Source organism: Natator depressus, chromosome 1, assembly GCF_965152275.1.
Source record: "Natator depressus isolate rNatDep1 chromosome 1, rNatDep2.hap1, whole genome shotgun sequence".
In the NCBI taxonomy this organism is placed as follows: Eukaryota; Metazoa; Chordata; order Testudines; family Cheloniidae; genus Natator; species Natator depressus.
Genome location: NC_134234.1, coordinates 264,376,431 through 264,520,609, shown reverse-complemented (window position 1 = coordinate 264,520,609; position 144,179 = coordinate 264,376,431). Strand labels below are relative to the sequence as shown.

Genomic DNA, 144,179 nt, shown 5'->3' with positions numbered 1-144,179 from the left:
CTCACCCCAGCAGTGGCAGGCCCTGGCCTCACCCCCCGCAGGAGCAGCGGTGTCTGCTGGAGCATGCCCCCCTCCCCAGTAGGAACATCCATGGGAGCACCCCCCACCCCCACCCCAGCACCTAAGATTTAGTTAGGGACATTTCTAGTAAAAGTCACAGGCAGGTCATGCACTGTGACTTTTTGCTTATTGCCCATGTCCTGTCCATAACTTTTACTAAAAATACCCATGACTAAATTGTAGTCTTAGTCATCACTACAGTCTGTTACACTTCGGGAGGGAGGAAAGACAGGGAAAACTTACCAATGCTTTAATATGAATTAGAGTATTTATTTGGAAGAGCTATTTTGTGAATAGTAAATTATCAGTTTGGAGTACGATTCCAGGTTTTTACAACAAAATATCTCCAGTGGGCCTTAATTCAGAGATGCAAATTAATTTGGCAGTTTTAATTGTAAAACACTAAAATACATTGTCAGCTTCACTTATGAAATTCATCTACTTCTTTTTACTAATTTAAAATTTAGGTGAGTTTGATATTTAAAATGATCTTTTATCTATTTTCTTTTGACTGTCCTTCCTTTTCATTTGCAATTAAACAAGCATGAGTGTAAGCTCCCATGCTGCAAACATGAATAACTCCTCCAGCAATGGACAGGAATTGAAGTAGCGTATTAGCTGTGATGGTAAAAAAAGCTGGAATGATTTACATAAGATATATTCCTTAGTAAATTTGTATATCATTTAGGAAAGAGTCTAACTGAGATCCTTATGTTACGTGAATCAAACCATGTTATCACATACTTGTATTATAAGAAAATCTACATAATTAATAAAGTATGTTATTTCATAATTTCAATAAAACGAGGTGACTTACAAGTAATTCCTATATTTTAAGCATGTAGGGCTTGTCTACACTGCCCCACAGTTCGGACTATGGAAGTATGAATAGCAGTGTGCACTAAAGTGCTGAACTATAACTCCCCTGTGTGGATGCTGTGGCTCTGAACTAAAGGTTCCTAGTTCGCATTAATGTAGTCCTGTTTGAAGAAGCAAAGATTTCATGTTAGGGTAGTGAAGTTATTTAAAGTTTATATAGATAAAAGGTGTCCTCTCAGTCCCAAAAAGGGCCCATGACTATAACCCTGTGGATCTAATTCTGTGCATCCTGTGCACTGATAGAAGGAACACTACCTTAGCATGCTGTCCTATGGCTTCCTTCCATTCTCAGAAGGTTTGGGTGTCTGTTTCAGTTTCCCTGCTTAAATGGACCCGTGCTGTCTTTTGAGGATTTCCCTTTTGTGACCTGCTTTCTCCTCTCCCTTCTGTTGTGTTCTCTTGGCTTTTTTTTTTTTCTCCCTGTGGCAGCAACTCTTCTGGGTAAAGGTTTGGCAGCTCCCCTGCCATCTGTGAGACTCTCCTCAGTCACCCACAGCATATATAATTTTGTGTTGGGTCAGGAGAGGGAGTAACTCTCAGCCTCTTTCTCAGTAACAGCAGTCGGCAATCTTGAAATGGTTGTGTCCGCTTGTCAATTTTGTACCTCTCTGGTTTTCTGAGTAGACATCCAGACGTGATGAAAGAGAAGCCACAAATCACACCTGATTTGGGGCCTCCCAAGCATGCTGTTTCTTCTGGAGTCTACTGGAGAAGCAGCACAGAACAGTGTTAATGGGTCCAGGTCTCCCCACCTAGAGCAAAGGTTCTCAAACTGTGGTCTGCGAGCTCCATTTAGGTGGTCCACGGATAGTTCCCTCTAAGGTGCACGCCTGGGCGGCTGCGCATGAGAGAATGAAGGACCACCCACCTAATTAGTGGAGCCACACAGGCGTGGCTCCATTAATTAGGTGCCTGGACCCTGGAGAAGATGCACATGTAACATGAGAGTGGTGGCCTTGCGGGGAATATGGGGTAGGTGGTAGAGGGAAGTGGGGTGAAAAGAGGGGGTGGGGGGAATTTGGGACATGCAGGGCTGCGATAGCCAGCGAAAGAGGCGACTTTCCCCAGCTTCAGGGGTGCGGCTGCCAGGCAGAGATGGCCCTCCTTCCCAGCCCAGCTTGAGGGCTACTGCGGCAGGGGAGAGAGGGCACATCCATTGCATTAGAAAGGTAACACTACTGATATTAAAATATGAGTTGTGTGCTTTTATTTGTAGAACAAAAAAAGTTAATTATTATTAAGGTTGTTTTATATAGCGCTTTTATCCAAAGCACTTTACAATAGTTAGCTAACAGTACAAACAACATATGGAAAGATCATTAAGTGGTCAGCCAAGACCCTCAGCAATTTTAAAGTGGTCTGTGAAAAAAAAAGTTTGAGAACCACTGACCTAGAGGTTATGGAGGAAGCTATCATCTTTCCAAGAGTTTCAAATAAAAGGTTTGGGTTAGGTTGGCTGTGGTTCACAAGAGCGGCAAAGGCTTAGTGCAAGTGCTTATTTTAACCAAATTGGTTCACCCGTGCCTTCCTTTTTTAAAAAAATAAAGGGCCAGATTCTCAGTGGTGGCTGACGGGTGCGTGGTGCAGCTGAAGTGGGGATGGTAGGCAGGGGATTCACAAGTGCATTTTGCACTCCACAGTTTTGGGGCTGTTCTGCATTAGGCTGTTCTCCCTGCACTAGCAGCCAGAGGATCCTGTTAAAGGAGATGTGGGGATTGTTGGGGCACAAGGAATTCAGTCCCAGTTTTCTGTATGTTAGAATGAAGAATTGAGCTGTAACATGGTGTACTTGCACAATGAACCAAGACAATGCAATCTAACCACTCTGCTTCATATAATGTTGTTATTAGGGTGCTGTAAGATTATGTTAACCTTGAAGGGACAGGACAAATGCTGACCTAAATTTTGAAAGTACACATTTCCAAGTGGAGCCTGGGCAAGGACAGATTGGCACACACCCAAGACAGAGTTACACATGCAAACTCAGCTGAGCAGTTATGATACTATTCACCAGAGTGCAGTGGCACGAATATATGCCAACCAGGTCGTTGCACTAATCTGTAAAGAAAACACTTTGAATATGAAAGATACTACATACAATCAAACAATATTAGCAATAAACAATTTTAATATTATCATTATATATTTATTAGTTCATGGTTTATAGCTTTGTATTCCTGCCAGGCAACTATGAAAAACATACTCTATACATGATGATACATACTGATAAATCATAATGTACAGAGATGAAAAAGATTTTTTTTAATGATCTTGCTATATTGAAATATGCCCTGTGACCTCTTACACATTCACCAATATATTAGGAATTTCAGAGTGTACTTTGACCTCTATGTTTGCACATAACTTGTTGCAGTGAAAAAAATTTAAAACATTAGGAACTTGTAAAAGGACTTTCCTATTTAACATCTCCTTTTTAGGGTATGTGCTGGTTTGTTCCCAATACAATAGCAGTACATTTGTGGTTGTATCTTTTGGGCAAAAGCTGCCAAATGTGGCAACAGTCAAATGTTTAATTTAAGGCCTGCAAATCTTGCTAGCATTACTCTAAGTTTAAAATGTGTTCTGGTCATAAGATCTGTGGAGTAAATTCTTTTTATTTCTATAGCCATGTGACAAAATGCATTAATTTTGCACCTTTGACATCATGATATACTCTGTTCACTAGTTTGTCTGTCTAACAAGCTAAACCTCTGATCAGCTTTAAAGAAGTGAGCTATTATAGAAAAGGAAAGGTGCAGGGAGATGGGAACCAACACAAAAATGTGGATCAGGTAAAAACGGATTTTAAAAATTGCATCTTTTGTATAAGGTCTGGGAGTAGAAATATTTTTAACGTCCAATTTGTTGCAAACCCCCAGGTTTAGAACATATATTTGTAGTGTGTCGGGTTTTGTGTTTAAAACTCAATCTCTGGTGTATAGAAAAGCCATTTAATTTTAGATCACATGTATATATTTTAAAATTTATTCTATTTTTTTTTGTGAATTTGAGGCCTCTGCATGTTAACTAAGGCAATCCAAAATTGTAATAAAGGGATACAGAAATTAGTAACAATAAATCTGTTGTAGAATGCTAAAAAAAATCCAAAATAAACTTTATTTGAAGTGTGGAATTAAATACATGATGGAGTTCAGTAACATACAGGTTTTATCAGCACTCATTTGAGATAATCTATATAACTCATTCTTATCTTCATAACTCATCCTTATCTTCATCACTCATACTAGAGGGATCCTAAACTGTCAATAAGGTGTTTATACAACTACACACGCATGGATTTAATATTTATCTCTATCTATATGGCATATAATGGGTATGTGTATGCATGTGTGCGTCCACATGTATTCTCCTAAATTAATTTGACTGGCAGTTAAAAATATGGAAACAATAAATGATTGATATTGGAATAGGGATTTGTGAAAATGTACTAATACACAAAGACAGGACTGATTATCGGGCCTGGTCAAAAAGCTGGTATTTGTTTTCCTCCACAAAGATGTTTCAACATGAAATATTTGATTAAAATTTATAGCCAGCTTTAGAATTGTTTAGAAATTAGAGGGGAAAAAGCAAATAAAAAATTGTCAGTCTCCACTTTTTGTCAGAAAATTTTGTTTAGGAATTTTTTCCAATCTGTTCTGTTGTTCACTGGGGACTTATTTTGCGAAACTGGTAATCAGCACCACTTTTATATGGAAATAGTGAGACACAGATAACATGATATGGTAAAATGTGGCATCTGTAACTTTATTTAACTACCGGTAATAGATAACTGGGATAAACCACTCAGAATTGCCTGGCAATATTGTTTCAGTTCAGATCTCAGTTGGCACCAGTAGCTCCTGACATACTAAAAACCTAATGAAGAGTGCGAAATCCATGCTTCCTTTACACTCTCCTGCCTACTAAGGGATCCTGACTGTATGTTAATTCCCAAGCCTCACCCCTTCTTGCTGGAGGTAGAAGAGATGTAGCGAGCCACAATCTGCACCGGACATAGAGGCACACCTTGTGACCATGCCACGTGAGTGCCCAGGACCAATACCCAAACAATCCAGTGGGTTTAGAAACCTCATTTGGACCCTAACAAAACCACCAGCCACATTCAGACTCACCAAAGTTGCAATAATTTTAATTTTAAACCTTCCAAAACCAGACCACCTGGATGTTGAATGGAAGGTGAGAAAACCCACACTGCAGTTTGACTATTTTGCCACATGGGACAAATCCTTTCCAGACCCCAATACTTGCAATCAGCTGAGCCTTTGGTATTCTAGGAGATCCAGGATACTAGTAGTATAAATTTGGAAGGGTGGGGCTGAATTGGGGATGCTGCAATGTCTTTGATACCCAGGAAATGCTCTCTTTACCATCCTCACCATGGTATGGGATCCAATCCCTCAGCCCAGCAGCACCCCTGCTGACCAATGATGGCAGCACTGGGCAGAAGAAACCCCAGAGACTGGACCCAATTGTGACGTGGAACCCCTTTTTACCTTACTTATCCATGCCATACAGCACAAAGCAAGGGAAAGGGAGAAAGCAGCAATTACCATGTGCCAGAAGTGAATGAGGGGACATGTGGAACAGTGCTTCATCCATTGCGAGCAGAATTACCCCTTGCTATCCAAAAGGGGTGATTTCATTGATCCTGGCCTCATCCAAGTTGCCTCCAACTGCATTAGTTTTAATTGTTAATAAATTAATACTTTCGGATTCTTAACACTTCAAGGCCAACAAACTTAGACTGTTCCTGGCCAGCATGCCATCGACATTGGGTGTTTTCCAGGGGTAAGTTTGTGTAGTATTTTAAATCTTCATATTTTTTTTGCACTGTACTTGTACTCTGCTCCATACAGTATTGCCATTCAGATATTCAGATTTTACTGCTGCTAAATGACTCCAATTATTGTAATACACTGTCTAGAAATAAAAAACAATACAGGTTGTTGCACATGGCTTTGTGCCATATGCACTGTAGTTTACAGTTTTTACTGACAGTCCAGTGTTTCTAGGAAACAGGTGACAGTTTTGTGAATGACTTTAAAAAGTAAGATGCATCTGATAATCATCAACTTTTAGAGTTTCTGCTGAATTTTAACATTACTAATTTATTTGCTGACAATCACTGTGACGTAGTTTGTTAAACTTTCGTTGGAGTTGTCAGGGATGAACATAATTTAGATAAATTCTACCCCCAAAGTTCATGTACAAATAAATCTGAGCATTTGACAGCATTTTTGATGTTTTAAAATTATTTGTGTTTCCACAGTAATTCATAACTTTTGTAAACTTCTTTCCTGCTAAGTATGATTACCCTGTACATTTACTTGAATTTTTGCCATTGTTGCTTTTGGACCTTCTGGCTATATTGGGGGAATTTCATATCATAGTATGTATTTTTGGCTCCTTGGCCCTTTTTGGTAGGAATAGGAGAGTGCTTGGTGCTAGCACAGATTAGGATTTTTTCAACTAAATGTTTTTTTCCATCTAAAATGCTGATTCAGCAAAATGGAATCTTTTTTTACAGACGCATACTGGTTTTGACAAAATATTTGTCAGGAAAGGATTCTTGGGTCTAGGATGGAATTTCTGGAGAGGAGAGAGAGAGCTAACCCATAATAGTCAGTTGCCTAGTGGTTAGGGCACTCACCTGTGATGTGTGTGTGTGTGTGATGGGAGGGGTCACTCTCTGTGGGAGTTTTTTTTGGGGGGAGTCCAGAAATTTCAAAAGTTCTCAGTTTCATCCTGATGCATTATGGGAAAATTTTGAAAATCTCTAAAATTTTCATGGGACTGGAAAGCCATTTCCCACACTTTGTATTTTGTACTTTGTATTTTGCCAGTGAGATTGTAAACACCTTCTTTGAGAAGCCAGGATGTGATGGCTCTAAAAGAAGTATATTTTCAGCCTCTGCTGAAAATTCCATCCCTTGACACTGACAAGCTATCAAACTATTAACCAGTGTCTAATCTTCCTTTTTGGTTAAGATTATGGAGAAGACTGTGGCAAAATAACTCTGACTATCCTGGTGCTTCTGAGTCCTAGACTACTGATAGTCAGGGTGTCAGCTGTCTGATGGCACAAAGACAGGTCTTGTTTTGTAGGTTGATTTTCTCATGGTGATGGATAGAGATCAGGAGTCCTTGCTGCAGGCTGTGAAAAATCCTAGTGTCCTAAAGCCTAAGACAAATAGATCTGCTGTCTGGTAAAAGTATCAGGTTCCTTGCCCTCTAAACAAGGGCGATGGGAAGGCTAGGTGTGGACTGACTGACAATTGGGCAAAGTAGCATTTAACGGCTAGTGAAGGGAAGGGGTCGAAGGTGGAGGGACTGAGTAAAATCATAGGGTTCAGCTGCCCATGAGAGGGAAAGTAGATCAACCTACTCAATATCAGCTGAGGATCTGGCCCACTACTTTTTTAATACCAATTTTTAAAAAGTATATTTTATCCCAAAACAGCCACTATAGTTATGTCCCAACATAATTCTAGTCTTCTATCAGTAATCTCAAACACAAATTCTTTTTCTCACAGAGACACACTCAGCTATATGTACATTAGTAACATTGCTCAACCTCAAATACAAATGCATATACCTAGATAACTTTCACATACATATATAATTTGCCATCAATCCATCATGTTGTCAGTTTTTCTATTAAGACACAGCAATTGTAAATACTTTCAAGGATTGTCACTTGATAAATATAATCATTGATAATGACCGTGATTCAGGAGAGTCTTTCTTAAGCATGTGTCTAAGCACATGAATAATTCCATTGATTTTAGTGGAACTGCTAATGAGTTTAAAGTTAAGCACATGATGCTTGAGGTACCTTCCTGAATCAGGCCCAACAGCATCTCTCAAAATAATACATTTAGATTCCAGAATCAAGTTTTTTTTAAAAAATAAACAAGCTAAATTAATAAAAGAATATAAAAACCCATTGGTTGGGATTAAGATTAAGATTGTTGTTTTCAAGCATATTTTCCAAATGTAGATAAGATTTCGGGTTCAGTTCTAAAGTAACATCATTTTCAGTAAGGCTGTGTCAAAATAGTTTACACTGCTAGCAAAAGCAGCTAATAAACAAATTTATTTTTCATGGGATATATTGAAAGTAAATATTTCAGTTGAAATACTAGTCCTACTGAAGTCAAAGGGAGTTTCTTGATTTCAGTAGGGTCGCTTGTATTCTTGGATCATTTTTTTAACTTGTATCCCACAAAAAACAATGGTTAACTTGCTGTAGAAATGGTTGACAATTTGTCTGGGAACAAAAGTATTAAAAATTCAGTTTGCTCCTGCCTTCCTAGTACCACAGTAATGAGAGACAGATCTCCAGATTATAGAATGTTGTGGGGAGCTGACTACAGTTGGTTGGAAGATGTGCTTTCCGCCTCTTCCCCCACCCCTCCCCTAACAAATAAAATGTGTTGATGAAAATGAAAAAAAAATAGTTTTCACTGAAATTTTCCATGGAAAAGTTCTACTTTTCAGTGAAAAACCAAGCCCCAAAATATTTCAGCGGAACCCTGAAATATTTTGATTCTGAAATGCTGCTGTGGTGCTTCATGAACCCATTCTTTTCTATACAGCCCAGGCTCCCTGGTTGGACTATAACTCCCCCATGGTCTTCCCTCATGGCTGGGGAAATGGTTGCATCATGGGAATCCCTTGCCATGGTGCATCGTGGGAGATGTAGTTCAGCTGGGAAGTCCTTCTCATACAGAATTGGGACATGAGGAAACTGACTTACCACTCCCATGAGGCACTGCAGCAGGAAATCTAACTTGAAATATTTTGGTTTTCAGGTGACATATTGTGGTATTCGGGCATTTGGGTTTTTTTTTGACAAAAAATTGAAAATTTTCACAGAAATTAGATATTTTTCACCAAAAGTTTTTGTTTAGTTGAAAATCCAACTATGCATCAAAAAACATTTTAACAAAAAATGTTTCACCAATCTTAATACTGACTCATGAATATGGGATATCAGTTTTCTCTCTTGCTGCTTTCTTCTTTTCTCATGTGCTTTTCTATTCCCTGCCTTCTCTCTCCCCATCCACTTGATTCACATACTTTCTCCCTTCTTCCAGGGCCAATTACCCTTTCTGCTTAGTTTTCTGGCACTTTTTTCCCACTTCCTTTGCATTTCTTAGTATAGATATGCTGCTCGTGCAGCTCTCACACCTGACAGACTGCTGCTCTTTCCCCTTTGTCTGGAATATATGCAATGTGATTACAAAGAGCAGTGTGATATGAAGCATCCAGAAAAATGGCCATAAAGTAGAATGTCTCATAAAAGTAGCGCACTTGAGAAATTAAGTTCTTGTGGATGCTTTAAAGGCACATTTGACTGTAGGATTTTAATAAACTTGAAGGGAACATTATGTCTGCACTGCACAGGTTATCTTCCCCATTGCCCTCCTGCTTCTAGTACAAAAAACAATTTTGCATAACTTTTCCTATGGCAGCATGTTAAATACCTTTGTGTCTTACCTGAATTTTGTTTTGCCAGTGGCTAAAAACTGTTTTCTAAAAGAGTTCATAGTAAATTGTTAAAATGTTTGTGTTTGTAGCCAAGAGAAAACAAGAGTAGGGTGGCAATTTTGTTCCTACATAAAATCTGTCAGGTTTGGTTTTTTGGGCAGCAACATTGTGTTTTATTTAAAGCCTGATTGATTCTTAAAGGATTGCTTGACATGTAATGTAAATGGTGTTATAACCTAAGATCAGGAAATCCTGCTCTCTGAGTGGATAAATGTAGTAGTCATACCTCATGAGGATATTCCTAACCATGGGTGCAGTGAAGTGTATACTGAGTATACCCAATATTTTGGTCACTTTTAATGCTCTGCTGGGTCAAAATATTGAAATGACAGACTTCAATCCTCAGCCTAGGTCATTTATATAAATAAAGCATTCCACCACTCCATCTCTCTGTAATAACAATGAAATACATGAAATGTTCATGCTCCCTTATGGGGCTAAGGCAACAATATTTCTGAAATAAAATTGTGAAAAGAAAATAAGATTTTTTCACTTCTCAGGTTACATGGCACAGAGAACTGTTATGCCAAAATAATTTGATTCTTATCTCTTTTTTTTTAGCTGTAGAATTTACAGCATTTGTATAATTCTGGTGTAGTCTCATAAATTCTTTAGTGTTATATATACAACAGCCTAAACCAAGGACTTTTTTTTTTAGTCTCACGTACCCTAGGAGCTATATCTTTGCTCTCTGTTTCCTCTTTCTGCTTGTTTTTGACAAAGATGGGATCAAAGAGAGAGAAAACATAAGCTAATAAAAATTTTCCTCTCTGTTTAAATGAGTCAAACACACTTTCTGTGCTTAATGGGAAGCCATTAAAAAGTCAACAGTTATTCAAGCCATGATATCTGACACATGGTAGTTATTTCCTATTTCAGGTATAAGGAAATTCTGTGGTGTGTTAAATACCACAATTTGGTACACATTGACTTTTAAATGGCAAGCTCAATATTCATTACCTATTTTTATGTAATAAAACCCATATCTATACCTGAGATTTCCCACAATAACAATTGTTATTAATAAAGAACCCTACAAAATGTAACATAAACCTGAATGCTTCACTGTCATTTGGTATGAAAAGTGAGAATCAGCCAATGTTTAACTGTAATTGTGAGGTGCTCAGATACTATTATGATGAATGTGGTATAAATCTGCTTTTGGCAGATTTATCTATTACCTGCTAATAAGTTGTTGTTGTGCCCCAAAATGGCTGTATTCTACTCCTGGATCCTGGAAGATTTCCCAAGATGGCTCAGCAAAGCTCCAGTGTAGCATATATAATTGTAATATGTGCAATTCTTAAGTCACCACTACAACATTTTAGTAACATATCATAAGCTGGACCTTAGATCAATAAGTGCACCAGACCATTATGCCAATAGCAATGTGTTCCATTTGCAACAATGTGACTTTTGACTTTCTCCTTTTATTAAAATATTCAGGAGGGTGATGACTTCTCACGGGTTGCCATTCATCTCTTGATTTTTATTTTTGAAAAAATATAAGAAAACTCAGGGAAAGAGCTGGATTTAAATGTTGCTTAGGTCAGAAGTTAGGTATTGTCAAGCCAGTCTGTGGTTAATGCTTGTTTACATCACAGAAAAGAAAATGAAAAATCGGTGCGGTTCATGTCTTTTGGATTAGTTTTTAATAAAAAGTACATTTTCCTGTCACTCAGAAGTCGGGAAATGAAAACGTTAAGTTTCTTATAGTAATGTTAAGGTAGCCACTTGCACATATGTACTATTTTTTGTTTCTTTTGTTATTTTTAAAAAATGCTTATGATGTTACCATTTGTTGGGCTTTTCAGGGCATGAACTATGTCTTTCTGTGTGCTTGCTAAGTACCTAGTGCATTTTGGACACTATCACAATCTAAATAGTAGTAATAATAATAATAATAATAATATAATATAAGAATAATTAAAGTATATGATGTGCAACCTAATTTAAATTAATATGAGAATCATATTTTCACTTCCTAACTTCTGAATTTTGAGTATTGAGCAGTAACCTAAAAGTTAAAGTAGTGTAAGTTTTGCATTTAAATTCAGTAACACACACTAAAAAAACCGACTTTGAGCTAAATGTGCTAGATTGCAGATCCCTCCAATGCAAAGCATAAAAAGCAAAGAAATAAGTAGTTATTTAATCCAGCACCCTATCTGCACTCCACTCTTCAGTTCTGCTTCTTAACCTTTGCTGCCTCCCCTCCACCACCCATTGCGCACATATCTCCACCCTCCTGAGCAACCAATGTGAAGTTTGACCATAATTATAATACATCAACACACACATACAAACTGCAGTTCTGTAATTTCTACATTGAAATTATTGCTGTGTTTAGAACACTCACTAAAAATATAAATCGCCCATTGTGCCTGGCAGTGAGACTTTATTAGACTCTTAATTAGACTTTATTAAACTCTTAACTTCGAATACGATTACTGCTCAAAGCAACCTGTCTTGGCAGCAGTTGAAGGGGGAAAGCAACTGCTGGCCTGAGTTGTCATCTTTCCTCACTTTTGATCCTCAAATCAGAGCATTACCATGCATCCCAGGCTAACCTCAACCTATTTTTAAATCCGAGGCCCTACCTGTCCAGCATCCATTCCAGGGTGTAACCAAGACTACAGGCCCATGCAGACAAATGCACAGGAGAGCTTGGATCTCCATGCTAATCCAGAACTCTTTTTCCTATTAATTTTTTAAAAAATTCCTGAGAAAAATAACGGCATTTTTACCAGCTGCACTGATAACACAAATGCACCCTCGGTTATGCCAATGCATAACCTCATCTGATTTTACCAATTAGGAAATTGATACCCTTTAAATAATTAACCCAAGGTAAGGGACAGAGGGGAGAGAGGTTTTTGTATTGTTTTACAGTGGAGGGAGAGCTTGATACTGCTTTATATGGGCAAGTGCCTTCTGGACTATCTTAATACTTGCTATAAGAACAGAGATTAATCAATAGCAGCTCCCCCTTTGTTAGGTAGGATTGCCTTTGGCTGGCAGGCTCAGTGACTCCACCTGGGAGAGTGGCCTGCTCTCCCAGTTCTCACCCCACAAACAGACTCTGGCTGTAATGATCTTTTCAGAAATATCTCAGAAAAACCTGTCTTATAGCCACTGATTAGGAATCTGATACCTAACTCTCTCATCCCAATACAAACCATCTAGCGAATTATATGAGATATGGCATAATGAATGATTGTGTTCAGAATTATGGATGAATGTTGTCTACTGCAGCAGATGCTGGTGAGATTTATTGCTCTTGGAGTATGCTGCTCAGTCATTTTAAATTTCCCTAAAAAATAAAATACAATAACTAAAACCTTTGAACGGTATTTGGTGGTTGGTGGTTACACAGTGCACACTCTGTCTTTTTAAAACAAAATGAATTTAGTTGGGTAAGAGCAATAAGCAAAAACACCATTCCCTGGTGTTTTGAATACATGTGTGGATTTTTCTTTGTAAGTTTTTTAAAGCTTTGCTGTATTTATTGGTTTTTTTGGCCTTCCTCTTTCCCCCTGTAACTCAGCTGCCTTTTCAGCAGCAGTTTGACTCCAGTTACTTTCAATTGGCTGCTGTTCTGCATGTTAAGGGCCAGATTATCACTGGCTCATATGACAATGAGCAGCAGCATAGGGGGAAATCTGGCATCTCTTTTCTTCCTCTGTGGGCTACCTGCAGCATTGATATGACATTTCAGGATGCAATCCAGACCAGAGAGGGGCTGTGTCATCCCTGTCCTGCAAACTTAGATGCCTGAGTATAGCTGCAGCCTGCCAGCAACATTCCAGTCACACTCTGCTTCCGCAAGCCTTGATTACCACTTCCAGGGTAACCCCAACATACTCCCAGTTCCAGATTTTCCCCCAAAACAAGTGTTCTACCCTGTCCAGCCTTGTCCTGGACGGTCCATATATATTAGGACTGTTGCCCCTCTAAGGGGATCAGTGTACAACAGTTTGCTACCATAAATGGAGTTACCCACACAGTACAGTTTAAAGACAACGCTGGATTAATTTTAAACAAAGAATAAAGCAAGTTTATTTAACTACAAGGAGAGTTTTAAGTGAGTACCAGCACAGGGCATAAAATTTATTTAACTACAAGGAGAGTTTTAAGTGAGTACCAGCACAGGGCATTAAAGTCAGAAATGGTTACGAGAGAAATAAAGATAAAATGTTTTCTAATGCTAAAACGTAACAAACTAGACTTGGTTCAAGATAAAATTCTTACCACATGCTTGCAGCAACAGGGCTGACCAAACTTCAGGTCCAGATCTCTCCCAAAATCAAATGGGCTAGTTTCTTTTGTTGTCTTAGGTGAAAGAGCTCAGCGATGGATAGGAAGCAATAACTTAGGTGTTTTTGCTCCTCACTTTTATAGTTCAGTCACCCTTGGAAATGCATGTTCCTGAGGGTTAACGCTAGATAATTTTCATTCCTTCTCTGAGGATGGAGGCAAGAAGTCTGATGGTGAAGTTTGCTAAGATGCAGCTCTGTTTGTTCCTGCCCCCCTTCCTTGCCAAAGAATGGCCACCTGACAGGTGATTGCCCATCAACTTTGATGACACCTGGCTAGAGGCGTCAGCTTGTCCTTTGTCTTTGAGAAACTGGTTTACCAACTCCTCACACTTGTCTGGTAAACACACTTCAGTTGTGATTTCAGCTTATGTTCATAACTTTACATAAATGTAGCTACATACATTTCACCATGATGATATTGACCAGCAAGTTATTAGTTTTCAAATAATACTTCACAAGGCATATTTTGTATCAATATTACTACAGTGGTATGTAGGGTGTGAATACAGGGCTGCATTCCATCACAATGGGCCACTGCATGGGAAAGGGCTGCAGAGTTGCTATTCCCCATTCTGCACAGGTGGGAAGGACAAATGTGGAATCATGGAGCATTGACCCTCCCCAGTGAAGCTGAGCAAGCATGTGGGAGAGAGGGTAGGTAATCTGCTACTGGTATAGATTACTGGCTCCCGGCGCAAAAGCAGAACCAGAGAGGGAATGAGGATTCAGCTTCTGGGGTGGCACAGTTACCCACTGTTTCCAGTTTACGACAGAAAATGAGACAGAATGGCAGGAGCTCTACAAACTGCAGCTCAAAAATGAAGCTTGGCACTATGGAGAAAGGAGGGCATTTAAAACTGTCACTTCTCCTCCTCCAGCTCTTCCTTCTTTCGCCTTTCCAGATTCCTTTCTTTATCCCTCACCCTAAAGCTACATCTGGTTTTATCTTCACTCAACCCCACCACCAGTTAGCATTCAATTTGATAGAAAGGCTGTGGGAGATTTTGTTTTTCAGTGATGGCATTCTAGCTGTGACTCATTAGTTCATAGGGGTGGCATCAAAAAGGCCCAATCAGTCAATCAGTGTTTGCCTTTGTCAAATGTATTTGCCTATTCTAATATAAGAATTGAGACGTTTGCTGAGTAAAGGAGTGTATTTCTATGGAAATATTAAATATTGCAAATGTTTTTGCAGTAGAATGTATTTGAATTGCTTGAACAGTATTTGCATTAAAATGAAAATAGGACACGTGAGCCCCCTATTGTAATGCACTTATATGGTTGGGGGCCCTGAGCTTTGTTTCAGACTCTTCAGCTTACCCAAGTCATGTGAATGTGTCACAAAGTATGAACTGTCATGTATTAAGGCTTAATTATGTCATAAGTTTACCCCTCAACTGTTCTCCCTTAATCCTCTCATACAAAAAGTCAGCTCTTTCCTGTTGTGATGTATTTTGCTAGCAATGAATGCACTGATGCCAAAGGAGGTGGTGATTGCTATTTAATGAAAGAGTACAAAAAGTAATGTGATAATTAAGTTATGGATGTTGGTTATAAATTACCTTGTCTCATCTAAGCAGTTGGGTTTTTTGTTGTCTTCTCTTACTGCATTATTTTTTCACAACATTGGAAGCTTGGCCATGTTCAGAGATTGTCTTATCTAAGGATACCAGCTGTTTACTGGAGGTGGAAACTACTCGTTCCTTTCTCAATCAGTGTCTGTCATAAGGAGACAGAAATATGTGTATGACTTACATGATTTGTTTTCTTAATGACAAATGTTTAGTTAGAAAATTGATTATGAAAATAGAAACCAAGCTTTGAAAAGCAATTTAAAGATATGATATCCGTCTGTTATGATCATTTTAAGGCTAATGAGTGTATTTCACTTCTGTAGTTAATCTTTTCAAAGTCTAACAACAGTGCTAATGTGGAGAAGCCAATGTTTAGAGTATGATAAACATTTTGCTGATTTGCACCCAAATTATATGCTAACTATTTAATCTATTATTTCACTGGAAGGAGTATGCAGAATGCAAATGCAATATACAGCTAAGGCAATCTTGTTTAGCACACACAAGTATCAAAACAGAATGACAGTAAGCCCATTTACACAGTCTGAACCTGAAACAGTAAGAACAGATCATTTAAAATTATGATCCGTGCTGAGAAATGGGTATGATGCAGTGGACTGGAAGCCAGGAGCTCTTGAGTTAGAACTGGTTCTGGGCCCTTTTTTGAAATCCCAACCTCAGGATGCCTTAAAGTCCAGTGCCAAGAAATAATCCAGTGTGCCAAGGAGGGTCTTTATAGTCTGGTAGGGCACAGATGGGGACTGGACTCTGTTCCATGCCATTTTCTCATTCCTAAGAGATGAGAAAGAGAGGCACCACCACTCTCAACCTCCCTCTCTCAGCTCAAGTGCTGACCTCTAATATTCTCAGCTGGTTGTGAGAGAAATTAAATGGGAGAATGCACTTCTCTCCGTCTCAGGGAGGGAGCCATATTAAAAGTCCCTAGCCAGTCACCCTGATACTTTACACCCAAGATTTTATGGATTTATAGTTGATATCTTCATGTACTCCATCAGCTTCTGAGCAGATAGACCAATTGTATCAGGTCCTCTTTCAAGACGTTGATTACGCTTCACTTCCCACACCCATCTTCTTGGTTGGCTTTGCAGCAAATGAGAACACAAAACATGGCAAATATCATAACCTTCCCCTCCCCCTGGAAGTGTAAAGGATACCAGAAAGATGGATCTTCTTGGTCATAGACCCATTGTCATCTGCCTCTAGTAGACAGGAGTGGCACACTGTCATGCTCTCTTGGTTTGGTATGACTTCTGTGCCTGGAAAAAAATCAATTCCTAGTTATCTCACTCTCCTGAGAAATACAAGAGGGGGGCAAAAGAGAGAGAGAGAGAGTGACAAAAAGTCAAAGGAGGTGGCAAAGCATTCTCAAAAAGTTCCCTATCATGCTTCAGACACAGCTTCTTTGTCTGTAGCCACAGCTGTCACCGTCAAATGAGCAGTTTGATTGAAGTGCTTTAGTCTTTGCCCAGATACACACAGAAAGGTGGAAGAACTCCCCTTTGAAGGCCTAGTTCAGATCTCACACAGATGACATGCTAGAGAAGGAGAAATTCTAGAATCACAATATCTTTTATTGGACTAATTTCTGTTCGTGAGAGAGACAAGCTTTCAAGACACAGAGTTCTTCTTCAGATCTGGCATACATATACTGCATACATGACGTCTTTTGGCATATATCAACCATCTTTTAAAAACAAAGTACTCTCAGGTCACAGCAACCTCCTCCAATGCCATACAAACAGAGAATGATGTCTTTGAAATCATGTTGTTTTGGCAGACAGAAATCTAGATCCTATAATCAAAAGGGAGGTAGGAATTCTGCTGACTCAGGACCTTTCTGTAATGACAAACAGCATGTTTTAAGGTGGAATCAAGAGCCACAGAACAAGAACTTCTTGTTCCTCCAGGAGCCGTGGTATCAAGCATGCTTCAGTATCTAAACCATCCTCAGTTCCAATCAAATATGATTGGTCCAGCAGAGATTCTAAGCACTCTTCACCAAAGAAACCTGTAACATCCATGGATTCCTCCATGCTACCTTCAGTGACTGCACTGGCATCCCAGACTGCAACACTGGTTCACCAGAAGCTGTCAATATGTTCAGAACCGACATTGTCGACCAGATATTCTGCTGAAGCATCAGTGTCCTTATTACGAACTCCATCTTCCAGACAGGCTCCACTGAAACAGTTAGCACCGTCAATACCAATGTTGACTGCAGAGCCTTTAGCCTCAGTTTAGATACATTCAATACCACCAGAGTTCAGATATTCCAGAGGCCTGTTTGCTTCAAACAAGCTAGAGTCCCCATTGCTAATGTCAGTACCAAGATCTGCTGACTGAATTGAAACCTCATCCTTATCTAGTAACTCCCAGCTCCCTGGTACCTACCACATAAGGTAGGTAACCATCTTCACCTTCACTGCCCACCCCACCTCTGGACTATGGTGAGGATGATTCCTATGATTCTCAGATCTGTCCAGGAATCTCCTGCATACCACAGAATGGACATCTCCCCTGTCACCTACCCTGAGAGGGTATTTCCAAGGGAGAAACAATCTTGTGCCCTCTCATTGGTTTGACCAATGTTGGATGCCGCCTCCTCTACCCTGTGGTCACCCTCAGTGGTCATATTGGCACCCGGGTGCTCTCTGTCACCAGCGGTTGTTGAAAGCTCCTAGCTACTCCCATGGGAAGCATACAGAAAGACACTCTGCTGTTCCATCATTTCCTCCTCAAAAGCCTCAGCATCAGGAGGAAACTTTTGAGGAGGAAGAGGCCAGAGTTGACAAGGAGGTGACACTTTAAATGAATATCTCATCGTCATCACCAGATAAGGCTGTAATGCCTCCACCACCTACTTTAGTAGACACCTTCAGGCAGTTTCAGGAGCTGATGAAGTGTATTGCTGACTTGCTCTAACTTCCTTTAGAGAAGGTCCAAGAATTGCAACATAAACTTTTAGATATCTTACACTTGACAGCATGAATAGTGTAATCAGTAAATGAGGCTCTGTTGGAACCTGCCAAGACAATCTGGCAGACCCACAGCACCCTTTCCGTGTAAATGGGCAGACAAAAAGTATTACAGTCCACCTAAGAATTCAGAGTTTTTCTTCTTCCATCCACCAGCAAATTATTTAATTGTGGAGGAGATCAATGAGCATAGCAGACGCACCATGCAAAGGACCAAAAGCTACTTGATCTATTCAGTCACAAGAATTACTCTTCAGCAACCCTGCAATTCAGGATTGCAAAGTACAACCACCATTTACCATAAATGGTAATTTCAACACCTTCTGCAGGAACACTGAGAAGCTTCAAGCCCATCATAGCAGAAGGCCAGCTCTTAGCAATGACCTCATTGCAAGCCTCCCTAGGTGCAGCTGACATTTAGGCTCAGTCAGTCTCCACCCCTATTGTCACGAGCTAAGCATCTTGTTTGCAGTTCTCTGGTTTTCCTAGTGAGGTCCAAAATACCATAAAGAACCTCCCTTTTGATGGACTTTATCTCTTTTTGGAATTCACAGATGAATCCTAACCTACTTACAAAAATTAAAGAGACACACTCAGGTTTTGACTAAGCAATAATTTTGATGGGTTGGTTGAGGGCCTGAAACATCCCCACTTTGAGAATCTTCAACTGCAGCACCCTGCCCATCTCTCACCCTTCAGAGATCAACTTTCCCATTTTTGATCTCCATGGGAACATATGTCTGATACATGGGTTTTGGAGGTAATAACATCAGGTAACTCCATTGATTTTACCTCCATCATCTCATCTCACCTCACCCCCCCCCACCTTTACTGACTTTTTTGGGGGATCAGTCTCACAAACTTTTGCTGAGACAGAAAGTCATTATTCTCCTAAGTACAGGGGCCATAGAATAAATTCTGGTCCTGAACAGGGGGAAGGGTTTCTATTACAAATATTTTCTGGTTCCAAAAAAGAACAGGGGATGGAGCCTGATTTTTAGATCTCAGACTCCTAAACACATTTGTGAAATCACAGAAGTTCAGGATGGTGACTTTTGTAGCTATAATTCCATTGCTAGATTCCTGGGATTGGTTTTTGACCTTCAGGACACGTACTTTCGTGTCACAATTCAGCCCTCTCACAAAAGGTTTTCTTTGCTTCACAGTTAATCGGAATCACTTTCAGTATCAGGTGCTTCCCTCTGGCCTCTCCTCTGCCCCAGGGCATTCTCAAAGATCCTGGCAGTAGAAGCCACCTATGTTGTTGACACAGGATAATCATCTTTCCATACCTCAACAATTTGTTTTTCAAAGGCCAGTCTTCCAATGAAGTTCGTTCTGCAGTAAAGATTGCTATGTCCCAGTTTGACAGGTTAGGACTTCAACTCAATATCAAAAAGTCCACTTTAGTCCAGCTTCAACAAATGGACTTTATAGGGGCCTCTGTGGATGTCATAATTGCCAGGGCTTACCTTCCTTTGGACAGGTTTATAACATTGAAAAACCTAATTTTGAAGATTCAAATAATTCCACAGACATCTACAACAAACTGTCCCCAGTTGCTCGGGCATGTGGCAGCATGTACTTTTGTAACTCAACATGCCAGGTAACACCTGTGCTGCTTCCAGAGATGGCTCAAAACAGTCACTCAGTTGGTGAAAGGACCCTCCAAAGTATGCGAAGGAGTTCCTTTCACCCAACCTTCTCCGACTGTCACCATAACTTCAGATGCATTCCTTGTGGGGTGGGGAGTATACCTAGACACACACACACACACACACCATTTAGGGCAAATGGTCTGCCCAAGAGGCTCATCTCTATAGCAACCTGATGGAATTAAGAGCAATCAGGAATGCCTGTCTATATGTTCTTTCATTCATCAAGAGCCAATCTATAAATGTCATCATGGACAATGTAGCCTGCCCATTTTATATAAATTGCCAGCAGGGAGTGAGATCCCTGTCCCTCTGTGCCAAAGCAATAAAACTTTTGAACTGGTGTATAGCCAGCCACATCCTCTCTCAGACTCTTCTCTTCCAAACATCCAGACACCATAGCCAACAATTTGATTAAGCACTTCTCCCACGATTACAAGTGAGAACTTCACCCTTGGACTCTCAGATACATTTCTAACTTAGGGGTGCTGAGAAGGGGACTTCTTTGCAAGTGCTGCCAACACAAAGAACAAGACATTCTGCTTCAGGGGAGGATAGGGTCATCAATAACTAGCAGACCCATTTCTTATTCCTTGGAGACAGCACCTATTCTATGTTTATCAACCCACACCTCTCCTCTTGAAGGTGCTGAACAAGATTAAGCAGGACGAAGCCAGACTCATTCTAATTGCACCAAGACAATTGGCCAAGACAAATATAGTACCCTTACCTGATTTGTCTTGCTTCTTACCTGGCATTACTCCTCTCAACCATTCCTCATCTGCTATCCCAGAATTCCGGACAGACACTCCATCCCAATCTGAACATTCTTCAACTCAGGGCTTGGCTCTGCAATCGTTCTAAGGGATAGACACTTTCTGTTTGGCAGAAGTACAACAGGTGGTATTAAATAGCAGGAAGTTACCTAAATGAAACGCTTACCTTAAAAATGGAAGAGATTTCACCACTGATGTGTCTATCAACAGATTTTGCGCGTTTGCTCTTCCCTCTCCATGGTTATTGATTACCCACTGGAATTAAAAAGTCCGGTTGTTCCATGAGTTCCATCAGCATTCACTTGGTGGCTGTAACAGCCTGTCATTCATCTGTAGAGGGATTCTCAGTGTTTTTCCACCCCACAATAGCAAGATTAATCAAGGGGACTGATTAATCCTTTTCTGCAGATTGGAGTGCCAACCCCTGTGTGTGATTTAAACTTGGTCCTTAACTGCCTTATGAAACCTCTCTTTGAACCACTGGCTACCTGTTCCATACTTCAACTGACTATGAAGATGGTTTTCTTAGTGGCCATTACTTCCACTCAAAGAGTCGGAGAATTGGGGGCTTTAATAGCAGAACCCTCCTTTACAGTATTCTTCGGGGAAAAGTTTCATCGCAACCACATCCTAAGATTTTACCTAAATTATCTTCTGAATTCCATATTGACCAGGTTATTGATCTTCCTTTTTTTTTCTTCACAAAGCCACACTGTACCAAGGAGGAAGCTTCCCCTCCCTACCTTGGATGGCAGAATGGTATTAGTCTTCTATCTGGAAAGAACAAAACCGTTTAAAAAGTCTTACAGTATGACATTTTTGTTTCATTTCTGGACGGATCCAAAGAATCCAGTTTCCACTCAAAGACTCATGAGGTGGATCTCTGGATGTACTATCTCATGTTAGGAGACTGCCAACATTCAACCTCCTTTCTAGGGGATTAGCTCATCCTACAAGATCCCAGTTTACTTCTGTGGCACTACTGAAAGATGTCCCAGTTGCTGAGATTTGTAAAGCTGCTATACCTTGCTTCATGCTTCCAGATCAGCTGCTGCTGTTCGAAATACAGTCTTGTCTTCACTGTTAGATCTGACTCTGAAGCTCCCTTCTCCTTCCAGGGATTCTGCTTGGGAGTCACCTGAAGAGGAGCACCACAGGGACACTACTTGAAGAAAACAGAGAAGTTACTCACATTGTTCAATAACTGGAGTTCTTTGAGATGTCTCCCTACAGGTGCTCCGCTACCTGCCCTCCTTCCCCTCTGCCTCAGAGTTTTATCTCATGGGACTTCACAATAGAGAAGGAATTGAGGGTGGTTTGTCCACACAGCTCTGTATATCCTTGGTACAGTGCACAAGGATGTCTGGAGCAAAAGACGTACTGAAAATCACCAGTCAAAGGTGCATCGGACACAGGTACACCTCAAGTGGAGCACCCATAAGGATGAACATCTCAAAGAATTCTATTTACTGCACAAAGTGAATAACCTCTCCTTCTGTCTATGCTCATAGTTTCCAATGCCTCCAAGACGTTCGAATGCTCATCTTCAACTTCTTACTGTTTCCACAGACTGTGGAGATCAGGTTAGGAAGAAATGAACTGGAACTGCGCTTTCAGACTTGCACTCAGAGCTTTCCTTCCTATCACAACACCAGGGCAATATGTTATATAAATCCTCATCAGCTCAGACTCTGTGCCAAGAGGTCATCTGCCTTTAAAAGCTGCATGTATGTATGCTGGGTTGCAAATGGCACTTTTGGATGAAGTAAGCAGGAAGAGCAACACTGAACACAAGTGGACATTGAAAGACTTAATAGTCAAGTCACTCTTTTGCAGGTGGGTAAGTAGATCTCTTTGCTACCCAAGGGAACATCAAGTGCCTTCAGTTTTGCTGCAGAAGAGGTCAAATTCTGGTTTCCTGACAGATGTCTTCTTACTGGATTGATTCAAACATTATCTTGAGGCATTTCCTCCATTATCTTGAGGCATTCAAACATTATCTTGAGGCATGACCTACAGTGTGACTAGGAAAATCAAAAAGAAAATGTCCTGAATTCTGTTGAAAGCCCTGAACTGGACCAGGCATTTGTAGATTGTCACTACTGACCCACAAGCTATATCACCACTCCTTCAGAGTATATATTGATTTCTGAGGAAATATAAGGAACTGAGGGCATGTTGGTAGCCACTTCTCTCCTTATATAATCTTCTCTGGAGTGTTCCTTGGTTTTAGACTAAGTGTACAGATCCTAGTGATCTGAGTTTCTAGTGGGTTCTGTGTTTGGTACAGAACATACAGGAACATCCCAAGAGTGTGGCTATGTGTTGACAATCTCCTCAAAGAACTCCACATCCAAGTAAGAGATTCTTCTTTCTAGTTAGAGTAGGCAATGTATATAACCCCTCTGTCTACTGTGAGTTTCCCTGTCTGCAAAATAAGTGTTGAAGATTAATTACTGTAGCTAATAAGTGCTAAGTACTATTTTTACTAAGATCAACTGCATCCTAAAAAGATCAAGTTTAAGATTTTAACACATAGCTTAATGTGGTAAAGTTTTACATTAATTACTTTAGGTATTCACAAAGTATCACCTAAATTTAATATGGGATTTAACAGAAATACTACTCTAGGATCCACTTGTAGTGGAATAATTTTGTTTTTTCAAAGATTTCTTTCTTCTTTAAAAAAAAAAAATAAGCCAACAAAAATGTAACAGAGCTTTGTTCATAATCAAAATTTTCTTGAGTGACATTGCCTTTGAAATGCAAATGTTGTGCAGGCTTACCCTCTTGAAGAATATATGCTTATTATTATATTAATAAATGTGAAATGTATTTCTTATGGTATATTTTCTTCTATTATTTCTTTCAAGTTCTAATTTTAGCCATTACTTTGTACCAAAGGAACAGCATCAAATTTAAAATCATACTCTTGTTTGATAGTCTTTTAAGTATTATTTTTACAAGTAACACATAAGATTGTGACAACTGAAAGGAACTGAAGTGGTTTTTTTTTCTTTTTTTCTTTTTTTACCTACTTTGTACATTTGACAGCACTTTGCATATCATCAGTTTTACTGGTTCCCCTGTGAAAGCACTTTGTGTATCATCAGTTTCACTGGTTCCTCCTTTCTTGAGCAGTTGGCCCTGCTCACGAATTAAGTTTGGAAGTCAATGGTGCTCTAGGTGCATGTAGTGGGGTACCCCTTATGAAGCGCTTTGGAGAAATCAGGGCCTTAGTTACTCAGTTACTTAATTACTCAGTTTCCCTTATTATTGTTACAGATCTCAGAGAAACAGGAAAGAGAAAAATTATTTAAATAATACAAAACACATGATTAAAAAACTGCGTAAACTAAATAGAGGCATGCAGTTGGTGGTGAAAAACCTGGAACTACTACTAACCTATGTTTTTAGCTGTTTAGATTTCAAGTTGAATATGTGCATATATATGGATTTCTTTGAGTTCCTTGATTGTATTCCTGAAGCACTAAAACACAGCTAAAAGATTACTTTTGGCTGGTTTGTTTTCATTTACTGTATGGCCATACTGTTTTGAAATATCATCTACCTTCCACGCTTTGAAAGTTGTAGAAGACTGTAGTGTGAGGACATAAACACAAAAGCCATGTTTTAAGCAGCAACTAGAGAACTCTCTAACCAGGAAGTTCCTACATTTTATTAAACTCCCCGCTGCAACCCATCCTGTAGTCCAGAGCAGTATTCTAAAGATCAAGTCTTTGAGGGGGCATTAATCAGTCTTTCAGACCCTGTTCTCACCTCTGTTGAGTTTGCCCGTGGAGTTCCCAGGGAATTCACTTCCTGACAGAGTACCTGCAGATTCCAGATCTTCTCTTTGTTATGTTGGGAAGTGTGGAAGATGAACCCGACTCCTCCAAAGAAGTCCTTTTGGAGTCTCCGCTCAGTAGGATCTGGGAGTTTCTGCCAAGTTCCCAACCTTTCTAAATGTCTGAGAGCTTTTCAGCCAAACCTTGTCATCTGGTCTCAGTTCAGTTAGTGATTTTGTCTGTGCCAAACATTGAAGTTTTTTTATTGCTGAATTTTTATTTCAGCATCCCATTTTTGAAATTTCTTCAGGTTGGGCCATTTAGTTTTAAGCTGTATTGGTGCCACAGATAAAGGTGTTCTTAGTCGTCTTCCCATCAGAAGTTTCTGCTGACGGTAGTCCAGATGCAAAATGCACTACTATGCCAGTTGTGCTTTATATGGTTCCACTGATTTTTGAAGAAGTGTTTTTGAAGTGTACACTCTCTCAACCCCAGAGCAGCAAGGAGATGAATGTGGGCTACTAATACCATGTTCAAAATCAAAGTCTTGTGCAAATGCTGGGAATGGCGCAGCGGTGAATTGAGGCCCATTATCAGATATGAGGACTTCCATGTCTTGCAAATAGTGACTTTAGTCTCTGGATGACCTGTGCCAATGAAGTTTGCATAAGTATAGTCAAATCAATATATCTGGAGAAGGAATAGATTACAAAAATGTATGTGTGTTCTTTCCAGGAAAATAAATCTGTGGCTACCCACTGCCAAGGTCTGTCAGGTAGCTTTGGAGAGACTAATGATTCTGGCAGTTTATTTCCTTGTTATATATCTCACAGCCTTCTCCTAAGTTCTGAATTTGCCTACCAGGCCACCATACAGATTTTGGTGCTTGTGCCCTGCACTTGTATATCCCTGGTGTCCCTCATGGATTTTGAAGTAATGTAGGATAAGAATGTGCCATCTTTTTAGTAGCAGGCCATCAGTCATGTGAAGGTCATTTTGATCCTTCCAAGATGGTAGTAGATTTGTTGGAAGTGGCCTCCTTCACCCCCACCCTCCTTGGCAGAGTTGAGTCAGTTTCTGGCAAGTCTCATCCTTTAGTAGTTCATTTTTAATTTGCTGAAGTTGGCTGCTAGGTGCTGGAATTGCTGCTAGAACAAGGTCAGTGTATACTTTGGCTGCTGCTTCTTCTGTTGGTGGCTGCCTAATAAGGGCTCTAGATAGTGTTTGCTGTTATGAGTGCTTTCCCTTGTAGGTGTTCAGTGTGGAAAGAAAATTGCATCAGCTCTAGTTGAAATCTTTGAATCCTAGATGGAAGGTCATCCCATGATTTTGAACTAAGGGCCTGTGGTCTATGTTTGTGTTAAAATTCAAGCCCAACAGATATTCCCTGAAATATTCATAAACCCAAGTGACTGTTAGAGCTTCCTTTTCCATTTCAGCATACTGCCGCTTGTTTTCTTTGAGGCTTCTTGATATGCATGGAACAGAAAACTGGGCACCTGGCCACCCTAATCCAGAATCATTCAGATCTACGGATCCAGCAACGCCAGCTGCCTGAACTCCCAAAATCAACTTCTCTTGCAGAGCTGTTTGTATTATGAATTCCAATGCTATGCTGAGGCAGGATTAAGCCTCCTTTATGCTGCTGCTTTCACTGGTCTCCTACCTGATTTTCCAGTCTTGCTAGGATTGCCAGGTGTCCAGTATTGGATCAGAATGCCCATTTGAAAAGGAACCCTAGCAGCTCCAGTCAGCACCGCTGATTGGGCCATTAAAAGTCTGGTCAGTGGTGTAGCAGGGCTAAGGCAGGCTCCTTGCCTGCCCTGACTCTGCGCAGCTCCTGGAAGTGGCTGGCATTTCCCTGTGGCCCCTACCGCAGCGGTAAACAGTGAAGCGCCGCACACTATCCCAGCCTGAGCTCCTCCTCTGCAGCTCCCATTGGCTGGGAACTGCGGCCAATGGGAGCTATGGGGCGGCGCCTGCAGGCACAAGCAGCACACAGCATCCACTGACTCCTCCACCTAGACGCCGCAGGGACATGCCAGCCGCTTCCGGCAGCCACACGGAGCCAAGGCAGGCAGGGAGCCTGCCTTAGCACCGCTTCATCACCGACTGGGAGCCACCTGAGGTAAGCGCTGCCTGGCTGGAGCCCGCACCCTGAATCCCCTACCCCAGCCCAGAGCCCCCTCCCACACTCTGAACCCCTCATTTCTTGTCCCACCCTGGAATCCGCATCCCCAGCTGGACCCCTAATCCCCTCCTGCACCCCAACCCACTACCCCAGCCCTGTGAAAGTGAGTGAGGGTGGGGGAAAGCAAACGATAGAGGGAGAGGAAAATGGAGTGAGTGGGAGCAGAGCCTCTGAGAAGGGGTGGGGCAGGGACGGGGTCTTGGGAAGGAGCAGGGGTGGGGCAAGGTGTTTGGTTTTGTGCGATTAGAAAGTTGGCTACCCTTCCGCTTGCTCACCCTTCTGGCAGTCTGGGGGTCTCTTTTCTTTCCTTTATTCCTTTACAGAGAGGGAATCACTCACTTCTGATACCATGTGGTGTGAGGATAAAAACACAAAGAGACATGCTTTAAACAGCAACTAGATAACTCCCTCACCAGGAAGGTCCTATATTTATTAAACTTCCTGCTGCAACACATCCTGGTCCTCTTTGGTAACAGTGGAGGACCAAAGACCCTAACTCCTCCACCGACTCCATATGCCAGCTATCCAAAGAATTTGTTAACCTGCTGTTGGAGTCAGAAATAACCCATTTATACATGGAACAATTTTCCTCCATGGTCATGACACTATCCATCTCTCCACAGGGGTTTTGTATCCTTGATAATGGAGTAGTTCCTGTTTCTAATCTCCATAATGAAGAACTGACTCCAGGCCTGACTCCAAGGTTAAATTGTATTTTTAATTTATTTTGTGGTTGAATTGGAGGGGAAAGGTTTCTGAACCTAACCCCTTTATTATTACTTTGCAGTTTCTGATTTGCTACAGGAGGCACCATCCTTCTGCTATCCTTGAACTGCAGCTGGGGAGGGCAGTCTCCCCCATGAACCCCTCCCACCCACAAACCTGATTTTTGTGGAGAGTAAAGGTTGATCCTAGAGTCACAAGGAGCTTTTCTTCTCTACCTGATGGACAGGAGCTTTAATCCAAAGGCCTGGAATCTGCTTTAAAACTCTTCCATGACTTTTCATCAAACAAAGAAATTGCAAACATGCTAATCCTGATATGGATGCAAGACTCCAGATGTCATTGCCATTAGCTTGATTCCCATATAAGACTGGCATTTATTTATTTATGCATGCATGCATGTTGCTATAGTGCCTAGTGGATCAGGGCCCCATGGCACTAGGCACTGTATAAACACACAACAAAGAGTTTACAGTGTAAATAAATATTCTAGGCTCTGACAAGCTTGTAGAATGACACCCTGAGGTAGAGGATGGCCATGGAATGTTGTGTCTAGAAAAGTACAATTCTCCTTTAAAATAAGGAATATCCTTTGTGAGTTCAAGGTTCAGGAGCCCGGGGAGCTTTCTTGGACGAGCAGCAACAGATAATTTTTCTGTTGTCATCAGCCTTTTATAAGAAGTGATAGGGTGGTTCTGTTGTCTTTTTTAAAAGAAAACAACATTGAGAATTTAGGCTTAGATTTTCCTTTCTGTTTAAGGGCAGGTTGGGCTGCAATGCTACACAGCACAAAGTAGCCTTAAACCATCCAGAACGGTGTTTCTCAACCAGGGTTACATGTACCGCAGGGGTGCATGGATGTCTTCTGAGGGGTACATCAACTCATCTAGATATTTGCCTAGTTTTACAATAGGCTACATAAAAAGCACTGGCGAAGTCAGTACAATCTATGACTTTATACTGCTTTATATACTATACACTGAAATGTAAGTACAATAGTTATTTTCCAATTGATTTATTTTATAATTATATGGTAAAAATTAGAAAGTCAGCATTTTTTCAGTAGTAGTGTGGCTGTGACACTTTTGTATTTTTATGTCTGATTTTGTAAGCAAGTAGTTTTCAAGTGAGGTGAAACTTGGGGTGTGTAGGACAAATCAGACTCCTGAAAGGGATAGAGTAGTCTGGAAAGGTTGAGAGCCCCTGATCTAGAGGTTCCCAGTGAAGAATTCCCCTGAATTTCTCCTGGCCAGGGATTTTATTTTATTTTATTTTATTGCTGGCACAGTGCTTTCTCTTCCAATGTAAAGGGAGGAGGAGGTAGAGGTGGAGGAGGTATACTGAGGGTGGACTAAAGCCATATTGGGGCTGGACGAGTGAAGCTGGTGGGCAGAGAAAAGCATATTGAGGAGTTTACAGCCTCAGTGCAGTCTCTTTTGGTTGAACACACACACACTCACTCACTCACACTCTCTCTCTCTCTCTCTCCGTTAAGACTCCTGGATTCCTGTTCATGCTAGGCTCTCATGGCAACATGTGTGAGTAACACTTTCTACCATCTCTAGTTGGCTAGGAGACTCTGTCCCATCCTGGAGGATGATGACCTGGCCTCAGTTATACACACCTTTGTCACCTCTTGGCAGGACTGCAACTATGCAATACACCTGGGCATAAAGGCTTCAGCGCTTAGGAAACTCCAACTAGTACAGAATATTACAGAGCAGGGGGTGGCCAAACTGTGGCTCGCGAGCTGCATGCTACTCTTTTACAGTTAAAGTGTGGCTCTCGGAGAGGGGAGAGCTAGGGGCTTCTGCCCAGCAGGGAGGGGGCGCCTGCTGGGGCTTGTGCCCCGCCACTCCCATCCCCGCAGGACTGAAGCCCTGAACCCTGGCAGGCACCTCCCACAGGGCTGAAGCCCCAAGACCCACCTCCCGACAAGGCTGGACCCTGAGCCCTAGCAGGTGCCTCCAACAGGGCAGAAGCCCCTAGCCCCCACCACACTGCCACAGGGTTAAAGCCCTGAGCTCCGTGACGCACAGCTCTCAAACTTCTGAAGATTGTCATATGCAGCTCAGAAGGTCAGTAAGTTTGATCACCCATGCTACAGAGCATCTCCTCAGCAACACAGGTTATTGTGAGCATATCTAACTTGTCCTCTGCTCTCTACAGTGGCTTCCCATGGACTGTCGAATCAAAGTCTAGGTCTGTATTTTCAAGGGACTGCATGGTCTGGACCCGGCTAATAGAACACCTAAAGCTCCAGGATGAAGATTATGGCTAACAGTTTTGCTCCTCTGGCATAATGGAATCTGCCAAAGCTCATCTTTGCATGAGAGAGAACTTTTTCATAGGCGGTTCAAGACTGTGGAATGAACTCCCACAGGAACTAAGGACCATCACAAACCTCACTATCTTCTGCTCCAAGTGCAAGGCACATTGCTCTGTCCTTGCCTTCTGTAACAAAAATACTTAGCTCAGAACAGTTTTTTGAAACCAAAAACCTACCAAGACAAGACACGCCACTTCACACTCCTCTCCCCTGGGGACAGAGCGAGAGAACAAACAGCATATGACAAATATTGGTCACATTGACTAAGGCACTCAGATACTATGGTGATCATAGTATTAGATCCTGTATAGAATAGAAGAATGTGTGGTAGAGCTTATATCTGCTACACCTAGTCTTCTGTTGGGGCACGTGGCATTGTAAGGAGTTTAAGTTAGAGCAGTCAGTGTACTGCTCTAACTTGTGCAGAAGCTGGGCTCTGGATCTCTGCAGCCACCCTTCTCCATTATATCTGAGCTGTGGGTGGATGTAGCTGAAAATCAGAGACTTCAAATGCAAAACTAAAAACAAAAATAGAACCCTAAAAAAAATCAAAGTTTTTATTCATTTTGAGGGGAAAACAGGACAGTTTCACTCTAGCCATTAATTCCTGTTGACACTAAACTCTCACTTAGCAGCTTCTGTGAGTAATGTTTCCAAGGACAAGGCCCTTGAGCAAACAAGTACTTGTGTATACATGCCACTTTATCACAATTTTGCAAGCAAATAGGTTTACTCGTCCACCTGTTTTTGCATGCAGTTGTGGTAAATGTAGATAATTGCAGGCACAGTTATGGAAAATGCATGTGTAGAAGTAACCATGCAACTATACATGCATTTTTCAGTGAACAAGTGGACCTCAACTCACTGAAAATGTCTCTTGTTAATTTGTTCTGGATTTCTTCTAGGCAGTCTGTTTATACGCTGTGCTACTGGTTCCACCTCCTCCCAGAAGAAAAGAAACCTTTGCACATAAACTTGTGAATTGACACATAGATATTATGGTAATGGGCAGATTACAAATGCCTAGATGGAGTTCTGGATAGTTCCCTTCTAGCTGAAATTCATATTGTAGGAAAATACTCTTTTCATTAAATAAGGAGCATTGTGAATACAGTTGCTACATAATGCAGCTATGAATTCCAGTCTGTGCCCCATCAGCTTCCAGTTTTCAAAAATAAATAGGTGCACTCCTCCAACAAATACAACTGGCATAGATGGCAAGCCTGGATCAGAGCTGGCATATTTCTTAACACATCTGATGCTTTCATTCATTAATGCATGTTTCCAATAAATAAAATATCACAATTTCAGATATCCATATTTTATCAAGATGGAATGAAAGTGGAAACAAGGCAGTAAAGAATGTTGATGTGTGCTAACATGGGCCCAAATAATGTATGCGTTTAACCATACTCTTTAGGAGGATGTGGTAAAGATCTAATAAGGTCACAATTAGTGCATATTAGTGGTAAGCTGCATTGCTGTATTTACTGTGTTGCTTTCTTTTCAGTTTGAATGTAAGAGACCATTACTTTATAAGTTCCACTTACTGCAGAACTGAAAAGGTATATCCTTCATCATGATCTTAAAGCTGATCTAAAAGGCTTTTTACCTTCCAAGACCTTAGTGGTGGGCTTTCATTCTTCTATTTAGAGGTATTGACTTTGATGACGCTTCAAGCAAGGAATTACATTCCTTTAACTCCTTGAGTAGTTAGTGTTGCTGCCAACTGGCAGAAAACCAGAGTCCTGAATCCTGGAACTGATGGGTAAATAGAAGTTATGATTTTGTTTGGAACTGCAAAATGTTGGTTGATAATGCACATTTTATTGAGGTAGGATCTCAAACTTTTAAACATTTTAAAAGTATTACGGTTTACTTTTCAGAGTGGTTTTCAATCTGAATAAGTGCAATAGCAGCCCAGATGTCATGGTTTCTGCAGTGGTTTCCTTCCAGGGGGGAAAGAGTAGCCTGGGAAACTACACAAAGATCCAAGAGGATCTCAAGAAATCCGCTGTTTAGAGGGCGGAGTCCTCTGCTTTTTCTGGAGAGTGGCAGAATCATGGAACAATTAGGAGGAAACTACTTGAGCTGAAACTAGTGAATTTTCTTACCTCTTACAGAGATTTTCCCTTTCTCCCTGAGGAGAATTTAGCCCCAAGTTATTTTATGATAGTTCAGCAGAATGTACATTAAAGTAAAGAGGAAAGAATTGAGGTGCAGCTTCTGAAGTGTCTTTCATTTCTGTTGTAGGTGGGGTTCATAAAGTGAAGAAGTGAATTGTTCCTATAGTGTATTATGTGTTCCTTTTTTTCCTGCTTGCTAGTGAACTGCTGCAGAAAGGGCCTGGACCACTTGGCACAGCAAATGAGCTTCTTAAAAATATATTTTAATGAATAACAGATACTCAGCATGAGCCATTGTTGTTTGGGCTAACAGATAGCTAGGATTGTAAATGTCTATATGGTCTAGTCACTAGAGAGAACAGAGAACCACACTGAGTAAGCATGGGTTACACCTATGTTTCAATTTTGATAAAGAGGAGGAAAGAATGTTTTGAGCAACCATCAACTATATGACAGAAGAGGTCACTTTCATGGAAAGAGATGTAATCAAACATATAGCAACTAAGAGTTTCATTATTTGGTAAGTTTCATGATGTTTCAGGTTTTCTGCAAGGCAAGTGTGCAGAAATATGTAGAAGAGAACACACAGTTCTTTTTGATCTGGACTTTTAGTAAAGGATCTATTTTAAATGCCCTGTTTGCTCCCTACTGCCTCAAGAATTTTTTATTTCCATTTTAATGATGTTTAATTTCATGAGAGTTTTCTGGGTTCAAAAAAGGAATGGACAAACTTCAAAAGTCTTGAATAAGCACCCAGAAAGTCAGAGGTTTTTGTGAATCTTATATGAACTATCTAAACTTCTTAAAGGGTGAAAAGTTGGACTGGAAATCTCATGGGAACTTGATTTCTCTGTGAATTCTGGTACTTTGTTGCTTCCATGAATAAAGTCCTGCAAATCTGCAGATATCCATTTTATATCCGCAGGCCATGTTTGCAGATCGTGGATTGGATATAGATACGAGTTTTGTATCCACTCAGGGCTCTAGCCATGAGACCATCCTTTCTTAAAGTGTATCAGGATTTCCATCTCTGATCATAGCCAAACCAGGAAGAACAGAGGTGAAAACGAACTCTAATTTTTGTTTAAAAAAGTGATCTGAAGATTTAAAAATGTTCAGGTTCAGCTGGCTCTTGTGTTATCAAAGTTAATTTGCTCATTCCTACAGTTTTGGGACAAAGCCATTAAAAATGCTCTTTTTGCTGATTTATTTTTAAACAAGAGTTCTTTCTTAGACATATGGAAGCTGTCTATAAAATGATTCAAACATGTTAAGGGACCAACATTTTGCTTGTGGCTATGTGGTTTTTTTATAGTCCTAATCTTTAAATCATATGAAACTGCGATAAACTGAAATCCTTACAGGAAGGACAGGAATCTAGTCACCTGTGTTGGCATGGGATATCTTTTATAGTTTAGGAAGAGAGGCTGAGAAACCTAAACAATGGCAGTATTGTTGTTCTAAACATTGAGAACCAGAGAGTCATCTGACACTAATTTGCATACAGCACTTCAGTGGTCAATAAAATGACCCTCATGGAGGTTGCTGTGGAAAATGATTATAAAGTTAGGGGCAGATTCTGCCATCCTTCCTCATAGTGTGTGCTGCCTTACTTTGTACATTGTGACCATTTGCAGAGTAAGATACTACTCAGTGTAAGTAAGTGTGCAGAATCTGACCAATCGTCTGTTTCTATTCTAAATCTGTGTTGGGAAACCACTCAAATATAATGTTTCACTATCAAGTGGTAAAAACCCTCTTCGTGCCAACAACCGGTATTGGCAGTAAGTATTAACATACTTTATGTTCAAAGTTATTGCTTGTTTAATAGATTTGAATACTCACCAGTAGATTTTAATATCCATCAACCAAAGTCGGATGCACAATCTGCCTCATAAATAGATGACATTAAAAATAAGGAGTTTGATAGTGCATCACTAGATAATATATTGAGTTTGCATTTATTTTCTGAAACATATGCAAAACAAAGTTGCCTGTATTTCCCTTTTTAAATGAGAACATCTGTTTTTACTGTTACTGCATTTTATATGTTTTATTTTTTTATATTTGTTCATATGAATTTTGCATTAACTTTTCTTATTTTCATACTGAATTGGCAATCTCATTATTTTTATAGCCAACTAGAAAATTATTTTCAGTGCTAAGAGTTTATTTGCAATACATTTATCACTTCGTGATATGAATTCAGTATCTCTAAGAAGTTAGACAGTCTTTGACGCAGAAGAACACAAATTCTCATAGGATTAGAGCAAACTATGGCTGGGGTTAACCATGTACCCTCTTACTGTTAAATGAGATTTGAGAGAGTAGTAGTGAAATACTTTATATACATTTTATAATCTAAAACTCCATTTTAATAGGGCAGGTAACTATAAAATTGTATACTTGATTGAGTTCAGTGTTGTGAAGGAGACATCTACATCAAGGGGTTAAACAGAAACTATTCTTCATGTTTGTTTTGTAAGGTTATTATTTTTGCAGTACAGAGCATAACATACTTTGCCAAAAACAATGTAATTATTTTTTACAGAACACTTTTAAAGAGAATAAACTGTTACGAAAGAGGCAGAAAAAATATCACTGGCATAAACACTGTCTGTAGATGAGACTAAAATAATTGAAGTGAAATTGCTTTCATTTATGGCTAACAAGCTCAGGCATTTTGCATGATCTAAGCTATATTAAAGCTTTTTGTGAAGAGATTATTTTTTGTATGACGAGTGCCTTAATAGAAGTATCATAGTTTATGGTAAAATAGAACAGCAGTACAGCTCAAGTTAAATTCATTTATTCAGGTGAAGTAATATTCTACCAAACTATTCTACAGAAGCAGGGGGAGAAATTACTGAAACCTTTTTGCCAACGTTTATCCGTTTCAATTATTTTTGATGGTATGTATTCCTTGTGTGCTTTAGCTACAGTACCTTTATATCGACAGTTGGTAGCACAAGTCTTTTAAAGCACAAAGAGTAGCAGCTCTTCAGCCAATCTGTGATAAAAGAGAAAAAAATGAAATCACTATGGAAACTGCAGGAAGAATCTAAAAGCTTTCTTTATAAAGTAAATGTCTGATGTTTGTGACTGCGGGGGCACAAAATTCATAAATCTGTATGATGCTATCATTTCTGATTTGTTATCTCAGCAAATGCCAGGTCTAAGCAGTCTGACCTTAGCTTTATTAAGAGCTTCCTTTTTAGAAACAGTTACTATTCAACAATGGAAAGACTGCAGTGCTGCAAGTGGGGGAAACTAATTTGTTTAAAATGTGGCTTTTAAAAAAAAAAATCACAGAGACCTCAAGGCTTAGAGAGTCAGGAACACTGTGAGGTTTTTAGTAATGCAGCAACTAAGGGAGCTGAATGCAATTCAGAAAACTTATGTTTCATTTCCATTACATGTCTGTCTTTGATCTCAAATTGAAAATCTCTGACCTTCCTCCTCCAATCCAGAAGCAAATAAATACTAAAGAAAAGGAAACCCCCTCTTCTTTCAGCACACAGAGCCTCTAAGACTGAAAAATGAAGGTGACTGCTACTATGAACCTGTTTGGACACCAGACAGCAACAAATACCTGTCTCAGTGGAGGAGTTTAAGAGCACTGCAGAGATCTTCAGGCAGTGCAGAGTATCTTGGCTTACACAGGCCACGGTCTTTATTTCAAAACAGTACTAGTCGTGGTTTCTCTGTACCTGCAACTGAAGAATTAGAGGAACAGGAGGACAGCAGTAAATCTTCTAATCCAAAACTCTTCATGTCACAGAAAATACCCTGAAGTCTAAGCAGGATGAGACTCTTGGTAAGTAGATCTCTACCATTACATTTGTTGCTGTAAACTTGTATGGATACTTTTCTGCCTTATGTGTCTAGTTCAAGTAAGACCTACGTTTTTTGGGAGGGAAAGGAGGAGGAGATGGGGACAGCATATTCTTCTTTTAAGAGTATGGCAAATTTCCTGTCAATTTTTGCTTTTCCAGTATTAATGTCCAGTGTATTTCATGTTGTATGCGTGTTCCCATGCTGTTTTAGACATTTTATAAACACTGCTAGCCTGGTGTTTTGAGGCATTTATGAACAAATAGTTCTCCTTGACTAAATGAAAGTGAACAGGTTTGGGGTTAAGTACCCATATTATATATTTAAGCCTAATATGTATATCTCAATAACATAGTATTAAACATGCTGATAATGGCTAGAGAAGCACAAATGTTTGTCAAACCACATGTTTTAAGTCTTCAAAACACATGGTGGGTATTTTAACTTCTGATGGATTCAATTTAAAATATTGATACTAAATGTATGACAGGTATGATTTGAAATTATTTTACAGAAAAATAACTGATGTGGGAGTACAGAAAAAAATCTCAAGTACTTTCTGATTTTAAGGTACATTGGTGGACGCTACTGTGGAGTATTATATTATTAACAATAAAGCTTTGTAGATTAGCCACGGGGAAACACTGACAATAAAATTTCTTGCAAAAGTTGGTAAATCTTTCTGTAATAAAAATAAATTCTAAAAATTGGCGTCTTTGTAGCTTTTTATGCATATAATGAAAACTAATTATCTGTGGAGAAAATTTGACTTGGTAGAATGGAATTAAATTGCTTTTTTAAAGACTTCCTTAAACAGTGCTAGCTAGGGAGAAGTCCAATAATATTTTTAGCTCTGAATTGTAAAGCCTTTGCTACATTAATAAATCATGTTGCATTCTGACTTTTATCAAAAGATTCAGAGGAGGAGAACTGCATACGGCACAATGAAGCTACAAGAGAAGCTCTGATTGTTTTGTTTTTTTCCCCCTTCATCAAGCTACTGTACACATGGCCTTTCAAGATGAGCAATTCCCATAGAACAGCACTTACTGCGGTAGGTCAAAACTGGCTGTAAGTCAATGACAGTAATAAATTAATCATCAAATTATAATGTGTAGTGTACTACTTAAACATACTATATCCAATATTTGACGGGAAAGTGATATATTGTCCTTTCATGTCTACCACATTTTAATTATTTTTAGGAGAATTTTATTTTTTCATATGCTGTTTAGGGTTATGTATTTATTTATTGACTAACTATTGAAATGAATAAAACTAGAATTGACATGCAAGTGCACGGAAAAGAAACTGTTTCATTTACCCAACAAAGCTGCAAATACAGCCTCCTTGTAGCAAATTTATTTGGGGTAACACTTAGCTGTATATGAGCTCTAGGCACAATGCTGAATGAGGTGTTTAAATTTAGTTTTTTACTGTGGCTGAGAACAAGATGTAAAATATATTTTCTGCAAGTAAAGATTCCTAAACCTTGCAAAGAAAAGCTTTGTTTTTTAAGATGGGGTACACTGACACAAGTCCTAAAAATTGGCAGGCTAAAAAAAGATATCAACTGGAATGAATTTTTACCAACAGATCATGTATCAAATGTATAATTTATTGATATAGGAATACGAACTGATGAAATATATCTTTGACACTAGTGTGTTACATTGTTATATAGAAGCTTTGTAATAGTCTTGATGAGTTCTAATCTTTGACATTTGCTTTTACAAAAAATCTAGTTGATAATTCAGTACCCTAATTATGTTTCTATGAAAACAGTTCAGACGAAAGATGTTATGTGATCTTCAGCCCTGTCTTATATTAAAAAAAAGGTATTAACTCAGTAACATATCAGAAGTGTCTCTTTGATGAGTTTAATGATACTTTTTTTGAATACCTGTTTTTATAGCGTCATTTACAAATATACATTTTTATTCATCATTTTTTCTAAACTACACGTTGTACTTGCCCAAATGCTAAGCAAAATAGGTACTGGCTCCACTCTAATATTTACATATTTTATTTTTGTAGTTGGTATTTATATTTTAAACATTTGCTGCAATAATAAAGACCAATACTTTAATCATATGTGTGCATTTTGCAACAAGTAACTTTAAAAGGAAAATAAACAAGTGAAAAGTAAGAGTTCTGCTTTGTATTAAGAAATCAAAGTCATTATGTTAAATGTGAATTATATCATTTGGGAATACTTTCCATTCATTTTTCAAATCAATCTACTAGCAAATGTTAAGTTCATAAGCGTTTATGTCCCTGGTAAAGTTAACTTTTTACACATAATTTGTGTACGAACTGAGACAAAAGGTTAATTAAGGTTATATGCTCTGAGATGTTGTATGTATTTCTGCATATATAACATCTACATATAGTTGATATTTTTTATTCTGTTGTATTTGGACTGAATAATTTCTTAATACATGACTATTTTCTATAAAACCATTAAAACACTGAATCCCTGGGGGGAAATGGATACCTGATACTGGTATGTGGCTTTGTGTCTGAATGTATAACACTCTGACTTAGCTGAAAGAGAATACTGTAGCAGTGTGTCCTCAGGTAAAATTCTCAGACACTAGATTATTATGTAATATACAGTAGGAGTTCTGTTTTATTTACAGTCTTCTTTTGGGAAATATAATTCAAATTTTTCAGATCAAGTCATGTAGATATTTGAGGGTATATAATTGACATTGTGCCTAGGGAATTATAGGCGTATACCTCCTGATTTTGTTAATGGGCGTTGTACACCTAATTCCGTATGTATATTATTGAGAATGCCCTTTACACTTAGAAAAATACACGTTAAACATCATTTCTCATATTTTGTGCTTTTACAAAAAACAATTCTCATTGGAAACTACTACAGATAAATAAACTCCACCTTCTCTATATCACTTTTCATTGATACCCAAGAGTTTGTGTTTTGCAAAGTGCATATTATTGGGTGCTTGTGATTGACTTGGCTGGAATTAAGAGCCTTCCTCTGTATCTAAGGTGGCTTTAAGGGAAGTGTAGTAAAACTTCCATAAGAAACTTGTCTCCCCTTTTACTCATAGCATAAAGAATGTTCTCTCCGTAATGGACATGGTGAGGAGAGTTCTTCTTATAATGTCATTAAGGCATTATGTATTTGCAGGAAATGTGGACCGATATATCTAGTTTATCTTTCTATAATGCACCCAGCACAGTGATATCTCAGTACTGAAAATTTTTCTTTTCACATCCCTCCTGCATCCTTTCAGTTATGATGTTTTTGACATGTATGGCTATATAAGCTAAGATGCAATTGTTTAAAACCTACTCTAACAATTCAGCAAGACTTGCTCTGTTGAGGACCCAAGTATTGGAAGAAGTATGGTAGACTTGGTTCAAAATGAAATATTCAAGGCTAATGTCCTTGGGTACGGTCTAATCAAGTGTTGACATCGAATGTGACCACACTCAGACATTTGCCATATGATAAACAGCTGGAGTTTAGAGTGCTCTTTTTACAATACAAAGTTAGTGGTCTTCATTTTGCTTTTCCCAGAAGTAGCACTCACGCTGTGTAGAAAAGAAATTGCCACGTTATGGTACATACAGCCAAGCTGTTCTTTGGAATTGCACTGGATGTAAATCAGTGTAGCTCCACTGAAGTCAATGGAGCTACACAGATTTACGCCAGATGAGGATGCCAGCCCTTTATCTTTCCCCAGCAGTTATTTTTCACCTCTTCCTTATAGCAAATTCTCGTTTGTTATAAACTTGCATAAAATAGAAAGGGGAATCATCCTAAAACTCTCAGAAACTGGTAATAAAATGTCCTTTTTAACATGGGGAAAATATTCACGTTTAACATATGTATACAGTAAAACATTCTTCACGTACCCCTGCAAATACTTCAGTTGTTGACATAGGTAAGTTATTTCAACATTTTCTTTATATACTGATATTCTGAAAAACTAAAATGAGACATTCAGGAGTAAACCTTCAGCAGAGCATGAGAATCCACAGTCCTGGCCAGGTAAAATGCATCCTGCACTGCAGAGGATTTTCTGCCCTGCAGGGCGAGTTCCAGTGAATGACATTGATTCCTATTAAAAAGGCACTCCCCTCCCTTCTTGATGGACGGGGTAATTGTAAAAGGCCACTTGACCCTTATCATTAATGGGGAAGCACAATAAAATCCTCACTCAAGTAGAAAATATTACTCTGCACCTTTAAAAAATGACCACGGACTGTTTTTCAAAGAAATTTCATTAAGCTTGTACAGTGTACTTTTATGGAGCACACATGAGAAAACTCTGTACTTATGCCACAGACAGTAACAACCAATATTCTATCCTGTTGAAAATCCATGTTTTTCAAGTGATATCTCTAATTTGCATTTTTATGATCAGTGGTAAAAATTGTTCATCTTATATTTCATATTTTATCTTGGTATGAAAGATTTTCTTTCTGTTCCCCACCCTTTATATACTTTAACTTGGCCTTTTTTAAAAACAAAACAAACAAGCTCCCTCCCATCCCCCAAAGTATTCACTCACTCACCTGTGCATTCATACAATGTTTAAAATACAGTTGAGACCGGCTTAAACAGAGGAAAAAGGAAATTGAGTTTAAAGGCTAAAATATTGACCTGCCCTGAACCCATTCGCTGGGTGCCCGGTATGTCAAATCAGTAGTTGTTCACAGATTGTTGTACTGTCTACTGTAGGCCTAAGTGGGTGCATAAAAGCCAGAATATTATCCTTAATTTATGAGCTATTTCTTGATTTTTGTCTTTAGAACTAAACTCATAACTTATTTTGTATGAAGCTTGTTTTGCTAAAACTTGTTTATGAAAACCTAGGTGACAGAACTGGAGGGGGGACTAGGATGGCTATCCCTCTACCTTGAAATGAAATTGTTGACTACCTAGATAACCCTTTCTAACATTGTTTCCTTTTGGGATTTCTACATTCACCCCAGATTAAAACTGGGAGCTGACTTCCAGTGGAAAATCTTCTGTATGTTAAAGATAACACATGTTGCACTATGTCACATTGTCACTAGACAATTCACTTTTATTAAAAACTAGAATATTTGCATGTAAAAGCATGGCGGTGATTATCCAGAACGATTTCATTTAGCCTTAAATTATGAACATTCCATAAAGCATAGTGCATCAGTTATTGACCTGGTATAATTTGAATTCTTTATTACTACTGGAGTCTAATATTCCTATACCATGTCTAACCATTAGGCTCAGTCAGATTTCAGAACAAGAGAGCCTGAACTGAAGGTAAAAAGAAAAGGACGACTTGTGGCACCTTAGAGACTAACAAATTTATTTGAGCATAAGCTTTCGTGAGCTACAGCGTGAAGGTAGTATTTTTTAAGTTTAAATGGGAACATTTCTATGTATAAGATACCAAGCTCATTTCTTAACCAAAATGTGGTTATTTACAATTCATTTTTCCCCATGGGGATATAAGGAGAGCTTTGTATTTCAGCAAAAAGTAAAGTACTAGTAAATAAAGAGTTAAAGTGAAGGCAGGCTCACTGGTTTGTTGAGATCTGTCACAGTCTGAGTGGCTGGCTACATATCTGTCTCAGGAACAATAGCTACCTGTATTCTGCACGGACTGCTGGGCAGGCACTAGCAATCTGGAAAAGGTCTGTCTCTGTTAGAGGTTTCTTAGTGAGAATCCCTAATGACAGTCCCACTTTTCATTGGGAGGAAAAAAAATCCTGTCTTCTCTCTTGATGAAGGACAGAGCTTTGATCATTGTCATTCAGCCTTGACTTGGCCTGAGGTTTAGGTTCTCAGCCTAGAAGACAGTAGGCTATCTTCTCTCTCTCTCTCTCTCTCCCCCTCACACCCCCCCCAACACACACACGTACGTTTGCTGGTCTGTGCAGGCAGATTAGTGTCACAGCTGTAACTGAGGCACAGAGCAATAAACATAGCAGAACCAATTTCCATGGTGGCAAGAGGGGGCACGGGAGGTGACAACAATGAGAAGGATCTCTTCTTCTGACAAGTTTTAGGTAAGAGAGAATATTTATACATCACTCAAGTATTTTATATCCTGCTAGAGGAGTTAGACGTTGTTACATTTAAAATGTGCCTTGTTATTAAAATATTTTACTTTACTGCTGTATCCAGGCTGTTACTAGCCTATAAACCAGTAATTGCAGTGCTTTGTGTTACGAGAATGATTGGAGAAAATAGGCAAGGTTTCTTCACTGGCGTAGTAGCTATTACAGTTGCTGTTTAATGAAGGTTTCTTCTAATGTTCAACTTTTTTAAAATTCACCATGAAGCTTCATTTCAGGTAAGGTAAAATTATATTTAGTCATAATAAATACAGGGACACAATAAAATGGTTTTGTTGCTGGCAGGACCCATGCAATATTAAAACAGTGCTCCTTCAACCCTAATTTGTAATTATTTTACACTGTTAACTGTGCTGGGGTCAGAGAGTTTTATAAATTAATGAGGTTGCCTGCTGAGTTCAAATAGTATTATCTACATGAGCTGCTGCTGCAGAAGGCAGAAATTATTCCAGCATATTTTTAATGTAGGTATAACCTTCTGACTTTAAGATATTGCTTTTGGAACACTTTCCATTAAACAGTAGTTTATATACTCTGCAATGAAAATGGGATACTGATCCATTTTAATAAGGACAAGTTGAGCATAAGAAAAATGCTTTTCCTGTAATGAGACGACGAGAACATTTGATAGAATTTTTTTAATTAAAATTGTTTAGATTATTATAGTTGCAATCAATGATATTGTACACTTGTTAAATGTTTACAAATAACTAATGTTCCAAAGACTGGAACAAGAACAAAAAACAATGTTTCATGTTGAAATAGAAAATTAAAATACTAGACTGTGTAGCGGGTTTAAAAGAACAGATCGAATAATTTAAAGAATAAAGTGAAGTAACTACAGCATGAGAGGAGGTTGTGATAAACTGGAATAATGTACCACTGTTTTCAATCAAATATTAACCAGATAGTATTTGGGCACTTAAAAGCAGAATTTGGAACTAATTCTCAAATGAGAGGGGGAAAATCTATTTACCGTACAATTCCCATATTGAAATAAACTTTCATATTGCAAGCTTTAAAGCATTTGTTATATTGATTGTAATCTATAATATATTGGTTAAAGAAGGGAAAATGGAAGGCAGTTTGAAGCTGAATATACAGTAATCAGTGCTAAAGATTCATTTTATTCAGAGTCTCCCATTTACAAGACCGATTCTGAGCTTCCTGTGATATATTGTTATGTAAATATGGTGCAGCAAGGGAAAGCAGCACTATGGAGATTCAATTTACTTTGAAAGTTGTTCATTATAGAAGGGATGAATGTTATTTATTTGATGTGATTCAAAGGCTAGAAATGACTTTTTCATTGTGAAGCCTATTGTGATGGGTGCAGGGTGATCTAATCTTTTTAATTTTGGCTTTCACACCAGTGGAGATGAAAAGAGATCTAAGCTCATTTATTGGTTGCTAAGTCCTGCTGGAGGCCTAAGTACCATTCGTGGTTGCTATGGCCAATCTGACCTCAATCTATGCAGTTTTAGGGACTTAAGCAATCCTTTTTTATTTAGGAGCATGTACCTTGATTTATGTCCAAAATTGAGCCTGAATGTCTTTGTCTGCAAGTGATAAATGGTGGCATACAATTCATCAGTTCTTACAAGTAAACACTGCTGTCCCACTAAAAATATGTTTTGTTCTGAGTTAATGGTATGGAACAAGCCAGTCTCCACAAACAGCTATCTTTTATTGTAGAGAGCCACTGAAACTTGGAGCAAAGTGAAGGAAATTGGCATTCATCTTCTTACATTAGCATTTCATTTGTGCTATCTGATGATGAGACTCTATGTAGATTGACAATGAAAGGCTAGCATTCCATTTCCCTATCTGAATATATAATGGATAGATTCTGAATGTATTTATTCTGTAGGGATAGTAAAAAGTCAGAAGTGCTTTCTCTGATAGTGTTTGTCTGCCACTTCATTATCACTAACTCTTAAAGTACATGCAGTCAAACAAACTGTGACTTAGCTCAGGGAAATTCCCAGTTTCAGTTTGAGGCAAGTACCTTGAATTCAAAGAGTATCAGATTTTTGTTACTACCAGAAATGTTCTCCTTGTGTGATAGTTAATGGTGCTTGCACCTTCATGTATTACAGAATCTCTTTCAAAAGAAACTACTGTGATTAAGAGGTTATTGAATGCAGAGTGGGTTTTAGGAGAGGAATAGTAAAATGTTTCTTATATTAAAATTACTGGTTTGATTTGTCATTTGGCGTATGCATGCTAGGCTAATGTGATAATGATCCCAGATTAGCAGCGGCAAAATCATTTTCTGTTTTTAGCATACTTCAAATACAGAATAATGCTTCATAGTACTTTTCTTCAATAATGAGTTAATAATTTTTGTACTAAATTGGCTACCACAGGTTACTACTATGAGGGGGGGAAATGAGACAAATTAAGTGTTGTACCTGGTAGCTGACATTGTTAAAGAAAGGGAAACCTAATCAGTAATTACACATTTTTAAGCTGAAAGTGGGTTTGAGGCTTTTCCTCTCTTTCTTCATGTAATAGCTTAAAGTAAGAATTTCTGAAGAAAGTCATTACTCTTTTTTAAAAAAATCCAGCTTGTATAAGAAGTGTAAGAAAAAAATAATGCCTAAACCACAGCCCGTTGATTAGAAATTTGGGGCCCGGTACATTAGGATCGCTGGGGCCCCATGCCCTGCCATTTCACTTTATTTACACAGACATTAAACATGTTGGGGGGGGGGGTGAGCTTGGGACCCCGTTACAGTTATCCCCCTTTCGCCTCCTCTCAGCAGCCCTGACGATGGCCCAAAGAGATGCTACTTGGATAGAACAAAATTAATTCCCCAAACAATTTGAGAATTTCTGTTTATTGTCTTTAAAATATTGTTTTCAAAACCAAAGTAGTGCATGCTGATCTTTTCATGTTACTAAGATCTGATGCATGTTTTTCTCATGTAGCTTAATTGTTTTCAGAAACAGAATAGAATAGGGGTTAGTGTTTTGTTTGAACACATGAAACTATTATTTACTTCCTAATCTCAGCACTTCAAATGCACTTCAATGCAATGGCAGAAAGTTTCTCAATAGATTAGGCAGGTAATAATTGCCACTAGAATCAATGCCCAAAGAAATGGAATTTGTAAGGTAGAGCTTTACAGCACCATTGAGCTACTTTTCAGCATTGGATTGATGGTAGAATTTGGCAGGACGTTCCTTGGGGTTAGTTTACTAGGAGTAGCACTGTGTTAGTAGTTAATGCTAAAGATGATGTAAAAGACAGGATACAGAAAATAAACTGGTTGATCTTTTTTTTCAAAGTCTAATCATAACACTAAGGTTTTCATTTATTGGATGTTTATAACTGTAAAAATCAGTATTGCATGGCTCAGAACCAGCTTGCTGAAATGTTTACATTCAAATAGTGCCAAGCACAAAGTCCTTAATGACATTTTGATGACTTTCACTTAAGATGTAATAAAAACAGAATGTAATGTAAAAACATAGTTTAAATAACTAATCTGTAATATTCTCATCTTCAAAACAGGAATGAGAACATCATCCTTTCTAGTTTACAGTTTGCCCACATTGGTATTACAGTATTCATACATTGTTTTTTCAAAAAAGAAAAATACAGCCAGTTTATTAGATGTATGTAAAATTTGTATTTCATTCGTCCACAGCAATTTAACAGAGATTAGAATAGTTCCACTGAATGCTTCTGGTGTATATTTGTGACCACACCCAAACCAAGTTGTGTGTCAACTGGACTCCTCTTGTGGGTAACCATGACTCACAGGAGTAAGATTTGCAGCGTCAGGCCCCACAGTATATCCTTACTCATGTTTTTATTCTGCAACTTTTATTATAACTGTAATTCTGCAGTGTCACTTAAATACAAGTATTCATTGATACCACTGCTTCAAACTTCTAGATTTCTACTTAGAATTCCTCCACTTTACACTTTTATCTTCTTACTTAACTGATGCCAAATACAGCAGTATTGATTAATCAGAGGAGATGCTGTTTAAGTGTTTCAGTTGTCACACTCCCGTTGGAGACTGAGTGCATCATTTTCACCACTGACTCATCTTCCACTGGTCCACAGCAAGAGTTTTGATTTCTGTGCTTGGGACTCCCTTGAGCTTATGAACCAGGTCATATTTATTTGGTGTATGGTTTTAATATCTGTAGCAATATACTGCCTTTCTACTTTGGAAATATAATGTAATTAAGATATGTTTCAAAGGTGCAGATAGTTGCAGGAAGATTGGAAATATTTTTAAAACCTTATAAAATCAGTGCTGCTCTGTTAATAAAGTTAATCATTGTTCTTTTCTCTCTCTGACTAGATTAACTGGTATATTAAGGGTCAGATTTTGAAATCTGGGTGCAGCACTGTAGAAACCTGTATTTGCTTTTTCAAATCATCTAGTTATATATATAAACAGGTAGGCACTTGCAAATGTATTTAACCTTTAGCTTAGACACATGGATTTTTTTTGGATACATCCATTGTGCTCTGCTTTGAAAATCTGACTCTGAGTCTGTATTTTTAGAAGAGAAATTTAAGAATATACAAATCATAACAAAATAATCTTACTGAAAATTGTCAGTTACGTAGTGTAGTTCATATTTATCCTATGACACATACATGTGCTATTGGGTGATTGCCTGTTCTTTAGACTCCTCCCCTGAGTAAGTTCCATCACAGAAAGTTAACTTCTCTGTAAGAAAAATAAAAAACTTGTGTGAAACAAATTTCTCCTAAAACTTACTGGAACATGGTAATTTCCGGCCTGGATTCTTTTACACTGTAATAGGATATTTTTGCAGAGGATTGGGTGGCTCAAGTGATTGGTATGTCACATGTAGATAAATGCTTGAACTTGGCACAGGTTGGTGATAAAGATGTATTAACCATTTGGTGGCTGTATGGCTACAGCATCACCAGTCTGGTTCCTATCCTGCTCTCTTCTTGCTTGCTGTAGATCCTTGCCCCTTCACTAGCACGGGTGCTGGATTTGATTTGGCTTCAAAGCCAGGCCCACTGCTATTACACTGCTCCTCCATTCTCCAGAACAAAACCCTACTCTCAAGGTCCTCTGTTTAAAATATCCTTCAGTACAATAGCCCTACCATATCCCCACCAATTTAGCACAGGTCTATCCTGTGCACTAAGTGTGGTAATGGGCTTCTGGAAAATACCCTATGTAATCATGTCAGTAAAGACAGTATCATAATGCGTACATACAAGGGGGCAGAACTAAGGTTGCACAGGCACCCTTAATTCTGGCATTTTCTATGCTTGACTTCCCTTGGTAATATTCTTTTAATGTCATTTTTGTGTGTTTTCATACACATATATATACACACACACACACTGCAGCCAATTTAGTTTCCATGATAATTATAGCTTTCAATATCATGATTTTTGTGCACGTAAAATCTCAACTATAATGTTGCACTGTCAAGGTTCTTTGTGTTTTGTCTTCCTAGCTCTTTTTTTTTTCCTTATCCCTCTCACTGCCCATTCTCTCCTCCTCCCTCCACCAGCCAATATCAGGTGACTCTGCCACTAGGCTGCTGGGTGAGTTTGGACAGGTCACTTTGGCTCTCTGTGCCTTGGTTTCCCCATCTCTGAAATGGCAATAATGACACTAACCTCCTTTTTAAAGTGCTTTGAGACCTACTATATAAGATCTAGATATCATTATTCCATGGCAACAATCCTTGGTGAATCTGCATCCCTGCTCACACTTAATGTTTGTGTTTTTTGTGGGGGAGGGTGTTAAGGGTACAAGCTGCTAGAATGATTTGGATGGGCACTTATTAGTGTCCATGTGATTTATAAATTGAATACATGTATAATTTTATTAGTCAAAAATCACAGTTGGCGAGCGGTGTAACACAGTAGTGCAACTTTCCTCTCATTCCCCACTTATTCAGTATGTGCTGTTGGTGAGTAGGAAACACGTTTTGGCTAGTGACCTGCTGGATGGTTTCTCAAGTGCTGCATGACTGGTGACTATTCAAACATCACCTGCTCTGAGGTTGTGTCCACAAAAGAAAAGGAAGAAATAATTCTGACTGTATTTGCCTTCTGCCATTTGTAAGTTCTTTTGATCCAGAGATGTTCATGTTAACAGCTCCTGAATCCATCTGTGCTTAGCCCACGATTCCTTAGCCTTAAAGTATCTGTAACAGATGATGTGGAAACTAAATAAACTCCTTACAATACTTTAGGCCCTAAGACTGAAATTCACCTCTTCCTGCATAAAGGATTGCCTGCAGTTCAGCCTATGCATACCCAGGTGTCTCGCCTCAAACCTCCTGGTGATCCTAGTGTCAGACAGCAGCAGCAGCAGCACCCCTCCTCTTGTTTTGTGTTTTCCATCTTGAAAAGGATCTGATCAGATTTCTCCCCATACAGTGTACTGAGTTCATTTATCACATTAAAACGTAGATCCAACTACAATTCAGTCTTTTGGATCAGAGTTTCTTTCCCTGTTCATACCCCATGCATATAGATGTGCTTGATGTGCATTCAGTTATTTGCATATTCAATGTGCCATTCTATATTCAAATTTTGAAAACACTAGTAAAATGGTTTGGGTGAAATTTCCAGTGTCTCTCTCTTTCTCTCTCTCTCTCTCTCTCTCTCTCTCTCTCTTTTTTTTTTTTTTTTTTTACATCTTGTGGTTTTTTTCCTCCAGGCCATCAAGGCATTTCCTTCAGCTTCTTTTGCTCTCTTAGTCTGTGTGCTGATCATGGCTGTATTGCTTTCAAACCTCTCCTCTAGAGAGGTAAGAGAAGTTTGCAGTTTTTCATTTGTCACTCGTAATTCCTGAAGCACTTCTACAAAATAATCTTTATCTTCAATAGCAGTTGCCATCTTCCTCTGGGCCTGCAGCAGCAGAAAATTGTAGCAGCGTGCTCATTGCTGAGGGCATAGACTTGAATATAAAGAAATCAATGTTTTATTCATGCCTTTTGGCATTTTAAATGCTTGAATCTACGTCTCAGAAATTGCACTATTCTGAGAGTAAAGGGAGGAGAACCTGTACCAGTAAAACATGCACGTGTGTTTCTGAGAGAAAGCGAGAGAGTGGCTCTATCTTAGGTACTTATATATAGCCCCCATAACTGCAGTATCTGAACGCTCCACAATCTTTAATCCATTTATCCTGACAACACTCCTGTGAAGTAGGGCAGTACCATTGTCCCCATTTTACCCTTACCACTGGACCATCCTTCCTCTCTAGGACTCATGAAAGGTGCTAAAATTGAGGTCCTCTGGTCACAGAACAGGTGTGACGCGGCAGCAGCAGGGTGAATTTTTTCTGTTTCTTCCCAACAGTATGCCTCGAACCTGGCCCAAAGGAGCCATCATTGAAATAAGGGGACAATTCAGACTTTATACTATTTGATCCTAAATGGTCCAAGCAGGGTGTCACTTATGCCAATTTTGATGCAGACACCTCTCTGCTCAGCAAGACTAAGATAATTTACTTTCACATAGGATACTAATTTATAAACAGATCAAGTGGTGACAACTTTCAGTCCTAAGCTAGTGATTGAGCCCCCATTCTGCAACTGACTTCAGTGGAGAATGGGGGCCCAGTCACCAGCTTATTCATGGCACAGCAGTACATCTGTATGCTCTCAGCCACAGGACTGGCACATTAGAGATTGAAGGATCTATGGTCTGTCAGCTCAGAGGCAGGCAGTCCCTCTTCTGCTACAAAGAGAAGACAATTCCTCCTTACTTTTCACTCAAATATAGCAAAATCTACAATAGAGATCACTAACTCACTTCTTTTAAATAGTTCCCAGACATTAGTGATGGAGAGTTGCTCCTCTTCCCTGAGGATTCCCACAAGGATGGTTCTTGCCACCTCTTATTCAACATTGACTGTATGTAAGAACACTAGTAAGGATTGTGAGCCGTACAGACTCTACTGTTATCAATAGGCAGATGATACCCTTTCACGTTCAATGTCTCTGTTTCGACAGAGAGACAGTGCAGAAGCCCTGAAGACAGACTGCCCGAGAGAAAATGCGACCTGTGCCAAGAGTAACTGGCTCAAGTTTAATCTACATAAAATGGAAGTGATGTTGGTTGGCGGAGGAAACCATTTTGAGGCACTGGCTAAAACAGTAATCTTACTGAATGTGTCTGCTCCTGTTGATCAGAGGGATGCAGTCTCTGCATCCTACTGTATTCACTGCTGCTGCTGAAATCCCAGGAGAGACGAGTGACAAATAAGGCCGCCTTTTACCTTTAGCTACTCTGCTGCAGTCACTCTTTGTTGCTGATTTAATGACAGTGACTCATATTTGTCAGCTCAAGACTCCATGTTCACAATATATTCATTTTTGGGTCAACTCTAAAGGCAGCTGGTGGAGAATGCAGCAGATTGAACAGCTGTGTTTAAGCACCCCCCCCCCAAACACACACATACTAGTACACACTCTCTCTCTCTCTCTCTCTCCCGCCAGCCCCTTTCAGAAAGCAGTTTTTTCTGGAAAATTGACCACTGGCACCTACCTGCTCACTGTGTAAAAAGTGTCTTAAACTGGAGTGTCTTTCTAGGGGTAACTGATGTAGAGCAGCTAGATACTACAGTAATGAGTGCTTTAGAAAGATGTTTTACAATAATAAAGTGCTATTACAAAGCACCTAGGAATGGCCAGCCAATCAGACTGCTCGAGTGGGTGAATGTCCCTATGTCTCTTTCCATGACTGATCATTGTTCTCTTCAGGGGATGGGAGCAATAGTTTTTAAAAAAATCCCTTTTCCTACTGCTCTGACTTAGGGAGCCACAGCGCAGCTGCCTTCATCGTGCTGGCCACCAAGATACTGTATTGCATTTCTGTCCCCTGTGCTGTAGGTTTTGGAGGAGAGCAATGTGCCATCTCTTCCCTCTCGGTCACTCACCCCAGTTGGTTGCTGCCACTCAGTGGGGAGCAGTGGAAGAGAAGGAGCAGCTGCTGTGCCAAGGACTCAAGAGGTGGCCCCTGTTCTGAGCACCATCCTGTCCCCCTGGGCTCCCAGAGTGAGAGGAAGAATCCTTAGTTGACCTCCTATCTGCACAGCGTCCCCTTGTGGGGGGAGGCCGGCAATGCAGATTAACAGAGTGCAGCGACCATCATCCCCAGGGTTATGGCCAGGCTGGATCTGGAAATGACCGAATGTGCAAACTCCAGAGCAGTCCTGGTGAGATTGGGAATGCTGCTGCTATGGTTTCTATGGAAACAGAAGGGTATGATGGGAGCCAGCTGAGGCAGCTAACAAGAGCTCAGACTCAGCTGCTGGATGCTGATTTGATAATATGGACTTTTTAAAATAACCCTTTACCTTATTCCCCCACAACCAATCTCTGTTTCCATAGAAAGGGATCAGAAAGGCAGTGGGTTGCCAGCAGCAATGAATGAAAACTCTTGCTTGTCACTTTCATCAGCTGTCTGTCATGCGAGACCTGCAAATACCAGTTTGCTAAAACCAGCTGCAGGCTCATAAAGTGTGTAGTAATTGTAATTTCAGAAGGAAAAAAAAGTGTGAAAGGCATTTTAAAGGTATTTTGCCCCTTTGTTGAATGGAATGACTTCAAGAATGGCATATTAGCTCTTTCCAACCTGTGAAGTTACACCAGATACCAGCACGGTCAGAATATTTTTCACAGATTGTGAAATCTCTTCTTTTATAATACGAGCATTTTACAAATAGATACAGTTATAACATATATTTTCAGAGGAAACCCAGATGTATCCATGCTCTTAACTGTATATGTGGCTGGGTGGAAAAGAAAGAATATGGTTAATTTGTTATTCCTTTTAATTTGTCTTATTCCTTTTCATCTTTGCCAATATCATCCCTGCATTAGCATGTCTTGGTCTCTTAGCCCCAGTTTCATAGTGTTTCAAGTTAATTTTTCTGGAGTTTTTCAATGGAGTTCTCATGTAAAGGTCACTAAGTATTGATAAAAAAAGAGAATTCATTACTAAACTTTTATTATTTAATTGTTCTGATTTTTTTATTTAAGATATTTTTACAGTGGGGGGACTATAGTAATAAAATCTTCTGTATAAAGTTAAAAAACTGACTATAGATTAAATTCAGCACCCATTTAGTTCAATGAGAATTATGCATCTGCATATGACAGGGCTGAATTAAGTGTAGCAACTGTTTCTAGTTTGGTAGATTGCTTCTGTTATTATTTTGCTAGTTGAGTGCTGCTAAATCTATTTTTTTGTTTACTTGTAGAATGTGAGCTCTGGATTGAATTATGATGCAATTTCCTAATGGTCAACCTTCTTTAATAATTTAGTCATTTAAATAGAGATTTTGAAACAAAAGAAATCAGGACATATGGGGGCGGGGAAGAGAGAGCAAGCTGTCTTTCTCTCCCCACACAAAATATATCAGCAGCTTAGTGTTAAGGTGGTTATTGCAGAATCCACCAGTGAAAACCCTAAAACATAATGAAATAAGCAGCTGAGTGATGCAATATTTTGTCTGTGCTACTCATTAGTTTCGCTTCTCAGCCTCAACTACCTCCATTACATCAGCCATAGTCCATGTATCTCTAGCCTTATCTGCTGCCTTGATGTGCCAGAGGTACCTTGGCACACAGCTACTGGCCCCCCAGACCTCCCCAAATTTCCACTCTCCCTGTCTCCCATGTCACACACATACTTTCCTGCTCACCCCACCTGTGGCCATGCTGAAGCCCATATCTTCTTCAGACCACTCTCAGATCTTCTGCTTCCCAGCCTGCTGGGTTATTTCCACAGCATGGCTATCTAGAATAGAACTGGTGAGAAAATGTTGACAAACATGAAAATTAATATTTTAGGTTTTGTTTTTCAAAATAGCCAGTGGAACTTGACAATTCTGTCAGCTAATCTGGCCGAACTCAGGTTCAGAGGAATAAATCTTTGTGTCTAATTAAAAAAATGTCAGACGTACCTATGAGCTAACATGATATCTGACAGGTATCAGAGGTTTCAGAGAAGCAGCCGTGTTAGTCTGTATTCTCAAAAAGAAAAGGAGTACTTTGGTCACTAAGGTGCCACAAGTACTCCCTTTCTTTTCATGATATCTGAGTGTGTGTATGTGAGAGAGAGGGAGGGAGAAATGTTTGGAGATGGTGGGGACTCTGGTGGTTTAATTAGAGGAACCCAAAGTATTGTGGAAAAAACAGAGGAAATTTTCAAAAAGTGGCATTTAAAAATATTTCTTCAGCACAAGTTAGTAAATATTTTTTCTTAAAATTTTACATGGAAAATATAGTTATCCTCTGAAGAATTATTGGGCCAAATTTAAAGATCTTCAGTGTATTCACTGAAGTGTGAAACACAGCAATTTTTGTTCCACTTTCAGTGCAAATTTCAATGCAACCTTTGCTATGGAGACTCTACCAACACCTCCAATGATACAGATAATAATTTAAATTTTTATTTTTTGGAAAAAAGCTTAGCATAAATAAAAGTACAGTTTTATTGTAATCATTTTTCAGTGTATTTAGCATTTTTCAGAAAAGAAATAATTGAGTTCTGTTTATTATATTAACTTTATTTTTACCTTTGATTTACTCTGCCTTCCTACTGCTGATTATAATATATTTAGCTTTTGCTGTGCTTCCAGTTCTACATACTGATTTGTCTTCCCAGAGGCACGGAAAATTTGACATGCAGTTTTTTGAAATATTGTACTTATAGCTGTTGAAATGCTTCTAAAACTATAAACATCATTAGCTGCTAAATAACACATCAGTTGCTATAGCGTAGTGTGTTTGCATACACACAGGTATGATTATAGAGTACTCTGAATAGCATCGAGTGTGTAGTGATAATATAGCTATTATAATAGATGAAAGTACCTCAAAATCATATGATGTGTCTGCTTTAAAATAACCTTTACCAAAACTGCGACCTTGCATATTGTCCACAAAAGGACTTCCTTTTATATTTTATTCCTTTCTCAGAAGTGTTTGCATAAAACTGCAGCTGGCCTTATGAAAATACTTAAAGCTACAATTTCCTCCGGATTCTTTCAATGAGACTTAGGCTTCTAAGACCCAGATCCTCAAAGGTATTTAGTTGCCTAATTCCCATTGGTGAAGTTAGGCACTTAAATACCTTTGAGCAACTGGGCCTTAGTGCCTGTCACTTTTGAAAGTGGGACATAGATTCTTCAGTCCCTTAGCCACTTTTGAAAATTTTACCTCACTGACTCTGCCCAGTTGGCTTTTAAGGCTTCTGCAAAGTGGCAATGATGGGACTAATGTCAGGGGAGATTGATAGAAGTACCTAAACCCTGACGAATGTGGTCTGGGGATCTATATACCTCTCTAGGTTTTTTTATATTAGCACCCATCACCATAATATCTGAGCACCTCCCATGAGCAAAACTGCACTTTTTTATTTCTTCTTAGTGTGACTCATTCCAGCAGGGGTAGTTTTAAAATGAATGTATTTATATGTGAAGTGTGATAGTGTTGCAATGTCAGCATATAAGAGAGCTATTGCAGTGCAGTTAGTGCAAAAGCATGAGTTCTGGAATGCAACAAGGCTAATGATTATTTTAGCCAGGAGTGGGTTCCTAATGCTCCTGTGAAAGTTCTGTCTTCCATGGATCTTAGCCTCTCTCTACTCCTCAACCATTTCATTGTTCCAGTGGAACGTAGCCATCATGGGAGGTAATGGTTATGGTGAATGAAAGAAGAGGTCTTTTAGATTTCTAGGATAAATCCCATGCACCCTTCAACATCATTTCTATTCTGCTGGAGCCATATACAGTGCTATATGTATGGTAATCAGTCAGACTCTAACTCTGCTGAGGAGGCTGTCTAAGGCTAGTCAACTATTTATTACAGAATCATTGGCGTTGGAGATGGAAACAAACCTATTAGGTGGCCTATTCCACTTCCCGTTGCCAATGCATTTTAATGCATTTTCTCGCATTTAGTTTTTAATATTCCCAGAAATTGAGCTTTTATCATGGCCTTTTACCTGGTTCCGCACCTTAATAGAACCCGCTGTCCTAATATATTTTCCCCTTAATTTTCCCTTTCTTCATTTCATCCCACTATTACTAGTTATATCTCCCTGTACCACCCTAAATAATTCTTCACTACTCTTTAAGTGCTGAATCCCTTCAAATATTTACAGACTATTATGCTCCACCCAGTCATCATTTAGACAAATGATGCATATTTAGCACTTTTACTCTTTCCTTATAAATTAAACATTCCAGTCAATTTCTTTGTTTCTTTCTGTACTCTTTCCCTGATGGGGGAAGGTGTGTGTGTGTGTGTGTGGGGGGGAATACTTGATTTCTGAGGAGGCAATACCACTTCAGTCTAAGCGTGGGACAGGATAGATGTCTGAATTATTTTAAACCAGAAAAACCAAGTAACTGGTGAGGTAATTATACCTAATTAGTAGTGACAACATCTACAGTTACTATAGTTAATTTTGTTATAGTAATATCTAATACATCTATCAGTCAAGTCAGGAAAAATATTAAAGCCCCATGGCCCAAAGAAATTCTTCATTTGACAGCTCTTTCATGGGGCTTTGGGAGGGGAGCTATCAAGCAGCTGATTCCCAACCAACATGACACGTATGGCAATGGATGAAGTGGGGAATGAGGCAAACTAGGAAATGGACAAGATCATCAAGTTCCTTACATCATGGGCTGTTCAGAGACACCATACATAGGGCCTCCTGCGGTCAGTTCTTCTCTCCAGTGATGGGAGATCTCCACTTCACTCTAACTGCATTTTTTTTTTAAAGAACACACCAAAAGAACTGACCAGGTCTTCTCAGTCTTCCCCTCCTGTGGTTTGTGTGAGGAGAAAATGCACAGATTTGAGTGGGGAGTAACACTGATCATGCAGCTAGAATCCCCTATATGAGCTCACTCCCTGAACAACTTTGCAACTCTCAGTCATGGTGTGATTTGATTTATTTATCTGCCGTTACACAGTCTGTCTCCTGTATAGGTCAAACTGGTCCAAAACTGGCATAGACAGATGTCAAGATCTAATGTGCCCGAATAGTCTGTGCATCTTTTATGGTGGATTAAATCCTTAAAAAGTAACAAATCATAAGCTGCTGGTTTGTTTTGCTTAATTGTGTACTAATAATGTAGTTACTCTTTTTTTCTCAGAAAGGACAATGGGTTTTTTTATATGGTGTAGAAAAAAATTACTGAAAACCTATTTGTCTATAAATCTGCTCAGAAAGACTCAAAAAAAAAAGTTTTACCATAAATAGATTGTGGATTTCACTTCATTTTCTCAGAGAGTATCAAATACTGTATTGAATTAGAAATTTGCTACTTATTGATCAACTTCAAACAATTACTAGTCTAATTTATTACTAGTCTAATTTGGAAAAATAGAAACAAAAGTTGTTTTGAGTAGCCAGTGAAGAATCATTATGGTTGCACACTGACATGTACTTTCAGAAATATGTATATTACTGATTCAGATTCCACTATTTCCAGATCTAGATGCCTACATTTGTGCAACTAAGTTCATACGTATTCAGTCCACCTTATAGAACTAAGTTTATACTGATTTTCAGAAGTGCTGAGCATCCTGCAGCTCCCATAGACCGCAGTGGGAGCTGCAGGATGCTCAGTGCCTCTGAAAATTACGTAGGTGCTGAAAGCCCTGTTACAGCATCTGGGATCTGGTAGTGTAGATCCCCTGTGCCTGTACAGAGTCTCATGGAAGTCACTGGGACTCTGCGCAGGCCTAGGGGGGCATGCTAGAAGATTCCCAATGCAGTAATGGATCCAAACTGTAGATTTAGGTGACCAACTTTAGGCACTCATGTTTAAAAATGTGGGCCTGAGTCTCTTGGTAGACTCACACTGTTACATTTTCATCACAGTTGTCTTTGCTTTGTGCCATTGAGGTAAAAGATACCACTAAAAGAATCTGTGTCATAACAACAACTTGGAGGAACAGAACAATAGAGGTGGTTGTTAGTTTATTTTAAATGATTTTTTGCGGGACGGGGTTTCTTAAGTATATTCTGTTGTTTTTTAAGAGATTTTAGGAAGAAATACTCAAACCAGTAGGAGTCACCTCTTCTAAATTCTTTACTTGTTCTGTAAATTGTTGGTCAATGGCAGTCATTTTAATTCATTTTTTAAAAAAAATTATTACAGTGTACTTAGTGGAGGTATTTTAACATTTGTAGTAATTTGTTGGCTGAAAAAATCCTCCAATGTAGACCTGCTACAACTAAGTTATACTGATAATACAGCCAAAATATGATTAACCTATTCAGTTTGCTGAGATAAAAACAAGTAAATGAATGTGCTTTCATCCATTATTATATCATATGTCCCTAGTGAAATATGTTACATTATACCAGCGTATTTAAATAGGAACTTAGAACACATTAGAGGAACATTGGAAAGAATATCTTGTGTGCGAGTGCGTGTTTAATTAACAATACTGGAGAAAACAGATGGTTTATTTGCTTTTTCTTTAGATGTTCCAATCTCCCTAAAATGTTTGATAGCAATTTAAACAGTTTTGAAATGTGGTATGTTCAGCACAGGATGATAATAGTTTTCAGTTTGGGGAATTGTATTTCATGTTACCTTTTACCAGTGGTAATTCTGCTTTTGGCACAGTGCTGGGGCACTGTACACTCAGAGAAATATAAATCCAGGTTTACTTTCAGGTTTTGGGTTCATGCAAATCGTAAATTCAAGGGATGTGAACGTATATACATCAAAACTGAAATAATGGTTCACATGAATCCCTGAAAAACAAAACTACTGAGTTCTGTATGGCTCTTCCTTTACCCTTGCATTATGCCTATGTCAACAGATTTGGTACCATCCACCATTTGGAAACATTTTTCAGTTTGAGCAACTTTTCATATTATGTGTGAGCTTATTTTTGAGTGTGACTGTTAAAACTTTCCTCGAGTCACGAGTTGTTCACAATGTTGGAAGTTGTGCATTGAGTAAAAATTATTTCAGCAGTGAATAAGTGCAACTCTATTAAAGTCAACGGAGTTATTCCTCCTTACTCCAGTGTTGAATTTGGGCCAAAATCTGCTCTGGTTTATACTTGTGGAAATTTAGAGTAACTCTGTTGAATTTCCTTGAATTACTTCTGAATTGCACCAGTGTAACAGAATAGAAATTGTCTCTTGTTCCTCAGAGGTCTGCCATAAGTATTTTAATGATATTAAATTGGGTAGAGTTATGAGATTTTTTTTAAAGGCCCAGAAAGGCTGTAATTTTCCTCATTTCTGATGTCAGTGTTGAGACATGAATGTATTGATGTCATCTACATCCAATGACCTTAAAAATTCTAGTACTGTTATGACTTGAATACCATAATATGGTGCTTAAGTTAATTCTGCTATCATATCTTCATTGTGTATCTTTTTGTGATGTGGGTTTTAAGTGAATGTGACTCTGAAAACATATAAGATTTAAGCTTGTCTTACACACTGCCAGGTTTTCTCCATTCGTCAAAATACTGGTATCTACCTGTGGGAGCAGATCCCCTAAAAGAAATGTGTGTTGGTCAAAAATGGAAAAAAATGCTCAAACACCCAAGGTCTTTGTATTCCGTAGTTCTTCCCAGGTGGATATGAAACCAGTCTTGGGTATCTGTTACAGTTGACCTTTGATAGAATAATTTAGATGTTTGAGCCTACTCAGACATGTAGCCAAAAGGGAGCTGTCTTGTTGCATGCATTTTTAAACATTTGCAAGCTGAATCAAAGATCAGAATGCAAAATTTAGGACTCGGAAATACCTGTGAATTTGTAATATTCTCTTCAGGACTTTGGGGAGCTCTGAGCCTATGAACATACATTATTCTGAATACTGTATTTTCTCCACTGAATGTTGTTTTTGATTCTACAGTGTTTGCCTTAATTTTCAGTAACTCAAAAATACGTTAAATGGAAGTAGCTTAGCAAGCATGTGGCAGTAAGATCTGAAAACTCTATTTTATGAGCTAAAGTAAATGTTGTTTTACCTTTTCAAGTAGACCTCTTCAGAATTTGAGAAATTTAATACAAGTCCTATAACTTCCATTTCCACAGTTATAAAAGAATGATATATATTTCTTTGTAATTCACATTTGTCTAAAACTTTAGTATTGTAGCTGATGCATATTGTGTGACAGAATAATTTCTGACCATGTTTTAAGTATAAATAGCATTCTTCTGATGATCTCATTATTTTCATAGAATAATAAGATCCCAATAGTAATATTTAGAAGAATGAGAAGAGGACTGGGCATTAGGAGCTCTTGAGTTAAAAATCCAGGTTCTGTTACTTGCTCACTCTGTGACATGGGCAAGTCAGTTACCGCTCTGTAAGATGTAGATAGTAAAAGCTTCCCAGCTCACAGGGGTGTTGTGAGGATTAATTAGCTAATGTTTATATAGCACTTTGAAGATATAAAGCTAAGATGTATAAGTGCTAATTATTTTCCAATTGATTGAATATTCTGTGCTTTATTTACATAATATCTGTTCTATATTTAGTATATGATGATTCTTTAAATTCTTTTATAGTTTATTCCAATGAGTACATTTCTTTAGAAGTAGCTGCTAGGATACTGGCATTTCAGCATAACATTGATTATTCATCAGTTTATATTGGAGGGAAATGCTTAGTGGTCTAAGAATTACTTTTGAACTACCTAAATTCCCTGCAACCATGAGTTTGAATCCCAGAAGGGACCATTCACTCTTTCATCGTTCCATGGAGTGTAATATGAGCTCTATTAAACTTTCTTTGTGATGGGCATCTGGGTAAGGCCTTTGTAAACCAAGGTCCTGGCTGGTATTTGTGGACATGAAAGAACTCCATGGCCCTTTTCAAAACAGTAGAAGTTTGCGTCTTGCATAATATGTTTGCAAGCTAGCCAGCTGGCTGCCAGCAGCCACCCCAAACATGGTTGCATTTCAGCATTCAAGTGATTCCTATATGCTATAGTTTATGTGGTGCTTTGTGATCCTCCAGCTTGAAAGATGCTGTATGAATGAGACATTATGAGCATTAATCAAATCTAAGATGACGATCAACATTTAAGGAAATGGAAATACCAGTGACTTTGTGATCAGGTACCTTTCACCCCATGCTCCGTTCCAAAACACCCATGTTCAAAACTCAGTCTCTTCCTGGCTTCCTCATTTGGCTTTTATTAACAATGTAAACTCCAACCCTAGCCATGTCCCTAGACTTGGCTGTTCCTACCGTTCCTCCATGAAGACTGCTTAGTCCCAGACCCTACATTCCTCTGCTCTTCCCTTATAGCCAGGGCTGCAAGTAGCTACACCTGCCACTGTGAGTCAATAGACTCAATTAGCATTTCTCTGCAGAGTTCCAGCATCTACTGACAAGGTGGGTCTATAGAACTATCAAGACACACTGTTAGATACTGCAATAATTCCCTCTCCCCTTCTCCCCAGGATAAAAAAAATTTAATATAATGTGCTATCCTTTCCAAAAAAAATGTGTCCCTGTCAGGGATAACTTCTCTGGTCTAATGTAGAGGAGAGAGGGTAGATCACAGAGGCAGTGACTACCCTGTCTAAAATGTATGATAGCTCAGTGGTAATTTCCCTCCTTATCACCTCCTATAATGATAAGCACTTTAGGAAGTTGGGGGTCTGATTGACCCAAGCTATGAACTTTTCTGCTTTGTTTAGCTGGGAGAAGGTTCACAAACTATTTGGTATTGTAACATTGAAGTACAACTGCATGACAGCTCTCCCAATCAATTTAAACATTACAGCTAGGCTAGGAGCTGTGGTTACAATCTCCTTTTTCCCCATCTGTGGTTGGAAATCTTCTGTCTTTTCCAGGTGCTCCAGCAAATTGTCCATTTTTTGTCGTGGGGACCTCTCATGGATCTAAAGGGAGTTAAATCTTTTAGCCCTGCTCCTCAAAACAGAAAATGGAAGAATCTAAATCAGATAGGAAGTAAAGTTTACTCCTTAGCCATGCTGTTTATGGAGATAGGAGTTGAGGTTTGGTGTATCACAGAACCTCTTTCCAGACAGGGTCCAGGATCAAGGTTACACAAACTCTCTCTTTTTTTAGGTTGTTTCTTTGTTTATTTTTTTATGATTGTTGTGGGAACTGTTTAAAGAGCAACAACTCTTAAATTTATAAAACGATGAAAAAAGGCAGCGTTCACCTGATTTTACCTTCCACTGCCTTTTGCTGACCTTTCATTCATACTCATTCCAGAGCCCTTAAGTCTTCAGGAGTATGAATCTATTTTATAGGGTATTTGTAAGGGAGGATGACTTCCCTATAATAATTCTCCTCTGAACATCATAACAGATCAGCATTCAACTACTCCTTCCAGAAGAGAGCTGATGCTTTGATAGCCTGTTTTATCTTTATCATTCAAATCCCTTTAATACCTGTGTGAGTAACTTCACATCTTGCTTTAAAAGGAACTGATGACTAAAGTACGAGGGAGCGAATGCCTTCCATTGCAGTGGCTGGCAAAGCATGCCCTTTGTGGGACCAGAGCTTCAGAATGTTGAGCTTATGGTGTTCCCACCTTGGCCTTGTTGTAGGGATGTGGAGGCAGGAGAGAGTGATCTTTTATGATGCATTTTCTCAGAGAACAACAATTACAGTTAACTAATATTCTTTCATAATTGTGACTCCTATGATGACATCAGAATGTTTCTGCAGAGTTTCATCATAAGGTAAACTGCTTAGCATTTTGAAACTTGTAGAGTGTTCAAGACTTAATTTGATGATAAAGGGAAGTATAACGTAATTTATAATTTGAAATGAAGCAACACTCGCTCTGGCAATAGTTAAGCAAGAAAATATCAAGTCAAAGCTTTATCATGAGCTCAACTCACAATATAAAAATTAAAATGGCACACATTAAATGGTTTACAAGCAGGCTAACTGATAGGTCTCAAAATATAATTGTAAACTGGGGGTCATTGTTGAGTGGATGTTTTTCTTCTGGGTCCTGCAGGGGTCTGTTCTTGGCCCTATGCTATTTAACATTTTTATCAATGATGAGGAAGAAAACATGAAATCATCACTGATAGTTAGTGGATGACACAGAAATTGCGGGTGCGGTAAATAATTAAGAGGTCAGGTTGCTAATACAGAGTAACCTAAATCGCATGGTAAACTGGGTGCATGCAAACAATATGCATTTTAATACACCTAAATGTAAATCTATACATCTAGGAACAAAAAATGTATGTGATACTTACAAGATGGGAAAATCTATCGTGTGAAATAGTGACTGAAAAAGAAGTAGGAGTCATGGGGGATAATCAGCTGAACATGAGCTCCCATTGTAATGCTGTTTTTAATATCTAACTAAAAGAGCCAAAAGGGCTAATGAGATCCTTGGATGCATAAACAGGGGAATCTCAGGTAGGAGTAGAGAGGTTATTTTATCTATTTGGCATTCCTGTGGCTGCCGCTGGAATACTATGTCCAGTTCTCATGCCCACAATTCAAGAAGGAAGTTGATAAATTGGAGAGGATTCAGAGAAGAGCTATGAGAATGAATAATAGATTATAAAACATGTCTTCTTGTGAGAGACCTAAGGAGCTCAATCTATTTAGTTTAACAAAGAGAAGGTTAAGAGAAGGACTGATTACAGTCGGTAAATACCTACATGGGGAACATATATTTAATAATGGGCACTTCAGTCTAGTAAAGAAGCGCATAACAATCCAATGGCTGGACACTTTTAAACTACACAAAATCAGACTGGAAATAAGGTGTAAATTTTAAATGGAGAGAGTAATTAATCATTGGAATAATTTACCAAACACCACGGTGGATTTTCCATCACTGACCATTTTTAAATCAAGATTGAATGTTTTTCTGGAAGATCTGCTCTAGGAATTATTTTGGGAAAGTTCTGTGGCCTGTGTTATACAGGTCAGGTGACATTATCACTGAGGTCCCTTCTGGCCTTGGAATCTATTAATCTGTGGATCTGTATTTGGCAGGTTAGCTGTTCTTATGGGTTTATTATCTGTCATGTCTTAATACAGGGCTTGTCACAGAATAACATGAGCTGTGTCATTTCAAACTAGGATGTCACATATATTGCAGAAAACAACCTTTATGCTTTCTCTCTCTCAGGATTTGCTGACAGCTGCAAAGTTACCAGAAATCATCTTTCTCTCACACTGCATTTTCATTCTGCAGATACTACAGGCTTATTGAACAATCCATCGACCCTTCTGTAGTGAGTCTGCTTAGTGCAGAATGGCTGCAGGGAAACTATTCAGACTTCCCATTAGAACACTACACCAATTGGAACAAATCCCTTCAGGATTTAACGCAGGTGTCTGAAAAATGATGGGAAGATGACTCATTATTGGTTTTACACTAATGTTTGACAAGTACAGTGGGGGAAGTATTCTAATGACTATTGCCATTGAGAAATGTACCATTATATACAATAATGGTCATAGCTTAACCCTCTCTGAAAACACTGAGTTTAAAGGGACATTGTTAACCTGAAGTTTTTGAAATGTGAAGTTTTCTGACAGAGCACATGTTAATTAATATGTCCTGAAATATTTAATAAACCCTTTAATATATAAGGTTTTCTTCTGCTCAGGGTAGATGTTTAGAACTAGACGTGTCTTGGGTGGGCCCAAGAGCAACACCAAAATGCTCAGATCCATTTCACCCTACTCTCTCTTTGTACGCATCTGTCTGTTGCTCCCTTCGTTTCAGTTTCCCTTTCAGCTTCGCTGCTGCCCTTGTTGGTCAGTGCCCTGTTGGGGGCACTTGTGACTGGAGGGGTAAGCACCAACAAGAGAACAGTGGCCAGGACCATATGTCAAAGTAAACAACCTGGAAAAGTAGAGAAAATATTGTTTCACTTGCAATAATCACAGAGGCCACTCATGTCAGTAATAGCTACAGACCATTGCTAAACCCAAATCATGAGTCAAGCCTCAAAAAACTTTTGAGATGAAATTTAAAAAATGTAACAAAAGCAACACCAAATTTATTTGCCCGCATGTTTGAGAAAAATGCCAAATATCACAAGATTCAGCATAATATTGTGAGTCTCTGCAACGCTGGGTACAACATTTTCAGTGGAAAATCTTGGGTGGGATTTTCAGAAGCATGCTTTGTGTTGGCCTAACTCTGCTCCCATTGAAGTCAATGAGAGTTTTACCATTGACTTTAATGGGAGGAGAGAAAGGTCAGTAATAAGCACTTTTGTAAATCACACCCAGGATTTTCAGGTTGACTGTGGCTCTTCTATAAGTAACTCTCTAAGGTGCCATAAGGACTCCCCGTTGTTTTTGCTGATACAGACTAAAACGGCTACCACTCTGATCCTTGTTTGTTGCCTTTCATAGAGGAAAAACCTGCGCACATATTTCCCTTTAATTGTTTTTTATGATTTTTACATGTGAATTTAGTATTAATTTAAAGTGTCTACTTAGCAACTCGAGAGAGTGATGTCCCCCATCCACAGAAGATGTGAATCACAGAAAGGAAATTGGCAAGCTTCCCTACTCTACTTTGCCAGTGAACCTCAGATTTGATATAGGACCAGCATTAGAGTGGGAGAGACCTCCATGTCGATTCTCTTCCAGTTCCTTTCTAAAAATCTCTACAAGGGTGACAGTCAACACCAATTTTGTGGTGGAGACACATGTTCAGTGACAATGGATCAAGGCATCCAACTGGTTTTTCACTGCACAGCCCCATCAAATAGTAAAATATTTTGGTCACCACTGGTCTTGACTTCATTCTAACCTGGAGTCTAGAAGTAAAAAGCTATGAGGGCTCAACTTTGTTAAGTGCTGAGTCCACTTTGCTTTCATTTAAATCAGCAGGAGTTGTGAGAACTGGGCACCTCAAAGGAATGCTTGTCGGATCAAGACCTAAATCCCATTATCTCTTCTCTAAGCTGTCCATTCCCCATTAGTAGTTTCTAAATTTTTTAGAATAACAAGATTAGCATGAATGGGCAGCAGCATTGTATTATTAGGCTTTTCTTTTCCCCTGTGCATAAGGTGCTCTTGAAGAATCAAGGAAAGAAGCGTGATATTCCCTTGAATGTAAATATATTCATTTTCGAACAGTGTCTCCTTGTCTTGAGGATAAAGTTAGATTTCAGTGTTTTACTTTTCATCTAAATTTCTTTTGTGTTCCTAATACACTAAAAGGTTTACACTGAGCTGATGATGTATCAGTTCTTTGAACACTAAGCAAGTGATTATCAGTCCAATTGTGTGATACAATCTGAGATGACAGACTTAGAGAATTATGATAAATGAGATAATCTGAGCTAATATAGAAACATATGAGATGTTTGCTTAAAACTAAGCCCGAGTTGTTATACTTTGGCCTCATATTCAAAGTTTTGAATAAAAGAACTTAAACAACAAAGATTGTGTTCCATCATTTATTGTCAACAAATTCTGAAAGGTTAATACACACGTTATTTTGTGATATAGTAAGTGACATTTATTTAATGCTTTTAATGACTGCATGTTCTTTGTTGCTGTATGTTGTTGCATAGGAAGCACAGGATGTTTATGCAGGTACAATAAAGAAATGAATATTGGACTACATCACATAGGTCTCGGAGAACAAAAGAGGCTGTGCATTGAAATACCTCCAAAGGTAAGTAAAGAAAATGTTGATCCTTTTCATGCCTGAAGAAATAAAATACAAATTACAATTTAAGTTTATTAGAAATAGTGAGCAGGTTTGCTTGAAACAGTACAATTCCTTTACTTTGTTCTTGTAAGTTGGTCACACTATAATTAACACTGAGTGGATAATTGTTTTTTCAGTTTGGTAACCAAACCAAAAAAATTAAACAAAAAAATCCCTTTAATTTGATCTGAAATGAATTTTGTAATGTTTCTTTATTTTATTTTCTTTTTGGGTACTTTTACCCTTTTTGTTTTGTTTGTTTGTTTAAATAAATCTACATAAATTTCTAAACAAAATATCATTACTAAATGAAAAGTCAAAACATTTTGTTTTGAACACGTTAAAAATGAAATATTTAGACTTTTTAAAAAAATCATTTTTTGGCTGAAACTATTCAGCAAATTTAACCTGAATTTGTGAATAGTTTCAGTCAACTTGAAACCACATTTTTGGCAAATAAACTAGTCCTCTAAAAACCTTTGCCCAGCTCTGATTATAATGCATTTAATGAAAGCAAAATGGGACTGAAAACTTGTACACAATTTGTACCAATTAGGTTTTTTTTTAAGATTATTGGAGGTGTTTTAATTTTTTTCCAATAATTCTCCCATTCCTCATAAAAATAATTTGGTATAGAATATGTAGTTTCTGCATAAGTTTTATATTTTTTAAGGCTGTTGATGAATCACAGTTAACTCACGCGATTAACTCAAAAATATTAACTGCAATTTAAAAAATTTAATCACACTGTTAAACAATAGAATACCAATTGAAATTTATTACATATTTTTGGATGTTTTTCTACATTTTCAAATGTATTGATTTCTATTACAACACAGACTACAAAGTGTACAGTACTTACTTTATATTAGTTTTTATTACAAATATTTGCACTGTAAAAATGATAAACAAAAGAAATAGTATTTTTCAATTCACCTCATACAAGTATTGTAGTGCAATCTTCATTGTGAAAGTTTAACTTACAAATGTAGATTTACAAAACAATGTAAATGTTTAGAGCCTACAAGTCCACTCAGTCCTACTTCTTGTTCAGCCAATTGCTAAGACAAACAAGATTGTTTACATTGAGGGGAGATACTGCTGCCTACTTCTTATTTACAATGTCACCTGAAAGTGAGAACAGGCATTCACATGACACTTTTGTAGCCGGCATTGCAAGGTATTTACGTGACAGATATGCTAAACATTCATATGCCCCTTCAGGCTTCAGCAAGCATTCCGGAGGACATGCTTCCATGCTGATGATGTTCATTAAAAAAAAATAGTGCGTTAATTAAATTTGTGACTGAACTCCTTGGTGGAGAATTGTATGTCTCCTGTTCTGTTTTACTCGCATTCTGCCATATATTTCATGTTATTAGCAGTCTCAGATGATGACCCAGCACACGTTTGATTTACGAACACTGTCACTGCAGATTTGACAAAATGCAAAGAAGGTACCAGTGTGATATTTCTAAAAATAGCTACAGCTCTCGACCCATGGTTTAAGAATCTGAAGTACCTTCCAAAATCTGAGAGAGACCAGGTGTGGAGCATGCTTTCAGAAGTCTTAAAAGAGCAACATTTTGATGCGGAAACTACAGAACCCAAACCACCAAAAAAGAAAATCAACCTTCTGCTGGTGGCATCTGACTCATGATGATGAAAATGAACATGCATTCGTCCTCTCTGCGTTGGATCGTTATTGAACTGAACCCATCACCAGCATGGATTCATGTCCTCTGGAATGGTGGTTGAAGCATGAAGGGACATATGAATCTTTAGCGCATCTGGCATGTAAATATCTTGTGACACCAGTGCCATAAGAACACCTGTTCTCACTTTCAGGTGACGACCAAACCAAGAAGCCGGCAACATTATCTCCTGCAAATGTAACAAAATGTGTTTGTCTGAGCGATTGGCTGAAGTAGGACCAAGTGGACTTGTAGGCTCTAAAGTTTTACATTGTTTTATTTTTGAATGCAGTTATTTTTTGTACATAATTCTACATTTGTAAGTTCATGATAAAGAGATTGTACTACAGTACTGATATTGGGTTAATGGTAATTTCTGTTGTTTTTACAGTGCAAATACTTGTGATCAAAAATAAATATAAAATGAGCACTGTACACTTTGTTTTCTGTGTTGTAATTGAAATCTATATATTTGAAAATGTAGAAAACATCCAAAAATATTTAAATAAATGGTATTCTATTATTGTTTAACAGTGCGATTAATTGCAATTAATTTTTTGAATTGCTTGACAACTCTAATTTTTTCTCTGGTTTTCTAGTAATATAATTGGGTATTATACTGAATATATCATCATCTTTTTTTAGCTTTCTGAAAATGCTAATAGAGAGAAGTTTTCCTGGCATTAAAGAGTAAATCATGCACAGTTAGTTGAAGAACATTTTATACATCACTCATCCTGTTATATCCATGAAGCTGTGCAATTTCCCTACAAGGTAAGAGACCGATTTAGGTTCAGTTACATACAGATGAAAAGATATAATGCTCCTTTATTCAAATTATAAATTTTAATGAAAAAAGTGGGAGTGTCAAAATGTTTTTCTTCAGAAAACAATATAAGGTATAACAAAAGGTGTGCATATTAAGCACAAAGTGCTTTTCTACTCTCAAGAGATGCACATGCTGTCTATTTTAATGCAAGTACGTCAGTAAAGTCTTGTTCTCCCGTTGAGCATTCTAGTTAGTTTGCAGCTTCCAGGTATAAAAAATTGTCTTATTGAAGCTAAATAGGAATTAAATTAGTAACAGAATGGTTTCGTTATATTATGAGCAAGAGAGCAAAGTTCATATTTCTAATGTAATGACTTTGTGGGAGGATATAAAAGTCCCCTTTGAATAGATACATAACCCATTTATTTCTTCTCCTCTAGGTACCAGATGGATAGACTGGTAGATATTGAGAACCTCTGTCAGGTTTTAGCCTATGAGCTAGTTAATCACATGTCTTTAGTTGCCAAAAAAGAGCATTTATCCTGCAGGAAGAATGGTTGAAAGACTATTGTTGCATTATTAATAAAAACAGAGACAACACAGAATCCCTGATGCCTCAGGACGATAAGGTGAGACTTAGGAAACAGTTTTATTTTATTTATTTTTTCAGCTAGTTTTGCATTTCCATATTTCCACAGGCAACTGTAAAGTGTGGAATATGAAATGCATACAGCAGCTCTGCAGTGAAAAATGACTGGAAGTGTTCCATGTCATATGAATACATTATCTCATTCATATTTCTGTTTTGTATTACATTCGCATAGGCTTACTCTGCAGCTTTGACTAGTAGCGCACAATGCATGATGCTGTACATAATGTTCTATGTCACTCAAGTGAAAAACAGTGTAAGATAAAATAGTTTAGAGGAAACATCAAGCAAGATTAACATTATTCTTGTGAAAAAATCACTACTAATCAATAGCTATAAACAGAAGAATGGATAGTGAATTAAATATGAAACTGATAAGTATACATATACTATATGCCTGACAATGACATATGTGGAGGTGTTTTAAAGTTAACATCAAAACATCATGTAAATGTACCTAGATTATAATGTCAGGCTGTCTATTTATTGAATTAGCATTTAAATCTGTAGTGGCCAAGCCTGAGAATAAAGGCTAGCAAATTTGTCCAGTAATATTTAACAGGCAATGGAGCAAGGAGACCTAATGTGTGCAAGATATAAAGCAAATGAGAGTCCCTAGGCCTCAATATTTTTACCCTTCTAACTCTCGCTTACAAGCAATATATTTTCACTAACACATCTCTCAAATGGGAGTGATTATTTTTGAACTATAGTACATTGTCTTCATATTTACTGTTTAACATTATATGGCACTAATATTGTTCAGAAATATTAACATGGCAAATCTTCATATTGTGTTACTAGTATGTTGTCTAATAGTAATAGAATGCAGTTTATTGAAATTTCTGGGCTATGATCATAATGTCTTAGGTAATTAGGTAAAAAGTGCACTTTAAGAAAAAAATATATATCTTTTATTCAGTGTAATCATGTAATATTGAAATGAATCACAATATTGTTTTTAAATGACACATTTTTAAATCACTGAGGTTTTGGGGAGTTTCCAAGAAGGGCCATGGTTGTACAACATTTATTTTTACCACTCAGTCTATAATTACTGGTAATCAGGATATTGAGACACAGCTTTAGTTGCAGAAACAACATAAGTTAGAAAGGTTTCAGAGTGGTAAATGTGTTGTTCTGTATCAGCAAAAAAAAATGAGGGAGGTTGAAGGTTGAAGGTTCAACTTCCCTGGTCACTCAGTTTCAGACCTAAAAGTCACAATTCTCCAACAACAAAAACTTCAAAAACAGACTCCAACGAGAAACTGCAGAATTGGAATTAATTTGCAAACTAGACACCATTAAATTAGGCTTGAATAAAGACTGGGAGTGGATGGGTCATTACACAAAGTAAAAATTATTTCCCCATGCTAATTTTTCCCCTACAGTTACTCACACCTTCTTGTCAACCGTTTGAAATGGGTCATCCTGATTATCACTACAAAAGTTTTTTTTCCTCCTGCTGATAACAGCCCACCTTAATTGATTAGTCTCGTTACAGTTGGTATGGCAACACCCATTTTTTCATGTTCTCTGTCTCTATATATCTTCCTACTGTATTTTCCACTGCATGCATTCGATGAAGTGGGTTTTAGCCCATGAAAGCTTATGCCCAAATAAATTTGTTAGTCTCTAAGGTGCCACAAGTACTCCTCAGGTTTTTTTTTGATAATTTAGAAAGGGTCCAGTACAGTAGGTGAAATTTGGGAGTGTTAGTAGGCAGGTTGCAAGTCATTTAGGATTTTATAAATCCAAGGCAATGCGTTAAAAATCCACCTAGAAACCAACAGATAGCCAATTCAGAGAATTACATCACTTAATAAGCAGGTTGCCACATTCCACGCTAGTTTCAATTTCTGTGTTGATTTAAGATAAAGTTGGAAGAAGAGCACATTGCAGTGGTCTAATCTCCAGGTGACAAAGACATGCATCAGAGTAGCAAAGATCTACATCTGAAAGAAGTCATATTCTCCTGGCCAAGTGATGATGAAAAATGGTCATTCTTGAACCTGCTGCTGTATGTTAATCTAGCAGCATTTTGAAGTCTAACAATCCCACCAGTTTATGAGTTCTGTTAACAAATGGCTGAGACACATCCTCAATATAAAGTAGGCAAACATCCTCAGTATAATATGGAAGGTATCTTTGCCATATCTACTGGTTGCTTCCCTCAAGTTACCAGCATTACTTTACCATGACCAGTCTTATCTGGATTGAGTTTCAGCCAGTTGCCAATGATTTCAACCAGCAGTTTCATCCATTTCCTGATCTCAACCAAACACTGGACGAGACATTTAACAGCAGTGTCTTGGTTAGGTGAGATTGATACACTTTGACATCATCACCATATTGATAACTCTGCAGCCCATACCTCCTCACTCACCCTTTCAACAGGGGAGACAAGATGAAATGCTGTGAAAATCCAGATGATAGTTCTCCTAAAGATGAAGAGCAATTGCACAAGGTCTGGAAAAACTACCAGGAAGAAACTGAGCTGTCCCAGAGCAGTTGTGTCCACACTTGGTACGCTTTTCATGTGAGTTATCAGAACTTTGTGATCATTGCTATTATGTGCATCTGATGGATCTAAAAATAGCAGCGTGGACACCCCAATCTTCATCCTTACCCAGGCTGCAGGATCTTTCATTTACACCACACCTCAGTTTCTGTCCTCTGATTCCAGTCTGTACTCAGAATGACAAGGGGTCATGTGAGGCATCTAAAGGCTCTAAGAGTTATCTCACCACAATTTTCTCTGTAGTCTTAAACAAAAATAGAAGATTAGATAGTGGAATGTTGTTGGCCAGATTGCCAGCATGAAGTGATGGTTTCTTGAGCAAAGGTCACATAACAACTTCCATAAGAAAAGACGATGCCCTACCCTCCCTTAGGAAGGAATTGACAGTCTTGACTAGTGATGGGCCAAGTTCTTTCCTCACTGACCAGAAACCAGGAAGGACACTGGTTCCAAAGGGAGGTTGTGGAATGGAAGACTTGTGACAATGCCTCAATGAACATCACTGACTTAAATTCAACCAGAGAGAATTTATCATTTGTCCCTTCCTGCATCGATGGAAGTAACAAGTTTGACCATATATCCACTTTGTTTTATTTATGAAATATCCAGAGACTTCCTCACAATGGGATGAGTTGAAACTAGTCACCAAGCAAAAGGCAGTTTGGATTAACCTAGCTTCACCCCCTTTCAGAGTAAGTGCACTGATTGAGACAGATTGAGGACAGGTTTTTGTTTCCATTGACAGATAATTCCATATGTAATTATCATAAAAAAACACTTCTGAAAAACTAACTGATCGGTTTTCACAGTGCTGTAGCCTGACAAGCCTGCAGCTTGAAGACCTTGCCAATGAATTTTAGCTTGGACGTGGAAGGCTTGCATGGTCAGCATTTAGATCTGACTTAATTCATTGAGATGTAAAGAAGTCAAATGGAAACCTAGAGGTACTTGGTGAGGATATTTTCAATACTTCCAACTATTTGTTTATGTATTATTGCAGGTGCAATCAAATCTGGTGTTGATTTTCTTCAGCTGAAGAGTTTGTCATTACCTTGGGAAAACAAACTCTCCATTGCACACTCAATTCCCTGTGGATAGCTGAGGATTGCTGTAATTTTGAAACCAGTGTTCCAATTGAATGTCTGTGTGGGACTTGACCTATATGCTATATTAGGTCAATGTCCTAGTTTGAGGATCTTCTCTTATTATTCTGGGCCGAGTCTGCCCGCTTTCATGGTAACTAGTAAGAACAAGTCTATGGGATTTCCTGTTAATGTTTGGCGCAAATGACTTGGTACTAATGTAAAGAAGACTATATCCTTTTATTTATCTAGCTTGCCATGCATAATATATTCCTATGGATACTTCTCTTTATCTTAATGGTCCTGGTTTGGCTGCCTGTGATTCACCATCTATTCGGTTTTTCCCTAACTCTCCCATATATTGTCTGTGGAAGGGATTTCAGCATTCAACTGGAAATATGAAACAGCCTAGAAATTAGTGTCTTTCTAGTTTAGAGAATTTGTTTGTGGAGACTGTCCTTCATACTTCTTAATCTTCTCTCCAAGAACCGGAATATTTTATCTTTAGACAAGGAAAAATTATTTGCCTGTTATTTTGCTCCTCTAAACTTATAATTTGACAAGATTCATAATTACCCTCATGCCTTCTCCTCATACTCCATACTTGAATATTTTCCAGTGACTTACTTAATGCTCATTCTCTCTCTCGTGTGTGTGTATTTATTTATTTGGGTTCTAAATTATGCTCAGGGGATGGGGAGCTCTTTATCTCTCACTCATGAGGGAGCCAGGCTCATGGGGAACAATTCTAATCACTTGTCCACAGACAGTTACACCTTTACATTCAGATTTCCAATAAGAAAATATGGTTGTGCCAGTTTCAGGATGGGGAGTACTTGTGGCACCTTAGAGAGTAACAAATTTATTTGAGCATAAGCTTTCGTGAGCTACAGCTCACTTCATCGGGATGCATCCGATGAAGTGAGCTGTAGCTCATGAAAGCTTATGCTCAGATAAATGTGTTAGTCTCTAAAGTGCCACAAGTACTCCTGTTCTTTTTGCTGATACAGACTAACACGGCTGCTGCTTTGAGACCTGTCAAGATGGGGTTTCTCGTTCTGTTAAGTAAATTTTAATTATTTTTTCTGCTGTGACTGCCTACTGGTATTTTTCTGTATTTACTTATTCTAATTGGGATTATTATGCGAGGATTTCTCGCTATTATCTTTTTATTTTTAATGTGTATGATAATCACTTGACCTTATGTCTAACTTTATCATTATTGTAATCTAAATTAAAATGTCACGGCCACCATCAGTCTCAGACTGACAGTTAGAACACGGACCTTGCCGTAATTTATTTCCTATTCAGCTACAAATTTTAATACCTAAGCAATAATATAAATAATAATCACCTATCTTGAAATCTAGATATGATCATACAGAATACCACCAGTCTGGTCCTCCGCTGGTGCTACCTGTTGCTGAGGAATGCTCATTGTGACTCTGACCACAGATAAGGTTTGTTTCTGGTCCTCCTTCAAGCCAAGAGCAAAACATAATCTTCCCAAAAAAAAATAGCCTGATGGTGCTAGACAGTATCACCCATATCTGCATGAAGTCCTGGCCTGTGCTATTCTGCATACATGCGTGGTCATGAGACCATAGTTAGGGTTGCAGCAGAGATTTCAGTTTAACAGGAAATACTTTGGGATCTCTGCTGAAAGTCTGGGAACAGAAATAAACAAAAAATAGATAACCTAATTTGGAAGGGGTTTAGTTGTCTGTATATATAATATATAGGCCTGTTTTGACTAAATTAATTGAAGAAAACCCCATATTCTACTATTTATTTAGTTTAGTGAGAACAGTATTTACAGCAACAGCAATATCTCCTGTCAAGTGGATGGGCTGGTATTTAAAAGCTTTGTTCAAATATGTTTATGTACTGCGATTATTTTGTGGATTTGGTGGTCTTTAAGTAAATTTTAGAGGCCACCATGGACATAGATAGGGCATTCTTCCTTTCCTCCTCATTCGGTACTTGCGTAAAGTGACCTAGCAGATTGTCAAGTTGCATATTGCCATAATGAGCAACGTTTTAATCACTGGAGCTGCTGTTGCTATAGCCTGGTGACTCAAGCATCCTGGAGTTCAATGGCAGCTTCATGCATATAAATCTGATTTTTCATTCACCTTTGCTACTAAAGACCCAGAACTAACTAAGCACTCCAAAGGGCCAAAGTACTGTAGGAGCTTCCTTCTATCACACTAAGTGCACAAGACCCAAAAGCAGGGATCCAGTGAAATGATAACTTCAGAGAAGCAAAATTAGAGAGAAATAATTTTCCCATATGGGGGGCATTTTCAGAAAACTTTCAAAAAGAAATTTGAGTTTTTTAAAATTCTGACACATTTGTAAATTAAATTTGAATCTCGTTCTGCACAGGTGAAAGATGTCTGTATTAAGTCAAAAAGAAAAGGAGTACTTGTGAAAAGGAGTACTTGTGGCACCTTAGAGACTAACCAATTTATTTGAGCATAAGCTTTCGTGAGCTACAGCTCACTTCATCGGATGCATACTGTGGAAACTGCAGAAGACATTATATACACAGAGACCATGAAACAATACCTCCTCCCACCCCACTCTCCTGCTGGTAATAGCTTATCTAAAGTGATCACTCTCCTTACAATGTGTATGATAATCAAGTTGGGCCATTTCCAGTACAAATCCAGGTTTTCTCACCCTCCGCCCCCCCCCCACAAAAACTCACTTTCCTGCTGGTAATAGCCCATCCAAAGTGACCACTCTCTTTACAATGTGTATGATAATCAAGTTGGGCCATTTCCAGCACAAATCCAGGTTTTCTCACCCCCCCCCCTTTTTTTCAAAAAACCACACACACAAACTCACTCTTGAAAACCTGGATTTGTGCTGGAAATGGCCCAACTTGATTATCATACACATTGTAAGGAGAGTGATCACTTTAGATAAGCTATTACCAGCAGGAGAGTGGGGTGGGAGGAGGTATTGTTTCATGGTCTCTGTGTATATAATGTCTTCTGCAGTTTCCACAGTATGCATCCAATGAAGTGAGCTGTAGCTCACGAAAGCTTATATTCAGATAAATTGGTTAGTCTCTAAGGTGCCACAAGTACTCCTTTTCTTTTTGCGAATACAGACTAACATGGCTGTTACTCTGAAACCTGTATTAAGTCACTGGCCTTTTCCTCACTGAGCATTTTTAGGCATTTTCAACCAGCATGCCAATTAGATCTGCCCTGACTAGAGTTAGATGGCACAGTGATAAACATGCCTGTGATCAGTCTACTGTGTCACTCCCATTAGTGCTAATACCGGAGGATCAGCATCAGTGATGGAGCAATAGTGGGAGAATTTCTAACAATGCTCAGTTTATACACAGTCACTGCACCACCTAACTCTTGTATGTTAGCTGTGTATATACTGTGATACTGGTGAGCTGTAGCTATCGTCATAACTAACTTAAATTTTGTTTTTGTTTGGCTTTCTCTGCTCTTTTCAGTCCAGTGAGTACCAGTGATGTTCTTACAGAAAAGATCAGGAATGGAACTGACTGGGTTGAAAAAAGCCAGGATTTCTTTCATGTATTGGAATTATTAGATTTGCCAAATAATTTTGCTCCTTTACTTGTGAGTACAGAAGAAATCACTGCAAAATATTTTCCCTTGTCACTGCTGCATCTTTAGTAACATGAGTATGTGTAAGTTAGGCTAGTAATAGCTCCTCCTTTCCATTCTTTGTTTTTATTTTTCCGTAGTCATTTCTTCCCTCTTTTCTATTTCCACACCAGTCCGATATGTACATGAGACTCAATGTCATTGAATATAGAGACAGAATCGGCAACTCCAGACATTTGTGTATATAATGGGTTATTCAATACAAGGGACTGGCTAAATAAGAAGTCATGTCAAAAAAAGCCAATTATCTGAATTCCAAACTGTATAGCACAGCATGTTTACATTAAGCTTTAAAATAAAGTTTTCCTTTTCTTGAACTCTATTTCCATTCAGCTTCTTTTAAAAAAAATCATCCAATTTGACCTTCTGTATAATACAGGTCATGAAATTCACCTAGATAGTCCTGTGCTAAGCTCAATAATTTGTGTTTGACTAAACCATATCTTCCAGGAAACTTGATTTGAAAACATCAAGAAATGGGAAATCTACCACTTCTCTTGGTGGTTTGTTCTAATAGTTAATTGCCCTCACTGTTAAAAATCAGTGCCTTATCTCTGATTTGAATTTATCTGGTTTTAATTTCCATCCCTTGGTTTTATTGTGCTTTTTTTGCCAGGTTAAAGAGCCCTTTAATACCTGGAATTTTTTTCCCCGGGAAGGTACTTGCACACTGTAATAAGTCAGTCTTTTTTTTATAAGCTAAACAAACTGAGCACCTTAATTTTCTCACTGTAAGGTATTTCTTCCAGTCCTCAAAATGATTTTTATGGTTTTTTTCTGAATTCTCTTCAGTTTTTCAAAATCCTTTTTAAAATATAGACACCAGCACTGGACATATTATTCTAGTATGTCTCACCAGTGCTGCATACATAAAATCACCTTCCATTTCCTATTCATTACATCCCTATTTATATATCCAAGGATGTATATGCAAGCCCTTTTTGCCACAGCCTCACAGTAGGAGCTCATGTTCAGTTGTTTGTCCACTAGGTCTCCTAAATCCTTTTCAGAGTCACTGCTTTACAGGCTACATCAAATATGATGTCTTTTTTTTTCTCCCAGTTTTACCACCCTCCATTTTCTCCTTTTTCCCATCATTTCCCCACATTTACAATATCATGTCCCTATTTTTTTACTTTCTCTGTTATCTCAAAATCCAGTTTTTGGATGCAAGTTTTCTGCATTGAGGTGGTGGGCAGGGCTCTACTCTGCTACAACCACTTAGTTACATTTAGTGGAATATTGATTTTTCAGCATGTGCTGTAAAAGTCAATATTTCAGTAGACAGAACAAAGTGGAATCATTATTACATGGGTCAGTCAGTCGTATTACATATATGACTTCAGTGCCATGCTTAACATAGATAATTGGCCTTCTCCAGTCTTCTCCTTGTCTGTTCTCTTCTTCACACTTGACAGAGAGAGTTCCAGTCTCTCAAGCAGCTTCTCTCAGGGTGGTTTTCTCTTGATGATCACTTTTTCATCCAGATTAGCCACCATAACTTTCCTCTGTCATTCAGTTTTTTTACATAACAGTGTAATTTGGGTTCTTCCTCCCCAAACTTGCCCATATATATTTCTTGCACACGCTTCCATATTGCTACTTCTATGGCTCGGCCTATGACAGCGCAGATTCTGGGTTCCTACTGCTCACTCGCTCCGACAGGTGATGACCAGTCACCACCCAGCATTTTCTTGCCCACTAGAGCTCGCCTGCCACTTCGCCACTTTGATTTCATCCTCACTCAGAGTAACACACAGGGATGCAACCTCTATGGCCTCTTCTGGCTGCCATTTGATCTCTTCTTAGGAGGTGTTGCTAAGAAACAAAAGAAAAACCCTCATCTGCGCCTTTTATCCCTGGTGTCATAAGCATTTTTTTAATCTCCCTATGAGTAACATCCACTACCAGAGTAAAGCAAGCCAGCCATTTCTGGAGCTGGGAGCAGTTTCTGGAGCTCGGGCTGGGGCTGACAGACCTTTTAAGGAAAGAGTGGCCCAACCAACAGCAGTGATAGCAGGGGTGTCATCATCCCAGGCTGACCCGGACTGCCCCCTTAAAGGCAGTCATGGTGTTGCAAGTGAGCCCTTACTTGATTTTTCCCTCACCCAGGGTATCAACACGTCCAGACTGACTGTTAGATGCTAAAGAGCACCCCAAGTTGGAGGGTTTCATTTCTTAACAGAAAAGCCAAGGCAAGCCATAAACAAAATGCTGACTCCCGCATCTTAGCTTGGTGACCTGGTCATTCTGTGTTCATTTGTCCCCGAATTGAGTCTAGTGTTCACCTCTATCCAGACTCTTCACCAGGGGTTCTCTCAGTTCCAGTCTCTCCCCTGGTATTAGACCTCTTGCTTCTTATGGAGTAAGATCCTGCTCTGGAGTCAGGGGTCCAGGCAGGTCCATCCACTGCGACTCTTCCAGGGACAGCGGGTGATCCTTGCCAGGCTGGGCTGCTGGGCAGAGTCTGGGAGACCCGTGGCTCAGACCATGCCCTCTTGGATGCCTGCCATATGCAGCCCTCTGTCTAGGAGCTCCCCCCCAGAAGCACCTCTTATAGGCTCTCCATTCTAGTGGGTTACCTGGAGAGCTCACCCTCCAGGTTCCCTGCTTAGCCTTTTGACTCAGGCATCTCTTGGGATCTCCTCTCCACAACAGCCTCCTGTTTTCCTTGGGAGTCCCCGCTTCACTGAGCTTGGGGTAAACTTTATTAGTTCCAGGGGCTCATTTGCTAATCAGCCACCTGTGGCAGTTAGCTATCCCCAGATGAGGCCTTCACATGGCAGACCGATCCCTAGCTCCCCATAAAGGACAGCTGCCCCATAATAGGTTGTGTGTTGGGGGGGGGAGGTATTAAATGTTTTTTTTTAAAGAATATATTTAGATTTTTTTTAAAAGGGTTTAATATAGAGGAATAATATAATTAGCAGTTTACTAGCGCAATCATATCAAAAGTTGTCATGAAAGATAAGTATAGTATACCAGGATTTCAAGAATTCATCACAAGCACAGTACATAACTTCTAGCAACCTTCTCCTCTTTAGAATAAATTAAACAAACCTGTAGTGCAACAATGAAGGACATATGTCAAAGTAATGATTGCTTTTTACATTAAGGGAATGCAATAAAGTGCTATAATTGTATAACATCTCTGCCTGTGTAGAGCTTTTTTTCACTTACAGATTTATGTATGTGCTCTGTTCGTGTTGTTTCATGAAACAGTTTTTAAAAACTGTTTCAGGTAAATCATGTTAACAAATATTTTATTATGACTTCTATTTTTTTCTATTCCAAGACACACGCCTGGGCGCATACCCAGCAGCAAAACCCAAGAACAAACCTTTAAAATGGCATTAAGGTAAGTGTATGTATCAGTCATGTAAGGGTTAAAAACATTAAATAGATGGTGTAACTATCTCAAAACCAAGCATTACAAACCCAGGAAATTCAGAATTGAGGTTATACTTACAAGAAATCCAAACACTAAAAAGACACTCCCAAAAATGTAACTCTTCTCTTTACTGATGGCATGCAATTATCATATAATTATAATTAAGGCATTCAGTGTTTGTGGTCCCAGAATAGATTAAACTAATTCTTAAATTTGTATTCATTTTTTCATATTTTCCTCTTCTGGATGTCACTTTAGGGCACAGTTGAGGTTGGTTGATTGTGTTTTTCTTAACCTGTTTGGATTTCTTTATTTTAACTTAAATTAACTCTGAATTTCCTGGAATTATAATGCTGGGTTTGGGGATTATTATTACATCCCTGTGGTTTTTTTACTTTTACATTTTTGATATGTGCTCTCAACCTTAACTCCACTTTAACATAGAAAAACCCATGGTTGGCCTGTGCCAGCTGACTCTGGCTCGGGCTGTGGGGCTGTTTCACTGCTGTGTACCCTTCTGGACTCGGGCTGCAGTCTGAGCTCTGGGACTCTCCTACCCCTCAGGGTCCTAGAGCCAGCCACGGGTTTTTCTTTGCTGTGTAGATATACCCTTACAGAGCAGTGATGACTGGGCCAAGTAATTGACGAGTGAGAATCCTTGAGTCGTAAATCCAGTCTCTTATACTACTGACGCATTATAATCAATAGAATTGTTGCATGCAAATTAGCAATAGAGGAAGGGTGGAGATTGGTTCAATTACCTATACTGTCACAGTGGTTGTTGACCAGATCCTGTCTGGAGCCTAAAATATCATGACAAGTAGAAAAAATAATCATTAATAACTTTACTTACAACCTATTTTCTTCAATATAGCCTTTGCACATTACAGTTATTTTTAACTATATGGAAGAAAATTCCTAAAGGACCCAGTTTTTAATTAACTTTAACTCATACATTAATTAGCATATGGTACATTTTCAGAAAATTCATAGTCAGAGTATTGATGAAGCAAGTGGGGGGAGGATACAGTGTCTTTTTTATACATTTCAAAGAGTTCGTATCACTTCTTTATCTGCAAATCAGAACTTTCCTTGTGTGTCAGCACCGCACACTACTTCATTTAATAATAAAGAAGGCAATGGCTTTGTCAGACAGCTGTATTAACCTGTGATTTTCATCTGGCTGCCCCATTTTAAAGGGTGTGGTTAGGATTTCAATCCGTGTTGTTCAAAAAATGAAATACAGTGAGAAGTGAAAGGTGTCAACTGTAGTGGCTCATACTTCAGTTGGGTTTGGTTGGTCGGCATCCATAGGCAGCATGAATAACAGACTGGTCCTAATTTCAGCTGGATACATAATATCTTACTTTTTCAGTTTGTGGATAAGAATGGGAGCGGTTTGTGGGAGAGGTTTTCTTATTTCAGTAGTCAATACCAGCAACATCAAAAAGCTCACCTAATGTATTCTTTGGCAAGCCACAAAGCCACAATGAAAGCGGATTTCCAGGTTTGCAGTTTACTGGAGCACCTAATGTAAAGTTTTGCTGCTATGCCATATGTAGGGTCAGGTTTGGTCATGTCAAGTTCCCTGTAAGTCCTGAAGTGAATTTTTTCTATTTAGATTTGGCTCTTCTTCCTCTGACTCTGGCCTTCTCCCAGCTTAGTAGTGCTACTGTTGCTCAGGCAGATGGAGCAGCCTTATAGCGTTCCTACTGAGGCCTCAGAAACCAGTTTATGGCATGGTGCATGAAGGCCTACGCAAAGGCTGACGTTGCTGCCCAGCCCCTCTTTTCTTCACTCATGGTGATGGCAGTTCTTTTAGGGTCCACCATTCTGCCCAGGGCACTGAGTCCTACCACAGGAAGAGATTAAAGCTGTACCCTGGGGGAAGAGTTGGGAGCTGTTTTTTTTTCATATCAGTGACAGGGCTTGTGACTAGATGTAATATCTTCCCGCATCTGGACGCCATACTGAAGGAAGAACTGAGGTGGCAATGGAAACAGGTCTCTTAAGAGCCACAGCCTCAAAGGAGGGGCATGGGGTTGTAGCAATGTCTCTCTAAAGCTTGCCCACTTAGCTCAGTGTTGCTGGCCAATTCCTGTAGCCACTGTGAATGAGAGAGCCTCATCCTGCCTCTTTGAGCAACAGCACATACCAGAGAAGGAAGGGAGGATCAATTGTACGTAGAGAAACCCTATTTCAAGTCTTTGCTGAGTGCCAGGAAGAGATATGGAAGGAAATGTGCGCTCTTCTCTGCGGAGAAATGAGCATCACCCACACCACTGGCACTCTCCGCAATCACCATTCTGCATCCTAACTAGTCTGTACTGGTATGTCCCCTGCTAGTGTGGATGAGTGAAGTTCTGCTGTGTGTGTCATTGCAGTGAAATAGCAGTGATATTGCATATCCATCTTTATTCTTTCAGTACCCGTTGGCCTCAAGCCAGTGAATTGAGTTTGCAATGGACTTAACACAAAATGACAAAACATAGGAAAAGAAGTATCATTCTTAACTATGAAACTTTTTGACTGGGTGGAACGTGTAGGAAGAGGAAAACTCAGGCTGGGGGAAAACTGAGTGATATTTATTGTCATAGTCTGAGATGCAGTCAGCCTAATATGGTTTGGGTTATGCTTTGCTAGGGATTTTGTCACCAATGTTTCTTACTCTCTGTTTCTGTGGGTGGAATTACACAGAAAATGACATTCTGTCACCTTTACTCCCCTTTACTCTGTAAGCAGTCACATTTATTTCATTTATTTGACTTGTGGTGGAGCAGGGCACTTTTCATTGTGGGTAGGGGTCACAGAACCTGACCTTAAATGGGGAAAGTCATACATTGCTCAAATAAATTATTAAAAAGGACTAGTCACAATTATACCTAGCTTCATATACAATATGTAAAAAGAGTAATAGAAAACGGTTTTCATAGGTTTTCATTTTATACATAAAGTACTCTTTCTACCTGTGACTAGGCTACGTTAATAAATAGTAAGCGAAGGGGAAACTAGATGACTCAAGGATAGGCTACAGGAGTCTTTGATTTATGTATCACGAGTTCAAATCCAACCCAGACTGGTAGTGATCAAAAGTTGTTACTAGCTGTGACTAGGCTCTAACTGGTCAATAGGAAAATGGGGATTAAGGACTTCTCGACAGAGTAAAATAGTGAGGCAGGGCAGTTGTTTTTAGCAGGAAAACCTCCATTTGGGAATGTTAAAGTCACATGAAATAAATAGAGTATTTCTCCACTGGAAATAAATTGAGCAGGATGAACTCTCTGAATCTGTTGCTTGCTATTGTAAATTGAGTGGGGCTGGAGACTTTGTACGGTACACGTTGTTTGATGATCACAGCTGCTGCTCATTTAGAATCAAGCCAAATGTTGCAAAATGTAAATTTAAGCTTGAACACTTTCTAAGCCACTTTGGCTGCCTTTTGAAAAACACTTTAGGCCTGAAGTCTGCTTTATTCATATCAATGGGAGTTTTTTATTGACTGTAATGGAAGCAGAATCAAGCCCTTATGTTGTAATTTTATTGCTCTTGTTGAGAAATAGTTGACCTAGAAGTTGAAATAATTTAATAATACAGAGAAAACAAGGTATATTAGATTCTCTTCTAAAAAAAGGGAAGAAAACTCTTTAAATAGATTGTAACTCCGGCAGAGGGTATTTGCATTGTTACCTAGAAACATTGCAATGATATCACATTTCACTGTACTGCTTTATACCCAGGGAAAGATGAGGAACAAAGATGAACTACTTCTTTGCCTGTGTTGTTGTAACATATGTATCCACTCTACTTAGGAAGAATCTTTGGCTGACCTCGTTGAGGTGAATGAAGAATATGGCAGATGAAATGAGAATGAGGGGATTATGCATCTGAAAACCAAGGACATCCAGTTAAAGCTCATCTTATTTTAATCTTCACGGTATGTTCAAATTTATTTCACTTTGTCAGTAAGCTCATGTAAGATAGTTTAATTGAAAAATACCCTTTTCTCAGTGGGATTTATGCTTTCAAACAGGTAAAACTCAGTTATCAGTAGTGTGCAAATTACGTCAATAAGCCCAAGGAAAAATCAATGAGAATATTTCCCTCAGGGCCTAGCATACTGATTATAAAAATATTAATACTTAATACCTTTATTACTCTCATATCTCTGCAACTGCAACATATAAAGATCCTTCTTATCCATTTATAAGGAATATATGATGTGTGCAAGTCCTTCAAATGCCTGTTTGTTTGAGAAACATTTACATTTTGGACAAAAGTGCAAGAGGAAAGACAGCTGAATGCAAATTCATGTCTGTCTTTGAAGGCATTATATATACATGCATACATATATATATATAATGTAATATAATATACATTTTGTAACCATATGTGTACATCTGACACACATCAGACCTGACAATGTAGACAGGAATATCTTACGTTTTGAACTATCTGTAGTAACACTTTGTCATTTTCTGTAATAAAACTTCAGCTTTCCTAGGATGAATTACAGATGTTTGCTCTCACACAAAGCATAAATATAAATGTTGACGGTGTCACGCAACACTAACTTCTGTCATCCTTACCAGTACTTGCCACTACATGTACAATAGCCGGTGAAGCTCATTTGTAAAATAGAAACTACACAGATTGCTTGGGGGGAAACATATGTCAGTGTTGCTGGATTTCTGTTTAGTTTGACTTCTGTTGTTTAAGAATACAGAGATATTTTTAATTGAATTCTTTTTAGCTTCCTGCGAGGACTGCACTATTTAATGGTCAATTACCATGTTCAATGTAAATTGATTTTCAAGAACTTTTTATTACTTGGCTACAAAGAAACTTGACCGATGTGTTTTCAGCCTTAGGATCAAATTCTTTTACAAAATGAGAAACTAGCATAAAACTAGCTTTAACAAATAAATAAATATGAAAAAAGGTCATATCCATATTGTCAGATACTTTCTTTTGGCCAATCTTATCCTCATTGAACTCAGAGGGAGATTTTCCCATTGATTTCAATAGTAGCAGGGCCTAACATGTAAAGGTGTCTTTGAGTATTTCTGACACAAGGGTGAAGGGGAGAGGGGTCATAGGAGACTCACATTTAAAGTATTCATTCTATGAATATATTTTTAAAAATAATAATTAAGGACTTTTACGATGTGGTTTTAGCACTAATGCCTCTCGCCCTGCAGACTTGGAGGTGCGGGGATTTGTCTGGGCCAGCAGAGGAAAGAAAACTGTTGTTCCCTTAAAGGATTGTGCCCCCTGTTTAGAGTTGAGGAGTGGGATACTATGGCTCATTGGCTGGAGCAGCACAAGCCTATTGACTCCCACACACTCAAAGGAAGGGCTAATAAACCCTTCCTCCGGCCCCAGCAGCACCACTTGCACAGGGAAGAAAACCTCCCCCATTGGATTAGAATAGCACTGGGTTTGGGGGCCTCACTGAATTTACCCCTGGACTGCCAGGTTGGCCAGAGTGGTGTGAGGTTTTTTCATCTTCCTCTCAGCAGCCCAGGGACCCAGTGGCTCAGTTAGGTTGTAAAATTTATTTTGTTGCAACTTGGTAGGTGCCCAGTGCAGGTACTTGTTCAGAAGGGGGTCTGGTTCCCTGAACTGGAATTGGAAGCAGATTAGAAGACATCTCCTAAAGAAAGTGGGGAACTGGGTTCCTAATGTCTGGGTACAGTAGGGAGACAGCCTGCTCTTCCCCACTCTTCTTAGCCCTCATAGAAAGGGAGGATAATGGGGTCTCAGCAATATCACTGAGACCAGGTTAGCTGCTGTCAGCTCTCCACCAGATGAAACAGATTACAAAGGAATTACCTGCATTGGGCAAGTTAATCCCAGATAGCTCCCAGATGTGTTACTTAAAAGTTGCAGCCTGTTTAAACCACATTCCTGGTGTCTTGTCTTTCTTCCTGCGGTGTATGGGATAATGCTTCAGATTTGCCATAAATTGGATGCTTGCACCTTTTAATGAGTTTTGGTACAGTGGCCACAATTTTTGCAGAAGGAAATTTAATGACAAAAGAAAGACATAATACAATTAATTCTTACCATAAGAATAACCCTGGTCTATCTCTCAACTTGGGTAAGTTGTCCAAATCAAGCAATTAAAGAGATCCTCAGTTCCTCATAACAGTCTGCCTCATGCATTCAGCCTACTCAGGCCTGTATGGCTGATTTAGGCCTCAGTCCTGCAAGTGCACGTGCCTAGGCAGACCCCCATCTCTATACTCAGAAGTCTGCCCATTTCCCATTTTTTGTAAACTTGCAAATCATCACCATTGTAGAGGATATTGGGTTTGCCACCACTCCAACTGTGGCAGTATTTTCTGGTAGGTTTCTCTATGCTGTCTCACAAATTCTTCTTCTGTCATTTTGTTGGCCTTATAAGGAGACAAAAACACTTTCCTCCAAATACATTGCTAATTCTACTAACATTTAACACACTGTACAAACTTATCTACAAGGTACAAAAATCTCTAACATGATTGCAACCTGAAATACACCTTTCAATATTAAACAGAATGGCAATAATTGCCTGATTGAGTAAAGCAAAGGATGGGACAGATTAATATACATTGAAAATCAAATATTATTTCACATAAATGCAATGTCCCAGGCAGTTGCAGTTTTTGCTTTTTATGCTGCAAATTTAAACATTATTTATTAAAACCAACAAAACAAGGGAATTAAACAGATTGGCATAATCAAGGGTGACGTGTTTTTGACAGTTCTGCTGATGGCAGTAGAAGGGAGGGAGGAAGGGAGACCCCATTCCTAAAGTAGTTATTGATACCTTTGTTAAAATTAAGGAGTGTTTTACATATTGTCTTTTGAGAATTTGACACTAGTTATTATTAAACTTACAGCTGGACCTTTTCTAGATCTTTTAAGTTACAACAATTTTACTTGTGCATTTTTCATATGGTCCACCTGAAGTCTTTGAACAGTGCCATAATGCAGAATGTTGCTATTTTGTGAATACGCAGGCCTCTCTCTGCTTTATTTGATGCTTTACAGTGCACTCCAAAGCGTTCAGATATTCAGTGCCACCACACAATCTTTGTATTGTCTTACTACTTAAAACTCAACAGTGCTTTTGATACTGTCTCTTGTCTGGAGCAATGCTTTAAAGTAGAGGAGACTATTTATTCTTCCAGTATTTATCCAATATGAAAATGATAACAGAGTCAAAAATTCCTTTTTTGTACAAATTTTTGGGGTCTTGTCTTTAAAACAGAAAAGGGTTTCTTTTGGGATTTGAGTGTCTAAATCTATGGTCTCTCCAACATATGAAATGACAGGCCATTCAAAATGCCCAAATATTAATTTTTGTGGCATGTCTGTTGTATATTCATCTGTCAACCTTGGGTGAATTTTCTGGATTTCTAATAGCTTGTCCCAAACTGCTGGCAAGCTAAATTTCTCTAGCAGGCATCAATTCATTGTATTAAATGCCTGTTCTGCCCTGCAAGACATATTGATTATTTTTTTCTCAGCAAAGTGACAAATACCATTTTCATGACTATAATAGAGATTGATTACAATTTTATGGAACACAGAGGGAGCTGATCTTGCAGAGACAACCTTGGGGCATATAAAAATTGAAAAAAATCATTTGAATTAATAAAGAAATTAATGAATTCATCTGTTGTTGATGAAGCCAAAGCATTTTTGAGATAATGAAAATACTGTAGATGCATGGTCATTGCTGAGTGGGGAGGCGAGCTTAAATGTATTTATAGCAGCTGGTGTCTGAAATCATTTGCAAAAATGCTAGTAATCAATCTTTAGGAGCCCAAAGTTAAACGGGACTTTGTCTATTAAAGCACATGTAATTATATAATGTATGACCAAAGTCATATCTTTATTGATACAAAATAAATCTGAAAAAGGGAGGGAATAGTTTGAGCTTTTTGAGCTGTGTGATTCGTTTTAAGCATAAAAAGAACTAATTCCTTTAAGGCTTTTTCCATTTACCATAGACAAATGTTCCTAGATACTGATTTACTGATTGTCATGTTAACTTTGAACCAGATTCTTATACCCTCACACTTCAGCAGTTTACTCCACTATTAACTTCAGTGGGACCACAGCGGGGCAAGGTGTGTAAATGACGTTGAGCATCTAAATCTGACACAAAGTTAGCTTATTCATGGCACTGACGCCACAGTAAAGTGAATTATAATAGCAACAAAACGTATGCTAGGCATTTAGGTGAGGCTCTTAACAGGATTTTAAATTTCGTGTGTGTATTATTTGTTTGGTTGTCTTAGTCCAATAATGTAGTATTTGCTGATAATATCTTATTGATACCTTTTTTAATATACATATTGTAAAAGTAAAAATGTGTTTAAAATGATTGGATATTCATCCTTATTATTTCCATTTTAGAAAACATTTTATCTTTTCCTATACATATACATTTTTTTTAAAATGAGGTGTGAATAGCAGTTTAGCTGAGAATCACAGGCAGGCTGAAAATAAGACAAGGGGAAGAAAAGTCACACTAGTTAATGGCTACTTCCCCCTTTATTAAAAGTGTTTTTTAGAACTGTAGTTTGCAGTAAACTTTATTCTTTTATTGCTGAAAAAATGTAAAGAATAACAACTGTACTTGAATAAAGTTTTACATTTAGAAATCTAGACACTGAGCAAAAGGATGTGCATGATATACAGGTGCAAACTTGGTCACAGTGGAAGCAAATTACGAAATTTCACGTTTTGCACATATGACACAGGAAAACATGAGTTTTCAAAAAAAAAAAAAAATGGTCGTGCCTGCCTAACAAACTGAAGGCTAATCATGGCTCTTACTTTCTGTCAAACAAAATCAATGTGCATTTTTTAAAAAACAACTGGTACATAGAGGGATTATAGTCAGATACCAAATATAAAAAAAGAAAAGCCTGCTATGGTATATGGGTGGACAACGTTTCTCCAATTTATAGTATTAAAAAGTGGATTCAGATTTTCTTTTTTGTTGTTCAAAATATAGTCAAAACATAATAACTTTAAAACTAACAAGTTCAAATTCTTTCGCTTTAAAGGAACCACCATTGAAAGAGTCACATGTCAGATTTTCCCCATCTGTTGAAGAAATTTAACCATGAATATAATTTTATAATGGAAAATTTGGTTGTCCATAAGTAGCAGATACCAAGAGCTGAACACCCCACTATTCCTCACACCCCTCTTTGGGACTTCAGTAGTAATTAAAAATAACAATGAAGCCAATTTATGTGTTTAGTCACTCTTTTCACGTATTAGGTAGACATTTTCCCAGCCTGGTCTCTGCCTAAAGGGGATTTTTTTTTTAAGTTTAAACAAGAAAGTCCTGCTGTTTTCAGAGGAGAGGAGAGTGAAAGAATGTATCCATTGTCTGGCTACACCGGAAGAAAGACAGGATGCAATGGATGGATATTTCAGTGGTAAAAGTAGCGAAATATAATCTACTACTGAGCCAAAACTGGGAAATCTTTTTCTTTAAAATACACCCCTTTCCCGCCCCCCAAAAACATAAACTAGTCAATTCTATGATTATGTTAAGAGTACATGAACATTGCAAGTTTACACTCTGAAAACTCAGGAAATGATTATACTGAGGTTGCAGGCACAACATTAGTTTATCCCTCCTTAAATATACATGTTACTATGGAGTCTGTAATTACATGATCACCTACTGTTTCTCAGATAATGCAGTATAATATGTTGTGTGCCCTTATTTTATTTTAGTAGCCTCTTAATATAATTCTGTAAAAGCTGTCTTCAAAAATATTGCACATCCACACCATTTTGTGAAGCAATAAACTTTGGTGGTCATAAAATGGCTACAGAGAGTGAAAGTTAAAATAAGCTCTATTACCCCCCTTTAAAATAGAGACTTCGGTTTTTTACAGAAGTAGTGCAATATATTTAGCTGCTTATGGCTCACTGACAATTTTTAAGTTATTTTTAAAATTAAATTTCAAACCAATACCTGCAATGAGGAAGCAATACATTAAATGGCCAAAAAAAAAAAAGGCGGGGGGGGGGTATTTACTACCCATAGAATCTGACCCTTGGAATAATTTAACTGAAACTGAATAATGTAGGTATTTCAAAAATAAAAGAGGTGTAAAAAACATATTCTATGTTTAAAGGATCTGATAGAAACGTACCCTAAAACTATTGAAGAATGAGGATAGGGCCGTCTAATCCTTTGCAGCTGTTCTGGTGGGTTTCATACAGAAGCTGCTTATTTTTACAGCCATATTTTGAAATGTGTTGAAATTTTGGAAACAGCAAGTCATTTATTTTCATTTGTTTTGTAAATATAAATCCATTTTACATAAGTAAAGTTATTAATAATGAACGTGTGTGATTGATAATTACCTTATTGTTGTATTCATTCTTTCTTTTTTATTAATTGTGTTTTGCATTGGAGTCAATGGGAGTTTTGCCAGAATAGGGACTGCAGGATCAAGCCCCACATTCATGTAGTAGGTGAAGCACTCTTAAATCAGTCTTTATGGAGTTATTTAGCTGTTACCAATTACTCTTGCATTGTAAACAATCGAAGTGCTTGTATCTGCAAGCAGTAGATAACCTGGAAATCAAATATATCAGCTCTACACAGATCCATGAAGAGATTGTCCTGTCAGCTAAAACAAGAGTAAAAGATGTGATTGTAAATAACTCTCATAGGCCAAATAGGTTAGTGACATTATATAAAAGAAAAAAGGGAGAGAAGCCACCTATGGCAACAAGTTGAAATCTAATTGAAAAGTTGGTGAAAATCAAATCAAAGCCTTAAAAAACTTCAAGTTTATTGTAAGTTTATTTTGCTTTTTGCAATACTCACTTTCAATGTATGGACTGCAGGCTTGCTTTGGGGCTTGTTTGATCCATTACTCTGAGTAAGACCTGGAATAGCATGTTGATGATGCCACAAATTTGTAAAGCCTCAGCAATTTACCCTTTGTTTCAAGTACTGAAATTATTGTTACTACTGTACTTAATTTTTTATATGTAGGGATTGTGTTTGGAAATAAAAGTAGTGGACAATATAGGAAATAGTTTAAAATTAGGTTTTTAATACTAAAATTAATCTAGTTTCTATTCCAGCATCACTTGAAAAACGTTATCTTAATTGGTTTGTTGTCATGACCACTACTTAGCATTATAATATTTTTCCTAGTTTTATTTCTCATTACCAATGAGAAAAATAAGAGCAAAATAATTGGTGTCCTATGCTGGGATTTTTAATTTTTTTAGTCTATCTGATGGTTAAGACAAGAAAGGGAACTATATATGATACTATTTAAAATGATTCCTTTATTAGAAATTGTCATTTTTTCAGTGATCTTGAAGTTTCATTCTGCCCCAAAGAAGTCATTGATAGTTTTTCCAGTTAGCATCATATTTACAGAGTAAGCAAATGGATTCTAAACCAGAAATATTGTTGCTGATATTTCTGTACAGAGTTCTAGGCTGACCCTATTATGTGGGTTCTTAGGCTTCTATCAGAGAAACAATACTTAGTAGGCTTTTGTTTCCTTTATAAGTGAATGTGAAGATGATGGTAAATTTGCTTTTCATCCAGGTTTTAATGAAAATGTTTGATAAACCAACTTACTCTAAGGGTAAAAAGAACAAATCTATAAATTGTAATTTTTCTGAACTGAAAATTTCTTGGAAAAGTGTCCTGAATGCACACTTTTGATTTCTCCTAAAGATAGCTATTTAGTCCATTAGTGGATTTTTTTTTCTGCCAGCCTGGCTTCCTGTTGGTTTGACTGTGGAGTAGCAGGTGTACAATTCCAGAGTGTCTTTAAAAGTGGCTCAGCAGGGCTTCTCCGCCGTGCGTTCACAGGAGACAGCTCATCTGTTTAATCCTTATGTTTTAGTCAACCTTTCTTATTATGCGGACAGAGCTCTGATGCTCAGCTGGATTTTGACTCTCAGAATGAATTGATGGAGCTCTTTGATCTTTCTGTGTATTGCATCTGTTTCATCTTTCATCTTAATGCATGATCTTCACAACTCCAGCTAGTGCTTTATTTATTTATTTTTCCACTTGAATCCATCAATTTTACTTTGTTCTCCTTTTTTGGCATTCCTTTTTATGTGCAATGAACTAGATTGCATAATTTTAATATAATGATAATTAAGTTGGTATGTGTATTTAAAATAGGGTGACCAGACAGCAAATGTGAAAAATCTGGACAGGGGATGGGGGGTAATAGGAGCCTAAATAATAAAAAGACCCAAAAATGGGGACTGTCCTTATAAAATTGGGACATCTGGTCACCCTAATTTAAAAATACAGAGGAAGACCAAGACAGCCATGTTTATTTAAAACATTTCCAGAGACTTGATCAAAATCTTTAAATGAGACGTAGACATCTTTACAAATTTGCAAATTATTGTATACAATGTGTGTAATTAACAGACCCGATACTGAGAGGGCAGAAGATGTAATTTCATTCATATTTGGGAAAGCCCACCACTCGAACTAAAAAGTCTCGTAAATTCAGATTTCTAAGAGTATTTAGCAGTAGGCTAGAACTAATATATAATGCATTCTTGAGATTTCCCATTAACATTTCAGGCTATAGGCCCTAATTCAGTACAGCACTTAGATGTAAGTCCTTCCCTATTCAGGACAGCACTTAAACATGTGCTTAAAATTAAGGAAGTGCTTAAGTGTTGTCTTGAATAGGGACGCTTTTCTGAATCATGGCTTTAATCTGCATCAGACAATTCTGATTAAAAATATTCATAGAACCATGTAGTAACTCTGTTAAATTGCATATAATCGGTAGCAGGTTTTTAGCTTCAAGTACAACAGACAATAGGGGATTCCTTTTGTTGTTTTAATGAAACCAAGAAACGTGAAATTTAGATTATTCTTTAAATTCAACTAAAAGACTGTAGAAGTGTAGCATTTTGTAATTGTATGTTTGATTCTTATGCTTATACCAGAGAGTTTGTGAATTCTTTTGTTTTCTATAATATTTAGTCAATGTTCAGTTGTGAAAGTCCAGTTGTTGTGTGCGTGGGTAATGTACAGTGCTGCAAGAGCTTTTACAAGTGAGCAAAGAGCTGTTGGGTTTTCACAGCCAAAAGCTCAAAAGTGTTATCAAAGGGTCTTTTCTCATGAGGGGTTTACTGGCATATTTGATTGTCATGCACTGTCCTGGATATGTATCAGAACAGCATATACAAAATGTTTGAATGACCTGAAGTCAGGTCTCACCTACAGGAAAATGCACTTACTGCTTTTGTCCACCCACACAGAATGATGAACGTAGTTTGATTTAAGAAATCTCTTGGAAATAGGCAACAACTGGGGACTGCATTTCTTAGTGGAGTGCTCTCAACACTGAAATTCACTTCCTCGGTTGGTGTGGCAAAGCCTGAGTCTGTTGGCCATCAGCGCTATCTGTAAAGTCCCAGGCCCTTGTCTGAAGGGGGATTTTTTTTTTTAGAACTAATGGGTTAGTCCTTCAGTAATGTTGCCGATAGTATAGTATATCAACTGAATATTGATACTTCTTTAAATATTTTTGTACGTTAGATATTGTGAACAGTTCATTTTTAGCACCACAAATACATTAATTCAATTAAAACTTTTACTGTTTTTTCAGATATGTTTTTCCCTAAAAATATAGCTTAAAATTTTCAAAGCCACCTAACTGATTAGGACACCTGTTGCATTAGTACTAATGGACATCGGCTATCCAAATCTTCTAGATTGTTCTGAAAATCTCAGCCATATAGTACATACATATGAACCATCCATTATGTGTATGCCAAGACCTTGAATGCAGCACACACATTTATAAAACTGCTCAGACATCACAAATGTTTCTGAATGCTTATATATATAAGCTTTTTTAGATAATCATATTTTGCTTTGTGCTTACTTGAGGTCACTGTGTCATGGATAAGTACAGGTGATCATAAGTATACTTGTCATCTGTAGAAAAGTGCTGTAATGTGGTTATTTTGAAATTAGATACGCTTAAAAATGTGTATTTTCCCACAGTATAATAAACATATTTTGATCAATTTTGTTCCTTTTATGGTTTGATCCTCTTTTGTTACTGCTTGACCTTGGACTCTTACAAATGCTTGCTGTCCCTAGTGACTAAGAATAACTTAGATGTGTTCATTCTCAGTGAGCCTCATTTTAGAGTTTATGAAAAGGACAATGAGGCTTTGAAGAAAATAGCTACTGAAATTGGCCCATTTGATCGTTGTTGAGCCTTTGGTGCTGCTGCTCTAACGTCTCTGAGATTAATCAGGTGCAGTATATTATCTTTAAGGAAATTAAATAGTAGACTTAAAATTAAGAAGCCCATTAAAACAATTTGGCGAATTATTAAGTCCCTGACTGGTCAGAGTTGGGCAGTTTGATGCTTTCATTGAGATGCAGCTTTAGGTGCATCCAGGTCCTAAATATTAATAGTTGGGCTTTCTTGACTTTCTCCTCAGAGGATAATCCTTGTGAACAACAGATGTGCTGTTCTAATACTTCTTTGTTTCCTGATGGTTTGGATGTTTTAGTTTATACTGATTTGCTTCAGAACACTGCAGATGTGTTCTTTCAGCTGTTTTATTAAGAGTCATGTACTAGCACATGTTCCTGTTGTATTATTATGCATGTCCCAGTTTAGTAGAGATAAAATGTCTTCTTTGAGAAGAGGCTTCTGTTGTAAATGCACCTTTATTTTTGGAAAAATATCAAATGCTGCTTTGAAAATTAAGTAATGTATCTAAAATAAAATACTATGTTGCTTGAACAGCTCAGTATTTTTTCCCCAACAAAATAGGTTATGTTCATTATCTCTGTAAAAATATTCACTTAATTTAGGTTAGGTGCATCTATCGTTCACCGCACATATTTACCATCACATAGTATAATTCTTTCCAGTTTTCTGTGTATGGGTGTGGGCCTGGCCTTTAATCAGGAGAGGCTCACAGGTTTCAGGAAGTGTGCCAGACCCAAAAGTTGTGGGGAACGGCATGATAGAATGACTCTCCACCTACCAATCCACACACAATGGTGTAAGCCCTGCCATTATAGGAAGAAGTAATGCCAATGCCTACGGTCATAGGACTGTGACAAGTTGACTTGGACTGATGCTTGATTCCCGATAAAAGTTTTCCCTGTGTGGAAAGCATAATTTCTTCTTCCAGAGGATGATGCAAATCTTTTCCATCCACTCTTCATTGTATAAGGCACAGGTAGCATCTCTTTTGTGCAAGACTGTTGAATATCTGCAAAATCAGAAGTTAGAGTTCCCCTTTCTGGCTTGTGTGTGTTTATTTTAGTAGGCATCAATTCATTTTTTGTATCACATGGAATCTTCCCATAACAGAGGTTATGAGCTGACTTGTCTGCTTTTTTGTGTGCAGTTGTTACTGAGTTTTGTCTTTCTGTGCCATGGCGAGGGTTTATGAAAATCCTTCTGGCATTATGCAATGACTTAGGCAAGAAAGTGGTTCTGCAGATAACTACAATGGGAGTGACATTGCTTGTTTTCCCTGTTGGGGAAAAGGTGTACATTGTTTCTACCTGATGAATAGACATCAGCCCGTCCACCTCCTGGATAGAGGGGGCCTATCCCATGCCTGCAAGCCAGAAAGGGTAGTACAGTTGGCGCTGGTAGTCTGTTTCAGTGTAGTAGAACTTGATATTGTGTCTGGTGCAAACAGTGTTTGAATATCCAGAGTATTTTCCACTCCATACATCTGATGAAGTGGGTTTTAGCCCACAAAAACTTATGCTCCAATACGTCTGTTAGTCTATAAGGTGCCACAAGACTCTTTGCCACTTTTACAGATCCAGACTAACATGACTACCCCTCTGATACCAGAGTAACCAAGGAGATCTCTTCAGCAGGTTTATCAGTACAAGAAAAGGGCAGTGGCTGACAGAGGCAAAGGAAGCTCTTCTCACCACTCTCAGGCTCGTCTCTTCCTTTATCGTCTTGGCTACAGCCCAATAAAATCAAAGCCCTTCAAGCCAACAATCTTCTTACTGAATAAAGTTGAGTCTTTTGCCATTATAAAAACAAACCCTAGAATGGAAGTATTATTATTTTTCTTAAAATGTATCTGTATTACAGTAGTGCCCGCAATGGGCTAGGTGCTAGCTAAACATATAGCCTCCCTCACAGTGCTTATGAGTGAAGATGCCAAGTGTGATTTATTTCAGAGGTGGTTGAGTTTTGTAAAACATTTGAAGTTTTCATTCTGTTCAATAACATACACATACATTTTGTCAGGCAAGATGATTCATGATCTGCAGTACTAAAAAACAATACCCATTTCTGTACTGTTGTGTACCCTCCCTCCGCAAAAAGCTCATTCTTGGCTCGCTCAGGAACTAAACTGCCATTGGCTCAAGGGCTGGCTGAAAAATAATAGTTCTGTTTTGAAAAAAATGTCAGTTTCAACATTTATTTTTGTTCTAGAATGAAACAGATGTTTTGAAATTTTTCGTGAAAAAGTATGTGCATCTGGGTGTGTGTGACACACACCCACCCTGGAATAGCTACAAGGTACAGAGCAATATAGGGGAAATATGAGCCCCTGAGAGCAGGGACTTAAATATGGGTCTCCCACATCCCAGGTGAGTGCCCTAACCACTGGCTATTGGCTATTTTGAGGTGGGTCGCCATCTCTCCCCAATTTTGACCAGAAATTCTATCCTGGACCTGAGAAACCTTGCCTATGAAAATTTTGTCAAAACTAATACATTTCTACAAAACTTAGTGATTTCAGTGTATTGGCATTTTCTGACAACAAAACACAACTTTTGTCAAAAAAAGTCCAGACCACCTCTAATAGGCTGCCTCCCTGCAGTTGCACACAGAGGATAGCAACTTTGAAGGGGGGAATTAATGCAGCACTGAGCTGTACTAACTCCTGATGGGTTTGGAAAAGCATTTACCATGAAGAGATGTTTCCTTCTCAGATCTATCTGTGCTCCTGCCCCATATGTTCCTCCAAATCTACAGAGTTGTGCCATGCTTCATTGGCTTCTTGCCCTTATATTGCTCCTGTGCTCTCCTCTGTACCTTGTATCATAGTCAAGCATTTTAGGGCACCTATTAATTGGCAGACACTTGACACTAAAAGACATAATTTTTAAAACTACTGTATTTGAATATTTGTATTTAATCACATTTTTCATTTTTATTTAAATTTATCATGTACATACTTCATTTTATATCATTTACATTTCACATAATATTCTGCAATACAGTGTTGAGTTGTAACAAATGGAAGTTTATTATAGTTGTATTTTTACAGTTAAACCACCAAGTAAATTTATTTTATTTAAAAGTAAATGAGCCTATATTAAACTGGCTTACGCAGTGCAGCTTTTACAGTATTTTGATCCAACAACTTAAAATACTCATCACAGCTTTTTTTCTTTAGTTGGTTGTTCCTGTTCCTTCATAGAGTTGTTTAATCTTGTTTTGCCTTTTCTTTGTGATCTGGGATCTTGCTTGCTACAGCAATCTCTGTGGAAAGTTGGGAATGTGTTTTGCTCAGAGCAGGTGTCTCCGTTGGATGTAGGTGGTCACAATTATGGTCCCTGTGAGATGTTAGTGGAGGTGTCTTCCTCTCTCTAAACCTGGAGCTGCTGCATAGTAATTATGCTGTGGCTTTCTTCTGGTTGAGGATTCTTTCCCTAGAGTCTGTTCTGTAATTCTTTTCTTACTGTGCATCTTCTGTGCCCTTTACTCCACCAAACTTCTTTCTCCTCCTGTTCTAGGCATGATGTCTGGCACCTTCTACTAAGTGCTCTTCCTCTGCTTCCTCCTTGTGCATACCCTCTGTGATCTCCCCCCAAGCCCCATACATTCCTTGCCAATTCGCTATTTTCTTCAGATACCATTTAATATTAGATGTCAGTAGGAAGAACAACTGAGACTGGGATTTTCAAAGCCTCAAGGGAGTTGAAAGCCTAAATCTCACTAATTTTTAGTAGCAGTTGGGTGCCTAACTTCCTTTGCCCCTTTGAGCACTCCAGCCTCACAGTCCAGTTGTGTAGTGAATGAAAAAAACAAAAAGTTTGTCACATTTATACGCAATGGCCAAACTTAAATGCCGGTGATGTACTACTTTGAACATTCTTTCATACTGCCCTTTATGGATGGTACAGCTCCCCCAAATTAAGCAGTTAAACCACTACCTATTCTCCTTCACATCCCTCCTCACTTCTGCTGTGATCCCTACAGTATACAGACCGCTGACAAAGCCTAGGAAAGTAGCCAAGTGGGGATGACACTACCGATATGTTTGTATATTTCATATTATTAAAAATGAGACAGTCTTAGCTCAACATATGGTGCATAAAGCTCATCTGTGCAAAGAATAAAATAAAGTAATATTATCGTTGCCTCAGCCTCCCATCACTCCCCCTGTTTGTTTGTTACACTCGCTTGTTGCATCTGGTCTGAAACCCAAGTTGTGTGCTGGGTCTAGCGCCTGTCTCATCTTCATGTTTGTACAGTGCCTAGAACAGTAGGGTCTGATACTAATTAGGACCTATATGCAGTAGGGAAATACATATAAATAATAAAAGGCATAGTGCACAAATGGATTCTTAAATATCGAGTGAAATCCTGGCTCCACTGAAGTCAAAGGGAGTTTTGCCATTTACTTCAAGATTTACCTCTATAAACAGAGGTCCCTGTTTCAGCATTTTGTATGGCTGTAAATATTTTCCCGCCTACTTTTAGTCCAATAAATAGCAGGATAAAATTTTATTACAAGGATCAATTTGGGCAATTTGTGTTTTGATGATTAAGATAGATCTAAATGGTCATTACAACCAGACCCCTTAAACTCTCCACATCAGACAGTTGCATAAAAGCAGAATTTCACACTTAGAAAGACAAAGCAAGCTCTGATAGCATTGTAATGTCAAGACAGCATAACCAGATTATACCTGATATTCTCATAAACTGTTACATTTTCTATCTGCAGCTATTTTCTCCCTAGTGTTCAAAAGTGTGTGAAATTCTTATCAATCTTTGAAAATTTTAAAGAAAAACAAAGAAATGATTTTCAATATGATAATTAAAAGGGAATAAACAAAGCTAAGTACATGAGCTCTGAAAGGATATGTTTTTTGGAGAATAGGCTCTGAACCAAATAGTCAAATGTTCACTGCAAACGGTTCGGCCAAAACTGAAGTCCACCCTAGAGATTTACTATAGTTCCTGTGTAAATGCTACAAAATAGAACGTAAAAAGAAGAGTCCAAAAAAATGTTTGCATGTCATTATAAATTGACCATCATCACGGACGGTACTTATGCCTAATTTGTTAAATGTAATATCACCATACCCTTATTATTGTACAACCGTGTTTAGTATTAGTTTTTTATTTTCACTACTTGTATGCTGTTGACTTTTTCTATTCCACTTTATTTAATTCACTTTTTAGTACCTCACAATATGCTTAGTTTTTAACTACAATCTTGAAGCCAGGATGTAAAGCTGTCCAATTTTCTGTTAAATAAAAAAGGTCAAACATAGTGTTGCTTCCTAGAGCAAGGCTGAAATTAACTATCAGATTAAATTTAGTTAGGATATTTTTATATTATGAGGTTATAATTTATTTGCATTTTTTAACCTTCTCACAGTGTAGGCTCCACTAAGCAGAATTTATAGACAATCAAACTAGTTGAGAAGGATGATGTCTACAGAGAAGCCTTTAATGGCAGCTAACTGCTTCTATGGGCCCAATTAAGGCTATCCAACTGTGAAACAGAATCCCTTGGGTAACAGTGCAGTCATCCTACCCATATTTTTGGGGAGGAGGATGGAAGGGAATATCCACTGTAGCTGTAAAAAGGGAGTTTTGTAAATTTTCAAATTATTTTTGTCGATTCTTTAAACTTTCAAGATGCATTATTAATAAGGTCAGGGTTGAAGTCCTTCACTACAGCTTTACATATGCACCACAGTCAGAACTTGAAGCCCTAGTCACTGTGCTAGAGATATGGATGTGCTTTTGGTCCCAAATCAATCTTGTCACTCCTCAGAAAGCAATGAAAGATAATAAGTACTATTCACCTGATTGCCTTCCTGCTCTGAGACAGCTGGTGATGCTTGTCTTCCTGATAGCCAGGAGTTTCAGATCTAAGGCAGGGATAAAGAAAAGCTGGGAGCTTGCTGAATCTAAATTTGACAGTCGATGGCTGTGTAGAGGGTCAGGAGGGATAGAATCTGTGACACGTATAAGAAAGGAACAAAATTTATCTGCTCTGGTTGCAATGATTAGATGTCTCGTTGTCTGGCTTTCTTACAGTGGATGATTGATCATACCCGCCAGCTGGCTAATATCATAATTAACAAAGTTGCTACCACATCTGAGAAGTATAATCGAAAAATTTACCAGCAGTGTGATGCCATTGTCACAAAGATCATAAGCATTACAGAGTCGACTTTTGCAATCCTGGAGCTGCAGAACTATGTAGATGTGCTGAGAAGGGGTGCACTTGTACAGCTAAAGGTATGTTTGTTCTTTTCACAATAGCACTTGCTCTAATTGTCTCTCGTTAATTTAAGCAAGTGTTCTTACGACTTTTAGGTTTCATTTCATGGTGCCACATGGAGAAATTTGGTTGTTTTATCTGGATTTTTAAAGCAGTTATAACAGAAACCAAGAATAAATTTTACCTAAGAATAAAAAGATGAATAATCAAAAATATAGTTTGGCACTGTGCACCTTATTTTTGTGTCAAACACTGTTTGTCAATAGTGTGAATGTGGTGGTTGTCATTGCTGATTGTCTCAGTTATAGGTATTACAAAAATGTTGGCAGCTTATCATTTAGAAACTAAAAATATTGTTCAATTTGTATTTTGTGATATTTTCTTAGGATTTTTAGTTTAGTTTGAATCTGATTAAAAGATTAAAGGAAACAGTTAAAGCACAGGGCTCTTCCATTTGTAATTTAATGTTAAGGAATGTTGTTGCTAAAAATATACATGTTTGTATTTACGTCTATATGAAAAAACTGAGAACAATATCTGAGCTGCTATCTAGAGACCCAATTCACATTGCATTTATAAAACGTTGTGTAAGCATTTCACTTATTCTTTTCTATATTTACTTGTTTCTTAGAGTTAAAAATTAATCCACTGAGCCTTTTCTTCTTTGCCACTGTATTTTTATATTTGTGTGCTCTACTTGGTTATTCAGTTATGCGCCGGAATATGTGTTGAAAATGCCCGCCTGACATATTGCTAATGAGTGTGAATATTGACAGTGACAGGAGTGTTTGTGTATGTGTGTCTGTGTGCCATATAAAAAAAACCAAAAAGAGGAAGAGAGAGAGACAGAAAAGGAAATACTGGGAGGTAAAAGATTATATTTATATTACAGTGTGTGACAATGCTATTGTTATAGTTAAACAATACATTTGAAATATAAATGGGGTAGTATACAAAGGTTCCTCCACTTCCTCTCAGGGATTAGTAAGGCCAGTGTGGGAGCCTTTTGCTTATTACTCTTTGTGTGCACAAGTAATTGTAACTTTTCAGCGTCAATTTCCAGAATTTTGGAAGCAAATTCCTTGTGTTGCACTCTAGTTTTATATCAAGTCTTCATTAGGTGTTCTTTTGGACTTCTACCTATTTAACTATAAAGGTAAAATTGTTAAGAGCATTCAAATGATATTGTTTGACCAGAGGCTGGAAGGATTGTATTACAAATTAGCTAATATGATTGACTTTTATTTTGGACAAAAAATGGAAATATCTATGCAGACCCTTTCTGTTAGCAGCTAAGTCTTGTATTGTTTTCAAGATATATTAAAATAATTAATAATGAAACATAATTCTGGATAGTATTTTACAGAGATATTTTGCAGTCCTCAGCCAAATTAAATGCAGTAAGATATTACTTTTATTTAATAGACAAAATAAGAAGTGGCAACGGAAACCCTCATTTTTAATGGACAATGCCTTTGTATCAAAATAGGACATTGCTCTGGCTGGAAAATGTTATTCCTTTCATCAATTTCCTATTGTCAGTGGTTTTAACATAGCCTGGTATTTCTATTGCTATTCAAGAGCAGTTTAAAAAACTTATAAATCAATATTTTGTTTCGAATAGGAAATGTAGTGAATAGCAGCAAAATAGATTAGTGATGTAATTGCAGACAATAGGCAAGATTAAGTTACTACAACAGTGTATTGTTGTTTTAACCTAAACCCCATAATATTTTATGTAATTGAGACTTCGTGCATTGTTAGAACTCAGTTGGAGTATCAAACCTCTGTGAGGATTAGAGGGGTCCACTAAAGCAACTGTCACAGCAAATGTGCCTGGTTTTTAACAGGATTATTTCCTGAGATGTGAAGAAATGAACTCTTGTAATAGTTTTAGAGGAATTAATAATGTTAGTAAAATGTTAATGGTGAATGTGCTAATGTAAAGAGTTGGAAGATTAGTAATGCAGTCTTTTGCATGGAAATAAGAATATAATAAATGTCCTGCAGGTGATTGGAGCTGCAACAATTTTATTGGAGATTAAAGTTTTATTGACCTTTGCTAGGGTGATTAACCCTTCTGAAATTAAAAACCATGGCTAAGTTATTCTGTCCAATTTAAATGCAAACACAGAAAAGAGTGGTTTGTCATTCAAGATTTAAAAAAAAATATTTTAATTTTCATTTTTTCATGTCAGTGAGGTACGATTGCAGAAAGAGGAAGATTTAGTTCTGGCAAAACTAGTCCAGTGGCAAAGTGAAGAACTGATGTGGCTGTCATGGTAAAGGAATTCCGGAATAAAGAACCACTGTCCGAAGCTAATCTTTACACGTGGGAGTTAGATGGTATCAATGGAAAAAAATGGGAACTCATTAAAGAGGTATGATATATAAGTCATATTGATGTATTTTGTCTCCCTTAGAACTTGATCCAACAAAGAATTTCTCACGAGTGAGCAACATTACTCTTGTGAGTAGTCCTATTGAAGTTAACAGGACTACTCTCATGAGTAATGTTGTTGACCTGCGCAACCCTTTGCATTTGGAGCTTGATCCTGCAGGGGACTGAGATCTCTAGTTTTGGATCAATAAACCACATAAGCACCTGCTTAAATGTAAGCATATGAGTAGTCCCATTGAAGTTAAGATCTAGATTAGATGCTTAGATGCTTTGACTTCGGTGGTACTACTCACATTGTTTAATATTAAGAATACGCTTAAGTGCTGAAGAGGCCAAAATCCCCTGGCAGGATTGATCCCAAAAGTACATTTGCACTTAACCACATGTGTGACTTGAGTAGTTCATTGAAACCAATGGGACTGGTCACATACATAAAGTTTTTTGTGTTTGCTTAACTGTTTGCAGGATTGTGGGTTGGGTTACAAGGACCACTGTACTGCCTTAGAAAATTTCAGCAGTCTCCAACATAATTTCTGATAGATTTTGGTTTTGCATTGGGTTAGGTTTACATTAAAATTATGTTACAAAAAGTTTTAAACCCTATTAATTTATTTGTATAAAACGGTAATGTCTTGATTTCTACATACCTTCATTGCATCCTCAGGAATTCTTTGTCTCAGAACTAATGGCTTCAGAACTATCTAATTTGTTCTTATTTAGTTTTTAAATAAAAAGTAACTCCAAGTTAGTGAATAATTTTGTAGTCATTTATGGCTAAATTGTGTCTTCACAATTCACCCAGGGTAAGGATCTGTGTATTGCTGGTCTGCCCCGAAGCAGTTCAGGAGGAAGATAGTGACCGTCTGAGGGCTTGGCTCCACAAAAACTGAACCAAAATAATTCAATCCATTTAAATTCATACCTTCCATTGTTTCGGTATAAATCTGCGTGTGGGATGTTCACATGTTGGATAAGAGGCTTTCACCAAAATATCAGTGTGTGTGAATTAAAACCAGTACAGTTATTTTTTATCCAGTTTGTGTGTAGACAAGCCCCCAAAAGGTCACTGTTTCCCTCCCAGTTCCCCCCACTCATCTGGAGAAGGAGTAAACTATACCAGGTTAACATCTTTCCCCATTCCCTTCCCTATTCTGTCCCCTCCTGGCCACCTGCCTCTCCTCCTGCATGGCTAGCCACAGTGCAGGTATCTGGATCAGCTGTAATGGCCACTTCACTGACCCAGCCCTTAGCGGCTCAGTGCATAGTAAAAAGTTCCTATCCTTTTCTATAGCTCTACACTATTAAAATGATAATAAATGTACTATCTCCATTCCATATTCATTTTTTCCTCTCTTTCATCAAAGAAGAATTCATACTGAATTTACTAAGGTAAAGCAGTCCAAGGCATTGTAGTGCAGAAATTAAGGGGCCTGAGGTAGTAGCTCACTGCTGCCTAGTCTTTTCATTTACACTTTAAACAGCCTTCAGAAAGTCAGTCTTCTGCTTGTGGGACCCCAGGAAGAAAGTGAGGTAGAGATGAAAACTATACTTGTGGTGGAGTGACCTAGATGGAACAGCTGGCAAAAATATAGAGGGGATCCTCCAGAGTAATGAATTATACCTTGAGGCTTGGATTAGCAGCATGTTTAACTAAGAGATCCATTTGCTAAAAGGATCATTGCCTGATTCTTAATTATGGGACTTGCAGTCCATTCCACATTTATAAACAACTCATTGTCTCTCTTTTGTGAGGGTGTAGATTACTAATGATTAGCTATCAGCTTTTGCCTCTGAAGTTCTCAAATCTTAAATTTACTGTATAAAAATGATAATCCCGTGTTTGCAAAACTAATTTGTATTGAAATATCATGAATAATCAAATCCACACTAGGTATACCAAATAAATATTGAAATTATAATGTCCAAATTCATTTAAATACATAGAGTATGATATTTAGTACTACCTACTGTAAATTAAACAAGCTTGGTCTTCTCAGACCTGAGTTTCTTTAATAAGATTTCCTTTAACACTAGGTATCCATCACATTTTGCTAATAAAGGGTACCTCTATAATCTCATGCATTTTGTCTCTTCATTACCATTAAATATGCCCATTCCCTCCCATATTGTAAAGTGAAGTGATAAATGAGCAGTAGATGAGTTACGTGTGTGTTTGAGAAATTCTTCATGTACTGATCAACTTCAGTGTGAACCTCTTTTAGTTATTTAAATATGCAATAATTCTTTGATCAATATTAGTTAATAGCATCTTAAATTTCCGTAAATCTCAATACCAATTAATAAATGCAAAATTCAACAAATATTGGTATTCTAAGAGAGTATTAAATTTTCCAGCGAATGGTGAATTGTGCCGTGATGGTGCTTAGTGAAGAGAAGCTCTGAACTACATTTGTTTATATTTACTGATGTAGTAAGGGCATAACAGCAAACCCAACTATGTACAGTACTTGCACACATTCCATTAAAAACAGCTCTGTAATTACTTTAGGGTGGAGGAAAGCACCAGTTGGGTTTTATGTTGTTACTGTAGTGCTTTTGCTACAGTGTGTACTGTTTAAAGCAGCATTAGTGACTGCAGCTTTTGTTTTGCTCTCTTCAGAAAACATTAATCAGGCAGAAGGAAGTTCTTTCAGAGACAGGTCAAATCGGCTGTTTTGATGAAATACAGTGTATGTCAATGTAAAGGAACTATTTGAGAGACTATGGACAACTGCTGTTCAGTTTAACATTTACATGACAAGTGGGTGAATGTCCCTCTCGTATAAGTCAATGCAGAGGAAGTGGAAAAGAGGTGAGGTTATATTGTTGCTTCATACTGCCTTCAGACAGGATGGCAGGGGGAACTTTATATGCTTTTAGTTTGTCTTGGTAAAAGTTAGAAATTGCCTTATCCTAAATTTCAAGATTTGATTATAGTAACAGCAGTCAATGTGGCTAATTGATATTTTAACAGCCAAATACTTCAGAATACTATTTTCTACCATACACTTTAATTTGTTTTCTTTTGAATTCTTTGTGAGGTGGATAAGATGCACTCGATAATGTATTAATACATTTTAGTGGTATTCAACTCAAACAGCTAAATTAAAACTGGAGGTTTGTTAACCCATTTAACTACGGTACTGGAAACTTTAGCATTTTCATACATTCTACACAACTGCAAATTACGCAGTACAGTGTGTGTGTGTATTTCTTTCTGATTCAAATAAATGCTATGCATTTTCAAAATCTTTATTGGGTTAGTCACTGATAATTACAAAGAGTTAATATATTAACATAAATATTTTAGTAGAAATGAGTAATTTTATAATAATCATAGTATACAATGTGGATGTTAAAAAGTTTATTTGAAAGTGAGTATTTCTGAGCTATGGGACGGGAGAGACCTGCTGTAGTCTAAAGAAAAGATAACATGCTATTTTGAAGAGAAATCAATTTTGCTTTATATTGTTCTCTTATGAGAACAAGAATTAGCCTGAGGTAGGCAAAATGGTAGATTAATTTTAGACATCTGTTAAAAATCAATAATTCCCTTTGTCAATCTTTTTCATCAGGTTCAGAATTTATGGAAGACTAGCTACAAACTGACAAAGGTATTTTGTCAGCTAGACTTGCATAGCCTTTTGAAAGTGCCCACAACTATGAAAACAAAAGCTGAAGAATTTAAAATCAACATGTCACTTATAAAAGCTCTGTGTACACCTGGGATTTAGCCAAGACCCTGGAATATGATGAGTCAAAAGGTATGTGTTTGTTGTCATGAGTGTTCCTACTTTGAATGTATTGTCTAATACAAATTAAATATTGCCTTTGATATTAATGTACAGTTGTCCCTGTGCTTTACTAAATGTTGTTCGGTGAAAATGTAGAAAAAAACCAGGGGAACTGGTATTTAGTAAGAGGCTTTGAAAACAGAGCTGTAGAAATTTAAAGTTAAGTAATTTGTAACCTGGAGTATTTTGGTGTAATTTGGTATTTACTATTTTACACTGTTAAGATGAGGTGAACATGGGAAGAGAGCTCTTACATGAATGGGAGAAAAGAGAGACATTTTTAGTGGTGGTTTCTTGAAGATAGCTAACATATACCTTCTCTGAAGAAAAGAAAATGAAAATGTGCTGAGGGCATTTTCATTAAGAAATTGCTAGACAGGATATGAGAGCATGTTTGACCAGCATAGCCCATAAATACACAAATATTTGAAGAAACAACCTTGTAAGTCCTGTCTGATGATATTAAACCTCTATTCAGACATGAAACAACTGTTCTATATGGAAACATTGAGGAATACATTTAAACAAAAAATACAGTCCTATTTCTGAAAATACAGGCCAATTAAACAGTGAGATTTAATTTAGATATTTTTCACTGAGGCTACATCAGGTATGTATTAGTGCTGATTTACCCTTTATTTCCTCATCTTATCTGCAAAAAGAGACTCATGCTTATTGGAATATTACTGAAGAATCTAGCTTTCCCCCCAAATTACACACTTTTTGCATAAATGTGCCTAATTACCTGAATTCAGTTTTGATTAGCAGTGTTAATTGATGCAGCTGTGGATGGGATCTGTTTACCTAAATTACCATGTGCAAACAGCAATACGTCTGAAAGTGAATATGCTAAACTGAAAATACTAATTAACTAAGACAAATTGTTATTCAAGTCACATCTCAGAGCTTTTTAATGAAAGCCTGGATGTGTCAGAGCTTTATAATATTCAGACAGAAATGTCTATATTACATATGATTTCTAAATTTAATTCCTGGGAACAGATGGGATGTCGGCCGGGGTTCTTTTGAGTTGCTTCCAGTATTAATGTGAAAATTTTACTCTATTGGCAACATTCATGGTGGGTGTTTGTTTGTGTGTGTGCGTGTGTGAGGGAAAAAGAGAGAGAGAGAGAGAAACTCACTCTGCTTTGACAATGTGCCAACCCAGTGCATCGAGACTGGTCTATTTTTTGACCAATATATTTGCAAATTTTATCCACACACTGTCCCCAAAATGAAGATAAATATACTATCTTGCAAATTTAATAAAATCAGTTAGTAAATTTAATCACACCATGTAACAGAAAGGTTAAACAGGCTGCTCTCAATGAAAGATTTTTTTTTTCATTTTTTGCAACAACAACCTGTCAGCTTTCAGTTTAAGAGGAGGAGTGGTGTGTGCTAGCAAATACACATTCTTTGCCTTTAAAACTGTCATAGGACAGAGTATTAAAAAATTAATAGAATGACAAACAAGTGAAAATTCATTATTTCTGTGCTTACCTTTTGTATGAAGTTCTCTTCCATTGATAATGAGAGTAACTACCATTACTGTTAATAGGAGTTATATAAATTGGAGCAGAGACCCCTAATATTATAAATATGAGCCCTTTTCTTATACCACAGTTTGTGTTCCTGAAAAACAAAATGGTAGAATACCAGTAATGACAACATGAGTGACTGTTTTCAATTGTAGACCTTGAAATGGAATTACATTAAACTATATTCCAAAAGTGTCACACAATGGTCTTTTTTTTATATGTTGTTTTATTTTAAATTCAACAATGCAGAATCTGGTATACAGACAATGTATTGTCCACTAGTTAGAGTGGATATTACAATGTAAATATGCTGCAGTCTAGTACCAAGGAGCATTAAGCACATATGGAATGACTTAAACCAAAGTGAAGAATGAATGTCAGAATAATATGTGTACTCTATATGCGCATTCTCCAACCTATTTATTCTTATGTTTGTGTGAGAGTTAAAATTTCAGCAGGTCTGTAATGGGGACCCATCAGCGTCAATGCAAAGCCCAATAATTTCTTCATAAGCTTTCTGTACTGTACTGTCAAAATGCAAAGCACAGATTACAAATATTGTGCCTAATTATTAATATGAAAAGAATTATTACAGTTGTAATGGCTTAATTGACAGATTTCGACATCGCTACCATAATTTTCTCAATTTTGATAATAGGACTAGTAAATTTAGACATGGAGGGTTGTATTTTTTAAAATTGTTGCCAAATTATTATTCCTGGCGAGTGAGCCACATTTTGTTCTCTGTTACACCAGGGTAAATATAGAGTAGCTCCATTTATTCCAATGAAGTTACTCAGATTTGCAACAGTGTAATGGAGAGCAAAATTTGTCCCTAGTATTGTATGTGTATTGGATGCACAATATTATTTTCAAACGTGCAACAGTCTTGCTTTTGCACAAGTAAATGTGTGCAACTAATCATGTTGTCAGCCAGGCAAGCATTATCTACGTCACTGTAAGTTCTAGTAATTTACTAGATGATGTACCAGGAAATTTCAGTCAAGCCTTCTTTTAGTTAGGTAGGCTCTCCTCACATGAAAACCAGCATATCTAATGATTACTTCCTATACTTTTCCTCAGTCTGTGCTTAATGTACTCAGTATTTTACAAACAACAATAAATGTGTGTGTTTGAAAAATTAAGAGACTGAGTTGGAAGACGCTACTCTAAACATGTCTGGCAGGTTTAAATATATACTTTCACTTTGTGTTAAAATGCATACAAAAACCAAAACCTGTAAACCACCAGAACATTGATCTTGGTGATTGCCACTATGTAGACTATAGCATCTGATCTCCTCTCCTGCATGGAGCCAATAGGGTTCACACAAAATATATCTGGTCCCATATGTTCAACATGCTAGATTGATCTTTTAGCCTAGGAATGAATGTTGGAGACTTAACAAGCATTCCTCTCCTCTGATCTGATCACTACCTCACGTAGGTGGAGATCATTACCTTTCTCCTTCCATTAGGAGAGCAAATCAACAACGCTGGTTCACCCTGAAGGTTCTTGAATCTATCTATCTTATAATATTTTCTAGAAATGCAAATTATCCAGCTGCAAGGCCCTCCTTTCTCAGCAACCATGAAGATTTCCACTGACAAATTACTGAGGCAAAAGAGTAGAACACTAATGAGCAAGCCAAGTCTGTGCCACTGCAGTAATAGAAGTAAAGCAACAATTCTTCTCCTCCACCAACACAGCTGCAAAATCATGACTGGCTGACCTATTCTGTATAGTGAAATGGCTCTTCAATCCAGAGTCTATAACCCAGATACTTCACCCAAGCACTAACTACTGCAAATTCAGATATTTCTTGGGGAGGGGTGGAAATTCCAGCCCTTCCCGCAGCAGGGACCCCATTCTGGTTTTCGCTTGTGCCCCCCCTGCACCTCCCACAAGAGCCCCGGGAATCTCTTACCCACACAGTGTGTGAGTCTGTGCCTCCTGGAGTTGAGTTCTCAGAGGGTTTCCCTGTGCTCTGCCGTCCAGGAAAAGACTCCCAGTGTGCCAAGTTGCAACACCAGTTGGCCTAGCTGTCCCTCCATCGTCTGGCCAGACTGGCAGCCAGGCCAAATTTAAGTGGTGTTGAGATCCTGTGCACCAGGCTGCAATGCAATTTAGCTTGGCCTCCCCTCCCTCTGTCTGGAGGGGCAGCTGAGTCAAATTTCAGTGGTGGTGTGACCATGGAAGACGGAGTGATGCTCTGGCCATTCCAGCAGCAGCTCTACAGATTTAGCATGGGAACGCTGCTTTGAAGCGGTGGGCCTTGGCCCCCCGGCTCCGCAGCCTGTGGAACTTCGAGCAAGTGCAAAAACTTGGGGGAAGGTGGGACGTTTGCCCCCTCCCCCAGCCTCTCCTAACTGGTGCCACTGCTGCAAAGAGCTCTTATGTTACTTTGCGGGGGAGATAAATCAAATATGATGGGATTTTACAGAGCTAGAGAAGTCCATAACTTCTCTAACTTGGCAATAACCAGCCACCATCCCCAGTGCAGATTGCGCCCATCATGCAAGGGGAAGCTCAAGAAGATTTAGGAATATTTGACCCACCACCTTAAAAACACATCAGTGCTCATCCAGGCTGGTGAATGCCAGGAAAGAACAAGTGTGTACATTGCTAATGGAAATTATCAATGGCTCCTTCAGAGAATTGAACCTGGCAACTTTCCTGTAAAGTGCCATCCATTCACTGAGCAATGTGCATTCTCAGAGGCCTGCTTGACTCTTCATATAGTGCAGGAGACCAGCCTGCATCAGCCTTCTCCATCCATTCTGTGCACAGAAGGATCTGACCATAATGATCTGTATTTGTCATCTAGAAGCTGCATTACTGTAACTGTGTTCTGATCTCCCGCACTGGATCTCAGGCTTCTTCTGTGCCAATTCACTCCCTTGGTTGTGGTCTTCAGAACTAGAAATGGGTCAGTACCCTGCTATATCAGTGACTACTTTCCATCCATGGCTCACCAAGACATACGCATCTCACAAAGCTTAGGATGAAATGTGTGAGTATTGTATATGGCAATCAGATAGAAGTACCTTTATAGACTAATTTTGGGGGATGTTTCCAAATGGTGAGGTTCGTTAACCTGTGAAGAAGTCTTTTGAGGGAAGCGTTGGAAGCATTATTACAAGAGTCATTTCAAATTAGATTGAACCAAAGAACTCAAAAATATACTGTTGGAAATAATTATTCTTTGGCAGCAGGATAGACAAAAGTGATAAAGGCTTTTCTGTATTGAATTTTTAATTCATTAAAGGCCCAAACCTTCAAGGTGCTAAGCACTTCCTGAAGACAATTAGAGTTGAGGGCACTCATCACCATGGAAAACTGGGCCCTACAGCTGTTCATTCAAAGGCTATAGGCACTGAGCTTTTGCTTTTATTGGTAACATACAACATAGAACAACTCCTCTGTTTTTAACCTTTCAGATCTTCAAGACACAGTTAATCCATCATTATCTATTTGTTGTAGATTTATTAATAAATTGTTCCATAGTGACATGTCAAAAAGAATAATAGCTGTGTCCCTGTGGATTAATTTTTCCATGGGATTGTCTCCTAAATTTATTTTTCCAAAGCAAACACATAGGTTCTTCTTGCTAATGTGAGGGAATAGAGATAGTCCTCCTGCAATTTATATAATTTTAGGCGCTTCCATGTTTCTTACTCTTGGATTTAATGTATAAAATTACATAATTCAAAATAAGGACTTCTAAAATTTTATTTCCTGTCTGTGTTTTTATCACCATCCTTTCTCCAAGTATGTTTGAAAGGTGCATAATATTGAGTATTGCGTATTACTGAATATGCCTGTTTAACAATACTTCTCCTTCTCCCTCCATGGAGTTCTATGCCTTCAATTCCATCCTCAGACCCTGTGCCCCTCCCTCTTTCCCAGGATCTCACCAACTTCTTTAAGAAGATTGGAACCATAGAACACTAGTGTTCAATACTGTGTTTCTCCTTTCACTCCAGTTGCTAACCTTGAGCTATCTCACAATTACTTTCACTCGATTTCCTTTACATGCCCCTGACCTTATGTCCTCACTAACTAACCACATCTCTCTCCTTCACCCTAAACCTCTCAGTATCCTCTCATCTTTTTCCTTACCCTCAGTGTAGTATCCCTCCTCCAAATGCTGAGTTTTGAACGCACCTGTCTGTTAAACTGCTGCCGCTCCTCCCTTCATCTTTAAACTCCTTGGTAGGCAATATATAATCTCTGTCTTGATTTACCAGTATTACTGCTGTTTGTTTCTGCTAGCACCCTAATGGTATTAAAAGAAGGCACTGACATTGTCACAAGGCATTTCCTTCTCTCCTGATTCCCTCCTGGTATTCCTTATGTTCCACTGAAATGTCTCTCAGTGAAATATTTGGTTACCTCTTCCTGGACAAGTCTGAGGGCCTTTACTCTGTGCTCAACCTCCTTAATCTTTCTGCAAAGTGATCTGAGAGACTGGAGAGTAAGGGGCCATGAAAGCAAAGGGAGATCAGAGTATCAAGGAGGAAAGAGTGGCCTCTGTTCTTGGTACCCTCCTTTACTCCCAAATCCTCCTTTCTGTCTGTTCTATATAGGTTCTTATGCTTGCCCCATCACCATAGTCTCTGGGTGCCTTCCACTAGTGAATTCAATGGCATGACTAACATTCTTTCTCTCATCCTCTCCCCAGGGGAGTTGTTGACCATGGTCTTCGTGCTGGAGCTTTAGGCTATGATTTAAAAATGCTGGGCCCAGGCCATTGATCACCTTGAAGTTAAGGACCAAGACCTTGAACTTGACTCGTTATTCAGTGTAGGGAGTGGAGGATGGGTGTGATGTGCTTACGATAGCCTGTATTGCTGAGGTTACTCACTGCAATATTTTGAACTAGTTGGAGTTTCCGTGGGCTGATGGCTTTATGCCCAGGTGTATTGCATCTTTGTAGTCCAGATGGGAGGTGACGAAGGCATGTGTAACTGAGGCCAAGTCATTATCTGCCAGGATCGAACAATCTCTTGGCCAGATGGAGACGACAGAAAGTGTTGTTTTGGGATGCTGCCATGTGAGAGCTTAGCATCAGTGCTGAATCCAGGAACTCTCTTAAACTATGGACTGAATTGACCAGCTAAGAGCATGTGCCCTCAAAAAGAGGAGACTGCACCATGGCTGCAAACTCTTCCAAATGCTTTTCTCTGTCTACTGGTGTAACCTGAATCTTGTGCAGGTTCAGCTTCAACCAACTGTTCTTGATCCAGGGGCTGATCTTGTCCAAGCTTTGGGCCATCTTGGTGGTATGGTCATATAGAGTGAAAGATAAGTAGAGCTGTATATCATCTGCATAATGTTGGTCCAACTCTGTGCAAATGAAACATTTGTCCATGTCCTAGTTATCTTCCATCTTGATTACTGCAACTTCTTCCTTTCTGTCCTCTTTGACCCCACATTTATCTCTCCCAGCCAGCTCAAAAGATAGTTTCTAAAATTATCTTCTTCAGCCTTTGATTGGACCACACCATTCATGTTGCATTTCTGTACACAGAGGAAAACATATGCTTTCAATCAAAACATACATTTATTTTAGATTATGGAAAACAGGAAGAAAGAACAAAAGTAAAGTCTCCATGGGAGAATGTGTCTCCTAAGACTCTGCATCAACTCTGCCTTTCACAGTGGTTCCCTGTGTCTGCAGGCAGCAGTGTTCATATGTATTTAAAGTTGTAGTACAAAGTACACTAGTCATGTAATTAAATGTGCCACAATTCCCCTCTTTAATCACTCTATTTGGCTCTCCTTTGCATACCATATTAAGTTCAAACTTTGCGTCCTCATCTTTTAGACCTCACCTAACACCACTCTAGTCTTTATCTTGGGTCTTGTCTCCTATTGTTACCCATTTGTTCCCTTCACTACCCCCAATTTCTTTCTTTCTTTCTTTCTTTCTTTCTTTCTTTCTTTCTTTCTTTCTTTCTTTCTTTCACTGATTCAGACATCAATACACTGAAATGTCTAATAACGAAACACTTGAAATGTTTCCTCTGTCAGCTCTGTGAATTGAGATAAGAGCTGGCTGTGTTTCTTAGCATATGGTTTGAATTTTCATTTTAGTAGCTGATCAGACTATTGAGATTTACATACCATATCTCTGCAAACAACTGCTTTTCAGTTGTGAGCAAGTTCTGGTGTAGCATCTTTATACTGTGATAGGCTCAGACTTTTCCATTTTAGTATAATTGTAATTTTCTGAAATGACAGATTTTCAAAAACAATATTGCATGAATAGATTGAATTATGCTATGGTGTGTTTAGACTGATGAAAGAATTATCTAAGTAGTTTCGCTATTTTACACTGTGTACTCTCTCTCTCTCTGTGTATGTACATGTTCGCGAATGTGTGCTTGCAAATGTCCTCCTCTCTCTGTGATATACCCATGTGCACCCCCACCCACCGTCAACATATAACCATGTGAAAAATTGCTTTTATGCTGTCCCTTTAAGCACCTCACCTGCCCTTTTTCCTCTAGTTCATCTAATTAGGACTACTAATGTTCCAATGCTCTGAGCATCCTTAAACAGCAACCATTTTCTTTTCACAAAATAACCTGCCAGAGAAGTGTTTTTCTTTCCCCCTTACATGGGGATTTCCCCCGCTTCGTTATATTGGTCTCAGGAGCAGGATGAGGCAATGTTCAGGTCTGAATAAATGACACTTCTAAAATCTAATATCTCTCCACCTACCAGGCCTACCAAGTGAGAATTATACCTTTAGAAAGTAGAAAAAAGAGATTCCCAATGGCATGCAAAATACTTGCTTCTAAACTTATCAGGCCCTGAGATGTCACACACAAAATCTGGGCATTATAATGTATAGACAAACTATTTTTGTTAATTCGTAGAGATTTGTAAATGTGGTTGCTTATAATTGTCATCTCTTTCTATGGCCTGTACAATTGGACTGGAGTGTAGTAACACATAATAAACATATGCAACCTTAATTCTGCCCCCTTGTGCATATGCATTATATGTCTTCAGTTACATGATCAGATACTGTTTTTCCCTGCAGGGTGTCTCCTTCATTCAGTTAAAAAGGGACTTGGGCAAGTCACTTCACCGCCTCTCTTTTTCGCTTCTGTCCTTTCTTTGTCTTGTCTATTTAAGTTGTAAGCTCTTTGGTAGAGCTGGTTGAAAAAAGGATATATTAATGAGTTTGTACACTTCTACCATGGGCCCGTAATCTAGATAGGGGGCTTAGGCACTACTGAAATACAAATAATAGAAAAAAAAATGATAATTCACCTAAAAGGGGAGATCTAGGACAGAGGTATAACTACCTTTAAATGCCAACAGTACCACTTTAAACTTCATGCCTGTGTGTCAGCAATAAATGTACTGTACATGAACCAATAATGGAATGACATGAGAATAGCAAGAACAATAAGAAAATTATCTAACAGCATCATTTTAAATTTCATCGCAAGCTCTTCAGGGCAAGAACCGTGTCTACTTCTGTTTGTACAGTACAAAGTACAACAGTTCCCTGATCCTGGTCATTGCCTCTGGGTGCTGGTGTAATACAAATATTGTAAATAATGTACTATGAGTAAAGATTGGAGGCTGTGCATGAAGGAAAAAGGATGGCTGGCTAAAAGGAAATAAATATTACAGTTATTGAAATAATGATGCAACTAAACCAGGAGCCAATTTTTATCAGCTGAGAAGGCACCAAAAGCAATGTATTTCAGCAGTATTAAAGAAATGAAGTCATCAGTATCAAATCCCTCTGCTAATATTAGACGATAGAGAAAGGTTGGGATCAAAAAGGTGTCTCTGCCACTGCTACTGGGTAAATGGTTCGACAGTTAACTTCTAAATCTTGAAAGCAGTGAGATTAAGTTGAGAATCTGAGGGCTGAACAAGATTTCCATCTTGCCAGTATGTAACTTAAGAAAGAAACGCAAGACATCTGCACCCTGTGATATGAGCCTTAAGTTGGATAATATGATCATGGACAATATCAGAAAAACTAGTAAATAAATAATAAATCTGAATATCATCAGGATTTTAATGTTACCTTAATCCCCCACAGTGAATGCAGTAGGAATTCCATTTTGGACTTGATAGTGCATTTCACATAAAATGTGACGGAAAGGCTATTTAATATCTCTGTGTGAAGGTCTGCATATTCAAACTTGTTTTATCTGTAGTGGTATGCGTTGTAAAATCTATGACCTTTACAGCAACAGTCTTATTTCAAGAAGTAACTTTTAGCTGCTGTTCTGATGGGAACTAGTAATTCTCTGTCTCGTTTTGATGTTCTCTGTGGGGGTTTTGCCTGAATAATGACTGCAGGATTTGGGTGTTTCTTTGTTTTGATAAATGTACAAAACTTTAACAGCAAGATGGATGCTCAGATACCACCTTGATGGACATGGCATAAGAATCTAGATTAAAAGTAAGGCTCAAAAAACACTATGCTATCAGTTCCAGGAGTTATAGGCAAGGGTAGGGGTTTGATCTGCATACAGAGTTTCCTTCCCCTACCATGGGCCCTCTCTTTGGGTTGGAAGGAACTGGGGTCTGGGGCTCCCTGATTCTCACCCTACTCGGTGTCTTGATTGGCTGCTGCAGGGATGCAGGGACCCTGACTGGTTTGGTGCTCTCCTGTTCCCTGAGTGGGGTCTTGAAATTTTTTCCAGGCCAGCAGCCATTTTGAGTTTGCTGTTACTTATCCTCCCTCCCTGTGGTTACTTTAGTCTGATCTCAACTTCCTGGGATGCAGAGGGCTTTTGCTAATTGTCTTTTGGGGTTATGAAGGGATTTTTTTTAATCTTCTTTCTGACTCATGAGGTTTGGTTTCCTGAAGTTTTATATAAAATGTTTCTGTCATAATATTTTCAGGAGTCCAGCATATAGGAGTTTGCAAAGTCCAGCTGGCACGTTGACAGACCCGTAAGGCTCTGGCTGGTGGAGGGGCTTGGTATAGTAAGCAGGGTATGTTTCTCTAGGATTTGTGCATTCTAAGGCCTCCCTTAATCAGTTCAGCCATCACTTCACTGTGAGGTAGGAATTTGGCTGCAAGGCCAATTTCCTTTTCATTGCAGGGGTGCAGCTGGCTTACATTTTGATGTTTTATAGGTCCTGCAGTTGGTATACAGGCCAGTTTTGGAGTGCAGTGGTATTTACCTGCTTGCTAGCATTGGGGTGATTAAGGATTTTCTGATTCTAATTGGCTGGTCAGAGTTAATAAAATTAGGGCCTCATTTTAACCATATGTATTTATTCTGCGCCCTATTCAAGGTGCGTGTCAGTCATGTGCTCTTCTCCCGGGGTAAGAATTCTGCTGACTTCAATGGGAGCAGAATTAGGCCAACGCAGGGAGTGTTTGAAAATCTGACCCATGAATTTGAGGCAAAACTATGCAACCACGAATGATTTTATGAAAGTCAGGCATTTCAGGCTGCACCAATGTAAATAATACTATATGTGATGTAAAATATTATTGTTTGGACTTTGATAGAACTAATAACCCAATTCCAGGTAGTTAAAGAAGGCTTAGAATTGGAAAAATGCATTTTTAAAAACATCTGTAAGGCAGTGGCAGCGTGAGTGAAACATATTGTAGTGTAAGAATAATTTAGAATTTATCAGTTCAGGTTCCATCACAATATAACACTAAGCCCAGTAATTTCTATCATTTTTGAAGCTGTAGCTTTTTTCACATGGTGAAGATGTAAACCCATAGCCCCCAGAGATCATTTTTAAATGGCCTCTAAATGTTCATCTACTATTATTCACATTCACTTGCATAGGTAAATAGAATTTAGACATACAATCTAGATAGAGGCATACAGACTGGGTAGCTGAACATCCAGTTTGCATTTACAAACTACATTATTTACCTGTATAAATAACTGTGCAAGTTTGGGTGCATAAATTTAGAGGCTGATTTGAGGTCTCTGAAAATGTGGCCCACAATAAATGAGCAAAATGACTCACCTGTTAGTTCGTCAAATTTAGGGCCAAACTTCAGATCTCCATATAGGATTTTTTTTGTTAGCTAGTCTTTTTTCTTGTCTTACATTTTGGGGGTTTCTTTGCTTTCAGTGAAAAAGCAGTGAATCTCTGAAGTTTTTTCTCTGTCCATTGTATTTGGTAGTAACTCTCTTTTAGATTGAAGAGTGTTTCAATTGTTTTCAGGCTAAGACGTTATAGTTTCAAATTGTGCTACTTAGGTTGGATTCAACACATGACCCTCCAGGAAGGATCTTCTCTGGAGGAAGTTTTAGAGGTTGCCCTTGAAAAATATTTGGAAGATTTAAGCCATGTTAGCTCCCAAGCCAGGAAAGAACATGCTTTGGAGAAAGTCCTTAACAAAATGAAAATGGATTGGAAAGGTGTTTATTTTAGTTTTTCATCTTACAAAGACACAGGAATTCTTGTTCTAACAGCTGTAGTATGCATATAAAAGCATATGAATCTTAAATTGAAATGCTGAAGAAACTGTGTACAAAATCTTATTTTACCTTGTTAGAAGAGCTTTAATTAGTTCCTTTAATGACTGGAGGAGAGTGGTTTCTCTTGGTTTTTTTTTCCCCCTCTAAACATGCATGAAACATTATCAGCTCCCGCTGAAGCACATACAATATTTTAATTGCATTTCATTGTTCCCAAACCTAATTTGTTGAAAGTTAATTCTAATGATATCAGTGCCTGAGCTGAATCAGTGCTCACATGAGAGATTTGGTAAAATGAAATTTTTATACACAGTCAGTCCACCAGCTTTTTCGAACTACTTTTATTATCTGTCTTTAGGAAGATCTAATTTATTTTTAAGAGTGAGCTGCTGTTTAAAACATAAACATTACAACTAACCAGTGAATGATAACTTTTTTCAGAGTACTCAACTCTCATGTATAAAAAATAACAAGGGATTCAAAAAGCTGTGTTTCTCAGAGTGATTTTTAAAATAGAATGGTTTGGTGATTGTGAATATTGGAATGGACATATTTTGAAGGCATCAAGTCTGGTTGAGCTATCCCCAGTATAATACCCAGAGTTGCATGTCTCTTCTGTGCTTTCCTTGAGCACTTTTCATTTTATTTTGAAAGGGTTTGCCATTTATTTATTTCCATCTATAGGATTTTAACAAGAGACAAATAATAAAACTAGCACCTAACAGCTAACCCTGCTCATGAGAATCAACTCTCAACAAAGATTCTCCACCCACACATAACCCTCAGCCTCCTTCTGCTACATGCAAAGTAAGTAGATATTCTTTGTAGTAAGCCATGCAAGTGAACAACATTGGCTGGGCTAGAGCAGTGGAGGAAGTTGGTTCCAAGCCACAGGTCTCTCATAGAGGACGCTGTAATCAAGATGGATCCAGCTCAGGCATCTCTACTGACCACAAGGACAGAGGCACATCTTAAGTAGGAGGGTCCCAAGCCATTTAGAACTTTATAGGTTAAAATCAATGCCTTAAACTCCATCTGGAAACCAGTAATCAGCCAATGCAGATTGCCAAGCACTGGTGTGATGTGTAGCCAGTAGGAAGCAAGCTTAAACAGACCTTCACTTTCACCACCTCCACCTCTACCATTTTAGGTTTATGGGTTGATTTAACGTGAAGTGCCATGCAGGGCACATTTCAGTAATCCAGTCTTCAGGAAACAAAGGCACAGATCAAAATAGCACAAGGCCCGCATGTGAAAAAAATGGTTGCAATCTCCTGGCCTGACAGGTGAAAAAAGCATGCCTGACCACTGATCCTATATGATCATTTGGCAGCATCTGGGGATCTAACTTTGCTCCCAGATTCACAGATTTTAATTCGAGAAGGGACCAATCTGATTTCTGCATCGGAATTAGAGCATATCTTTCTATCCCAGTGATGGATTAAGCCCACTGTTAAACAGTCACATCTTATTTCCGGTTTCAGCTTTGAACTTTGCTGAGTTCAACTTCCAGCCCTCAACACTGGGATCACAGTATGAATCACAAAAGTCGGGCAGTGTTTCATCCTCACCATTTCTTCTGGTTGCTTCTCGCAGCATGGAAACACTCAGATACAATGGCGATGGACAAGTATTTAAAAACCTAGATAGATGGCATCACTTCAGTCTTCTCTGGATCGAGCTTCAGCAAGATAGCTCCCATCCATGTGTCCCAATGGCTGGCTCGCTCAGTTGAGAAAGAGCAAGATGGGTGCTGTCAGCATACTGAAAATGCCATAAGCCTATCTTGTGGCAAACACCTGTGGAAATGGGAGAGATGGGACTGTATGCAACTCCATATAACAGTGCCCTTTTGGTAGTAGGAGCAATTGCCCCACACCGCCTTCTGGGGAATGTTCAACAAGGAAAGAACAAAACTATAAATGAGCAGCACAACTCACTCCTGCTGACCAAAGACAAGTCAGTACCTCATTATTGATGGTATCAAAGCTCTCAAAACAAATAATTCTAAAAATAGTGAAACAGAACCTCTGTTAATGCCATTGAGCTCTTTTTAATACATCTAGTGCATGGAATCGCTCCTCTAGAAGTTGTTGTTCTTTGCAGCTATTAACACTGCTTGTTGGAGGAGTCAAGACAAATGTACAGGAACCAGAAGTACTAAGCTAGAAGAAGGCCACTTTTGCAAAGAGGGAACTGAGTAGGGACAGACAAAATATGGTGTCAAAATATGTAGACAGGACACTCTTTTAAAAAATTGAGACCTGGCTCCTTAAATTGTGATATATAAATAGTCCTCATTTTCAGCATGCAGGAGCTTTCCTGTGGAGAAATTTGTAGAACAGATGAGCTCATCATTGGCTGAGCTCAAAGCAAGAGAGTAACAGAAACTTAATTTCTGTGCCAGTCCTTCTGTTTGCAAAATAATGTTAGAGAAAATCAAAATATTGTTGTTATGTAGCCCACAAAGAATGTTGTGGGTGCTCCCATGCCTTTACACATCTCTCCCGTTAAAGTATTAGATTCTCATTGTATTCCATAGACTAGAAGACAACAGCAGACAGCTAATAAAATACTAATCTAAGTCTTAAGGCTGAATTCGAGGAGTCCAATTAAATTGTTTTAATCCCTCGTATGTGATTTGTTTCCTCCAGTATATGCAAGAGTGTTTGTCTTCCTTTGAAGCTTCCTAAATTATTGAAGAAAGTGTTGTGTTTAGGAGCCCAGGTGTCTCTTTTCCTCTAAGGAACAGCCCCAGTTCAGTTGAGAGTATCAACTGCCATTAACGGAACAATTCACAGTCCTTTTCATTCCTTGCTACAGCTAACCCTTTCTGACTTGCTTTAAAGGCTTTGTTGGTCAGAAGATGTATGCTCCTCTCACTTGCAATTTCTTGTTGTTCTGAATGTTTTGGGCTTAAGGGCAGGGAATATGGCCATATGGAAATATCTTCCCTATCAAAGTGGAAACAGTTTTAGTGAGCCTTTAAGCAGGTCCCATAAACATAATACAGTAGATGAACTCTCACAGCCGTACTTTAAAGCCTGTTAAAAATGTCTCTGCAGTGGATGCAGAGCAAGTGCACAGTGAATAGTGTTTGTGTTATGACCGGAAGATGAATGACTTCTTAGTGAAAGAAAGTCTAATGTTAATTAAAACTTTTTCAGGGTTTGGGTGAATAATACCACATTTGTGGTGTTAAATCGCCTGTCATTTTAATTGCATGAAAAATGGACAGGGTAATGTTAGCAAATGTTCGTATTGATTACAAGCCTCTTGTGTATGCTAACCCAAAGAATTAAATGTTTTGATTGGGTTTTTTTGCAAAACAGCCATATTGATGATAAAGCTTGTACTATGAATATGTTGAAGGTCATTGTTACAATCTTTTACAGGGAGGACTGTCACCTTAAAGCAAAAACAAACAAAGATAAACAAAATCTACCTAAAATTGTCCAGAAAATCTTATTGTACTTACTGGGCTTCAGTTGTATATTTCCAATTCATAGGGAGTTCACTGAACTCCCAGATCAAATATAAAAAAATTACACCAGGTTCTCTAGGAGACATATGCATTCTCTCCCTTTTTGTCTGCCATAGAGAAATAAGGCATATTCTCTCAATAAAGCAAAGGACAAGCTGAAATGGTTCAAACTAAAAAGTTACCGAAAACTGTAAGATATTTTAGAATAGGAAACAAACGGTAGGTCCTGTCTGATCCATCTGGCTTGCCTCCTCGTATGTCAGTCTGTCTCTCTATACCAAGTCGATAAAAATGATTAGAGCAGACATCTCACAAATGTACACCCTTAAACCATGAAGCAGTAATGCTGTGCAGGAAAATTTTTTCTGACCTTTTCAAATTACATCCAATTGCCTGGGGAATTTCTCAGTGACTAGAGGTAATAAAGTTCAATCCGTTTTGCTGGTTGGCTTCAAATTTAGCTCCTCAGAAGCCCTAACTTATCTGTTCTTTTTATCATGGCCTTGGCATCCATTCAGTACTGTAATCCATGCATCTAATCTTTTTTTCTCCCCTCTCAGGTTCTGCTGGAGGATCACATTGTGAAAACTATGGCCATGAAAGGCCCTCCATTTATTGCACCCTTCAAACACGAAATATTAGCATGGGAGGCTAAGCTGGTATGTTGCCTTTTGAGAGGCTCTTGTTGAATTTAATTAGCTTTTAGATTTCATCTCCATGCTACATCTCAGTTTTCAGCACCCTATGAGATTTATGCTTCAGTAATTTTCATTATATAAAACTTTTCAAAGTTTGCGGTGCTACTTGCACTGTGTAGAATGTTAAAAAGGAGGGGGGGGGAGAAGCATAAAGTTCTTTATGTTAAATTGATTTCACTTTAGTTTTTATTGTGTGAGCCCAAATGCAATAGACACAGTCATCCGGTAAGTAAGTGAATCATCCAAGTGAGACTCACAAACAGGCAGCTGTGCTGGCCCATTCTTCATTGTGCTTCACAAAGTAGAGCAGAAAACAGAAGTTGAGACCACTTTCTTTTAACTTGGTAAGAATATAGTGGTGTTGAGTGATTTATATCTGGTAACAGCTCACTTTATTTTTAATATGTGGTATAAATGGCATTTATTGGATGTGGTAAGGGAACACGTACATTCCTCATTGCTTGCAACAAATGAAATTTCATGTTTGTTGTCTCCAGCGCGACTAATGCGGGAGATTATGGAAACCTGGCTGCAAGTTCAAAAGGCCCTGGTGACCATGTATTGCTCACAAGATACATGTAACCAAATATCAGTAGAAGGAAAGCACTTTGAAGTTGTCAGTAGGAACTGGTAAGTTTGTTGTTGTTAGCTAGTTAGGGTCCGATTCCCTCTCCACACCCTCTTTTTCCAGAGCTGCTTTTTGGACTCAATGAAAATTCTGCATGCAAGTGGGTAGGAAGAACTGGGCCCTTATTGCAGTAGGTTCTCCTTAGCTTTGCTTAATCTTTAATTGTATCAGTCTAAAACAGTTACTACTTTTACCTTAATTTTCAGTAATGATAAAATTTCTCTTGAATGTAAATATAGCTAGATCTATATATGCATACTATAGAACAGTAGTTTTCTAAACTTTATACCGTGATTTTTTCTGAGGTGCTCTTTCAGCCAGTGGTTCTGAAGTGAAGGGAAAGATGGTCTACTGAATAAAACACAGGACTAGGAATTTGGAAATCTGTGTTTTGTATATAGGTCTGGCATACTGTGGTTGTGCCTCTTAGTTAAATCATTTAGTCATTCTGTGCCATGGTATTTCCATCAGTAAAAACAGGGATAATACTTTTACTGATGTATATAGTTATTATTATCACTACTGTTGCTATTACTCTTATTGCTATTTTTTATTATTATCATGCTCCCATGCCTCAAAGGGATGTAGTGAGGCTTACTTATTTAATATTTTTGAAGTGGTTTGAGATCCTCAGTTGGAAGGCAATATAGAAGAGTAAAGAAGTATTATAAAGCATTCTTGATTTGTAAGAAAATATTTTGCATGTCCAATTGTTTAATATACTTCCCTTTTTTGCAAACAAGATACCTTAGAAAAATAAGAATATCAAGTAAAAGTTTGAAGAAAAAATACGAAGTCACTGTAAGGAAAAGTGTGTATTTTTCTTTGAGGAACATGATTTTTCTAAAGCATTTCCCATGACATTTTTTCTTAAATTAAAAACCAAAACCCCTTGCCCTAAACTTTTCTTCACAAAAACAAATCTTTTGCTGGCATCACATAGTTCACTCTCCTTATGTGTTATCCCCTTTTTCCCCACACTGTGTCTTGTCTATTTAGATAGTAAGCTCTTTGGGGTGGGGACTGTCTGTTGCTCTGTGTTTGTACAGTGCCTTGCACAATGGGACCTCATTCTTGGTTGGCCCTTAGGCACTGCCTTAATAAACATGATTAATAATCAGTTGTGTTTTGAAGCCTCTTTTGACATGTCAAAAGAGAGGAAGAGAGACTGAGTACTCATATTTCACCATTACAACTGCAAGTCTAATCTTACTATAGTTTTATGTCCTATAACATATGTTTAATGGTCTCAAAATGGAATCTAGTAAACTGTGGTCAATATCTAAAAACTGTCACTGCAATGAGCACTCAGTGTTTTGGCGTCTGTCAGTTTCTACTAAATAGGGTTTAGTCTGGACTAGTATAGAGTATAGCCTAACCAGTTCATTCTCTATAGCTTAGCTGAGGGTTTGTGCAAAAATTGGAGATTTTACATCTTATTTTTAATCACATTGTTTCCATACTACTGATGTTTGCAATGTTAGAGATAGGTGGGGTACATTTTAATCTGTAGGACAGCCATATTTCCAAATTACTCTGGAAAACAGTCATAAAACATGGTGAGAATAGTCCACTCGCACTGATTCTTACATTTTGAAAGTAGTTTAAACAAAATAACTGTCCCTGTTGAGTAAAACTTTCTTCTTTACATGGTCATTGTTTTACGGCCTTGATTTCCTGTCCACAAAAAGCAGGCTGCTACATGGATAGTCCAAAATTATTTTGTAAGGAAACAAGATTACCCAGTGGCATCTTCCTTTTTCTTTCGCTGCAAAGTTTATCTCATCTAAATCTAGACTCTGTGGTGAATATCCTTGCTACACATATAACATCAAATACAGTTATTATATATGTACACACACATGCGCGCACACACACACACACACACACAGACACACACAGAGTAAATGTATTTTACCACCCTAAACTAATTGGTACTGAACTGGAACTTTTAAAAAACAATACATTTAAGATAATATTTGCTCAGTGCAGTCAGCTAAATTGATTTTTATGTTGATGTGTTTGTTTAATCTCACAGCTTTGAAGCTTCTGTAATACACTTAGGTTTATTTCTTCATGGAAAGGCTTTACTAGTCTTTATTCTGAGCAAATTAGGCTTCTCTTGGTACTACAGCATTAGATTTGCCTCCTGATACTGAGACCAGCAACCAGTTTGCCAAGAATATCAGAACACTGAGAAATGCCTTATGGCAGTAGCAAGTTTTAGAATCTCAAAGTAAGGTCACCACTGTTGGCTGTATTTATATATCATCTTGCAGTATGCGCTTTGAAAAACGTAGGCAACATCTCAGTTATTTATTATGACCCCTCTCATAATATTTTAAATTGTAATACATTGGGGTGGTATTATTTTGAGTTGCATATAAGATTTTAAGACTGTCACAATATGAGTTTTCTTTTAATGCACATGTGTGTTATCAAGCTTGTTTTTATATTTGTAACCATGAATGTTGCGTGGGTACAGTTCTGAGGGGTCTTTGAGCTTTTCCTACCACTCTGAAAGTTTTCAGCCTCATAAGTATTTAAAATAAACTTACACTAATAAGTAGAAAGGATTTCTCATTCATTTTCACATAGTTCGTCACATTTTGTCAGTTGTTGACTGCGTCTGTTGCATAAAAGAAACTTGCGGTGATGTCTAAATCTGTAAATTTCATTTTTTGGAGGTGTTTGTGTAGCAGCAGCTTTGACTTATTGCCAGTAGTAGAGTAGAATGTATTTTTTCATTCCTGATTTACAATATTGAAATGTTGTGATGGCAGCGGTAAACTGGTGGACAGTTATACATTTTTGCAAAATAATGCATTTCAGTTTTACCTCTTTGCTTCAGTCCAGAGAAGAACATACATAGCGGATCGATATTTTATTAAAAGAAAATCCTGTAGATTGTGTTCAAATAGCATCCATCTATACCAATCAGTGATGCTAAAACATGAGATTGCACTGTGCACAGCAAAGGACTGATGCGTTGTCTGGCTTTGTTGTTGATAGAGCATTCTCTATTGTCTTATGTTATTTCTATTTTTATCATTAGTCCATGAAGTCTTAATAATTAGCTCTGTAATTTGCCAGAAAAACATGTTGATTTATTGAACTGGCTGAAGCAAAAAATAGCAGATCAATCTGGCATTGTAGGTTAATAGTACAGAACAAAGCACAGTCATAATTAGATGAGAAAAGGACTTTCCTTGTTCATTCCACTTTATAATAAAAAGTCCCTCAGCAAAGTGTCTTAGAAAATAATGCATTCAGACTGAGTGGAATTACCGCCTAGCAGATTCTATTTATCTGTAGCTTAAAAAGCAGCTGCGTTTTTGTAAAAAGCAATGAATGTGGCAGTCCTACTTAAAGGTAGAAGAAAAAGAACACCCCTTGTTTTGTAATAAGGGGATTTTCAATTTAAAAGAGAGAGAGAGCCTGTTGTGTGAAGTATGGTTATTACATTCACTGTATTCTATCTCACCCACCAGGAGGCTAATAATGAAGGAGTCAGTGAAGGAGGCCAATGGCATGAGGGTTATCTCACAGCCCCAGATGCTGGATAAGTTGAAGAAGGCAGAATCGCTTTTGGATGACATTCAGAAAGGCCTGAATGATTATTTGGAGAAGAAAAGACTATTCTTTCTAAGGTAAACAGTCCATTTCATCTGTTGGCTATGGGCATTGATATAAAATGTGTTTATATAAATATCTATAAAGTTCATTTTTTATCACCTTTAGGTTTTTTTCTTTCTGTGCCACGATGAGCTCTTAGAAATCCTTTCTGAGACAAAGGATCCACTCCAAGACCAACCACACCTAAATAAATGCTTTGAAGGAATTGCCAAGCTCACTTTTAATCAAGAGAAAGAAATTACTCACATGGAGTCAGCAGAAAATGAAAAAGTAGAGCTCGTGCTGCGAATAATTCCAGCAAGTGCCAAGGGGCTAGTTGAGAAATGGCTTCATGAGGTGAATATCTTTAGCTCTTACTTAGGGTTTAGTTACTGTATAATCATTTTCTCTTTTAGGAGCAAGGAATATCATAAGCATATTTCCTAACTAAATAGCTCTCTGAGAATTTACCAGATTATTTAACAGATTGAATATCAGCCTTACTGTTGTTATTTATTACACCTAGTTGACATGTGCAAACATGCAAAAATTAATTTTAATAAAGAGGTTTTCAGTGTGTGAGACAGTTAATAAAAGTGTGTGTGTCTGAAAGCATATATGTGACTATATGTTCAAGTCTATGTATATGTATTTTTGTTGTCTTCTCCCTGTAATTTTTGTAGTTTGGAAAGATAGATTTTTTTTACAAAGCAGTTTAAAGGAACGTGAAGAGATTTTTTGCACACCCTCCCTCCCCCCAAAAATCTTTATTTTCAATACATATTAAGTAAAGGGAAGAGAAATATTTAATTAACAATATACTAACCTTTCCCCTTTGGGCCTATGATCCAAATTAATCCGTTTCAGTGTGAAATTAGTTTGATGACCTTTTTTGTTGGCTTTATTTTTACCTTCCTCTGTTACACAATCAAAGTGGGTCCTTCCTCTGATATACAATTCTAGGCCAAGTCCACTTCCAATCTCTCCTTCTTTCTTTCAAGACAGAATCAGCCCCAGGTACACATCTTTCCTTTCTGTTGTTATTGCAGGCACTGCTTTTACCTCATTAAATCTCTACCTTTACCTCTTGCCTCTCTCTTCACTTCAGGCTGTCAGCCAACCAGGGTATACAACTGAGAAAAGCAGTACCGTATACTAGAAAGGGAGAAAAGGAAAAACAAAACAAAACCAAAAAACACACACAGAATTTTTTTCCAAGATGGACTCTGCTGCGGGGGGCGGGAATTTGTCAAAGGAACTGAGAGTGAACTTTAGCTGAGAGTATTACTTCTGTTATGTGCCGAGTTTCTGCTGGCCGGGTGAGCAAAACAAAACAGCTCAAGTCCTCTCATGATTCCATGTTTCCCACATAACTGAGCCACATATCACCATGCCAACTTAGAATTAATCTTTTTTAAAGTGACTGCACGCAATTTAAAACAGTTCATCACAGTTAGTCAGGGGAGGGTAAGGACAGAGCCTACTTAGGCACAAATACTTCCTTCCCTACTCTCCAAAGAAAATTGTAAAACTTTATTTTTGTACTCATTTTCAGCACAATGTTATGTTCTTCGGAAAAACATTGGAGTTAGAGAGCTGTGGTAGGTATGAGATATGCAGTTATGAGGAGCCTAGGAAAGGCAGATCTCACCATACCGGAAAACCTGCTGTATGTTGTTTAGTTCTCTCTCTCCAACAAAAGAGAGAGAGAGAGAGATAGGGAGATGAGCAGCTGTGTTTATTTTAATACATCTCATTTAACCCTCACCTAAAAACAAATGGAAAGGTTTGGGAGTGCATTAATCTGGACCCAATTAGCATCTCTTTCTCCCTCAAAAGTGCAACCTGTGATTAATGAATATAAAGTAGAGTTTCATATGCAGTCTTTAAATCATTTGCATGTTTTATGCATGATAATTGAATTTATTTATGCACTTCCTTTCATTTAATGATTTCCTGCGCTATCCACATTGTACTATCCAAGAAACAGGATTTGATAGGCAAGCAAGGATAGGAGTAGATAAATAAAACTGAGTAAATTTGTATGTCTAATGTCAACTGCAAATAAAAATTAATGGGTTAATGTAAAATATTTTAGTTAAAGTATATGCTCTTAGCCTTTTCAGACACTTTGGATATTGCTTAGTATGCTTGTAAATGTACAAGCAAAATTATTTTCAAAAGGCCATGAAAGGCAGTTAAATTATTGTATTGACATTTCTATGACCCTGGAGACTTGTGTTTCAACTTGGCCAATTAGTAGTAATAAGATAATCAGAAGATGAATAGTAATTACATTAATAACTAATGGTATTCAGCCCAGGACCTAGAGAATCAGTCTGGTTTAGAATATAATAGTACATTATAATTTGTCTTATTCAGTATTTGATCAGTAGAAATATGAGCATTGGATGCCTAGTAAATTTATCATAGGCAGGATGTATAAGTTCTAGAGATCAGTTTGCCACATTACTGTCCCTGTGATTGTGCCTGTAAAGTGACATAATGGGGAAAATTGCTTTTTTCCCCCCATTTAAGGTCAGATGTCCTAGTGATTCCATGGTGCTGGTGTCTGAATTCTTTACAATGCAAAGTCCATCCTTGCGATGGTCATGCCAGGAAGCTACTTTGGGAAAGGTTTTTTTTTTTTAAAAAAGGATTCTGGTAGTGTTTCTCATAGTTTTGATTTGTGCCAGTGCTTCTCTTGTCTCTTGTCTTTCCTTCTGTGTTTAAAGATGTATGTGGAAGTGATCTTTTTCTGTGGTGTCCTGTCTTTTTCAGTGACTTAATTGGTTGTGTGTTGTGATTGTTTTCTGATCTTTGTAGGTAGGAATGTCTTTAAAGGCTAAAGTTCTGTTAATTTGTGATGTAACAATTTCAGTGTGTTTCTTGTCATTGAAATGTAGTTTAAAATGTTCAGTAATGTAGCATGAAATTATTGGTTAGTTTTGAAATGGTTGTGAAATCATGTGAAGAAAATAAGTATTGCATCTGATCAAGATAAATTCACTCTAGTGTTTTATGGCTTTTTATTCCTATGTGATAGTAATAAAGTCTCATGTAGGGATGGAAGCCATGAAATACATTGTGAAAAATCATCAACTAAGATGGGGCCATGAGTATAGAAAATGGTATAGTTGCAGAGCTACTGAAAATTGTTGGAAAATGATTTAGTATGTCACCATGTTGATTACCATGTTTGCATTTTATTTCTTCATCCCTCACCCATGTAGTTTGGCAAGTAAGGAAATTAGTTTATAACAGGTTGATTCACCTTTACATCAATGTTAAATGTTTAAATTATTTATACATTTTTTTTATTTTCTACTCAAAATAACACTGTACATGAAACATTAAACTAATTAGTTAATACTGTAAAAAAAAAACAACAAAACAAAACCCCAACTTGTGAATTTCCAAATTCACGTTATTGCTACCTAGATTAAGAATGAAACAAACTAAGGTATCCCATTAGTCCATGGTCCAGGTTTTTTTACTCCCACACTCAATAATAGACATGAATGATGAGCTAGCATGTAAATAATAATTCTTTTTCTATTGACATGTTTTTCTCAAAGTATACATTCTCTTCTTTTCCTCTTCGGGAAATAAGATAAGGGATTATAGCTCTGAGGGCAGAAAAAGCACCTGTGAGAATGTTCATAATAGTGCCAACATCCCATATATTGCTTTACTATCCAAGTTTTGTCAATCTTTGTATATCTTTCTGTCTTGGGTGTCATTTTGTTTGTGGGACACTTCTGTGAATGTGCGTCATTCTTATATAACTAATTTATTTTTACAGCCTTCTTTCTGTATTCTTTCTCAATGCACATTAATAAAAATATTTTTGTTACTTTGCCTCTTTTATTTCTCTGAAAAACTGTGGATTTCTTGTCTGTTTTCAAAAAAGAGATACACTTCCATTAATTATAAATAGGCAAATCCTCTTCTGATATAAAACCCTGGAGACAATTAAGTAGAAAAGATATTTCCCCCTGTATTTCAATAGGTTTCTCACTTGTAACTTACATGTTTTTTAAAAAAATAATTGTCAGTGTGAATAAAATAACACCCCAAATATTTTAACCTTAATGAAATCACAAGTGCAGTTTGAATTTGGTAATTATTGTTTTGGTTTACAAAGATGTTAGAGGTTGTTTATATCATTACTGTCTTGTGGAGCAATAGTTGCGGAATTTGCAAAACAAGTTACAATCAGACCTCTATTAAGAGGCAAAATATTTGCTTCCTTGTGTTTTAATGAAATTGCTTCCAAGATTATAGAGGTTGTACTACCTAGAGAGTAAACTGAGCTTGTTAACCAAAATAGAAGAAAAATGATACAGATAAAAATTGTCTTCGTCATTTGCCCCCAAATGTTTTCAGAATGTACTTTGGATATGGCAGCTCACTTCTGGTAATCTGTGAGAAGATTGTTTTAAATAGTTTCAAATGGACTAATCATAACATATTAGTCTCTTTTCCTCTCTTCCTCCCTATTCCCTGCCTAAGAATAAATTTTAGTTGAATTCCATTTTTGTCACTTCTAAATAATATGCAATTTGAGGATTCGTTTTCATTTTCAGCACCACGGGGCAGACTCTTTTAACGTATGTGTGCTTATACTCTGAAAATTAACTCTACAAATCGCATTATAGGGCTCTATGTTTATTGCCTCCAAATGATTTCGAGATCTAAATGTGCTCAGTTTTCAAGTAAAAATATATTTTTTTCTAACTGCCAACCCTGGAGACTGAACTTGGGATCTGAAAATAAAGCAGAGTATTTTCCTTTTCACACAGCACCACCAGTAACAAAGGGTTTTTTAGGCTAAGTTATGCCCTCAGTTACAGCAGTACAACCCCCTACCACCATTGTCTTCACATTATATCCTCAGCAATGCTTATGCAAAAACATTGCTCTCAGTGGGTTTGCACAGGTGTGACTAATTGGAACTTCGTAAATAAATCTGTTGATGACTCTCACAAGAATGAATACAATCCAGATCACTCTCTGTTTTGGCTCTATGGGGTGAAAAGTCGTGAACTCTTATTTTTGTCATTAACATAAGTACATGTGACTCTGGAAACACAGAGGGTACAGATTTGTTGAGTAAAAAAGATGTCATTTTTAAATAGGCAATCTGGTGCAGTGCAAAACTATGGTAATCCAAGGTTAACCCTTTCTGCTTTGAATGCAGTATAAACCTCACTACATGTAATGGCCTCTCTCCATCTTTTGTCAACAAGAGGGGCTGAACTCAGGACTTCCAGAGCTGAAAATACCTGCAGCTTGAGCTAAGGGGCAGGCTGGGGCCTATAACAGACTCTTATCCTCTGTGGATTGAGCACAGAAGGGGATACAAACACTCTTAGAAAAATGCATATACATTTCTTGACACATGGAGCAGGTTTATGCAATGGGAAGAAGCTGGTGTTTTCCCTATAAGTGGTAGAAGGTTTCACCTTGCCAGGTTTGTTTGTGCCATTTGAGATATAGCAAAACATTAAAAAAGTAAGAGTGGTGGCTTCCTGGATATACCTAAAGAAAATCTATGGTGTGTTCCCCCAAGTTAAAGTTACAAATCTGTCCACAGAAATAAATACAGAGAAATGCCAAGAGAGTTATAAAATGATGAAACAACATTAATCTTAAACTAGTTCCTGTGACCAAGCTACCAGAATGACCCTATAGTACCTTTTCACTATGTCACCTTCCCCTCCCGCTTTCTGTAAAATACCTGGGCCAAATTGTCTGCTGGCATAACTCCACTGATGTCAGTGGAGTTACACTGGCAGAGAGTCTCTTGTATTTATTTGTTTGTGCCTGTGGTTTATAAATAACTCACCTGTGGATAGGAAGTGAAACTAATCTTAAGTGACCGTCCCAGGGATTAACAAAATATTGGTTGTCTTGTAGATGTAGGTTTTAATTAAATTCAAACTGGGCAATTTGGGGATACCTTAGTGATCCATTCAGAGGGGATTATGGGGAGTGGAAGAGAGGAAGTGGGTAACTACAGTATAGAAGAAAAGGAGTACTTGTGGCACCTTAGAGACTAACCAATTTATTTGAGCATGAGCTTTCGTGAGCTACAGCTCACTTCATCCGATGAAGTGAGCTGTAGCTCACGAAAGCTCATGCTCAAATAAATTGGTTAGTCTCTAAGGTGCCACAAGTACTCCTTTTCTTTTTGCGAATACAGACTAACACGGCTGTTACTCTGAAACCTACAGTATAGAAATCACTTCTCACCAAATTATTTCCCCCCACATCTCTGGCAAGGACGTGGATATTTGTTTAGTCCCCCAGTGGAAGGGATTTGTTTGTTCATGAATCCTGTAGGCCTTCATCAGAATCCATCTTTTAATTTTGCACTCTAAGGGTTCAGTGTTCCAGTCCTAGGTGACACCTTGCCTGATGACAAATAAAGTATTTTTCTCTGTGTCAATTTGAGTAACAAGTCAATTTTCTGAAATGTGGTCTCTTGTCAGAAAAAAGGAATGTTTTGTCGTTGGGGTGAAATGTTAAATTCAAAGCTGACTGAAAGTTGTTCCTCCAGTAAAGTGTTGAATATTGTTTTTTATCCCATAAGTGTACATATTCTGTCTGTTCCATGTAGTTTAATTGCTGAGCCTGAACCTAGGAAAAGTATTACTTGGGCTAGAGCGTCCCAGGCTTCTCCAGTAGAAACACACAGTTTAATTTAAAAAAGTTTACTGTGGATCTGAAATATAAAGACTTTTAGCTATATTCTGTATTTATTTGGCTCACAGAAAATCTGTTGATGTAAATGCAAGTTCTGCATGCTGACAGAGTCCAGCATGTGTTTCTTACCTAGTGTGATGATTAATGATTTAATATCAACAATATTTCATGCTGTTCAAAATATGCAAATAGGTCATGATCCAGCGTTCATGCTAGGTAATCTTACAGGTATCCAGGATTTAAACACTATCCTGTAGGTCTTTCTAGATCACTAAAAACAGCATGAAGTTCACATGGAAGTGAAGAATAAGCCATTCGAGATCTCTGAAAGAAAGTATAATGTATTCTCGGAGGCCAACACCACTAAATAAAGAGCAGTTGCGTTCTGCACTACCTGTATCTTCAGCAAAAAGAAAAGGAGGACTTGTGGCACCTTAGAGACTAACCAATTTATAGCAGCCTTTCAGGGTAACCTCATATAAAGTACATTACAGTTATCCAAGCTGGATGTAACAAAGGAATTGTTAATGGCTTGAAGGACCATACTGGGAGAGGGGTGTGTGCACTGCAAATATCTATATAAATGCAGACCGCAGGGGCCACTTCTGGCCATTGACACTACCTTGTTTTTTCCTTGCCCTACTAGCATTACCTGTATCTTGTCTGGAATGATTTCCATCCCCCCTACCCATCCAAACCCCTATACTAGCTGGATACTGGAAAACTAGGCACTTCACTATATGACAAAATGTTTATATGGTATCTCAGTTATATGACTGATAATAAAATATATATATATTTAAAATACTGATCTGGAGTTTTATGATTTGTTTATTCATTGACTTTTATTCATTAATGGGTTTAATTTGAGTGGTGTTGCTACATTGTGAGCTTGGTATGACACTGCTCTTGGCATTATTTAACTGTAGCTTTCTGTTCCTTAAATTATTTTCTAAAATAATGTTTTCGGTATATAATATGTATGTCTACTCTGTAATCTTTGTGAATTACACTTCACAGAGTGGATACAAATCAATGATTTGTTTAAATCAATATTTGATTTAATATGTATATAAAAATAATCCCATTTAAAATTAAATATGAAATGATTTTAGGGTCTAAATTTACCATAATCTATTAAAATAATGTAAATAAATAACAATTAAAATGCTGCATGAATGAACCATCCTCAAATTTTAATGAGTTAAGGGGTATTGCTTTTTTAATTATATAAAAAATCAGAGGAAAACATCTTTTACCTTTGAGGACAACTCAAGCCTTATAAATATTTCACAATGTTATGTATTGTATTAAATATATTTATTATTTTCCATCTTTACAATGGAACGAATGTTGGTATTTACATCTTCCCAAATTTAGGTACTTTCAGTTTCTGTTGTGCAGAAAATCTTTTGCCTCAACTGCTTTTAGTTTCAGTTTAGCTAGCAGTTTTAGAGAGAGTATTTTCATCGTTTGGATTAATTCATTCAAAGTTGAGAAACCAATTTGTAGGTGAATAGGCAGGAAAGCTTGTTTACTTTGGATGAAAACCAGTAATTTTGAAAACTTGAAGGACATGGGGCCAGATATTCAAAGAGATCTTCTTCTTATTGACATCTCTATTACTAGAGGTTTGCAACTATGGTAGGCCATTCTGTACAATTCTCTGTAAAGATCTGTGGATTACTAGTCGTTTTGATCCACCCAAGATACTACATGTCCATCCAGGACCTTATTTTTCTGCCTCGTGCTCTTCTGCCATCAGCTTTCCCTTCCAGTGCCTGTAAACATTCCTCATCTGCTTGAACTCCTTAAAATGTTCCCTGCAAATCAAATCTTTCTTTTCATAAGATCTCCAGCTAGCATTTGCCAAGTCCCAAACATCTCCAGTACTTTTTCTTTGATTATTTGTCTCTCCATGATATTGTCAGAATTCTGCTATAATACCATAATTCAAAGGATTGTAATTTCTTTCTTACTGATTGTTTGAATTCTGAGTTTCACAGTCATAATTTAACACAGATCAAATGTAAGTTTTTAAGAGTCAGAATGTAGTCTTTGGATTTATGTCGCTTTTCATCAGATGCCAGAATGTGTCTTTCTCTCTTGCTATTCTGGGGCTGATTTCAGTATCTAGTATCTTTTGTAATGGAAGATGGAAAGAAATATAGGCACCTAAGGATGCAGATAGGTGCCTAGTGGGATTTTCAAAAACACCTAAGAAGCAGTGTAGGCACCTAACTCCTATTTGTTTCAATGGGTGTTAAGCAACTGTCTGCTATTTTTAGACATCTAAAATCATTTGAAAGTCTGGCCCATAGTGACCAGAAACAATTTGTCAATTCACAAACCATAGTTAATATTTCTTGTGTTTAATAAGTCAGTTAGTTTTAAACATAAAACGTTTTGATAAACTTGCTATTTTTAAATACTTTTTGTTTTTCTACATTTTGAATTGAATTCCAATTTCCATCCAAAGGCAGCTTGACACAAATCCCAAGTAAAAAATGATCATTAGTAAATAAGAAATGCAACATTGACCATTTTCAAACATTAACAAATGTATTCAGATTAATTTTACATGCATTTTAAGCTAGGTGATTGCTTAAAGAAATGTTTATGGACAAGGTATAGTCTAGTTTAGAAAAAGAAACATCAAATTTAGTGTAAATGCTATATTTGATTGCAAATCAACATGTTTTAAGGCTTATTCCAGCCAATGAGAATGAGCCTTTCTTTAGGGAAATAACTAAAAAGTCCATATGCAAAATGAGATTAAAATCAGTTGTTTAAATCATGGCTTCCTGCTTGTTGATTTAAATCAATCCACCCTGCTTATAATTTGACTAGTTAGCAAGTATTGCAGTTAGTTTTAGTATTTCCTTCCTCTGAATAGAGATGTGAAGCTTTTATTTCTAGATTGCCACACCTCAGCTATCTGCTCATGTATCACGTAAAACTAAAACTCTTGCTATGATGTCATTTACATTATAATACTTCTAGGTTACTTCTGAAACTGTATCAAAGTACCATCAGAACAACACCTGCAGATGACTGGTTAGCTGGTAAAGACCATAAAACTTCATTTGGGATAACAGGTATTGTTCTTACCTGCTCTCATTGATGGGGAGGGGACATGATAACAGTTTTCAAGTACATAAAAGGTTGTTGTAAGGAGGATTGAGAAAAATTGTTCTCCTTTACCACTGAGGATAGGACAAGAAGCAATGAGCTTAAATGTCAGCAAGGGCGGTTTAAGTTGGACATTAGGAAAAACTTCCTAACTGTCATGGTGGTTAAGCACTGGAATAAATTGCCGAAGGAGATTGTGGAATCCCCATCATTGGGGATTTTTAAGAGCAGGTTGGACAAACACCTGTCAGGGATGGTCTAGATAATACTTAGTCTTGCCTTGAGTACAGGGGACTGGACTAGATGACTTCTCAAGGTCCCTTCCAGTCCTATGATTCTATGCCTCATATTCAATATGTTAGTTTTCCAAGTAATTAGAATGAGGGAAATGTAAAAGTGCTTCTTGTTTGTTTTTGCTGTTCTTCCAGCTGGAAACAAATATGCATTTGAAGAAAATTGTCAAGCTAGTGTTAGGAGATTTTTTTGTGTCTATATGTAATCAAAGCAAGAACAGGCCAAACTAAACAAATTTGGTGTGAATTATTGGAAAAGTTGTGGTGTGTAAGTATGACAGCCCTAATTGACAGCTCTCAACTTGTATGGACAGCTTCAACAGATTACTGTAGGTCATTTTTGATATCATCAAAGTAGTGTGCTTCCCTGGTGGAAGCCAGACTAGTCCAAAAGATGAGGAGGATAAATGAGAGCTGTAGGGACGTAGGGCGGAGGAAAGGAGCAGTGGAGTTGGGGAAAGCTGCTTGGCTCTGGATCCAGTCCAGCTGGCCCCTGCAAATGTGCCCCTGTAACACTCACGGCGGCTGCTATGGAGGACCCTAATAAAACTAGATGCAGGAACAGATCGCATTTATGGGGCTACAGGATCATGAAGCAGCTCACCAGCCTGAGCTTTGTATCTCTTCTCTCACAATGCACAGCACAGCTCTGAGAGCACACAGCTCCAGGTAGAGCTACCAGTGAATGCCACCCCAGCCTTGAGCAGCGCGAAGCCGGTCAGGAGACAATGGGTGGGGAGGGGGAAGCAGAAAGAAAGACATTAAAAATGAGAGGGGGGGAAAACATATAGAGACATAAAGGGAAATGAGAGGGTGGGAATGGACATAAAAAGGTAGAGGCACAGTAGGAGGATCAGATAAGAGTAAGGGGGAGGGGGATTCTGTAGATGGAATGGGGGAGCAACCATCAACCAACCTGTAGCAAATTTGCTTCCAACTAAAATTGTTTGGGAACCACTGTAGTTAATAGACGGTTTTGCTATTGACTTCAGTGGAGCAGGATCAGTCACAAATATATTTTCACATGATCATTGCTTAAGTAGGCACGAACAACTTTTATCACCATGTGTGCATTTGTTATTCTTCAATTAACATTTATTTTGGCTTTTTATAGAGACAATCCCATTCTCCATTAACACCATAGGAGGGGGTAATATTGCTATTAAATATGTTCAGTGCATGTATTTTACAGTTTTAGGTTCACTTTCATCTTTGCCATTGGGACAGAGTATGATTTTGCTATGAACTCAGGTCAGGCTTTGTTTGGTTTTGAAATGGTTTCCCTTAAAAATTCAAGCGGAGTTATGCAATTGTCAGAATTTATGGCTCTTTTCTGACTGTCATGCCATTTTGGTTTTTTTGTGTGGGAGGAGGGATTGATTATACCCATCTTGTTATACAAAGACAATGTGTGTTCCATGCAACTAACAAATACACATTCAAATAGAAAATCCCTGGAAATATATATAGAAACGTTTGGATAACAAAACCTAATTTAAAGTTGAAGGGGGGAGAGACCTGGGAAAAGTAGGCTGGAAATTTCATTTCGAGGCAATAGTAGCAGAGTATTTGGGAGGTCAATAGTTATGATGATTTATCTATAGTACAACATTGAGTCTGAACTGCTCATTAACCCTTTTATTTAATAGACTATTTGTATTTAACTAAACGTTTGACAAATTAGAACTGTAACTGTATTGGGGATGTTGGAAGCAAACGTTCACTTTGGGAACCAGTCTGTACAATTTGCTCTTTGCGATAGTGCAGAAATAAACTAAAAAATACATCTGAAAATAAAAATGGTCTATATGCCAATAAATATTTATTTGAAGCTAGTTCCTTTCAGGAGAGTTCTCATAATTAAAGTGTCACTCAGAGTATTGTATAAAGGCTAGTTTAGGATTCTGACTGTTACAAAACTCAGAAATACATTCTTTCTTAAAATAAATGAGTAAATGATTTGGAAATGTAAGCATTCAGAGAGGGCCTGGTCCTAGGGTACAATGAGTGTTTTACCACTGATTTCAAAGCGTGTCGGATCAAGCCCACATTGACAAAACAGATTATGCCTCCCTTCTGTAATATGATCACATGAAGCTATGTTTTAAGGAATACTTTTCTTGTTCTCTTCAGTTAACAAGCACTTCTGATAGGTGTAGTTTGCTAATAAAAATAAAATTCATTACAGCAGTGGTCAAAGCAGCTAATGTAAACTCTCCTTAGAGTAGCATGTGCTGGATTCAAATATGAGCACAGCTGCAAATAATTTGGAAACTGAATTGTATTTTTACATCAGTGCTGATAGACAAAAATGAATTATTAAGTAATTGCTATTGTGACATAAGCTTGATGCAAGTAGTGGAATTATTTGGCAGAGCTATAACCTCAAGCTACCTTGAAAATTTACAACATTTTTTAATTTTCTGATTGATTAAATGGATTATTTGACATTTTGGCAGAGCTTTGAAATCACTACATAACAAAGACTCCTTTCATTGCTTATTATTTCCTCTCTTCAGGCTTAATGCAGATTCTTTGAAACAAAGGTTATAGATGCTTCTTTCTTGAGTAATTTTTGTTTCAGTTCACATTTTTACTGGTAGTGTCACATTTCCTTCTAAACCTCCCCTGGTATATCGATGCGATTCTCTATCATTGCAATAGAACATAAGAAGAGAGGTAGTCTTAAAATGCCCAGATGTTTATATGCCTATCACTCGGTGCTGATAGAAGAATTTAACTTCACTATGATATGTTGTCAGAAATGTTCTTAACCCTTACATCACTGGCATTTTCCAGGCTTCTTGTCAAATGAATGTTTGGGGGATGTGCACATGTGTCTGTTGAACCCAGTAAGTGAATAACAATTTTTAACTTCAATTTTCTGCTGTCCTCTGTTGACGCTGGAAGAAATAGGTGACTTAATGTCAAGTGTTTATGTAAACAATGTAATGGGCCCAGGTTAGATGTTGCAAGATGGGTTGAAGGTCACTTGTTTTTACCAGATCAACACTGATGAGCCAGTGCATCATCAAAATACATTTAACATCAGGTAATGAGGAGCAGCTGGGGAAAGAGCTCCTGCTTTCACTTTGGCTGTGAAGTCTTGTTCTATTAAAAACTTGCAGATACTGAGGATGCCTAGCTGTACACACTGCTCTGCTTCACAGTGCTGCTGGGAGACAGGCATATTGGAGCTCCGTGGCAAGCGCACAAATTGACACTAGAGTCTTGTTAGTGTGCATTTTAATGACGAAACTCCCCGGCAGTGGTGTGTAGAAGGACTAATCTCAGTCTCAAGAATTTTCTAAAATTAATAAAGTATTTGAGTCTCATGCTTCACCCTCATGAAATTGCCTCTGCACTTCCCCACTGAGGGAGTTACCGACCATGACTCAAAGTCTTGAAAAGAATTCTACGGGTATCACTAACCAAGTTAAGAACACGCCTTTTTTGTAGTGAAAACATATCCCAGCCAGTCGGGGCCACACAAACATAACATTATGTAAAGTGATTTGAAATCTAAGGCTGAAAAGCACCATACAAGACCTAAGTCTTGTTATAAGGAGAAGCGGCACACGTAGCAAAGCCTTTCATTAAGGTTGCCTGACACTTTACATTATAAGACCCTATTTTCAGTTGCTAATAACTGCTAACTTTTACCTGTGTAGGCTGAAATTGTCCATGTTCAGTGTCTGCCTGATGCTGATTTATTTTTAAATTTATTTCAGTTTAGCAAAAATGGTTCAGCCATTTCAAAGAATGAGTTTAGGGGCCAATACATTGTTTCCTCCCATCTTAAAAATGTCTTACAACTATTTCATTCAGATGCTCTAGTGCTTCCATGCTTTGGAGCATTGATTTGAAATTTGGCAAGGTAGGAAGGGGCACCCTGCTATCAGAGACATGCCTTTTGCTGTCTCAAAAAAAAATTTCCCAAATTTGCTCAAGTAATGAGCCTCTGAAAGTCACAGTTCACATATTTTCACTAGAGATGTGTTTAAGTTTGGCAGCTAAATTCCACAGAGGTTTTGTCTTCACTGACCGTGCTTCAGCCCCTCACAGTCCCTATCTGCTGTCTGGGCTGTGCATGAGCCATTCCCATGGAATGACTGAGCGTGTGGATACTTGGTGCTGCAGGGGCTTAGCAGCACGTTCCATGCCATCATTCCTCCCAACAGTCAGAGGCCATTGTGGCACATGGGCACAGGAACTGAGCAAGGAAATGGTTTCTGTTGTGCTCTCAGTGCTCCTCGGCTTGTGCCCACTGCCCAGACAGCAAGGAGGAGAAGGCGAAAGCAACCTAACTTGAATGCAGAAGTGTGGGGAACCAGTACTAGGTCAGGAAGTTGGGGGGAGTGGAATGAGGATCCAAAGAGGCAACAGGATGGGCTGGTTTGAGGGGGAAGTGGAGGATAGGAACGGAGATGGAGAGCCTCTCTCTTATGGCATCTGCAGAGCAACATTCTATATATGCAGTTGTAGGTCCATAAGCCATTTCAAGGACTCCTCTGTGACGTTGTGGATAAATCCAGTTCACCTTTGAATCCATATTTGGGGCACTGTGCTATGATATGTTTGATGGTTTGGATGTTCTCACCATGGGCGCACAAAGGGGCGTCTTTAATTTTCCACTTGTGCATCAAGTAGCCACATCTTCCATGCTTTGTTCAGATGTTGGTTCAATGTGGTCTAAAGTCTGCCGGGCAGGTTGAAACTGGGAGGGCAGCTTGTTGGGTCAGTAACAATGTGCTTGTTTGGAATAGTAGATGAGTTTCAGATACTTTACCCTTCCCTGGCCGGATTCAGAGAAATGTGGTCACATGTGGTCCATAGTGATTTTCACAATTCTGGGGATTGTTGGAGTATGTTATCCATAATCTGCCAGATGGGAAGTTCTGGGTCTTCAACATATTTAGGTTCTTGTGCTGTGACTACATCTCGATGGAAGTTCAATGTTTGCTAATACAGAAAGCCATGGTAGAGGTGCTGATTTTAAAGTTTCTGTGTTGATTCACATGGTCTGATTCAGCTGCCTATCCACAAGTTGGATATGGCAGCTTCTTGTCCACACTGGCACACAGTACTCTGCCACTGAGGACACCAGGGCCAAAGCTGATGTTCATAGCACTGGGGCAGTTTATCCCAGCTTGTTCCCTCAAATTCTGAATAATATTGACATGAGTCTTCACTTTAGAGGCTGCTCTCTTGAGGTGGTCATGAAAGGTCAGTGTACAGTCAAAAATGATACCAAGATATGTTGGCTTTGGGTCATAATGCATAGCTTCAACTTGACCGAGTGTTTTGTGTGATTCTGTTGTCAAGGTGGAAAGTAGAGACTGCAGCTTTGCTTGGATTTATTCTCAGCTCCCACTTTTGGAAGTACTCTTCCAGGATCTTATGGTCTGATGTAAGGGTCACGTCAAGTTCTTTAAAGCTATGGACCTGAGTTACAAGTGCCAGATCATCAACATACTCAAAGTACTGAGCTATCATTTCAGACATACATTGAAGAGTGTCAGAATAAGTACAGAGCCTTTTGGTAGCCCATTATTCAAAGAGCGCAGCTTGCTGGTTTGACCTCCGAGGTATATGCACATCCTTCAGCCTCTAAGCATAGTTTTCAGAAACCTTAGAATCCGCACACATGGGATCACTTTGGCCAGTTTCGGTGGCAGACCATCCTTCCAGACTGTCATATGGTGCTGAGAAGACCGAAAGATGTAGAGCTGATGGCAGGGGATTGGAATAAGGAGTTTGGAAGGGTTGGAGGAGGACTGGGATGTGGAGCTGAGGAGCAGACAAAGACTGAGAAGAGGGACAAAGGATGGGGTCTAGGTATTGGTAGGATCCCTGCCTTATTTGTTGAAGAAGTTGGAAGGAGTGAATGTGAATGAAACAGGACTGTAGGAAGAGAAAGACTGGCCTCCTGGTTTAGACAGCTGAATGTTGCCCTGGAGAATGGATTTTAACCCCACCACTGCCAGTGGGCTCTTATTTTCTGGTTGCCTCACTTGAGACATCTGAGATCTGATTTGCAGAAGTGCTGAGAACTCACAGCTGTAGCTGAAGTTAATGGGAATTGTGCTTTCAGAAAGCTGAAAACAATTACGAGCCAAATCAATTGCAAAGAAGAATTTAATCAGAAAAACGTTAATTATAATTGGGAATCATTTCAGAACTACTTACTAGATATCCAAAAAGCCACAATCCCACAACTGAGAAAAAAGGCCATAGTGGTTAAAAAAACCCAACCTGGTTAGAAGGGAAGTAAAGGTAGCTATAAAATTAATATAGAACAAATGAAAGAAAGAGGAAATACATAGTAATAAATATAAATCAGAAGTTGTTCATTGCAGAAAAATGATAAGGGAAGCAAAAGTCACAAGGAGACCTCTATGGGCAGCAGAGTTAAGGACAACAAACTGGGGAGTTTTTAAAATATGTTAGGAACAAAAAGAATCCTGACAATGATATAGATCCATTACTAGATGGAAATGGCAGAATAAATAATAATGCAGAGAAGACAAAAGTGTTCAATAAATATTTCTGTTCTGTATTGCGTGGAAAAACAGACGATATGGTCTCATATGGTGATAACACTCTTTCCATTCCACTAGTATCTCTAGAGGATATTAAGCAGAAGCTACTAAAATTAGACATTTTTAAAATGAACTGGTCTAGGTAACTTGCATCCAAGAATTTCTAAAGAACTGACTGAAGAGCTCACTGGACAATTAATGTTGATTTTCAATAAGTCTTGGACCACTGGGAAAAAAATGTCCAGATGACTGAAAGAAAACTAATGATGTGCCAACGATTAAAAAGGGTAAACAGAATGACCCAGGTAATTTTAGGCCTTCGGCCTGACGATCCTGGGCAAGATAATAAAGTAGCTGATACAGGTCTCGATTAATCAAGAACTAAAGGCAGGTAATGTTATTAATGCAATTCAACATGGATTTATGGAAAATAGATCTTGTCAAACTAATTTGACAAACATTTTTTGGTGAGATTACAAGTGTGGTTGATAAAGATAATAGTGTTGCTGTCATCTATTTAGACTTTTAAGTTGATACCACACAATATCTTGATTAAAAAAACAGAAAGATGACAAATTAACATGGCACACATTAAATGGATTTAAAACAGGCTAACGAATAGCCTCAATGTAATTGTAAATGGGGAATCATCAATAAGCAGGTGTGTTTCTAATGTTGTCCCAGAGGGATCGGTTCTTGACCCTACACTATTTAACATTTTTATCAATGACCTGAAATAAAACATAAAATCCAGAGGATTCCCCAAGGCCGTGGGGGCTTGGAGCTGTGGGGGGTGCCGCTGCCGGCAGTGGCTGGGCTGCTGCAGGGCCCTAATGTCACGGAGGTCTCTGGAAGTCACGGATTCTGTGACTTCCACGACCTCAGTGACATATTCATAGCCTTATATATATTCATAGCTCTTCAGTCTAGCAGAGAAAGATAGAACACGATTCAATGGCTGGAAGCTGAAGTTAGACACATTCAGCATGGGAA

General features: G+C 38.1%; 1 protein-coding gene across 6 annotated transcripts; it reads left to right on the top strand.

Moving 5' to 3' along the window:
- Nucleotides 1–35,332: 35,332 nt before the first annotated feature.
- On the top strand, nucleotides 35,333–130,338 carry LOC141980544 (dynein axonemal heavy chain 12-like). Of its 6 annotated transcripts, XM_074941855.1 has the most exons (16): nucleotides 35,333–35,810; nucleotides 36,742–36,881; nucleotides 65,475–65,578; nucleotides 67,954–68,082; nucleotides 68,518–68,706; nucleotides 73,700–73,789; nucleotides 79,284–79,346; nucleotides 83,189–83,313; nucleotides 99,716–99,919; nucleotides 102,101–102,283; nucleotides 104,924–105,115; nucleotides 105,879–106,067; nucleotides 122,128–122,226; nucleotides 122,763–122,895; nucleotides 126,385–126,543; nucleotides 126,635–130,338. In XM_074941855.1, the coding sequence occupies exons 14-16, from the start codon at nucleotides 122,771–122,773 to the stop codon at nucleotides 126,666–126,668; spliced, it is 318 nt and encodes a 105-aa protein (XP_074797956.1). In that variant the 5' UTR covers nucleotides 35,333–35,810; nucleotides 36,742–36,881; nucleotides 65,475–65,578; nucleotides 67,954–68,082; nucleotides 68,518–68,706; nucleotides 73,700–73,789; nucleotides 79,284–79,346; nucleotides 83,189–83,313; nucleotides 99,716–99,919; nucleotides 102,101–102,283; nucleotides 104,924–105,115; nucleotides 105,879–106,067; nucleotides 122,128–122,226; nucleotides 122,763–122,770; the 3' UTR covers nucleotides 126,669–130,338. The 6 variants fall into 6 exon arrangements, with proteins under 6 accessions (XP_074797956.1, XP_074797957.1, XP_074797958.1 ...); XM_074941856.1 differs by lacking the exons at nucleotides 35,333–35,810; nucleotides 36,742–36,881; nucleotides 65,475–65,578; nucleotides 67,954–68,082; nucleotides 68,518–68,706 and adding an exon at nucleotides 41,450–41,863; XM_074941857.1 differs by lacking the exons at nucleotides 35,333–35,810; nucleotides 36,742–36,881; nucleotides 65,475–65,578; ... (2 more) ...; nucleotides 73,700–73,789; nucleotides 79,284–79,346 and adding an exon at nucleotides 41,450–41,863.
- Nucleotides 130,339–144,179: the final 13,841 nt, after the last annotated feature.

Excerpts from the sequence above, each read along its gene's own strand:
- LOC141980544 (XM_074941855.1), top strand. The coding sequence starts at position 122,771 with ATGCGGGAGATTATGGAAACCTGGCTGCAAGTTCAAAAGGCCCTGGTG. Across the intron at positions 122,896-126,384 it reads GAAGTTGTCAGTAGGAACTG|GAGGCTAATAATGAAGGAGT; the intron begins GTAAGTTTGTTG and ends CTCACCCACCAG. Across the intron at positions 126,544-126,634 it reads AAAAGACTATTCTTTCTAAG|GTTTTTTTCTTTCTGTGCCA; the intron begins GTAAACAGTCCA and ends TATCACCTTTAG.